The sequence below is a fragment of the Mastacembelus armatus genome, chromosome 4 (genome assembly GCF_900324485.2).
Source record: "Mastacembelus armatus chromosome 4, fMasArm1.2, whole genome shotgun sequence".
Taxonomy (NCBI): Eukaryota; Metazoa; Chordata; class Actinopteri; order Synbranchiformes; family Mastacembelidae; genus Mastacembelus; species Mastacembelus armatus.
Window position 1 is genome coordinate 22,903,951 of NC_046636.1, and position 121,896 is coordinate 23,025,846.

General features: G+C 41.6%; 3 protein-coding genes across 3 annotated transcripts; 1 reads left to right on the forward strand and 2 right to left on the reverse strand.

The window, feature by feature from the left end:
* Positions 1 to 48,735: 48,735 nt before the first annotated feature.
* On the reverse strand, positions 48,736 to 76,380 carry midn (midnolin). Its single transcript, XM_026304727.2, has 8 exons — positions 75,827 to 76,380; positions 73,291 to 73,519; positions 71,532 to 71,619; positions 71,304 to 71,366; positions 60,909 to 61,457; positions 59,611 to 59,734; positions 59,026 to 59,349; positions 48,736 to 52,415 (listed from the first exon to the last, which is right to left on the reverse strand). Exons 1-8 carry the CDS (start codon positions 75,900 to 75,902, stop codon positions 52,153 to 52,155), a joined length of 1,716 nt encoding a protein of 571 aa, XP_026160512.1. The 5' UTR covers positions 75,903 to 76,380; the 3' UTR covers positions 48,736 to 52,152.
* Positions 76,381 to 94,633: 18,253 nt separating this feature from the next.
* Positions 94,634 to 99,202, reverse strand: atp5f1d (ATP synthase F1 subunit delta). The gene is made up of 5 exons (XM_026305610.1): positions 98,975 to 99,202; positions 98,111 to 98,264; positions 97,787 to 97,875; positions 94,853 to 95,011; positions 94,634 to 94,758 (listed from the first exon to the last, which is right to left on the reverse strand). Exons 1-4 carry the CDS (start codon positions 99,089 to 99,091, stop codon positions 94,889 to 94,891), a joined length of 483 nt encoding a protein of 160 aa, XP_026161395.1. The 5' UTR covers positions 99,092 to 99,202; the 3' UTR covers positions 94,634 to 94,758; positions 94,853 to 94,888.
* A 719-nt stretch (positions 99,203 to 99,921) lies between these two features.
* On the forward strand, positions 99,922 to 113,325 carry cbarpb (CACN subunit beta associated regulatory protein b). The gene is made up of 11 exons (XM_026305130.1): positions 99,922 to 100,017; positions 101,001 to 101,183; positions 102,052 to 102,124; positions 103,386 to 103,534; positions 105,464 to 105,525; positions 106,451 to 106,613; positions 107,066 to 107,237; positions 107,957 to 108,109; positions 108,530 to 108,767; positions 109,347 to 109,536; positions 110,593 to 113,325. The coding sequence occupies exons 3-11, from the start codon at positions 102,077 to 102,079 to the stop codon at positions 112,124 to 112,126; spliced, it is 2,709 nt and encodes a 902-aa protein (XP_026160915.1). The 5' UTR covers positions 99,922 to 100,017; positions 101,001 to 101,183; positions 102,052 to 102,076; the 3' UTR covers positions 112,127 to 113,325.
* Positions 113,326 to 121,896: the final 8,571 nt, after the last annotated feature.

Consider the following 121,896-nt stretch of genomic DNA (forward strand, 5'->3'; position numbering starts at 1 on the left):
TTTCACCCCCGTCTTCAACTTCAGCTTTTCTTCCTCCACTCCAAATGTTTCTCTCTCAGGTAGCACATCTCCCCTCATCATCCCTCCACTTCTTCCTCACCTGCCACACTTTCCCTGCCTGCCCTCTCTCTGTCGATATCTGTGTCTATCTCTCGCACTCTCCACCCCCTCTCTATGCTCTGTTTTTCTTTCACTTTTCTTTCTTTTATCTGGGCGCACATTCCTCTCCTCCCACACTCAAAATTCTCACTAAATGATTCCAAGTGTCTGGGCCCTGTGCCTCCCCGAGCAGGCAGCACAACCACATATGCACAGTGCGCACACACACACATATACACATACACACACACGTATGCACAGTTGCATCTACAGAAAGATGTACACACATGTACAATTCTGGATGCTGCAAAAGGGGGATAACAAAGTAAACAAGAGACACAGAGAAATGGGAGGTCTCTTTGTTCCATTCTGTAATGTGAATTACTGCTTTCAGTGGAGCACTTTCATACTTTTAGCAACCACCAGTTAGCCATCCATCCATCCATCCACCCATCCATTCAGCTAGCAGAGATACTCTAGTATCTGGTATATTTTCAAATGTGGCATCCCAATTTCACAATAAGTACAAATTCTAAGCAGGTTTTTAATATGTAGCATGTTTATACACCTGAATGTATCAGATTAAGGCCCTATCAGATTGACTTTTGAGACTTTCATTGTACCACATTGCAATCCACAAAGGAAGAAACTTGAAAAAAACAAACATATACATGTTTATATAAAACATTGCCATTCAGAGAACAACAGAGTTATGAGGACAAAAACAGCATACTATTGCAATATGTCTATACTTTTTTTTTTCTTTCAGCTGCTCTGGTTTGAGGGTTGCCACAGCAGACCCATTGATCCCCAAGACTTATTTGGAACAAGTTTTACACCGGATGCCCTTTCTGATGCAACCCTCTCATTTTCTCAGGCTTGAGACCACAAGGCTCTACAACCTCAGCGGTGGAGTCTAACAGGCCCTTCTAAGCCAGTCTCCCAGCCAAGTACTAACCGGGCCTGGTCCTGCTTAGTTCCTGAGATCTGACGGGATCTGACTTTCGCAGGACGATATGGTTGCTATTGCAATATGTTGATACTTCATACTATTTGTATGTATCATGATACATGATACGATATGAGTGTATCATATCCTACAGAAGCATTTCATCCTGCAGACACACAAGCTTCTCCAGTGTGAGCCACATATTGCTGCGTTTTTAAGATTTGTTTTGCACAGTGATGTTGATTGAAGTGTTATTGTCTTGTAAGAGCCAGGTACTCACAAAATATATTACACCAAGTTTTATATTCATGCCAGTAATCATTTTATCTGATTAAACGTCACATTTTCATTTGGCAAATAACTAATTTAGGAATAAAACTGTAAATAATGATGAAATCATAATTCTTTTCTCCATCTTGCATCATGCTCCCTCCCTCTAGACTACTGTTTTCTGCTGCCTGTTTCTGAATTCTTTAAGACATCAATAATTCAGGCATGAAGTTGAGGATGAATTATTCACATGCTGGTGTCAGACACAAGCAGGACTGTTCCCCACTTTTAAATGACCATAGCAAGAGGGAACTACCTCAAACCTCCTGCACCACGAAGTCAGCTTGAATTAAAGCCACATTCCTATCCTCTTTTCCTCCTGACTTTACATCTCTCACCTCTCTGCATTCTTCTCCCTGTCAGCCGCCCCATTTTCACTCCCTTCATGCACACTCAATTCTCTTTTCATTCTTTCTTGTCACCTAGATTACATGCATGTAGAGCGAGGCGCTTCTGTTTGAAAGAGACAACACAGGGACAAGGATAAGTAGTGGTGGCTGAAAAAGGGATTTTACTGCCTATCCTCTCAGCACACAATGCAAGCCAACAATCCTACAAAGTAATCCCATCGCTGCTTAAAACACGAGGTGTAAAAACACTGGGGGAGCCAGGCAGAAAGGCAGGCAGACAGCAGTACAACAATACAAAACACTGTAATTTCACCCGCTTTCTGTCTTTTCCTCTTTCCTATATTTTTCTCTCATTCTCTCCTTTTTTCTCTCTCTGTCTTTTTCTGTCTATTTCTCATTAAAACAGTGTGAGTGTGAGTCATAGGCTATTACTGTATTTTCTAGCCCCTGGGTCTATTTAGACACACACTGCCTCCTTAACAACTGTTCACATTAATCATTTGATTCAGCATGACGCTAATTAGGATTTGTCAATACTATTAATCTGCTCATCCAGCCTTCATGTGGATCTGAATATCTCAGTGATTATGTAGACTAGCAGTTGATAAAGTATTACCTGTTTCCTGGCCAACACAAGCAAACGATGAGCAGTGAGGAAGGAAGCCACAATTCAGACAGAAAATCCTGTTCAGGTTCCCATGTTGGCAAGCTTTCACCACAAGGAATTGTTCCAGTACGAGACAATGAGTGTGTTTATATATAAGATAATAGCGATTGGGACCAGAGTAGGCTCATTTTTGGAAGTGCAATGCGAACACCTTAACCCACAGACATTGCTAGCAGCACTAGCATTACTGTAAAACTGAGGCGAAAAGGTCAAAGAGAAGATTAGAATAACAACTAATAATTCACTTTCATGTTTCAACTATAAAGAATGTACCATATAAAATCAACATTTTATTATTCAGGGAATTATTTCTTACACCAGAATTGTCACGGTTGCTAAAGAGCTTTGTCTGACAAATCCAATGACATATTATTTATTACAAGCTTTGTTCTAAGTTTCTCTGACTAAATTAAATAAGGAATTCCACAAAGTCAATCCCTAACAGCTCTGTAGCTGCACCTCCCGACTTGACCTCTGACATTCTTTAAAGGAAAAACCAAAGTACCAAAAATTTCTTCATTTAATTTATCAGTAAGTTTGAGAGCAAAAGATTAGTCTGCTTGGACTGCTTGTGTTATCTCCAACAAGGTTCTGATGCAGGTTTTTCAGAGTGAATATGGCAGGAAATAGTTCTTAAAAAAATCAACTTAGTGCAAACTTTCTGCTCATCACGATCACTGCTCTCTGTCAAATACTGTATTTGAAATCAGCATTGACACAGGGTAAACCTTTCCACCTTTGTAAATGTAGATTCACATACATTTCAATTGAAGTTAACTAGAGTCATGTCAACGATAATGTGAATATGCTAGAGGTAACTAGATGATTGTGTTGAGCCAAAAAGACATAATCATTTGATGTCCTAGAGGAGAACAGCCAAAACAGAACTTAGGCAACAGGAGAAATAGAATCTTGAGAGGCAGCCAGGCAGAAGCCGCTCAAGAGATGAAAGGCCCAAATAATCAACGCTGAATTATTCTCTAGTGTGTTTTTCTGCTTTGGAGAACTAGTTTTGCAATGTACTTTACTCCACAGACGTGCAGATCTCTAGGGAGTGGGCCGAGGTGTGACAGAGCCGGACATTAAACAGAAGCTAGGCCAGGTTAGAAGGGCCAGGCGTGGGAGACACGAGAGAGCCTGTGGGATAGAGCCCTGTGTGGGCACCAACTTAACCTGCCCCCCTCCCCCTCATCTCCAGTCCTATCTGTTCACCCACGCACTCTCCTCCATCCCCACTCCCCCTCTCTCCTCTCCTCTATTTTCTCTCCATTGTATTTATCACCCTCTGCCCACACTGCAAACTCGAAGCAGAGACAGCAAATAAGAGGTTGGCTTGTGTGTTTTGCTAAAAAGTGACACGTAAGACACACTTCCCCTGATTGTCAGTCCATGCTGAGGACAATTTGAAGTGGTCTGCTCTCCTCTAAACAACATCAGCAGACATATACAGAGACAGCCCCCCAGGTCCATGCACAGTCAGAGGTGAGAGGAGGCAGCCCAGTTAAAGTGGTATGTAAGACCTCAAAAGACAGACATGGTGCAGTGCGGCGAGAGAGCAGACTGACTTGAAATCTTCTAATGTGAGCTTGTTCCGACTAAGTGATGTTAGCCTGAAATGATTTTTGATTACACAGCCAGTTGTTTTTATGCTTTTACGTTTTTTATGCTTTTATTTATTACTGCCATTATGACCAATGTACTCCTTCACATGGGGATCATGAAAGATTTATTTTTATTGAACTCTACCCACCATATGTGTCACAGTTCTGAGGATAAAAAAAAAATCCTGTTGAGTGATGCTTTTAAGAAAATAAAATTTTAAACTATTAAATTTCAATGCATTAGTAAATTGACTTTTGATTTGATTTTGGTTGACTGTCCATTAGCTAGAATGAAAACAAATTTTCAATGTTGACTCACAATTTATCAGCCTTTGGAGTTGAATAGATGGCCTCTTTCTAAATCTTCAAAACTAAACAATCACAAAAGAGAGAAGAGTAGCAATGATTTATGGTGTACACTCAAAATAATATTGTCTAAGAGATACTTTTTAAAAACATCATTTGCAAATGTCAAGTTATTCCTTTAAGGTAGTGACTGCAGTACTGCTGGCTTTGGTGGTTCAGAGAAGCGGTTTGATGGGTGCAAAGCCAAGGCAGGATCAAGAAAAAAAAGAGATGTTCTTCAGATTTTTTGTACAATCACTAATGTTTTGTCTATAGAAACTTTTTGGTCTCTTCAGATACATTGTTGTGTTTGTGAAAGTACTGATGGAAGGTGTAGGAAAACAGCTCTGTAAGAAAGGCTAGTGAATTGTATTTTAATAGGGTACTGCCCTGGTGTCAAGCTTTGCATGACGCCCCCCCACCCCCCTAACCTGAACTCCAGACATCAGTTTAAAGCTGCTATAATTTAAAGGTCAAGCAGAAAGTGCTTGCACTGTGAGTTAAAGGCCTGTGGTTGATGTGGTCAGCAGTTACTTCTCCTCCTCTAAACCACACACTAAAGGGCAGTGAGCTGTCTGTGCAAACAGGGACGGTACCTCTCTTTTCTTTCTGCTCTGCTGCTTTAAAAAACCTCAAAAGAGCATTGTTCAGGTCTGGCCTCTTCTTTCTCTTTTGGTGTTTTCACTGTTTATCTTGTCTTCAGATTTTTTTTTATTCATGCATGTGCAAACACTGGTGACTAATCAAGTCTTGCTCTCTCTGTCTTTTGTCTTAATATGTACAGGGAGTATATATACATACATATACTGTTTATTATTGTATCTGAGAGAGAGAGGGCCGAAGGCATACTAGGAGAAAAGGTCAGAGCCAATAGTAAATGGCCCTGAGTCACAGGTTGGTCAAGAGACCATTTGACTGTCACCATTTCCAAATTTAGCACAAGGCTTAGGAGATAACCTGATGCGTAAATGTTTATCTTTATTATCCCTGCCCATCTCCTCTGTCATACGTGATTACATGCTGGGTTCTCAGGAGTACATCACATCTGCTCTCAGTGCCCTTTGCCTCGTCAGGCAGCCGCTCATGTGTGGCATAATCCCCAGTCTGCTGGCCTGAGGCTGTTCAGGTTGTCTGCAGGTTGTCTCTACTTTGTCTGAATGTGCTTATTTATGTGTGTGTATGTGTGTGTGTGTTTGTATGACCATTTGTTCGACATCCTCCTGTATAACCAATGTTGCTATACATCAACACCTCAAATGCTGAGAATTCCCAGTAAGAGGGAGAACATAAACACAGTTTGCATTTCTTACTAGGCACATTTACTTCACTGTATGTGTGTATGTCCACTAGTGTTTGTGCTTGTGTGCCCTTGTGTAAGTGCTGTTATACCATTCTGATCCCTGTCAGGGCCTTAAGCCAAGCCCGCGGCAGGTCCGGCAGCAAAACTCATAAAACTTTAGAAGTATTTCCCAGCAATCAGACATGGACTGACACAGAGCGAAAGAGAGTGCTGGCAGTGTTCCTGCTCACTGGTACATTAATATTTTTCTACAGTCAGGAGACAGCAGGCTGGCTGTCAGCACAGGACTCCCCCTCCCCCACAATCTGGGTCCATAAAGATGAAGGCAGATAAAATGCAGTATAATGCAGCTCATATAAGACGCAAATCTGTATGAACAGAAATATGTCACTGACGTCACAGCTAGCTCATATCTCTCCTGATATACTATCTAAAATATGCCGTGCCAAAATCATACCACACACACACACACACACACACACACACAAACCCACATAACACAGAGTAGAATAGCAGGTCTTGTCTCATGTCTGCTTCATCCGCAGGGAAAAGAATGATGGAGTGGAAACATAAACAGCAAAATCACCCATAAGGATAGAGGATGAGAAAAGTATTGGAGGAGGGAATATAATTCACTTTATTATGACAGAAAACAACAAGCTGGGTGAAGAAAAAACATACAAAACTTTGGAATGAGAGACAGGAAAATGTTCAAATGAAAGGTAAACAAGCCTGACAAATAAAATAACATCCACAGCAGTTTCTTGACCATGGTTCTCCAGCAAAAGCCTGCAATATCAATTTATGTTAGCAATCAAAAGCGCATAGCTTGGAAAAGGAAATGGTGTTTCCTGAAAATGAATGCTAACAATGATTAAAGGAACAGACTTATTTTGGAAGATATGTTTTTATTTTGGAAGATATGTTTATTAGCTATCTTCCTTCAAAGAAATTGAAAAGATTGATACTGCTCACTTATCTGACCATTAAAAATGAAGCTACACAGGAGATGATTATCTTAACATAGCACAAAAAATGAAAACAGGGGACATAACTGGTCTGCCAGCCTGATAGTGAAGTGATTTTGTTTTTTGCATTTTTTAATAACACCAGTCCCAGCTTATATTGCATGTGATGTGGGGTACAACCTAGGCAGATCACCAGTCACCAATTAACCTGCATGTCTTTTGACTGTGAGAGTGAGTTGCAGTACCTGCAGAAAACCTACACAGACATGGAGGGAACACATAAACCCCACACAGAAAGATCTAGGGTTAGAACCCAGAACCTTCTTGCTGCAAGGCAACACAGGGTTAACCACCACTCCACTGTGCGTATAAAGCATTAGGTTCAATTGTTTAATTTTTGTTGAATGGTGATCAAATTTGTCCAGTCACAGCTGATATGGGTGACAACTGGGTTTCTCACAGAGCAAACAGACAGCACACTGATGTTTCCCGCTGTCATAAGATCCACTGGACCAACCAGCCATTTGGTCAGTTGAGTCTGCCCAGCGACAATTAATTCAGAAATGTATGCTATGGCACACTGGCTATGTCATTTACAATGCATCACATTCTCTCTGGATTGATTGGAACAAAATCAATGTTGTTCAGGGAGTGACTGCATCTATAGAGCTGCCTTCCTGTAGTTGTGTGAAGGGAGTGGCCTGTTGTACAATGGCCGCATGGAAGGTTTGTTTAAGGTTTGAGGCCTGTGGGTGTTGACACAGCTGCCCAGGGAGCAGGAAAGAGAGACGAGGGAGAAATTTGGGCAAAATTACTTTGAGCAACGGGGTCAGGGGCAATGATGGTGATATGGAATGATGATGAGTGGTGAGAGGAGGTGGAAATTTTCAAACTGGGAAATACATTTGACTCTCGGAACATGATTTTGGTTCCTAAAAATACAATGACCCTAACCTGTGTGCAGTGCCGATGAGGACTGTTTTTATCATCAGCATTTATCCTTCAGGGTGACCCCTGGCTCTCTCATCAGCAAACTCTGAGTGCATGTGTGTGTCAGCAAGTTGTTTGTCCTCATCAGGATTAAAGGGCTTTTCGGTGAGCGAAAGCTTTAACGCTACTTAACCCATGTTGCCTTAACCCTGCAGCCATCGACCCTTGTGTGTTCGCCAATCCTCGTACTTCCTGCCTCAAACAACACAACTCTTCCCAGAAGATATGACAATAGACCAGAAAAACCTTAGGATGGATTTTAATTTATTCATGTGGCAATGACCTAGCAGTGAAAACACACTGCAGACACTCTTTTAATGGGAAACACATTGAGTCGCACATGAATGCTGAGACAAAGCAGTCCAACAGTGCCTTGTTTTGACTGAAAGGCTTTAGGCAAAGAGAAGATTCTGTTATTTTTTTCTTAGATGATGTAACTGCTCTTTATTATTCTGTTAGATCACCCCCGCCACACACACATACATGCACAGACACACACAATAAAGAGAATGTAGTCTTGTAGTCACAGGAGTTAGACAATCGCTGTTCCAAATACCAGGGGGCAGAAACGCCAGCAGTGGAAAGACCAGTCAGACCCAACACACTTACATAACTTCACTTGCAGATAGCAACATGTCTTCCACTGAAACACATAAACCAATCTCAGGAAACTGGAGCCAAACAACTTCATTGTACTGTAGCTTGCAAACATGTAAAGGTCAAAACATTCATCAGCAATATCCACACACTATTACACAGCATGTTGATACTTGCTTATTTCTACAACTGCTAAGTCATTAAACAGACATAAAATATCTGACAAAGTCATAAATTACAGTGTTATTATAGCTATGTTGGTAACAGGTCTTAAGGAGTAAACACTGACTATTAAAGGCTTGTCATTAAATAGTCATAAAAGCCTTATAAGCCTCATAAGTCAGACTGTTTGCAGAGAGATAATGATGAATGAATCTATTAGCTGTTTGCCTGACTCAGATCAGACATTATACATGAACAAAGCAGGAGCAAAAAGTATATTTAAGCAGCCAGGTATTACATAACACGTTGTACTGGCTTTGTGTAATATTTCCATTTCTTGTATTACTTCTGGTGTATAATTATGTTGTCATTTTGCTCTCTTAATTGCTTTATGTGTTGATTTGTTCTGAGTTTTGCTCGGGAACTGCATGAAGATATATTCATTGAACATTTGATTTTATTATCACAATTCTGCATTGGTACTGCAGAGCTGTTCTACATGGTTTATACAACACTGAGGTGTTTTTGAAGGTCTGCAAATTATTTATTAATATGGTCGCTGTGGCAATTCTAATTCTGAAATCACAAGGTACCTTGATAATGCCTATCTTAAAATCTGCAAGTGACCCATAGGGTCATTATCCCTGCAGCTACACCACAGGCCAAATTCTTATCAACTTACAACAAACACAATACCGGAATTAAAGCAATTCATGGTTCATTTTCATTTACCAATACTGATCTTAAATACATGGAATCAGCTATGATGGTATACGACCAGTCAAATTAGCCTCTAGGAAACTAATGTAATTACTCGGGACTTGAGTGGGTCATAGAGTTAGGGGTGGTGGATAGCATTCTCAAGCTGACATGATTCCATGCATAAAATTTATTTAACTGTCAATATCAATTCAATCCCTCTGGATGAGCACTGAAGGCTGCTAAGAGCAGGGTCACACAATGCAGCTCAATCATAATGACTTTGTCTTCCATCTTCACTTCTTTGATGCTGTGGCGATGTCATTATGCATTTATGGGTGCGTATGTACAGTATGTATTGTATGTGAGTGGGGTTGGGTTGTGAGAACAGAGGCAGCCTGGCAGATAGATGTCATTAGACAGAAAATTTGGATGTGAAATGAATTTGGATGTGAAATGTCTGTGAAATGTTTTGTTTAATTATGAAATACTATGTCAAGCCTAACTTCTTTTTCAGGTTTTCTAAAATCACTAAGGGATGGTCAATTAAGAGTCAGTGCCACTCCTATCATTCCACCTGCAGATCTTTTCCATTCCAATTATGAACTCTATTTGAACCCACGCAGAAATTAGAGAGAGAAAAAAAAAATCAGTCAGAGTGACCAGTGATCAGGACTACTGTTTATGCTTGTGGTCCGTAATTTTATCTCAAGGCAGAAATAAGAGTTAACAAGGATGGCGTGACCAGCATGCAATCCCAGACTCTTAGAAACACAGAAATTACAAGAGGTAGAAAGTGAGGAAAGGCACTGTACAGACATTAACTGGAGTAGTCAACAAAGCAACCCTCTGCAGGATTTGATCTATCATTTGCATGTTTAAGCTTTGAGCGTTAAAAACCACAAAGAGATATTTGCATTTACTTTACAGTCATTTGCAAAGGCAATTCAGGAATGACAAGAGTGTCTGCTGTGAATGAAAGATTCCTCTGAGTCACTGTCACACAAAAGGCTGTGTCATTATTAGACTGATGGAGTCACGTGTCTGGTGTCAGTTTGACCTTGATTGTGCATTCCACTTTGTCTAAGTTAAAGCACCTGTTGGATAGTTATGTAAGGTTTAAATTAATGCATCTTGGAGTATACGCATGTGTGTTTGTTCCCTTGAGCTCTGTGACTGTCCAGTCAGTTTTATTTGTCAATCGCAGAAAGGACAGGATAAAGAAGAAGAGACTCAGATATGAAGGGAGATATAAAAAAAGGAAGTGGAGGTAAAGATGAATTATATTTGAAAAAGTGAACAGTATGAGCCCCAAGGCTCTTCTAAACAAAGAGGTCACTACATGTTACGTGACTATGAGAGTGCAGCTCTCAGTGTTTTATTCAGTTAAAGCGCATACCTGACATTTACTTCTTCACACATTTGAGAGAAAGACAGATGAGAACATAATGTGTTGACACTTAAAAGCTACAGTTTCTACCCTGGAGTCTGGGTCTAAACACACTTATGTATGATGTAATAGTGTTAACACTAAAAGCAATAAAAAAACAATCTTCCTGAATGACTTGCATTAGACCTGTAAAGGTGAAGACATCTGAAATATGTTCAAACAATGGTCTTCGGATCAAAAATAGCACTGGTGTGTATTGTATTGTTTACATGGAAACTGTGTAGTGTAGTTAGTGAGGCAGCTAATGCTTTTGAATAATTAGGAAGATTAGAATAAAAAAAAAATAATAATAATAAAAATTTTATCTTTCCAAAAACCCAGGCAGCAGCAATCACCCACACTGTGTTCTGAACCACTTTTTCTCACTTTGAGAACTCACATGCCACAGGCTGGAGACCTAAAAGAAACTAACCACAATACAGAACAATCTATGTGTAGGTCTAGTCTGCAGATACTCCAAATACACATATACTGGAGGTAGGTTGAAGTAGATTAGCTTCTGTTACAGCAGTGACATCTTAACCCATGTAACGCTTTAAGCATTTCAGTCCACTAATATACATAAATTAAAGCTACAGAATGTAACTTTTTTCTGTTAAATTGCATCTTAATGTGGAGAGGCGCCGTCAAACGCTTCTGTGACCAATATTTATTGAACAGCCTGGCAGCAGCGCTGAGATATTCCCTTTTAAAGTTTCTGTGTGAGCTCTGCCCTTCTGACAAATCACAGAAGGCCAGATCAGGGGTGGGAGCTCATGACTGTCAATCAATACATAAACCTCTGATGTACTGTGACTTTCATCCAAGCACTAGACTTATTTCCAGAAACTGCATATTGTACCTTTAAGCTTTAGTTAAAAAAAGTTAGCTCTTAATAGATAAATATAAAATAGCAAAGCCACAAGGCTCCAGGCAACAGATTTAGATTTTCTAAATTTTGATCAAATACTCCTGTTTTGATTGCCGCCTGAGTTAGATGCCAACAAAGAACCGACCCACTAACACCAAGTGATAACCAACAGTACGTCTGGTACCAACTAGTTGGGTACTGACCACAATTCCATAGCATTATGTGTTTATATATTATTTTTAAAGTAATTTTCATGCATTCTTATAACTTGATGCATTTATTTATTATTATGATTTTTTTACAATGACAGAAATGATTAAAATCCTAAGCCTACAAGTCATTCCTTTAATTACCTACCTAACAGCCTTTTACCATACAGACTGTGGCAGTCAGACAGAAGTGGTACATTATAGTTATTTTTTCCCAAACTCTGAGTCATAAACTTTTTCAGACGAGTGTTGTGAATATGCATCACTTCCACATTCACACAGACTTCCTTCATTTGTCAAAAGGCTATGACTACTCACTGGCTGTGAACATCTCATCAAGCCAACATCTCCTATTTGAAATTTCCTGATTATTTATTTATTATCCCTTGTATTAGGCCACTATCCTGGTTTTTGTCAATATTATATTAGAGAAGCTGTCTTTACTGTAATACATTTTGTCTTTGCTGTAGCATCTTTGTTTTTTTTAAATTATTGTACTGAATGTGTCAAATGTTATTTTCCAAAAACCCTAACAATCCCAAAACAACTGTATTATTTGTTTTTCAGTATAACAAATCAATATTAAAGTTATGTGTCAAAGTGCTATATTTCTATGCACCTATATTCACATTCCTTCCCTGTCATTTATCATTTGTCAGGCTGTTCTCACAGCTCCTCCAGCACAAAGTGAAATCCACACATTGCCAGCTCTAGTTGATAGTTTGCATTGTCTTGGTGAGGCATGAATTTAAAGTCTAAAAAAATGTCTTTGCATCCTTGGCATCACCAGTGAGTGAGTGACAAAAGCAAGACATGTACTGTATAAATATGTACTGTAAAAGCAAGTGAATCGTTGGTAATTCACCAGAAGCAGGATACAGCATGTGATACATACTATTTACTGAATATTGCAATGTAGAGGGTTTGACAGTAGCAAAGGATTGTGGGATGTGTAGCAATGTCAGGTAAGGTGATAAAAAAGCAAAACTCCTAAAAAAATATTTGCTGTAGTATTTTCAAAAAATAATTTATGATGTTTTTAAGTGAATTCATAAAATCTGGACTTTAAAGCCCAAGTGAATACTTTGGCACTGAACAATGAAAAATTTGTAAATTCCTCGCACTATCAATTTCACTTTTCTTCCACCCCTCTCCTCTTCCTCTCCGTCGGTTTTTTCAGTTTTCCTCCACGCTGTTTTCTTGACTTATTCTTCCACCCACACTAATCCTGTTTTATTCAAGACATACTGTATAATAAAGTAACACAATACGCAGGACCTTGGCTCTAAGACATTTTCTAAGGGCATCCTTTTTGGCTAGGCCCTGGTTAAGGGTAAGCAGTCCATGTCTCTTTCACCTGAGGCCCCTGAAGGTGCTGACACTGCTTGAGAACATGTTTACGTCACCGTAGGGCTGAGAAAGCAGCATAAATGTCAGAGGAATTCACTGGCTTGCTGGCGCCCACGGAGCCCGGCATGACAATGGGTGGGAGAGAGAGGACAGTGGGTACAGTAGCTGTAGAGCATCCATACAACACACAAATCCACACTGCTCCCAGCTCACCTCTACATCTTCCTCCTTCTCTCCTTGTTTTTTTTTCTTTGTGTAAATCTTCTCTGTTGCCAACTCATTTCTCTCGTTTGTCCTCACCCCCTCCTCACTCTCTCCTTCCCTTGCTCTGTTTCTGTATCACTGTCTCGCCCACCTCGCCTCTGCCCGCAAGCAGTTTGGAGCAGATTATAGCCCTGCCACCCCCACTCGCCCATATACACAAACATTCACTCTGGCGCTGACACACACACACACACAAACACACATATAAACACACGCAAACACACATAGAGACATTGTGTATCTCCGCCACCTACAGTGCCACTACATCATCCTCTCCCAGCGGCGCTCAAGCATGAACTTGTTTAGAACATCCTGCACAGTCCAAATGTGGTCGGACATGTGACAGAATTCTCCTGCAAGCCAAATAACCAAACATACCCATTATCAAAGTCAACACACACCTCCTCTGACAGTTAAGGTTAAGGAAAGTGATATTTGGGTGAGCCACAGTGCAACCAGTGATTAGATGTCCAACAGAATCAAGCTGTTTTTATAATCATATGTTTACTGTGTGTACTGGTAGAGGAAACCGACAATTAAGACCCATGAAGTCTTATGTAATTGACGCTGGACATTCTGTTAAAGAAAAATGCAAAAACTTTTTGGGCAAAAAGAATAATGTGGTTAAACAGTAGCTATCATACAGTTGCATTCTTTCTTTTTTTGCTCCATGAACAAATCATACCTTTAGAAAAACTGTAAGAAGACATTGCAGTGCAAAATAAAACCATTGCTTAAGTATCATTCTGCTTTTTTCAGACTTTATCCAGACTCTCTTCTGTGTACTCTTCTAACCTTTAGAAAATGTCTTGATTAAGCTGTAATAATCATGTCTTTGGCTGAGAGGGGGCAGTAATGCAGAAGTGAAGCAGTCAGTGGCACCAAGGGGAGGAGCATTGTTGTCTGTGTGAGTGTGTGTGTGGCGTGTTTCTGTTCTCCATGCATGCATGCGCTCCTCTTTGTTCCGTCTGCCATTCTGGCCCCTGTATAGCCGGTGTGTGCTGTACAGCTGAATGGGGGACTGCGTGGGCCTGACCTGCAATCTCACCGCCCACCACTCGCATACATACACAGGACAGGCAACTGCCTGTGTTTTAGCCTGCAAGAATAAGTGTGCACTTGTGTATGTGTGTGTATGTGTGTGTGTGTGTGTGTGTGTGTGTATAGACTTTCAGGTAAATACAAAGCATCACTTCCTTTTTCCTCAAACTCTGTCTTTCACTCTCTGTGTGCATGTGTCTCTCCTTTAATACTGGTGTTTCTATATCCTCCTCAGGGGATAGTGAGGACTGTAAGTGTCCCTTAAACAACCTCAGTCCTACTGTCAATCATCAATGCTGTTATGGCTTGCACGTATGGCTTATATGCCATACATGCAGCTGTCTTTTGTTTCACAGGTGGGCAGATGGCACGTCACACAGCAGTATGGCTCACATTAACAAAGGCAAACCACATTACTGCTATAGTGATGCTAATACATTCCTGTTGTGCATGTGTAACCTTGCTCGTCATCTCTTTGTTACTTTTGATCTTATTTTTGTTATCATTAGTACATATTTTGTATGTCTGTATATGCAGCATCAAATTAATAAAGACAGATTCAATCCACTTAGACAAATAAACATATGAATATTTTCTTGGATGTAGCGCTGAGAGTAAGAGTTCTTGTTGATGCATCTAATTCGGTGAAGACGTACATGCGTGTGTGTGAGCATCCCAAACTCTACAGTCTGTTGGTAATGAGTGCCCTGAGCACTCCCTACTACACCTAACTGATCAGGTAATTGCTTTTCCTCCTCTGCATTTATCATCATCTGCCCAGCCTGTCATGTTAACTGCACTGATTTGAGCTGAGGTGTTGGACTATGAGTTGGAGGAGGAGGTGGTGCTGTGTCTGTCTGGATGTAGCAAAAGCATTGGTCCACTTCCTTGGGCAAAAAGATGAGGATGTGCAGGATGAAGGTAGACCGAGAGGTCAGTGTTCTAGCGGTCAATATAAACTGCGATCTCTAGCCAGTCATCAGCATAAGGCAAAACACCAGCAGTTACTTTTTGCATGTATGAGTTGCTGTAGGTTAGAGGTGGAAATAACAGTCGACATGCACACCCAGATGCGTAGACAGTGAACATACTCATGCAGGCTTCCCAGAAGATTTAAACAAATACCCTTATTTTTGCAAGACCTGCAAATGAGGGTTTGTGTGTTTGCATCAGTGAGAAAGTGGGTGCCTACTGTATATGTGGGGGAAGGTGTGCTGCTGCTGCTAGTGGGGATTTGATGCTGATGAGGTCTGTAATGGGAGTGAACAGGGAGCGTGAGGGGAATAGATTGGGACTTCATTGGCAGGCCCACACTCCCTATGCAGTGCAGTATGCTTGCCTATTTATTCCCCCATTTCAGTGCGCCTTTGCTTTGACCTTTCTCCAGCCAATGACAGTAAAATCACATTGCCACTAGAGAGCTACACATCAGCTACTGAGTACCCTCGTATGATTTCCTCATTTATTTTTTCCCCATCATTTCCCACAGAAACACAGAACAGAGCCGCAGTGCTTCATCGGAGGAGAGAGTGACTTCCGACTGAAAGGAGTCGTACCTGTACCACCATGGAAATGATCATGGCTTCGACTACTTTGGCTATGTAAATCAACAGGCAGAAAGAATTAGGTGCAGCTAGAAGAGGAGATTAACAGACATCAGTTCATATTGAGGCTCAAGAACCATCCATGTATGTGCTAATGTTGCATACACAACAGAGAGCCAGGAGCACATGCCAATTAATTATTCATAAGCAGATATTTCATTGGTTTCACACAAAAACCTTGCATGAAAACCTTGCATCTGCAATTTTGGTTGTAATTTCCTCAGATGTCAATTCTAATAAAAGCCACAATGTCACAAAGGTGACATGTTTACCAGGGAACACAGACACTGTTTCATTTTAAGTCCGTCCAACACACAATGTGCTGGTGTCATAAATAATTACTAGCACACTAAAACCACACAAATTTCTGACTTGGACTGTAGAACCACTAACAATCAAGTACTATTATGGGTAATGGAGGCTTACGGTTTTTGACATGGAAGAATGATCCTGCTAGTCTGATTCTGATGCCACAATTTTGATTTGACTTTTTAAATGTCAGTCTTTAGTTTGGTAAATTATAGGAAGGCAATGCTAAACTGATGGAGTATTTTTATTTATTTATTTATTTTTTTATGTCTTCGATATAAACAAATAGACCAGGATAAGATAATCTGGGAAAATTGGAAAGCACATAGAGATGGACTGATGCATTATTATTATTTATATCTGTCTATGCTTTTGCCCCACTGTCATGAATAACAGAGGACCAAACATGTTAAGTTGAACATTTAGAATATTCAATTCAGAATAAACAATGACAAAGACAATTTTCTGTAATGGGTAATAGTCCAGATGGTGAAACAACCATATTAAAAAACAAAACATGTTGCCCAGCATGATGGCCTCAAACAAAAAGAATACATTCAGCCAAAAAACAGATGGAAAACACTCCCTCTGTCCCTTCTCCTCCCTCATCCTCTTTCCTCCTGCCTCTCCTCCCCCCACCATCCTCCTTTTCCCCCTTTTCCCACAAATCCATCCTCCCATGTGGTTCTGTGCAGCAGATGCAGGCAGTACAGCAAAAATTGAGAAGGGTTAAGCAGTGTTCAACATGAAAAAGGAAGGCAGAAAAGACAGGAAGCGTGATATGAAGCTAAAAATAAATGAATCCTTGGGTGGGAGAGAAATGCTCAAAGGTCCTAAAATAGCTGGTCAAACAAAGGCATGAATAAACTACAATGAGTGTGAGGGGGATTTTATGGAGAGGAAGCCCCTCTCTCCTGCTCTCTCTCTCAGCTCTCTTGCACAGCGACTCCCTGGTTGCTAGGTTACGGACACTTGTGGCCGCCATCCACAGTCTGAAGGTGCTTTTTGTATCGGTAAAAGCCAGGCTTCTTTTTCACCCATTTGAATTTTAAAAGAGCAGAAATGGTAACATGAATTATCACTTAGGGGAACAGCAGGCACAGTATGAGGGATGTCCTACAGATCAGTTTATACAAAGACAGCTTCTCATTTCAGATGTACTTTGGAAACAGAGACAACTCTAAATTACCTCAACAGCCAAAATGGCAAATTTCAAAGTACCCCACCCCACCCCATAAATGTCACAGTTCAACTCCATACACAGCTGTTTTAGAGGTCAGAAATCCTTCTGATCTGAAACATGGATTGGAAAATTGCTCATCTGTATGGTAAAGGTCATTGTGCTTTGCTAATGGATCATGTGCCAAGTCTCATACTGAATATGAATGAACAGAGTAGCTGGTATTACACATAGGTCATTTCCTAGCACATTTCTGAAAGCATCACGGAGGTCTGTGTAAACACTTCTCGTAACTCCTCGCACCCTCTAGTCACTCACTTATTTTGCAAAAACACACAGATGGTAAGATTACAAATAAACTACAATTAACAAGAAAACTGTTTTTAGTATGCCCATAATTGCATGAATGTACAACAAACACAACAGAGAGTAACATGAGTTCTCTGAAATACAATTATGTTTTTTTGGTTTTTGGTTCAACAACCAATATAGCAGGAAGCTAACAATTTATTTTCATTCAAAGAATGAGTTAGTAACCTAAACCATGCTAAGGCCATTATTTCAAATGGTGCAGAAACACAATCAAAATATATTTTTTTCTTCTCCAAACATGTTATTCAGTAATCCGGTGAGTCATTATTTTTGAGTTATTTACAATCATATAACTGTATTCCATGACTCCCCACTGTTGAAAATGCATAAAAAAGCAAAGGCACAGTGAAAAACGCACACATGCTCTTGCCCATTAGGGACTTGAGTTCAAACAAGTCTGCACCACAGGGCTGAGCCCATATTTCATCAGGGAGGGGGGGGTCAAAGTTGAAGCCCCAGGACATGGTGTTTCCTCTCCCTCCCAGGGTTCCAGAGGGCGAGGTGGACATTGTTTACTGGACAACGAGTCTCCCTGGTCTCCCTCTGGACAGGAGGAAGCTGGCTCACATTTAGAGCTTGGCCAGTCAAGGTGATTTAAACCACCGAATGCCTCAGCATTATGGACCAGGCCTGGCTTTCTATTCCTCAAGTTCCTGTCTTTCGTCCCCCAGTAAAAAGATCACAGTCCTTGTGTTTCAGTGTTTTCAGGAGGTTGTTATTATGTCCTTGGGAGCTGATTTACAGGGTAACCTTGTGTGCTGGAAAGCACTTTCATTGGTTTTCTTCTTCTGTCTTTAATTGTGGGCTGTATGGTGACCCTGTGGTGCAAAACACAACATTTCAGTATGCATGTGAACAATTAAAACAAGTAAAACAGCATGTTGGAAAACATAAACACACAAAAAAGACATAACATCAAAAAATAGAAAAGGTACAGTAGATATGTGCCACCTTTCTAAATTCTGTTTGGAATGTAAGTGCACTGCCAAAATTCAATTTCTATGTAGGATGTAGCATGCAACACAAGTACTGGGTTAAAAAGGTAAAACTGTGAAATCTGAAGTGGTGGATGGGTGTAGAATATATGAGTTAATGTTCATTTTGAAAAGCTTTAACCCCAATTTCCCCCCTAGCTGCATAAATTTTGCACAAGATGAGGATTTTTACATTACAGACAAAAAAAAAAAAGAAAAAAGAAAAAAAATCCAGGGTTATAGAGATTCCTCAAGATGAACCTTCTTCTTGGGCAGTTGGGAATAAAGGATAAGGTACATCTGTTACTGTTTCTTCCCCTCATGATGCATTTATCGTACTTAACATGTTGCCATCCTTCTGCAGAATTATACCCTTCTTTATTAAAGTCTATCTATAATTATAGAATGTGACATATCCATTAAATTAGTTATGACATATTACATAGAGACATTGGACACACTGGGCTGCACCAGGCTATTAGTTCAATTGACATTGAATGTCAACAAACCTGCTGTATCTCTGTATCGGGGGGTCAGGGATGCACTGGGGAGGATTTGAGACCATGTATATCTACTAGTAGAAAATGACAATCTGCACCTTGTTTTACTGCATTTACTAATAGGTTATCATGAATTGCTGCAAAGACTTCAATATACAGTACTGCTTATTTGTGAGCCACATGGGAAAGCACTGTTTTAGTCCAATAGTCCACAACCAATATACAAAGCTGAACTTGAAATGCTGTGTGTCTGAATTGCTACAGTGTTTTCTGAAATGTATTTCTTTAGCTTTGTTTATCTGAATTGTGAAATTAGATTGTTTTTTGGACCTCAAAGCCACCATAGAACTGAGACCAGAGCACACACAGATGCATGAACCGGACACCGTGCTATTGGGCTGAGCTTTGCTGCTGGTGACCAGGCAGTAAGGTAAAAGATGAAATGTCTTATTAGGGAGCGAATGAGAACCAGGCGGGCCTGAGCTGAGCCAGGTCCTCTATTAACCTGTCCTTCAAGAGGATGCTCGTAAACAATGCCGTGTTGGCAGGAAAGGCTGGAGGAGCTGAGGGGGAGGTGGGGTGGTAAGCGGAAGGCTTTATGAGGGACGAAGAGGGTATGGTGGGAGGCCACCTCGGGAACAGCACTTGTCCCTTCAAAGGAAAGAAGGGGGAGCATTGATCTGTGTGATCCCTCTGATGTGGAGGGCGTGAACACAAAAAGGGCCTAACGCATAGAGACGCTCTGGATCACAAGCTGTCATAGTCTTTTAAGTCTCAACATTGGAACATGCATTGTTTGTGGGAGTGAGGATGGATCTTTCCCATTAGCCTGTGGCTAGGACTTTTTAGAGCCAATAAAAATCACTTGGACAAACCTGTGATTAATTTCAAGTGAGTGGAAATGGCAGCCTGAGAGACCTGCCCATCTATTGCACAATATAACGCTTCCAACTTTGATTTCTTCTATTTAATGTCCTAGAGTGTGCACACACATATGCACAGCCATTGCTTCAACATGCACTGTACCCTCACTGTACCCACAGTCAGAATGGAGGGTATTTTATTCTACATGGTTTAACTTGAGTGGAGATTCCCAGTCGTCCAGGTGAATTTATCTAGAGGTTGAGTCATGGCAAAAAAACAAACAAACTAGAAGTCCAGTTGCCAGAACTCAACCTCTATTTAATTTGAGTGACAATGGCAAAAACAAACACTAAACAGATATAAATATTGTTGAGGGTGTTGAATCCTAAGCAAGGCTTTTGTTTCTTTTGTGGGACTTTTTCATATAAACATGGCAGAGCACAGATTTGGGTGGAATGGATATGGAGTGAGCCTGGGGAAACATGAGGGCATTGATGGAGATGAGGAGCAAAACGGAAAACAAAGGTCCTCTCCTCTCTTCTCTCCTCTTTCCTCTCTCCTCTCTTCTCCTTTCGCCCCCGCAGCCTCCTGAGCACAGCTGTCTACATGGCTCGGCTGTTTTCACTGACAGGCTGTGAGAGCCATGAAACAGGAGGGCACCAGGGACCTGGGCCACCTCAGCAACATGCGCCCCCACAGTCTGCACTTCACGGCGTACCCCGACCCCCTCTCTCTCTCTTTCCACACTAACAATCTCACTTCACTATTTCAAATATTTCATCCCTCAGGCTCTTTCTCTCTCTTTCTATCATGCACAGTATTTTTGTGAAGTCTTGTCTCAGTTCTATCAGATTTTCTGTTTGTGCCTGTCATTTTCTCCCTCTAATACTCCCTCCTTCTTTCTGCCCTCCAGTGGCCCTCTCATACTGTCACATCTGCATGTTTTTCCTGCTTGGCTGTCATGTCCCATGTTTTTGCCCCAGCCACACATCATTTCTCACAAACAGAAAGATGAAAGGAAGGAGGGGGAGAATGAAACAGAGAAAACAGAAAGTCCAGGCTGATTCAGAGGAGGTTAAGAAAGCATGTGGAACAAGAGGGAGGCAGGGTGAATAAACCAACAACAAACAATTTCTTATTTTGACTGGCTGCACAGTGCAATTGCATGGATGCCTGGGATTTAATAAGCACTTCTTTGGCATTAGGAGTCTGCTTGTTTTCCTTAGTGCCGAGGCAGAAGCGCTGCGTGGTTTCCCCCATTTTCAGCTCCAGACGGGGGAAGAAGAGAACACAGCCAAGGGCTCTTTCTTTTTCACTTTCTCTTTCTCCTCTGTCTTTTCTGGCAGTGTGGAGCTTAACTGGGGCATTTAGCTGGAGGGTAGGTGCAGAAGCTGAGGTAGTGATGGGGGACAAGTTCCCCTGGAAAGCCCTTGAAGGAGACAGCTTCTTTGCAGTAAATAAACAGCCCACTCTCCCTGCATGGAGCAGCTCCTCCCTTTATGCATCTCAAACCCTCAAGGACAGCTCCACAGCACCAACCCCCTCCCCCCCAGTTCTCCTTTCCCTGTCCATTTTTCTCATATACATTGTTTTCTTCCTCCTACTTCCTGTCATGACACACTCATGCAAACACTGTCACCCCCTCTCCAACATCCACACACACCAAACTTACCAAAACCCTCTCTTAACACATCAGATCAAAGAGGATAAAAATGTGATCTTTGTAATTCCATTTTTCCCATCCCAGCCCACACCATTGTGAAGTTTTTTTTTCTGTCTTTCTTTTCAAAAAGAGACAAACAATGAACAATGTGGGATCTGTCGCATTCTTCCCATTGGAGAAGACTTCTAACGGCATCTTCTATTAGGGATGGAGAGGAAGAAGAGAAGAAAAGAGTAACACCCCCACTGTGCAAACAAAATCAACTCAGACCTTTGAGTTATACTATATGTGAAACTCCTTCTGAACCTTAAAAAAAAAAGAAAAAAAAATCACATACTTTGCTATAAAGTAAATCAGTGTAGACTGTAATATCTGTCTTAATTTCAGTGGGTGTCTATATAAAAATTAAATAGATTCAATATAAATTGGCGAAGCAGCCACCTAATCATCCGTTGTTGCTTCAAAAAAATAGTTCTGATCCATCATGTGTTGTTCTGAAGGGTTCGCTCTCCCATAGCCCCTTGGCTTGTCTTTCAAAAACATGTCTAAATAGGACCACATGTGACAAATTGTCAAGTGCAGCAGCATGAAAGTGAGATTCAAGGTCAAAGATGGATTTCTCACATATTCCGTGAGCTGCCTCGCTTACAAATAACACATCTGATTAGCTCTCTGCTCAGTCCACCCACATATGCAGCATGCAGCATATATGTCGTGTATGTAGTGGATGCCTTGACTTCTACATGAGATGCAGCCTTTGATTTACTGAGGCCCTGTGTGCCTCCTCCTATGGACCTGTCACTGCTTGTATCTCACCACTCGACAGTGGGACTGACCCACTTCTTACACTGGTGTGTCCATGTGAAAGGCCACAGGAGAGTTATAGCACACAAACTTGCGTAAACACATCACATTATACATGACTGCATACATGATCATGATGCTAATGAATAAAACATGTCATCATTGGTACCTAATCATTCCATCGACATCTGCAGCTCCTCTGGATCATCCAGATCACTGAAGGCAGCAGCCGAAAGGGTTTAAAATATATAAACACACATAAAAAGAAGTCCTCATCCTTTGTGTCAGCAGGTTATTACAACCAGCAGTAATGTGTTATAGTTGAAAGAAAGAAATGAATTTTATCCATGACCATTCACAACCTAAATTACGTTTATTATTGTAACCATGACAATGAATGTAATTTTAACCCAAACCATGATGTTTTACCAAGTTGTCATATATTTTTTGTATGCCAGACCTAATGAAACTGTGATGCTCTACAATCATAACCGTGTGTTTATTATTGTTTCTGTAACCATGAAGGTCTGGCAAGCTTGCTGATGGAACCTTCATATGGAGCATATGATTGTTACCATGACAACAAAGGTCTAATGGGCGTGCTACTGAAAGGATCCTATGGGTCACATTAAGGACAATTGACATATTGTTGTTTGGGTTGGAGGACTTATTAGTTCAAAGATCTCAACTATGAACTTGTTGAGTGGAGGGTTATTATAACTATTATAACAATGAAAGCCAAAATGGAAAAGAATTAGGCGTAATAAACTACAATAATACTTTAATTCCTCAGAAATGTTTTGCATGTGTTAGTGGGCATACTGTATATTTAAGCATAAAATGAATTCAAAACAAATTGCAGCATAAAGAGTTTTTTCACCTGTTGCAATTCTTGAGATGACATATGCATCTCATTAACCTGAGAGATTACCTACTGATATTTGAACTAGACAGTACATGACTGGACAACAAAGGACAGGACAGGACTAGATTTACAAAGCCAGGCTGCATTCCATCAAGCTTACGGAAAACAGGAGAAAATCTTGACCAAAAAAAAAAAAAATCTAAGTAATGAGATCTTCAAAAATCACAAACTAGGCACTGATTTACAGTCCACTGATATCTAAAAATAACACCTACAATATAATCAAATTCCCCATTAAGGAGTTGTATTTGTTTGAATTATAATGACAGCCCATTATGTCTCCACCTTTCCTAACTAACTTCTGTGCTCCTCACATCCATTAGCTTAATGAGACAGTGGACTGGCTGTGTGAGATTAGGACACAGCAGGAGAAAGTGATTTCTGTCCAACGCCAGCCTGCAGTGTTCATCTCCTTGTTCTATGCAGGGACCAAAGTCGTGTAGGCACTATACAAATGCATGCATAAGTGTACCCTGACCTACAGGTACATATACGACCCTCCAAGAGGCACCCTCTGAAGTGACTGATATCTGTGCAGTATTTTTAATTTCACAATGATGAGAATAATACTGAGAGCATAGAATAACACAAAGACAGCAGTTCAGGGTCAGATCTACACATTTTTTTCATCTGCAATGAGAATTAATCCTTCAGTCACCAGTTACTAGAACTTTGGATTTTATGCACCAACTAATCCTGATTGAATTTTGTTAACTCAAACCTCCACGTCTCCTTGATCACAGCATGTAAGAGCTTGTCTGTAATGGATGGAACGGTTAAAGACCACTACAAAACACTGCTAGTTAATTTAATTAAATGCTGCTGTGCATTTATGACAGATAAAGCGTGTTTTTCTGAGTGCAGCTTTCTTTTTTTAGTTTCAGGGTCACAAATTGCCATGGCTGAAAACTGACTGCTCGAAAACAGTATGAACAACTTGCTGTCTTGGAAACTATACAATTGCAGTGACAACAGCAAAGTGTAATTAGGCCTTTGGAAGGAAGCGTGAGATGCTATATGTATGTAGCAGTAGCAGACCAATGCAGGGAGAAATAGTGATGTTTGGGAAGAGGTCATAATAAAAAAAAACACACTGCCCTGTTCACCGGCAGCACACCATGCCTGTCAACTAGAAATCCCTGAAGATTTTCTCAGCTTGACATCATTAGTATATGGAAGTGAAACCTTACTGATGAGTCTTGTCAGTGAAGGCACAGGCAGCGGATTCACAGCAGACATGAACACTTGCAGTATGTGACAAACTCCATCCTACATGCTTCCTATAAGAGCGCTGCAATGCAAACAAGCAGGAAGGCTTGTTCAGGTCAAACAACAAAGACAGGCATGAGGGAGTAGGAGAAAGAGCTGAGGAGTGGGAGGAATGGAGGAAATGGAGTGAGAAACACAGGGCACTGCTAAAACAATAATGACTTCCACTAATTGTGTTTCCTATGGCCAGTGTGACTGCGGTGACATTTCAGTTCTGTGTTTTTCGGTCAGAGAATGAGCTAATTAATATGGTAATTTAGCCTCAACGCCTCCAGTGACAACCACACCCCCTCGTTAGCAGCCACAAGGATGAGGCTCTGATGGACCAGGAGTGAGAGAGGAGGGAGAGAGGGAGAGAGAGAGAGAGAGAGAGAGGGAGAGAGAGAGAGAGAGAGAGAGAGAGATTTTTCTGGCTTTGCCTTCTCAGCAGCCCTGGAGTCACACGACTCTGTCTCTGTAACGGGAACAAGTGATTATTTCTGAAAAATGGGGAACTTTGTCAAAACGTATCCCACCCACACACTATCTCTCTCTCTCGCTCTCATTCCATGGCTCTCTCACACGCTTGCACACACAAGCGCACACACACACACACACACACACACACTTACTTACATGTTCAGCATGTGTAGGCACACACATACATCAGTGGGTATAAACATACACAGCTGTGCAAATATGCAAACACACACTGAGAGAAACACACGCATCCTCTTGCAAACACACATAGACACACAGGACCTAAACTCTGAGGCAACTCAACCCAAGGGCATCTCTGCCTGTGAAGACTCATGTGGCATTGAGCATCATTCTGCCTGCAAATCATACATCAGTGATGAAGTTAAAGAGGAAACAAAGCTAAAAGGAAAAAAGGCCTGTTTACATCTAAAGAACATTATGGAAACTTTACAAATACGTGGCATAGCGGCAGCTGCTACACAAAATTCATGGTCCTAGACGTCCTCAGATATGGTACTTAAGCGGACAGTACTGATACTAAAATGTAAAAAAACGCCACATATAAGTGGCAGCCTAATAATTCAGAATTTTCCAAATGTAAATTACATAACTATTATCAACATGTATTTAAGGAGAAACAGGGCTATTGGTTAACACTGGTAGATCGTCATTACTAATGCATTCATGTGTCATTTTACTGCTGTAGCTGGTGAGGCAGGGACTAATTTTAACTACTTTCTGTACAAAACAGTATTAATCAAATCTAGAGAATGAGCCCCATCCAAAGTTTCACAAAATATACTGTATGCTACATGAGGAAAGATGATTTGAAGTGTAAGGATGAATAAAAAAAAAAGTTGTGCTGCACACACTTTTCTCTAATCTTATATAATATTGCATAAATTTTCCTCTGTGAACCTCATGCTGACATTTAAAGAACTAAGAAGTTGAGAGCGGAACTCTCCCTGGTGAAACTGATAACAACTCATAAACATCTGAAAGTTGTGACCTGGGATCCCAAATAATTAGAGTTTTAATGAGGATTACTGTTTGGAAGCAACTGCTTGAGTATATATTAGGGATAGCCATTATACTTACTTTTGAAATGTTATAAATGCTGCAAGAACCAAAGAACGATAGCTCTGTCGGCATAATGAGCCCTCAGCCTCAGGCTCCAGTTGAGTAAGATAACAGCACTCCTCAGTTTGTTTCGTTGCTGCAGTGTTCTACCTGCTCTCCACAGAAACAAAAGCAAAACATTGATGACGTTGACCATTTTAAATAACCAAATTATCAATTACTTAGCACATCCCAAGTATATATGTTCATGAAAAGTATAGTAAGTAGTTGTTGAGCTAAAAAGTATATTTTCTTGTGAAATTCAAGGGAGTAGAAGAACAAAGCAGTCAAATACTTAAGTAAAGAACAAGTACTGTAAATAATTCCCAAGTTAGTACTTGAGTAAATATGAACCATTAAGACATTGCAGTAGATTGGAAAAACATTTAATTTACTTTGTTCCACAACATTAAGCAAACAACTGTCAGAGGAAGAGTGACTGGACATATTTTCTAAGATGCTTGAGTGGTCACATGCTATCAATGTCCCTTGTATGATTTCTGCTTTCTAAGCTTTGAAAAAGAGGAGCTGGAGGCTGTGTGCTGCCAAAAAACTCAAGCATTTACTAATGCACACAAAAAAAAGAAGACACAGCACTAGAATCTTCAGGAAGTATGTAAATATTTGCATGTATATGTTCCAAACAAACCTAATCGTAACACAGGTTGTCAGTTTAGAAATGTTATCCAAATGTCACGAGAGAAAGGTTTGTTTTGGAAAGTGGTGAAAGAAAAACAGTCCAAAGTTTTCAAGTCAAGAAAGTTTTCCACTGTGACTTCTTTAACACACATCTGTTTATGTTTCTGATTCCTTCCATATTAGTTTCACTCTTGTGTCCCTATCTCTGTGTGGAGACTTTTATTGTATCTGTGGCTGCATAAGTTGGAAAGCTAACAATAACATTTTGCATACACACATACACAATGATTTTCCTTTAAGGGTTAGTAGCAACTGTTTACTAGCAAGTTATGTCATCTTTGTATATTTGCAGGAGTCTACATAGTACCACTAAAGAGCTGAAATCCTGCAAACAGCATTCATTTTAAATAACCTTGAAAAATTAGTTATACAATTCTAAATCATCTTTTCCTTCATTCTGCATTGAAAGGGGAAACAGTGTAAAGTGGGAGAGCTCCAACACAAGTTGACAAAGTCAAACAGTGTCTGTACCTGACAGGCTATTTTAATGAGCAAAACTCTTCATCCACCACCCACTACATCATTCCTCTTTGTCCCCCACCCTCACCCCCGACCGTACTCTAGCTCCACCTTAACACACCCAACATATAAACACACACACAGATAGTACATACACAAACATTTGCTTGGCTCATTAATTAGAAGCACAAACAATTTACGGAAGCCGGCTCCTCCAGCTTCCAGAACGAGGGGCATTTTTTTTCTTCTCCATTTGTGGAGGAATGTTTGGGTGAGCTGAGGCTTCTTGTTAACGTAAATAATTTACCTTTACCTTTATCCTGATGGAATCTTAATTGTGCCTCTCCAGCTCGCCTCACAGCAATTCATCAATGTCCTCCTTGAGCAGAAAAAGACCGTCGGTGGGAGAGGAAGAAAAAAAATTAGCACTTTGAAACAAAGTAAGAGGCAGCACACACAATGAGAACTTCACACGCCTGCAAAAGAAACACACATGCTGATATAATGACAACTCTCCACCAATTAAATGCATGTTTACTTTTCATCTGATGCTGCTGGTCATCCATTGTCTCTGGATATTGATCCATATTTCCATGTGCAGATACAGCGGAGAACAATAAGAGCATGGTGTGTTGAGGCCATTTTAGCTCAAGAAAATTTGGAGCATTATTGGTGATTCCATTCATTTCACTACTGTGAGACTGTTAAATACAAAGATAAGCTGCATGCACATAGTGGGCTGAAAGCTGCTCTGTGTGAATGTGTGTCTGAGTTTGTGCAAGGGGTGAAGGGGACCTCTCTTTATTTTTCATTCTTGGCGTAACAGCCTCTGAGGGCCTCAGTGGTGCAGTAAAAAGCCATGCATTTCAGTCACATGACCCGCACAGTAATTGCTAGCCTCTCAGTGCGAAATGAAAGCAGCACTCGGCCATTTCTCAACACATAGGGCTAAAACGAGACCACAAAAACCCACCACTTCCCTTCGCAAGAAATGTCCCTGCACTCCCACAGCCTGCACTCTTTACCAGAAGCAGCAGCAGCTGACAAGGTAACAGTGGCTGTGTGTGTGTACCAGACTGGGCCTTTGCTGATCTCTGTTGATTTATCAGTGCTTAATTATGTTGCAGCGCAGAGTCACATGCCCAAATAGCCCTTTCAAAGCTTTAGACCAAGTACAAGAAGGATATTTTTAGCTCAACACACAGATGTGGCACCACAGGTACATTTTTGGCCTTCCTGAGAACAGTTTTTCTTTTAAATTCCATTTATAATCATGATATTAGAAGTATAACTCATTGGCTCCAAAAAAGAGAAATATCCTAGAATAAATTACTAGTACTGTGAAATGTACATTTGTGCCCATGAGTGGATCAAAAATATCAACTTCCAGTAACTGCTCTTAAAGTTTTGAACTCACAAAAAAGTGTAACAGCGTACACTTGTCTTACTCAGTGCAGTAAGGAAGGAAATAAAGATGAAAATAAGTAAGAAAGAAATGGGGAAAAAGCATGTCACAAAAAATGTAGGAGGCTAATTGTGTATGTGCATGTGTTTTAAGGAGGGAAACAGACAGTGTGCGTCCATGGGACAGGTGACATAATGTGTATAGGTTCTGGTGATGAAGGGTCACCTGCAGGTCACAGTGATCCAGTTACGCTTACCTCTCTTCTCCATTGATCCTTCTGATTCCTTGGATACTCTGCTGCTTCTATATTGACATATAACCATACAAACGTATGCTGCGAGGCATACAGTCTTCCAGTGTCTGAGCTCCTTATTGAGCCATGCGATATACGTTAATGTCTGGGATGGCTTCCAGCAGGCCTGTGTGCCTTTCTCCTCCACCTCTTTTTAACCTCTATTCTCATTTCAGCTGCATACGATCGCTCGCAGCCATGATGTCATCAAGACCCTATGTCCTTTTGTCAATACTCACCTCAGTCTGTCTCTAATTTGTCTTTTCTTTTCCTCTTCATTCCTCCTTTAGTTTGTTCGCCACCCACCCCCACCCCACAGCCACCCACTCTTTCGTGTGTTTCACCTCCCTGCACACCTGCTCAGGGAGCCAGCCCTGCGTCTCCCTGCCCGGGCAGGGTGGAGAACAGACGGCCCCTGTGTATTCTGATAATGATCACATAGCTCGCATGCCTGCTCCTCTCCTCTCTCCAGTGCCCCACCAGCCAGCTTACCTTGGCCACGCCTGTAAGAGCCCCCACATCTGTGCTACCCCACGCTCCCTCTCGCTGCATCTGCCCTGCCATACATCTGCTTTCTGACAGGCTCACTCAGCACCCGCAGTGCCTTGGTCTCATTGTTTTCACCTTATTTCATCAATTGCACAATACACATCCAGGATATGAGTTTTCTGGTAGGACATAAGAACAAGCACATCTAAAGGAATAGGTCTATATTTTGGCGAATGTGATTTTTTCAAAGATATAGACAAAAGATTGTTACCACTCTTCAATTGTCTTTTAAAAATAAAGCTAATGCCAGCAGCCGGTTAGCAGCTTAGCTTAGCATAAAGATCATGGGAAAAAGCTAGTCTGGTTCTCTCCAAAGGGAAAAAAAGCTTACTGATTAACATGGTCTGTTTAGATGAGGTATGAGATGACAGTGACTTAGTGTGTAGAGAGTCAGGATGGCTGTTCCCCCTGCTTCCATTCTTTATGATAAGCAAAGTAAAGCAGCTACTTACCTTGGCGGTACAGGACACAAGGTAAATTTTCAAGGAGATATGATTGCATACATTGTCAATGAAAAGAGCCAATCAGATATCATGAATTTATGGAAAGATGCACCAGTTGATGACCAGTTTCTCTTTCCATCTTCCTTTCTTTACCGTAGCCCACCCGTCTCCTCACCTAAGCCTTTCTGCCTTTAACCCCAACGCTCTTCTTTCTCTGCCCCTCCCACCCTGCCTGTCTCTCAGTGCAGGTGTCCCCATTGCCAAAGAAGCAAGAGGCGGCTGCTTCATTCAGCTATTGAGCTAATGGTTCCTCATTCACCACCCACACTGCTTATTAGGCCTGCACTAAATAACCGAAAAAAGAAACACAGAAGTGGCGGCCAGTTCTCTCCAAAATGCTATTTACAGATTCTACACTGTGTATCACTCAAACGGCTACATGGGCAAGGATATCTACTCTTGGTGTCATTATTTGATCAAGTGGTTCTCAGTCATCCAGTGGCCTGTGTAGTTAGTACTTCAGGGAATGAACACCCATGTGGGCCCCACTAAGCATCTATTGTGTCTGTGTAAAGAAACCCTGATGGAACAGGGGGCCCCATTGTAGAAGAAATTGTTCATTTATTAATTCATGCTATCAGGTTGCTGGGTTTCATGTTTTACAAAAAGCACCAGGAATGGGCAGATTAGTTATCAGCACCAGCTGTCCAGACTAAAGTGGCTAGACTATCTCTCCCCTCCCACTCTACCTCCAGTTCCTCATGTACCATCCTATCTGTGCTCTTATCTGTTTCATCTTTGCTTTGCTATTCTTTCCCACCCTCCCCATCTCTTCCTCCTGTGTACTCAGTGGCATTAAGGTCTGGCTCAAGCAGATGGACAGACCCTTGGATCAATCAGAGATCAATATTTTCCAGACTGTCTGAGGCAATCTGTGTAGACTGATGAACATCTGACAGCTGATCTGATCCAGTTCAGTCTGTGCTGGTTTGCTCATGACATGGTCTGGCTTCGTTAAGCTTGGTTTGGATTAAATGTTGTCCATACTTGTTCAGATTTGACATGTTTGGATTTGGATGCGGAAATGTTAGACAGTTGGTGAGCAAATGCAGTTTCCAATTCATCAGTCAATAACATTAAATGACTGTCCTTCAAATACCTGCTTTGTAAACACAAGATTTCTTGGTGGTGAGATTTTTCCTTTAAATACATGACAAACCACATTCTTTCTAAATACAGAAATCAGTAATAAGATAATAGAAAGCTCAGTGATCACGTGAATGCAACAAGAATCACAAATGTTTCCTCTCCTCCCTCTCCATTCACAGGTCATTAAGTCAAAAGAGAGCTCTGCTAAATGTCAAAAAGCTGCAGGGGGGAAACCAGAGAGAAAACCTGGTTTCATAGTTATGCTCTTTGATTATAACCAGGAAAGTGGAAAATCTATCTTCATCATCTGAAAAATAACCTTTTCCCTCTTAAAATTGACATGTACCATATTTTGTAGTTGCTCTGCACTAAGAAATCGGTGATTGCTAGTAAATGAAAAAAAAAATGTCGTTACTTGACTTTGACTCTGTTCAGCATTGTACTAACATTATGTTCAGACACGCTGACAGAAAGCAGATTGAATGTTGCCTTAACATGCCTCCCCACCTGCCTGACATGACAACCCTCCCTCCCGCCCAGACTACAGAGCAGTGCTCATTCTAGGTCAGTGTTTTGATGGTAGACAGTGACAGAGCCAAACAGAGCTTCACGGTTCCTGCCTGTCTTCCGGCTGCTGCAGCGTCTGGTGTGTGTTTGATGCAGTCCAGGCTCACCACCATCCGCAATTTCTGACTGCTGGCCCTTGACAACAAACTCAGCTAAAATCTGAAGAGGAGGAAGGAAGGAAGTACACTTCCAAGACAGTCAAGAACAGCCAGTCATCACTCAGTCAGTGCTTATACATTGTGACACAGCTTGAGGGTTTGAGAGTTGTCTGTGATGGGTTCTAAAAAAGAGAAGCAGAATGAAGATAAAATGGCAGTGACTTAGTGTGTCAGTTATTAGAGGCAAGAGAAATTTACTTTTCCTACTGAAAAAACACATATTTTTCTAAACTTTTAGTCATTATAGCCTGCTAGTTAGGTTAGTGCTTTGATCCCGACTAAAATATCTAAATAACTCTGCCACAGCATTTTGTACAAATATTTGTGGTGACCAGACCATTTATCCTATCTCCACATCCACTACATAGACTGTTTCAAGATCTGGTATACACATTCCAGATCAGCAGAGGATAAACCCTAAAAACAACTGACTGACATGGATTTTTTTTGCAAAGATGGATGCTTCCCTATGCATAAAATGCCATAACTTTTGTGATTTATGTGTGACTTCATGTATGATTTAATCTAACTTAATGAAGATCATTGCTCTCACTTCTATTAAACTGGTCAGACAGAAGAAACTACTCAACTATCCCAGTTTTAAGAACAAGTGAGCATTAAATTGCTGTGGGTAGCAACATTATACAAAAGTATTATTACAAGAAGATTAACAATAATTTTCTAGGACTAATAATATAGTTTTAAGTAAATAAGAAACTGCTTTATTGCTTGCCAGAAACTTATGAATCTCTAAATGCTAATATTGGACAGATAGTCCTTGTAGCATCAACCTTTATAAGTCATTGTGGTTTTAGTGAACTTTCAACCCAATTCAGTGAAATACAAATGCTTGTGAAAATGTTTTGGTAGCTAAGAGAAGAGTAATTTCAGGTTCCTGTGCTCACTGATGAAGCCACATTTATTCATTTATGTCCAGATGTTCAGTCTGTGGTTGAAACATGGACCTACTGGAAGATGTTTAGAGTGAATCCAAATATGGCTTTTGATTCCAACTTCTAACTTTAGTCCTTCTTCCAAACTTTTATATCAAAGGAATTTTTTCCTGCTGTGTTTCAGACTTCCAACTGAATGCTCCATCTGCCTTTACTCAGCTAACTCAAAATAGGGGAGCTGGCTGAGTTTAGACAGTAAAAGACCCCTGGCTGAATATTAGAAATGAATACAGGAGTGCTGCTCTTTCAAAGCCATCAACAGTAGCTAGGAAGCGTAGAAGGGTCAATAATAAACTCAGTATGGACCTGAGACAGAGTGAGAAGTTTGTAAGCAAAATTACAGTGAAATCACACCTTTTACATTTACAGTTGTAGTTATTGCTGCATATTATCTGTGCACTGGAGAACAGAAAACAAATTTGAGACCCAAAAAAAATTGCCACATCAGTTACGTCACATCACTGACGTTTTATAAGTTGCTACTTGGCTTTGTGTGAATGTAGCAACAGTAAGTGTTTCATCCTAAATGTCTCCTTTCAACATAATGAAAATACCATTAGAGTCACAGGAAGATGGGGGGAAAACATACTGTGGTGGAGATTTTTTCAAATTTCAGCCACTACTACCTTTAGTCCCTGCAAACATGTTTTTCCACATTTCTTAGCTGTAATTTTTGTAGACCTCTACCAATTGGTAAAACACATACTGTACACTGAAAAGAGCCATGAATACACTGTCAGCATCCATTTCCATTTGTATTCTTAAAGCATTAAAATTTTCCCCTGGGCACTTCTTAAGCTGACATGTGATGAGGGTTTGGCCGAAGGTCATGATGTGAGTCATAAAGCAGAGCGGGCTCATGTTTCCTGCCAGGGGAGACAGAGAGTGTTTCATGCTTCCATGCTGGGGCAGGAAGTGGAGGAGTAAACAGAGGGAATCCCACATGCTGGCGAGGAAACTCCACAGTACCGTCCTACACTCGCCCTGCAGGGACTCATGTGACTGCCTCATCTCTCTCCCTCATATATACACACTTCCATACCCGCATGAATGCATTGCTATCCACTCAAGTACACATGTGCATGCACGGCGTCTCTCATGTCCTCTGTTTGAGACAAAGGATATTTGTGCAGCATCTGGCAGAGATAAGAATTGAAATCACAATTGCTCTTTAAAGATTTTTGCTTTGTTCCATTCAGTAACTTCAGCGGATAACCATTTTTCAAGCTTTGTTTTAGAATGCACAGCATGAAGTGTGGTAATTTAGGCATTGCTTGTTTTTATGGCTTATGTTTCTTTACCAAAGAACATTTCTGGACATAGAAAAAAAAAGGTGCTGCAAAGAGAAAAAGAGTGACTCTGATACGCTTTGAACATGATCATCGTGATGCAATAATGTGCAATGTGCCCTTTCTAAATTTTCAGGGGAATTAGCCTAGTTTGTGAAATGTCATAGCCATTGCTCACCTTGGCATAGCGCTTTCTCCCCTGTTAGTATATGACCTTATTTCTCTTATCTGTGGCAACCATGCAGGACCTCAGCTCATCTGTTTATATGTCAGTCATTTGCAGTGCACCATATTTGGTACAATCTGGGTCTGAGCTTTTTTTTTTTTTACATTGTTGACATGTGGATATTTAGGCAATGAGTTGAACGTGTGGTTGCCATTTTGTTTTGACAACACTAATACCACAATCTGCCTAATGGGAAAGTGATCTGGAGCCTCCTGAATATTTGATGTTAATGTAACAGGAAAATCATAAAAGCTTTTCTGATCTCAATTTATCCAGTCAAAGCGTTTATTGATTTAACCTGCAAATTTATAGAGGGTAGCTTCCTGTTTCCCCTGGTTCACTGCAGTAAATGGTATGCCCGTAAATCGCACATTCAACTCACAATAAGGATTTTTTTTTTTCACATACTTTATATTCCGATGGACTTAACTATCTCATTTAAATTATTTACTTGTGGGTTTGATGACGAGACTGGGGAACAACTATTGATCTCAAAGATTTAGAGCCTGTTGGCCAAGCTAAATGGCAGCATGTGATGGTTAGTGGAAACACTGGGGGGGTCTGGTTATCTCTTCTCCATAAAACATATGATAAATAAAGCGACAGGAAAAAGGAAAAATGCCTCTATTTGGCATTTGTTTCTCATATCTATATTTTACCTTCATCAATAACAGATTTTGGTTTGTATTTTTTCCATCATCTAAAGCTGATTTCTAATTTCCAGTATTAGATGTTTTGTAAAGGATCTTGCGCAGCAGATTTAATAGAGGGTCACCAGCAAAGGCCTGAGGCCACAAAGCCTAATACTGGCTCAGACTGCCACACTTCTGTGATGATGATGATGATCCAAGCAATCATACATGTGGGTCAATGAGCAGCTACCACAGATTCACAGAGGGTGGGCAAGGGGCTAGGACAGAGCACAGGGATCAATACATAATATCTTACAAATTGAATTCGACCTGGATCGACCCAGAGGGTGTGTGCGACCAACTGAGAACTGTGGACGACTGCACAGTAAATCCTACTGATCACTACAGAGGGATAGGCAGGAGGGGGCGGATGGAGGATAAGGCGTGCTCTCAGAGGGATGTCTCTTCAGGGGGAGGGAGGCGTGAAGAGTTGAGTTTAGGAGTGAATATGAGGCAGGATTGGTGATGGAGTCAGGGATGGAGGTAGTGTTTATCACCTCCAGTCAGAGGGTTACTGCTGTCATTACCTTCAAGAGGCTTCACCCCCAATCTATCTTTGTAATGGTGGTCTTGTTTGGACATAGTCAATTTTATGGCCTCACATGGACAAACATCTGCCTATGACACAGTGTCTATATGGGGTCATGCATTTGTGGTCAGACCAGTAAGTGCAACAATCTTGAATTACAAACTATTTTTAAAGACACCATTCTGGACTATACCTGATACTTATTCACATTCTGGAGGAGCATTAGATGAGATGATTGATAGTGTTGTAATGTCGCTTTGTCAAATACATATCTACAGACAGCAGCTAGCTAGCTTAGCTTAGCTCAAAGAAAGACTGGATTGTTCTCTGAACTATTCCCTGGCTGCTGGTTTTCTGGAAACTGCTCCCAGCCGGTCCCAAGTCCGAGTAAATGCAGAGGGTTGTGTCGGGGAGGGCATCCAACGTTAAATTTAAGCCAACTCTAACATGCAAATCACAAATATGACTTCCGTACGGGATCACCACTGGATCGCCACTAGTGCTGTTGACTTACAGGGTACCAGTGGAAATTGGACTACTGTTGGTCGAAGAAGGAGAGGAGGAAGGCGTGTTCGTGGGCAAAGAAAGAAGAGGCAGGACAGGAGATAGGTCTTAGAGTAAGGACTTTGAATGAAGGGACTTGGTCAGGGAAAACTAGAGATGATGGAGGAAAATGATTCGCTGTTGCGACCCCTGAAGGGAGCAGCCGAAAGGAAAAGAAGAAGAAGCTCCCAGCTGAAAAAAAAAAAAAAAAAACTAATGCAAATATAATAGAAAGCTGACTGAACACTTTGATTCTTCTATTGATTGTCAAATAAGATATAATGTTTTTTTCATACAAAGTCAGGCTAGTTGTTTCCCCATGTCCAGTCTTTGTGATAAGCTAAGGTAACAACTGAGACCAGCTACATATTGACTATTTAAAAAGGCACAGGACATGTCCTGTCAGGCTGCTGCTGAAAATATGTGCACATGCGCCAGAGCAAGGAATTAATAAGCTGGCTTCATCATTGACCAGATTTTGTTTCGTAGCAGCAAACATCCAGAAATAATTCCAGTCAAATAACACTGGCATTAAACTCAAAATGCAGCACTTAGTTGCAATCTCAGCCAAAATGTGGTGCTGAGGATGATGCATCTTGGCACCTACAGTATGATTATATGGACATGACTAGAGATCGACCGATATGGGTTTTCTCTGGCCGATGCCAATATTGGCTGATATATGATGCCGATTCTTTTGGCCGATTTTCATTTTCCCCCCTTAATCTCACAACGAATGAAAAGTGCCCAGGAATAAAAAGTGATTTAATTGCTTAAATTAAACATTTATTGAGGATTGATTTATTGTAGAACCTGTCACGCTCCTTATGTTTGTTGACAGACACTGCTATAATTCGAAGGTCCATAGTCTAAGATTATGCGCAAACAAATCATATGTGCAACAAGACATTTGCATGTGAAAGTAGAAACGTGCACAATTCAGACAAAACCTTAGCTGGTCGCAGATGTGCCTGCCTATAAATCGGCCTAATGTGCAGTGAAATGGGCCGATGCCGATTAATTAAAATGTGCAAAAAAACGGCCGATTAATTGGCTCGGCCGATATATCGGTCGACCTCTACACACAGTGGTTTTAATATTCTCATCTAAACATATTTCCAAAAATGTCACAATCCCTTTGCTTTTAATATAAAAGAGTTTGTTATGATGGTGTTGCCAGTATCATATGAATCAGTTTGGCTCTACATGTGTGTTTCATGAACATCAAGTAATCAAGCATGAAAAACTGAAAAAAGAAAAAGTGTTTTTCTTTTTCTGCAATGTGTAATTTGCACTTGCAGTGGTTGAAATAATCCTAAAGATTTTGCAGCAAAACATCTCTGTGCATTTTTTTTTCTTTCTGAAACAACATCAAATGTCTTTTTCACAGGAGCAAACAACCTGGGCTTTATGGTATTATTCAGCAAATCACCATTTTTCTCTCAAAACAAAAAACAAGCTTGGGGCACACTGGTCCCCTGCTTTCATTTTTGTAAACAGCAGTTGGTTTTCAGAGAAACCGAAGGGAAAGTTAGAGCCATAAAAGGTAATTCACCTACATGTCTGCAGTGTCACACACATTGTCTGACTGCTCACAAGCAAAGGCTGGGGTCAAAGTGAAAAACAATATGTGCAGCGGAAAAGCTCTCTGTAAATTCTAACCCAGAAGGCCCTTTGGTATCACCCTGGCTCAGGTGACACGGGGGCTGATGTGTAGGTGTCGTTTACACGGGAGGCTCTCCGTACAACCAGCCTGCAGAGGTTAAGGGCACATTTATATGAGTCTGTCTAATTGACATGTTGGGATCGATGGAGGAACAGAAAGCCTCTCTACAGAGTACGCCAATACAGATCCGGTCTCCTGGGCCCCCACATGCTGTGGTCCACCACCCTATCAGTCACAAGCATAGCATTAAACTAAAACACATCTCTCTTCCCCACCAACCCGCCCCCAGCAGATGGAAATCCACACACAGCCTGGGAAACAGACACCAAATAACCACCACAGACACACATATGTACACACACAGACAATCAAACACACAAAATCCCTATTGATCATCGCCCCCCCTGTTGTACCAGAGGTCCCACACTGTTTTGTGAGAGGTGGGAGGGAGAGCAACATGGCAGGAGGGTCCCAGATGATCCACTGATCCCACCATGGACAATTGGATCACACCCAGTGGTATCTACCAGAGGGCTGGTGATGTGTCACTCTCAGCATAAATTACATTACGTATGTAAACATGATAGTGTCAAGATTTGGCAATAATTCTGCCTACATTTAGTTTTTTATTAGTATAACAAGACATTTGTATTAAACAAATCTGCAAACTCTTTACTGGCAACACACACACACACACACACACACACACACAAAAAAAACAACCAAGCATATTTCATGTGCTCCTACAAAATCTGTTCAACATACGTGGCCTCAAGCAAGAAATTATTGTGAACTTTGTTAAAAGAGTAATTGTTTTCATTCCTTCTTTATAAACAATTAAGTCACTCAAAAAGGACTTATAAAGGAAATAACTTCTTCTTAAAGACTGACATGATGTTCCGTAATGTGAAACATAACTTCATGGATGGAGAAATGGCCATTGCATATAGTAATTACATTTCGTTTCAAATATCCATGGTTAAGCCTCACAGCAAGAAGGTTGTGGGTTCGCAACCCGGCCTTTCTGTGTGGAGTTTGCATGTTCTCCCTGTGCTTGTGTGGGTTTACTCCGGGTACTCCGGTTTCCTCCCACAGTCCAAAAACATGCATGTCAGGTTGATTGGTGAATCTAAATTGCCCGTAGGAGTGAGTGTGAGTGTGTGAGGTTGTCTGTCTTTGTGTGTCTCTATGTGGCCCTGTGATGGACTGGTGACCTGTCCAGGGTGTACCCCTGCCTTGCACCCGAGAGAGAGCTGGGATAGGCTCCAGCAGATCCCTGTGACCCTGGCTTTCATGAAACAGCGGGTATAGAAGATGGATGGATGGATATCCATGGTTAAAGGAAATGAACAGTGCATAATCATATTTTGATTTATGGCTACTGATACACTGAATGACACCTCCCTGTCCTTGAATTTGTTGCTGAATTTAGTTGTTCAGTACAGTTCCAAATGCATCTTTTCTTACTAATGTTTGGCTCGACACAAATACATTTAAATTTTTTTCTTGTTATATTTATTCATTGACCGATAAATCGGCCGAAATCTTCATTTAAAGATTCTCTCTCTCTTTTTAGTGGTCTTAATCACATTTCCAAGAATTAGCCTGGAACTGCCAGTCGTTATTTTGCGTTACTTTTATTATTATGCAAAAAAAAGCACATTTAACGGTACACGATACACATTATCACAATCAGACTTAAAATAAAACCATCTTAAGTTATTAAAACACCCCAAATTATTGTTCTTAATGAACTCTGAACCTCTAGAATTTGGTTCACTGATCTAAAATTTGAACATCTATCTTCCAAAGTCCTTACATAGTATTGTCTATAAACTACCAGTGATCTAACAGATTCCAACAAAAGCACGATTTGGCCTCACAAATGCTGACACCAAAGATTCCTACAAACTGCCACAGACACAGATGTCTCAACGTATGGCTCTTCTGAGAGCTTTATGATCATAAATCATAACCACTGACAGACACGGAATACCAATCCTGAGTTTCCATCAAGGGGCTAATGAGTGGAAGACAGTTTCTGAGGAGCCTAAAACCCACGAGGCACCAGCACCTGTCCCTTGTCTTTCAGACTGCTGCAGGAAAAAAGAAGGAAGATGGGGAGGGATGGTGGGGGACAAGTCTATCTGGATGATTGCAGGGCCAAAAAAGCAGATGTTTGTCCATAGGTGTCTGTGTGTGTGTGTGTGTGTGTGTGTGTGTGTGAAACTGAAGCCAAGCCTTCCATTATACAAACCACACAGGGTCAGTGTGGGTGGTGGTGGACTCAGAGCTTACCCCAACCCTCCCCTATCTGCATGCACACACACCTCCACTAAAGTCCCCCTATCCTCTTGCATGTGCCCTATTATCTATAAGCTCCTGCCCACCAACACACACTGACACACTCTTGTATCCCCTCCAATAACCCTATTTAAAAGAGATTGGTTGTCTATGGATTTAGCCTTTAGGGCCAAAACAAAATCTGAGCCCCACCTTTCCTCAAACCTCAATTCTAATATACTGCAGTGGCATTAAGATGTAACAGCTAATTACAATTCTAATATACAGCAGTAGCATTAAGATGCAACAGCTAATTACAAAGGATGAGGCTGTGGCTGGATAAATCTTTATAGATGCATATTTTTTTAATTTGGCAGCAAGGGGGAGAAGGGGGGTGAAGGGAAAGCTGAGCCAGGACAGCAGGGACTGGATTCACACGTGTTATACTCTTTGAGTGGCAACAAATCAGCCATGTAGTGGGAGGCCATTTGTGTTACCTCAAGATTTCTCTCTTCAGAGACTCAGAGACTTGCTTTATTTATTATTTATAAACTGATATTAGTTGCAACAATGGCTGCTTATCCTAAATGGGTCAGAAGAGTGAGTAATAGAACCAAAACATACTCGGTTCCACTGGCTATGACATGCTATATATGAGCCATGACCTAAAAATGTGACAGCATGACATGTGTGCTTCTGGCATTTTTTTTTTTTTTTTGCATCCCTAATGCATGCATGCAGCCCCACAGTCCCCCTCCATTTCCCAGTTTTTGTACCATCGTCAACTCGTCCAGCTGGCAGTGATAATTGCTTTGTTCTGTTTTCTCAGAAGCCACAAAGCATAATTTTACTAAATTTTCTGATTGCTCCCTTTTGGTTAAGTCCTGCTAGCATGCATCTTTAGCCAGAATTACCGATTTATAAACCACTGGTGTAAAACAATAAAACTGTACTCGTTTCACACACCATTAAGCTGTCAAAACAATGGTGCTACAACCACATTTGGTCTTTTCCATTAACGCAGAGGACATTTACATATTCATAATATACCGTTATTACTGTTAATTCTGGCAGTGCTGCTTTTAAGTCATTGGCTTTGATAGTGGTGAACATATGGGGATTTTACAGCATAATTTTCATGAAAAAACAAAGGTGGCAAAATATTTGTCTTGTCATTTTTCTCAAAGCATTTGAAAGTTCCCTGTATCTTTGTTTTTACTGTGTGCCGTGCAGCTGCTGGCTTTTTAGTAGCCTACTAGAAATGACGTAAAGACAGTGAAAAAGGCGAGTCTCCCTCCCTTGCTGCTTCAGGTTTCAGTTTGTTACCATGGCAGCAGCTGCCACTTCCTGCCAGAGTGGGTCTTCCTGTGTTCATTCATTTTTGTGTGTACGCTCCTGGGGGGTTACGAAGTGCTGTGTTTACATTACCATATATGGGGATTTATGAACGATGGGTACAGGGCTTCCCCCAAAGTCAAATAAACACTATTAACAACATCCATACACATGCAGTTGGTATACACACACGCAGCCCTATGCTCCCTATCAGCCATTCACAGCGGCACCCATTTGCACACAATTATCTCCACTTACAGTTAAATGGAATGTAAATGTGTATGCTACTTGACATGGGAATTCAAGGGGCCGTGGAATAAACGGTAAAGCACAAAGCTTTAGGTTAGATTAGAGTTTGTTGTTTGATCCTAATATTAATTATGTTGGGGCTTTTATTCATCACAGTACATTGCACAAGAGCCCAACAAACAAGCATTTTTAAAGCTTTTCTCCTTCTTTGAACATTTTTTTTCTTTCAGCCGACTCTGTCTTTTTTTGGAGGTTTGAAATTCACCTTCTGTCAGTGGAAACTATGTTAAACCCACACACACAACCGGTGTTTCCTCACTACATGCTCTGCAAGGCAGCAGTAAAGGGAAGGGGGGTTGACTGACTCAGAGGTAGCTGTCAAAAAGTATCCCTATTTTGTATTTAAAAGGAGCTGGGACCTTGGCTCTCTCAGAAGAATCTCTGTCCCAAACACTGACTACTGTCCCACATACTTTGGTCTGATTAGTATGATTTCTGCCCCACTTCTCAGAGGGAGGGGCAGACACGCTCATGCACAGATCAACTCGTCTCATGGCTAGGGAAAGGCCAACTCATTTACATTCAGCACTGAAGGCTGCGTACACTCTGTCCACATCTATGACCTCAGCTGTTTCAGCACACTGTAAAGCCATGCCATAATTCATAGCGCCACATCCGCTAATGAGGGCCAAGGGTGGATGAATGTAAGGGTGGCTGAATAAGTGGGGCAAGAGGGATCGAGGAGGTGAACTAAGATGGCAGGGAAGAATATGTAAAAACATACATTTACATGCCTATCTCAGCCACTCTTTCTATCTCTTCCTCCCTCCTGTCCCCTTGCCCTGCCTGCTCTGGATGCTGTGAATACCTGTAAGAAGGCATTCAAACTGCTGGCCTGCCCTTTTGATTGAGTGCTTAGCATGAAAAATCACATTGTTTGTACATGAAGCATGGTCAGCAGCAGCAGAACACCTCAAACAATTCACCAAGACACAGGCCTGATTGGGTAACAAGTTGGAGTATCTACTGTAGGTGAGGCTCTTGAGACTCCAAACTGTGAGATCTTATAGATGATGTTTTGTACCAGGTTTATACTTTGTTAGTGCTGCACTGTATAGCCCCAGGTGGCTGTTTTTTGCCATACCAGGCTGCAGTGTATAATTATATATTAGACAGGGTTGAAGTTTGTGTTGACAGGGTTCCTTTGTGCTGAGACATGCTGGTCATATGCTGAACATAGTTTGTGAAGGGAAGACCTGTGCTATTCTTACTGTATTGCTTCCATGTCATTCAATCTATAACCACTTTATGCAAAAATAAGATTATTAACCTCTTATATGGCAAGTCTGTTATAAGGTCTGCTGTATTCATGCATAAAAGAGGGAAAGAGGGTGGGAGATAGAAAGAGTGAGAGAACTAGGATGAGGTGAAGAAAGCTCAGTCAATTTCACCCCCACAGCTGCTAAAGGTCACTGGAGCAACTGCAGAAAGCTACCTGATCTTCTCCTCCCAAGAAAAAAAGAGAGCGGTGGAGGACACCAACAAAAAGAGCATTTGACATATGACTATTGCCAGAAACGTCTGAAGTGCTAAATTTGTAAGCAGCGGTGACACTCACACACACTATGGGTAATGTCAACACACAGAGGCAGCCACAACAAGAAATTATAAAGTAATATTTTCCAAAATTACAATTATTATGAAAAAATACATATACCGATTATTATCTTCCTAGTAAGACTTGTAAACAGGCTGTCTTTTTCACATTCACTATTATGAATATCATACCTACTAGTAATTTGAATTTTTCGTGATATAAATAATTAAAACAAAAAGGGAGATTTGCTTAAGCAAGTAGTAAATTTTACTGAAGAAATCAATAAAATTCAATAGGGCCTAATATGAAATTAAAAACCATCGGGACTACATGTGCAATTGTAGTCCTGATGTATTACTGTTGCTGGTAGTACTATTAGTAGTAGTAGAAGGTTTTACAGGTTTTACAAGGCTACAGGACTATCCTATCATATTAGCTAATTATCAAGTGGAATATTTTACACATTTCCCTTATAAATAACTAAAGCAAAATCAAAACCAGGACGTCCAAAGTCAATGAATGCATCTTTGTAGCTTTAAATTAGCTCACTATTTTACATTCAAGTTGACAGAAACTTTCCTTATTGCTGTTTCCTTCATCAATTTCTACTTTGTCTCTCTTTGTTTGTCTATATATGCATTTATATATATAGTTTTGTTTTGGCCAACTCACATCACTGCAATCATTACAAATACTAATCACAATTAAAACCCTTTCAGCCAGAAAATCCCCAAATTTGGGGACTTAGAGGAGCGGTTAGTGGACACAGCCTGAAACAATACACTAATACCCAAAGAATACAGCAATGTTCCAGATCAAATTAATGCGCTACAAGACTATATAAACCCTCTTTCATGCTTTTCATGCTCACAACAACACAACAAAAATGACAATAAATGAATTACTAAATATCAAACTCCACACACCACTGCTTTGTCAGAGACTCCACAGATTCTGGAAATGTGCGTAAAAACACGGTACGACAAAGCATCCGAGAGATAGAAGCCAAAACACAACAACAACATAAATCGCTTCGCCAAATGATAACTGTAAAGTTTACCTTACCTTTGCTATTTTGCGGTGAAACGTGTATATTTTACCAGTAAATCCACACTACATCCTGTTTAGGCTGATGTCCTGTGTTACAGTCAAATCATTCTGGGTGTCTCTGTGGGCTCTAGGACCCTGGCGAAAAGGTCAACACTTCAGCAGCCTGGTGTTCCGACAGGGCCTTTGACGGATTCTGGTTGGCTGACCGTGCTGTCAATCTGATTATGGCGAGTGGTAGCGTCATTCTATTGGCTCTAACGATTCAAACGAGGTGCCGATCACTCAACTCGACCAATCAGTTGTGGAGATAAAACCCTGCGTTTTTACATTTAAGATAGGAGCAAGAAACCTAGAATTACGCCAACGACGCCCAAGAGAGAATAGGTGACAGTTTGGAGACGCAGATTCAGTGCTTTTCACTTAATTATTAGTTTCAAAAGTATTGAATACCATTAGTTATATACAAATTGGTACAGTTTGGCACAAAACTGTGCCAAAATGGCCATATTGGAAAGCTCGTCTAAACTGCCTGTACTAAAACCTCTCTGATTTTGTTCTACCTCACTTTATCAGAATAAACTATTGCAGAGATGTTAACATTTACGTTACATGTATTATGATCTCATAGAGGTTTTGAGCTGCTGCTTCTCAAAGTATACTCATCCTTAAAGTGCTTTGCTGTGTGCCATCTTCATTTACTCCTCACCAGTAACACATATACTGACTATTTACACATCTGAACAAATCTCATAATTTTGATTAACTTGGCCAAAGGGCAGAGGCTAGTTGTATCCAAATGTATATATATAATTACTTACAATAAATTTCAATAAATTAGGCTGCTTGATTCTGTCACATGAATATTGAGAAAGGTCTGTAATTCTGTGAAAACAGGACACTCTCTATCTGCTGATGAATGTGACATGATATTTGAAACCACGCACCAGTAATTGTATACTATAGGTTGTTTGAATCACTTGTAACTCACATCAATGGCATTTATTGCATTGAGTAATGATAATACTAAAAACCAAAAATGCAAATATTGCTACATTTGACTTTAAGACCTCCAAGCTGTGTGAAAAATTTCTCATAAAGGCTTGACAGGAATGAAAGCATAAGTGACCGATAGCTCATCAATCATCTGTCAGTGGGGCTCTCAAACTCTATTTGCCGTATGTAATACCTTGACATGTATTATTCGCTCTCACAAGTATTTGTCTTAATCTTAAAGTAAAACACAGAGAACATCCTCTCGAAGCTTTTATTGCTATACAGCTTGATCCATTTATATTACAGTACAATACATTTGTACTAATACTGTTTCCACATACTTTTCTTCCCTCTTCGTGGTGCTTGATGAGTGTGTGCCATATGTCTAGGTGGGTGTACACATCCTGTTTATCCAGTCTTCATGGTTTATTTTAACCATGACCTCTGTGCCATTTCCCCCCAGGTCATGAGGTCAAGCTCCGAAGTCGGCTCCACACTGATGGGGATAGACAGCTGAACACCTCGGAGTGTACTGTGTGCATGTGTGCGTTCACTCGTCCTGCAATGGCCCAGTGATGGCTTGTTTGGAGTTTCACAGAGCATCTGTCTGTATGTGTGTGTGTGTGTGTGTGTGTGTGTGTGTGTGTGTGTGTGTGTGGAGCCTGAAAAAGATATCAAAGGTTTTCTTCACAGCCTCACAGCTGCATAAATATCCATCAGGTAATGTTCCAAACAGAAAGCCATTCTTCTCTTTCAACTGTGCAGGGAACAAACAAAAATAGACAAAAGACAACAAGGTCCCTGCTGACCATGAGAACAGCCCTGGGTCTTACAGAGGAGGAGGAGTCTGTAAGACAGAGCTCTGATGTTTATGTCCTGATCTGAAGAAAATGCATCTTTGCTGTGTTCGCTTCATTACTCTCTGTGCAGATGGGGCTTTCATCAGAGAAAAGAGGTTGTTTGTTGTCCTTATGTAAAATGATAAAAGCATCTACTTAAATGAGAGTAAAATGCATGAAAACAATAAAGTAGAACGAGTGGAAAATGGAGCATTTTGGGGTAACAGTCATGCTTTCACGTGCAATGGATTTGAAAATTAAAAGCAGTTTTTACTGTTGAAATGCACATAATGATGTTATGCCGTGTGCAGTACTTAATGTTTTGCTTAACTCTGATTTCCACACAGAGAGCCACATTGCAAAGGCAAAGAATCTTTAATGTAAAGAGGCTAAAGCACCAAACAATTTGCCTTCATAGATAATGGTGATGTAATACAGGCAAGTTAAAAGGATGACAGTGATTTTATAAAATACAGGAAAAACACCATTTTTTACATTACAGTAAAGAACATCCACTATTTTGCACTTCTTTGAAATATGCTGGTTCAAAAACCAGTGTATGCACATGCATGTACTCGGCACATGCTTATATATGTGGACACTCAAACACCAGCAAGTACACATTAACAGTATGCTATGAACTTTCATTATGAGAGGAGGTTATATGATACTCGCTTTCTTGCAACGTGACATCCTGGAATATTTTCCGTTATACTTGTGTGGGCGTGGTGTGTATGCGCGGCTGTGTTTTTAAGTGAGGGGAGGATACAGCTGAGTTTGCCTTATCTTAAATCACACAACAACATGTGAAACCCCAGATCTGTGGAACTCCTCTCGATCCCAGAGCCACAGGGTTTCAGTTTGTGGTGGCAGCTGAGCCCCTCTCTCTCATCTGTGTCTGTCTGCCTGCCTCTCTCACTCTCTCTGTTCTTTTCTGCCTCTAAAGACAGTTACATCCACAGACAGAAAGCTTGCAGAAAACAGCAGATAAGTGTGGAGGCTGAGACTGACAGTCAGATGCAGTCAGAAATAGGCAGTGACTTCTCAGAAGAGGCTCTTGATAGTTGCAGTATGACTGGAAACCATGAGAATTTATCTGTGTGCCGCTGTACTTCTTGTTATATCCACCAAAATGCTGATAACAGTAAACAGCCAAAAAGAGCAGAATCACAATCAGTGTAAGTACTAGGTATTAACATAGACAGAATCTGCTGCCCAGTATCAAAGTAGGTTGTACAACAGAGTGAAGCATATTAAATAAACCTTACTGTTTCAGTCACTGCATGGTAATTGAAAACATAGCATGGTTTGTTCCCATTTTAACATTTTCCTATATCTGTCTATGGTTTCTGTGAAATGTATGACCATCTGCTATTGATGCGCTCAATGAATGAGCTGTCATTGATATTTTATATCGAGCTTCCCTAATCAAGATTTGCTGGCCCTATGATTGTCACAGGCCACAGACAGAGAAGAAGGGTGCCTGCTTATCTTCACAGGCCATTGTTTAGGAGGCTGTCATTACCAGAATCAGCTCTGCAGAAAGAGGAAGAGAGCCCAGGCATCAGAAAAGGACAAGGAACACATTTCAAGGCCATTATCAGAATGAAGGCGTACACAGCACAAGGCACCTGGCCTCTTGAGCTCTAATGCATGGCTTTAATATGCTACTACTGATGGTGTTTGTTCTAAATAGCAGAGATACAAGTAACCCAAGGCTATTAGCTAGGCTTGGATAATTCTTGCTTCATTAAAAGAAGTGTAATACATCAGTCTTTGTCTAAATAAGAGTTAGTGCAATTTCGTTTCAAAGCAAGAATTATTATCACATATAAAATCTCTATAGCAATTCAAAATGAAGTACTGTCTGTCATCATGCTATGTCTGCAGCTTCTCTCAGTGTGTATGCTCCGTTATTGGTGCCTTTTCTGAGCAAAGCTTTGACTTACAGCTGGCCTTTCATGTTCAGTCCTTTTTTTAGCAATTTCTTGATGCTGCAAGTCAAGCTCTGTTCTCAGCCTCACTAGTTACAAAAGTGAGGGAGCTACAAGTGCTGCTTCAAAACACCTTTTGCTGTAAGTACATGTGTCAGGAAGCAGGTTTCACACAAGGCACAGCTCTTTCTCCCTCTCCAATCTGTCACTCCACTTTCATATTCCATCTCATCCTGAGTCGGTCTGCACTCACAGATGTGGAGAACATTTTGGTTTAGTCTGTGCCTGAGATGCCACCCTCCTTTCACCCCCAGTACAAAAACATGTTAACAGGACTTTGCAGTGAAAAAGTCCCTAGACAGGATGTGTTTTGTCCAGAAAATTCAGCCAGTTGTTCACTCCAATCATCAATTATATTGGCGTTTGATATAGTGGAAGGTGATATTTTACCAGTGCAAAGCAAAGCCTCTTTATTCTTTCATATGCTTCTCGTATCATGTTACCCTGTAAAATAGATTCTCATAGTATTACACTGAATAGCAGTGAAAGCAATGAATGCTCACAGAGACAACCTGAAGTACTCATTTTGTTTTTTTATTTATTACCTAAAAAAAGAAAAATGTTCTATCACAAGTCACACTGAAATGTATTGCTTAAGAAAAAAATATATTCATATATTTTTTGTTTTTTTCTTTTTTTTCATTTTTTCCATTTTTTCTTTTTCAGAAACATCTGTTGTTTCCATTATATTCCACCAAAAACAATTTTTTTTTTGTTTTGTTTCATTTCTTTTTTTTTTTTTGGACACAAGCATCAGCTGCTGCCATGTCCCAACAACCTTCTCCCCCGCTTTAAAAAAATGCACAAAGAAATACATAATTCACAGTTACCATTTTGGTTTCATAAATTATTACAGTCACACATGTGCTACACCGGTCTAGAGCTAGAACATTGTAAATTGTATTTTTGAATCCTGTTATTTTCAATAGTTGGCTACAAGAAAGAACAGGCAACTTAAATGACATGATCAGAATTCTACCAACATACTGTTTTTTTATCCTCTCTGTAATGCTTTTGTCATCTTTTTTGTTTTGTTTCATATTTTTTAGTTTCACGCAGAAGTGAGGCACACACAGAGTATAGTTCATACATATACAAAAGAAAAAAATTAAATAAAATTTGGGAGGGGCAGGGGATTAATTGTCTTTTAATAATGTTGTGTCCAAGGAAACAGGAAGTGCATGTAGTCTGGAGTCCTCAGAGGACATTTCTTATTCTGAATCAGGGCTGTTTCTTGTTAACTAAGTACTGTGCTGTGAACTTCCTCAGTTAACACAAGTTCCACAGATTTTTAGCTTATGCAGCTTGTTGGTGGGATGGCTGAATTAAGGGGTGTGAAGTTTGGACAACGGAGACCAACAAACATGGCGACACAATGAAGAAATGGGACAAAGACAATATTTGAGGAACAACACCAACCTCTGAATAGTATTCGCTCAAACAAGCTTTACCCCTAAAATCTATGACTCTCATGGCTGCAGATACTACAGTCGTGCACATCAACCAATGAAAATAAGCCTGAATCTGACACTGACACTGCAAGGGCAACATTTTAAGGCACAGAAGCCTTGACATAATAGAGACTCCACCAGCTAAAAGCACTAAACAACAGATGCCCAGTGTCCTCAGTGACACAAATTTCACCTTGATGACAACAAGTCAGACAATGATACACAGAAAGTAAAAAAAAAAAAAAAAAAAAAAAAAACATTCCCGCCCCCAATGTCCCAAGTGTCTCATTTTTTTTAGTGAAAGGTAAGGCCACTTAAAAAAAAGATGAGGTTCACCAAAAAGGTAATCTCTCACTGCAATCTCTGGGAGTGCAATTGTGGTGGGGTGGTCAATCAATCAGCCAGACAAAGATACAGACCAAGATGCCTGTCTTCTGTAGGTTTGATGGACAGTACTGTAAATCCACTGGTCTGTTGGTTCCCTGCGAATATGTCCAAATGAGCCTCAGTTGGCGGTTCAGGCTAGGAGGAAGGGAGGTGGTGAAACAGTTCATAGGCTGTCGAGGTCCTTGAGAGAGTCACGGGGGTAAAACCAGCGCTTGGGGAGTAGAGAGAGTCAGTTGCTCTTTGCTCGTCATGATCATCTTCATTGTCACACAACAGGAATGTTCAGTGCTGAGAAAGATGTGAGTCCACACTTCATGTCTTTTGGTTTTGCGTCATAATACTTTAGCAGGACACTGTTGTTCTAACATTGAAAAATAAAAGTTACAAAAACCTAACCAACAAAAGCAGCATTGTTTATTTTCTTCACAAATTCATGCATGTTGTTAACCTTCATTCCTACAGCACCAGTTTACTTTTTTCTTCCATTGATAGAAAAAAGATCAGTGTAATTTCACACTTCTGCATGCAAAGAAAAGTCACTTTTTTCCTCCCACTTTTTTTTCTTTTTGATTTAAAGTCCCCATGTGTAGCAGCAAAACTGTGAAAGGCCTAACCTGATATGTCAATGGATGTACTGGTGGAGGCACTAGATAATGATGCTGGATACTGATCCCACTTCTTCTCCCTCTTTGCCAATAAAAAAATAGAGTCGTTATTATGATGACTTAGGGCAGAGACCTGGGAATCAATCCTGTTATGCGATCCTGTTTATGCTATAAAGCAGCGACCCATGCATTCACTGCAGCTGATTTTCATGATATGGGAAACTATAGGGTTATCTGGGAGAAAACAACTCAAAATAAAACAAGGGATAGTCTAAATCAATTTATACTAAAGTCAAACATACACACACCCTCATAAACCTTTGCCAATTGTCACATTTATGTACACAAACTAATAAAACCCTCAACAAGTCCATTCAGGTCTGTGCGACATGAGGCGGGCTAGATGAACATTATTTTTCTGTATCATTTGCTGTGGCTAGGTGACCATAATTCATAAAGGAGCTAATGAATGGCTGAATGGACGTATTTGGTGGTAGTCAACGACTTGACAAAAGCCACAGAGGGCTGCTGTTTTTTGAAAACAGCAGATAGGAAAAGAAATAGATTAAAAATAGATTTTTTTCCATATACATTTTAAAGATTTTAAAATCCTCTAAAGCACTTTCTGTTAATATTAATTCTGTTTATTCATTAATCATTCCTATCAATACCCTATGTCACTGAGGTTGACTTCCATATTCTTTTTTACTTTTATTTTCAGGCCCCACGTCCACCTTCTTGCACACTTTGACCAGCTGTTATAAATCAAGAAAATGTGCAAATCAACAACTACTTTGAACTGTTATGTGAAAACCTGAATGCTTTGTGAACAATGCTACATATTTTTGTTTATAAAATATAATAATATGTTTCAAAATGGAAAAAAGAAAACCTTTAACCACCACATAACAGGTAAAAACTGGACTCTGGTTGAGATCAATAAGAATGCCCATTGTAATAATAATCCATAGTTCGGCTGTTCTGCCTCTGTTGTGGTTAGGAAACACTGAGGCATCTGGTGCTCCTGTCCTGTTAATAAGTCCAGTGTGGATCTCTTCATTCTGTCCAGAGTGTGCTTAAAAAAAAACAAATCTTAGAAAACAAAATCTGAAAATACCACCACCACTACCCACCCACTGAATTCTGCTATGCTCAAGTTCAGGTATGGTCTATGTGATCATACCCTAAACGTCTTGTACACTATTAAGTCCAGATGATGCTCGCCCAAATCCAAGCACCACAGGAAAGTTCTCTTGCTATTGTTGCTGTTCACAAGATCAACTGTGAAAGACAATGGGATTAAAGTCTGCAGGGAGCCTTTTTTTGTGTGACAGATGCCTATCACAAGGACAACTTTGATTTCCTTTTTGCACAGTTTTGTGTCAACTCCTGCCAATCCACTCCATCAAATGTATCTCTAAGTAAATCCCAAGCAATGCTTTGCACATCTTTAAATCTAACTCCCACAGCAAATGGGATCAGATGGCTCAGGCCATGACAAACTCAGATTTCAAGTCAGCCTTGACATCGGGCTTCCACACTGAATCATCAAAGTCCAGGTCCAGGGAGCCCTCGCTGGACATGCTGCTGTTGCTGTTGCTGCGACCAGCCTTGCGGTTGGGCAGCCACTGATAAGGAGCACGCTGGTCCCTCCTGGCCTTCCTGCGCAGGCGTTTCTGCTGCATCAACAGTTGCAGGCGTTCCACCTTACAGCGCGTTGCACGGTTCTCAGTCTGACGCAGACGGTCACCTGGACAGAAGAGAGGGGAGACAGGGTCAGACATTTGGCATGAGGGCTAGTCTATTTACAGCTAACAGAATTTACACTAACAAGTTAGAGGTGGATGTTGGTGTGGGTATAGCAGGCAGGACATAAAGATCCACAGCCTTGATGATAATACTAACACATGCTAAGATCATTCCCCTGGCTCTGACATATACACGACATGCACACTATGTAACACTGGAATCCAGTGCTTAACCTCCCCCACTGCATCATGAGCCCCCTCAGCACTATTTCATGCCCTTATCACCGAGCGGGAAGACCTTCTTAGACATGCATCTCCTTGAGAACCAATTGCAAGGCCAAAAACACACAAACACAAGCCAAAGATGACACATTCTGATAATGGCCTGAGGTATGTGCACACGTAATTGCAGATGACATCCATCTGTGACTGGATGTGCTACTAAGTGCATTTCTAGTTGTTGATGTGCCTATAGTAGATTCCAGTCTCGAGGGAGAGGCCTTGCATAGCACTGCGAATGCTTTTCTACAGTGGTCGAGTCGAGCCTAATTCCATTTATGCGTATATTCAGGAGCATGGAAGGAAGGGAAAGCAACCGCAATCTATTAGCTAGCTCCATTAGTATCTGTCTGGAAATTAAATAATTAAATAATGGGCTAGAATGTCAATAAACCGAAGCACAGCGGCCATCTCAGCCTCTGCTGCACGCCAAAACACACACAGAGACACTCAAATCCACATTTGAGTACATCATGTATTCACACAAACGATGTATACACTGATACACATATACACGCACTCAAACGTGCACACACACACACACACACACACAGCAGCCATAGCCGCAGTAGCTTTTAACGTGGATCGATGGCAAATTAAAAAGACCTATTGATTAAACCTTAGCTCTAGTGCAGCCATCCATCTCAGGCTCAGGACAACGCTATCGGCTTTCAATAGAAAATGCAAGCGAATGGAAATTGTAAGCAGACAGAGAGGCAGGGAGAGATGGGAGAGAGAGAGGGTTTTTTCTTCTATTTTTTTCTTTATTAGCCCCGTTTTTTTCTTTTTTCCCCAACCTCTTCCACCCTTTTCACCTCTCACACACACTGAGAGGCCTCCCTTCCCCTCCTCCTTCCTCTAGCTCCATGTCTCCCCAGAGACAGATAGGTGGGGCAGTGTGAAGAAGGGCAAGCAGAAGGGGGTTGGCGTTATGGGCTAAGGAATTCCTCCCCCCAGGGGCAAGGAGGGATACAGAAAAGGACAGAGGAAGAGGGTGAAGAGAGTGGAGGGTAAAAGATCAGCCGTAGGTGGCAGTTTTTCTGAATCGATCAGGGCCTCCTCTGCTCTTCCTCCGGAATGAATTCCGGACTCTGTGTGGGCTTAATTTACCTTTTTCCCTCATTTGCTTATCGGATCGAGCAGCGCAGAGCCTTTTCTCCAGCTATAAATATTCACCACTATCTGGCAGCGCATACTAAAGAACTAAACTGCCATCAAGCAACCTTAATGCTGCTTTTTGAGAGCAGAAAGGATGTGAGTAGAGGCACCAAGTTAACAGATAAGAATACTTCTTGACATTACAGCCACACAGACAGACTGTGGTTTTTCCACTTCCTGGCAATATGCTTTATCCTAATACAAATGCATGAGCATGCATCCAGATGCAGTGTGTGCTGTGTTTGAGGGCAGCATGTCATCTCTAGAGAAGAGGGGGCACATGGGGATGGGGAGTGGTTGTTCTCCTATATTAGAGCCATTGTTCCATTGCCTCAGCTCCATGTGACATCCATATATGCTGCTGCAAGGCTTTGTTCCCCCTCCGGTCCTCCCTCTTTGCCTTATTCCTCTCCTCTCACTAGCCAGAAGTGAAACCACCCCTTGCCGTGTTGAAACATGGCTGTACACAATGAGAGAGCACAGAGCCAATACATGCCTACATACAAAATATGTTTGTCTGAGACAATTTGCCTTTGGAGTTTAAATTCTTCATTGCATCGTGGTAGCCTCTGAAACATGTTACTGTTTTCCTTAGAGGCACATTAACTGAAATAACTTAATATATAAGAACACACACACACACACGCACACACAGCTCAAAGGGCAGTTTGGTGGTGCTGTAGGAGGTCTTGGCCTTTGGCTTGGCAAGAGCTCTGGGAATGTGCTTGGAGCTACACCAAAGTTGGTGTGCGTGTGTGTGTGTGTGTGTGTGTGTGTGTGGCCATTCATCAGCGTCACTACCGGAGCCCTGGGCGGCTGGGCCGGACACAGCTGGCCACAGGGATCTCCAGACTATGTTTATGACAGAAGGGCTATTATTAGGGCTGCCTAAGAAGGACAGACTACACACGCACACACACACACACACGCACACACACACACACACAGATACACACATTCTGGCCCATAGCCTGGCTGCAGAGACTAAGATTTGACGTGAGCACAATAACCTTAGAGGACCCACAGTGGATAAGAGATGTAAAGAATGAATGAGAAAGCAAGAGAACCCATGCTCATATAAGACCCTATGTGAAACAAAAAAGACGGATTAGGAAGCAACACTGGATATTTTCTTAGGAATGGAAGATATCTGAAGTAGACAGGTCAAGGGCACAGAGAAGAAGGAAACGGCAGTCTCTTCTTTCACTCTTTTTAACACTTCCCTGCCTGCCAATCACACCAGGACTCAGTCCTGAGCAGCACATTTTGCTATCCCCAAACTCTCCTCTCCGAAGGCTTTGACTCAAACCCCATAAACACACAGAGCACTGCAGAGAAAGACAGACACAGACGAGAGAGAGAAACACAGGGTGATCTATGAATAATCGATGCGTCAGTCAGTTTTCCTTGCCTTTGAGCCCAGCCCAGCAACACGGCGAGGACTGAGATAGGGAGCACGCGGGAGGGAGGGTGGGTAGAGTGGGTGTGTGGAGGAGGAGAGGCAGAGGATGGAGGTAGAGAAAAAAGGAGGAGGGCTGCAGTGTGCAGGACGCAGGGGGAGATTAAAGGAGCTTCTCCTTTTATTGATTGTATAAAGATTGGACTTCATTTGCAGCTGTCTTAGTGCTGTTGTTTGTTTGTTTGCCTTGATAAGCCTTGTGATCTTACAGAGAAACACTGTGTTTGCTCAGCATCCAGGGAACCAAGGGAAAGAGGGAGGGGTGGACAGAAAGAAAGAAAAAGAGAGGAGTGAGAAAGGAAGAAAAGAAAAGAAAAGAAAAGAAAATCACATTGCAGCAAAGTCAGCCTTGGTTTCCCAGAATACTGTCTGCTGTTTTTGAAGCCTTTGCCTCTATTATAGGTCAATATAATATGGGCAAAGTGAACATGTGGCAATAGTAGTATTCAACGTCATGATAAAATTTGAATTTATGGTCATACCAATGAGCCATGAGAGTTTTTTGTAAACACACTGTCTCAGTATAGCTCTCACAATATTACGATAATAGTGAAATACTGCCCAGCACCACTTTATTCTACTCCAAATTTCACTAATCCAACTTTTCTCCATTAAATCAGATTAAACGCTAAATGCTTCTGTGACCCATCAAAGTCAAGGATTTCAGCAACACCAGCTCAATGTCTAGAGGCAAACAGCTCTATAAAGAAGCAGCCTGGGGAAAAGTTCTGCTAAAGAACTGGGCAATTTGACCTATCTGCAACCAATAGTGATAATCATTATCAAGTTCAACCCTTACAAAATTAAACTGAATAATTAGACACAAGTAACCAATCAAACTGAAGGTAATATGAACAATTTGACAGCCAGTGAAAGGGCAGTGACAGCCCTGCAGGGACACAAGCTCTTCAGTGACTTTTAGACTTCATTTGCATTGTCTCTTTCCCTCTTGCTCGCCTTGTTGACAATGAAAGGGCACCTGATGTGCTTGGCTGTCTGTGCTGTGCTGCCTCGCTGGGGCATTTGTTGAGTTACCAGCACACGTGTGTCAGGCGAAAGCTCCATGTGTGACCAAAGGGAATAATGTGCCTAAGCCAAGCAGGTCAGGGCTTAAATACAGGACTCGGTGAGGTTTAGAGCACAGGCTCTTTCTTTGCGTCTCTTTCTGTCTCCCTCGCCCTTGGCCTGTCAAGTCCCAGCCAGCACAAAACTAACATGACCTGACAAATCAAAAGGGGGCAGAAGGGGCTGATGGGATGTGGAAGATTGGAAGGGGGTTTTGGAGTAGCTTTCAGAGCTAACTGTGCTAACACTGTCCCTGCACATCTATAGAGGGAGTGGGACTAAAAGGCAGCTTTATAATCCTACAGCCCTCCCCTCATCATCCGCAAAATGGCTCAGCCTGGTGTCCCTGTATGCAGCCCCTGTCCCTGGCCCCTGAACAATAGGTTTGGTGGGCAGGGGGCTAGAGGATTTTAGTAAGAGTGGGGGTGGTGGGGGGCTGGAGAGGTCCACCCTACCCTGTAAAGGAATTTAGCTAACAATCAGTCAGTCCTGGGCTGACGCACTCAGCAATACCATAAAGAAAAGCCATGAAACGGAGTTAGTCTCCCAAGCCTTTAACCAGGCACTTGTGGCCAAGTGCATGTGTGTATATTCAAGCTTTTTATTTACGCTTGTCTTCTCCCCCTCGCACATGAACTTGCAGTGGAAAGGGTAAAGACTCTCAGGAGACAGCCAAGCTATGTGACATTTTCAAGAGGCTGTCTCAACCTGAGTTTGACTACACACACACATTCACGCAAATGGGAAGTGCAGGTTATTCTTGTGGCTGAATGAAGGCAGGTTTCTGTGAACCAGAGTTAAGCAGCAGTGTTGAGTCCAGTAAGACTTCCATAAGGTGTCGGCTGATAAGACTGCCTGTGAGAGCTTAGTCATTGGCTTCCTTAGGACACCATCTGGAACAGGATACAAACAGGCTCGCAGCCTCTGTCCACACACACACCAGCACATTCATTGTCTTAGCAGGCTAAACTGTGCATGGGTGGTGATGGCTGCCCATCACTTTTTAGAAGGGTACACTCTGAGCAGGAAGTTGGACGTGGGCAGTAAAAGGGCGTACGACAGACTATTCTTTCGCCTATTCTTCTTTTTTTCCCTCTGCCCTTGGTCAATCAGTGGACACTTAGTAGACTGATGGACATGATATAAACACCCAGATGATGAATAGAGGCTTAGTGTTGTGGTTTTAACAACCCCCCTCTTCCGTGTCCTCCTCCTCCTCTTACTGCCCTCTACTTCACAAAAGCAAATTCTTTTCAGAGCTACATTTCGGAATAAATCTATCTATTTAAAGGCCGAATGAACACAGACAATGTATTGATGCACAACACAGACATGGAAACAGAGGGAGGGTGATTAGACGGAAGACAGAGAAATGGGTTTTACAGACTAGGCTGTTTTTGGACAGCAAATGGGGGAAACTGTAGAATGGACTGTTGAGTGCAGATGAAGTGAGATGACAAGAGGGTTATGTGGGGGAGGCGATTGGGGGGGGGGGGGGTCTTCCCTGAGTTAGGAAAATAAGTCTGTGTTACTCCAACTGTTCACTGAACTTGTAAGGGCGGCCAAGGTGACACTGGACATTCTCTGTCAATCTGTTTTCAGTTGCTACAAATAAAACGTCCCTATGCTTGCAACAGAAGGTCATAAGGCAGTTGACAAGTATGACAATAGAAGTGTATGCTGTTGCTTTTTTAAACATTAAACAATGAACTCCAGAATCCTGCAGACTGTTCAACAAAATCCACCAAAGACTCGCTTCATTTCCTCAACAGGAGATAAGAGGGCAGCACAGGACAATGTTGTTTCTCTCAAAACAGCCAGTATAACCTTACAACATTGACTGAATCTTATCAGCTGTGGACATCTGTCTGATACTCAACATCCTGTGTCTCTGCAAGGGAAGAAAAAAAACACCCAAGCCCTGTCCCTAAACATTATCATCTGAACTACAGCACCTGCCCCAGCCCAGCCCTTGGGCATGGGTATGTCGACGTTTGTCCAGCCCTGAGGAGCCCCAGCCCTTACATGCCACAGCTGCAGCCCTTCTTTAAGAGGTAGGTTAAGCCACTCCAAGCCTAATCTAATCTAAACATAGCCCAGCCCAGGCTTGGAGGGGTAAACCTATCTCCTTGGCGCACAAAAACAAAGCCAACTCTGCTGCCTTACAAGTGAAGCCTGACTGAACAGGTCTGGAGAAGCCTGAATTGCAGACCTCCCTCCTCCTGTATCTTCCCCTTCTCCTTTACCTCAAACCATACATGACTGCTTTTCTTCTTTAGTCTGACTTTTCTGTACTTGCTTTGCGGGTATTTCAAAGATGAAAATAAGTGTTTCAACGATATCATGACGCAAAATCATCCCAACACTGCTAATATGTCCCATAAAAACAGAAACAGAAAGACAAAGATGGCAGTGAATCATTTAGTAGGTTGCAATGTAAGAGCAGAACTCAGTAAAATGACAAGCTCTGTGCTGCAGTCATCTCATAAACACACATTCACCCCTCCAAAGCTGTGGCAACTGCAGGCACATCTGCTTCACAAGAGCTTCAAGGGAACCACAGTGACTTAATGCGTGTGTGTGTGTGTGTGTGTGTGTGTGTTCATGATATGCTTGCATGAGCAGAGGGAGTGTGAAGTAGAGTTGCTCACCAGGGGGTTTGCACATGCGGATCTGGCTCTGGCACTGCACCAGCGGATGAAGAGTCGGTGGAGGGCTGCTAGGGCTGCCAGCAGGCACAGAGGTAGCTTTGGCAGAGAGGCCCGTCATGCCAACAACCGGAGGTGAAGGAGGTGGTGAGGGGGAGGGGGAGGTGGGAGAACTACATTGGGTCTGGTAGCGGAGTTGGGTAAGGGATGGGGGCATGCCCTGGTAGTGGCGTGTTGCACTCAGGAGGTCGTTGAGAATCTGAAGGATAGTACCAATATCTCGTCTGGGACGCCCATTGCTGTCCTGGCAGTTAGGGTGCAAAGTGCCTGAGAGAGAGCAAGAAAGAGGGAGTCGAGTAGGGTTAGCTTTGAATAAAAGCAGAAAAAGTAAAAAAAACATGGAAAATAGCTGGTCATGGGCCCACATGTCCAAACCAGACCTTGAGACAAGTTTGTGTTGAATTTTCTCAGTATGTCTCATGAAGCATGCAAGTTCTCATTGTAGAGGCCTTTAGGTGGAGCTCACTGTGCACATGGTTATTACTATTAGCAGCAGTAAAAATTAACAGCAGTTCAACATCTCCTCACCTGAAAATGTCCCTGAGAAGACTCCCGGAGCGTGGTTAACAAAGCTCTCAATGATGGCGCCAGGTTTACGGGAGCGTGGCAAGGGACTGGTGCCACTGTTTTGGCTGTTGGTACTGCAGTTTGCCTGGAGGGAAAAAGAAATTGGGCACACTATAAGGAGGCTTCTAGACAAAAGCTAGAGAGTTAGGAGAACACGACTGTACACAACCTGGATTAGGGAAAATGTTCACACCCCATCCTGTGTAAACATACTGTATACATCATATGACATTCATGGACAGTATGAGGACACCTTAATGAATTGTATAAATGACTTTTATTTGGTGGTTGTAAGGAACCTCAAGACACAGAAAACCTTAGATCCTGCCAAACAAAAACACAAAGTGTATCTCAAACGTAAGATCAGACCAAACTTGGCCCTGCTACTTCACCTGGACTTAACTTGGATCCCTCAATTGACATCTGAAAGTGAAACTGATATCCAGGCAAAGGTCTCTGTCTCTGTGATGGTGTGTATATCTTTCTGTGTGTGTCACACATGCAAAACCCTGATGAGGAATTGCCATTTCCAATTTTTTTTTCACTACTACACTGGCCTGTCTTTTCTGTTTTTCTTACTGTGAACCATTTCTCCCACACAGTCCACTGACATCTGGTTCTTATTCGCTTTCCATAGTGGTGGAGCTTGGAGAGGTAGAGAAAGTATAAACAGCAAATAAATTCAGTCGGTGGAGACAAGCATGTCTTAGGGTTTTTGGAGTCATCCAGTGTTAAATAAATGATTGTAAAAGTCAATGATAAATAACTCACAACAGTGAAATTAATGATCAGTCTCCATGTGCCTCTGATTCATTAAATTCATGTGCTCTTTTTTTTCTCAAGCTCTCTATTTTCCAGTCTGTCCTATAATGGGCTTGATGAGGTCATATAGATGTCATGCCCTCCTGGTTTACGTGTGCGTGTTTGTATGCATTTGGAAAGCAGACTGGACTCCAGTGATGACTAACTGCACTGTGGTTTGGATGCACAAACACACACATCTTGGTCAAACCTTATCTAGAGAGTAAACCACAGGATCACTGTCATACTGGGAAATCCCTTTAATCGGTTTAATAGATGATGATTATGATTTTAGTTTTGCGCATGGCACTAGGGTCATAACCCATCCCCTCTATTGTTCATTCATGAGAGGCCAAGCTAGTGACATCAGTTATTTATGTAAGGTCAGCTAAGACTGACATAGGTGTAAAAATAAAACATAAACAATATGTTTTACCACCAGTATTCTTCAGGCTTACCTCAGGGCAGAGGACCGGAGCTACAGGGCTGGCCTGGCCTATGTCATGGCTTGGTTGGCCTGAGGAAGGCTGGTGATAGTGGTGATGGTGATGATGGTGATGAGCTGGAGAGCGGAAAACACCTACAGGGATGTGGGATGGGCGAAGGGAATGGGGTGGAGGGGTAGGGGGGCTACAGTGAGCAGAGGGTGACTGGTGGTACATGGGAGGTAGTGGCTGGTGGTGCGTGGAAGGTAAGGGGAAGGAAGGGGAGCTCGGGGAAGAGGGGGTGGGAGAGGTTGGGTGAGGCTGGGACAAGTGGGGACTGGGGTGACTGTGTGGATGATGGGGGTGGTGGTGGGAGTGTGGGTGAGGGTGGGGGACACGGGGCTGCCCCGTGGGCTGTTGTCCTGTTGCGGTCTCCGCACTGCCCCGAGTGATGAGGTGTCTGTGCTGGAGCTGGGGACCACCCGACTGTTGTGCCGCCAATTGGAGCTGAACGAACATCATGTGATCACCGACACGCAGTGCCAGGGTGAGGGGGGAGCGGCCAGAAAGGAAGTCACTGACCTGCGGGCAGAGAAAAGGTTGAGTTATTCAAGTCATACCTACAGTCTACAGAAAAATCATTAACACAGTTTTGCCTAAAATCAAAATTGAACAACATAACTATTATGAAAGCCAAAGCATTTCAAAAACAGAAAGACTCTCACATGCATATTGACTTCCTGCTTTGTAAATCAACAGCCTGCAACATGGATTGTAGTTAAAATACACACAAGAGCCCTTTGAGCCCCCCCTCTCGAAGAGACAGACACACCACATTAGCCCATCATGCAATCAATCACTATTCTGTAACACTGGCCTATTTACAGCTGCTGGGGAGCAGTGGATGAGGAGGCCTATTGGAAAACACACACAAATACAGCCCACTCTTGCTTGCTTCCCACTGCCCCTTAGTCCCTTCTTAGTCAGCAGTGTCATTGAGCTCAGAGACAAAGGACACCCTTCTGTCTGGCCTAGAGCCTGAAAAATCAGTCCCACGTCCAGGAAACACACCCCGCCTGCCTCTCAAGCACAGAATGGCTGATTGTCCATGGGTCTGTGGCGGATCTGGAAGGGTTGCCCATTTTTGGCGCTCTGGCAATGGCTGACAGGAGCCAAGTGTAAAGGCCTCCATTGACCCACTCATGGCCCGAATACACACAAATACACACACAGGATAGCAAAGTTGTCATGACTTGGCTCGAGGATTCACATTAAACAACAAAAGTCTTCTTGTCTCCCTTCTGCATGCTTGTGGCTCCATTGCTGTGTATTGCCACTTAGTGCTGAAGCCCATATATGTAAGTTTGTGTGTTCATTTTCTAGGGGTCACATAGATTCTTGGGTCTCAGCACTAATTATGTCTCAGGTTCTCCCCAAATAGAAGCAAACAGAAACAACCAACACTGGCAAATACAAAGTGATGCCGATGTCCAAAAAGGTTTCAACAGCCTCTACTGCCCTTGTGCTTCCAGTCCCCAGAGAGGGAGGGAGGGGGAAACCGGAAGACAGAAGCTGTACAGAGACATTATACAAGGGGAGGAGAGAGCACAAAGAGGATGGGAGTTGGAGAGAAAGAATAATGACAAGGAAGAGAAAACAAGTAATAAAGACATACATACAAAGGCAGCAAAAGAGAGCAGAGACCTCACTCCCTGTAGCTCCTGCAGCATTTGGAGTGTGCTTCTGAGATGTTGGCCTGTTGTTAACCCTGTGAATCACCAGACTTTGCCCTCTATCACTTCTCTCCCTTTTCTTCAGCTTATTTATTTCTCTATCGACCGCTGCCTCTCTGTTGCCAGGGTGACCTTTGCACATTGGTATTGACATGGTGTGGAAAATAGGATGGGGAGAGAGGAGAGGCAGGTGAAAGGATGAGGGGGCTGGGAAGATCTGATGGCTGCATTTCAACATGTAAATAATCAACAGCCAAGGCATACAGGCGGCTGCAGGATAAACAGAAATGCAGCCTTTTCAGAGTGTGAACTCAGCCACTAATGGTTTGTTGATACAGTCCACACCCACCATGATTACCCTGAGGTGGTAAGACAATAAAGTCAGCAGCCCCACGGCAGGATGTGAAGTGAGGAGGAGAACAGGACAGGGTGTTGAGTGAGATGGCTCTAGGAAACTTCATGTACAAAAGGTCACCTGATTGACAAGATGTGTGTGTGTGTGTGTGTTTGAGACTCAGGGGTACAAAGAGTAGGGGTACAGAATCCCAAAGTGGGTGGGGGGAGACAGAGAGAAGAACAGAGGAGGAGGGGGAGGAGACACTGACCGTGTCTGTGACTGACAGCTGTCAAGAGCCAACGGTTCACCAACCAATAACATGCACACATACACACTAACAGACACACAAAGTTAGCGGAACAGAGGGAGACCATCAACCCAGTTTAGCTAGAGGGAGAGGAGGACGATGGGGGAAAACACAGCTGAGAAGTGATTATCTGTTTGTCCGTGGTACATTCAGACCTCCTGTCCTGTCTCAGTGTTCAGCTCACATGGGTTAGTTCACACCTGGCATCAGAATCAGTGACCATTTGTGATCGGCCTTTGCTTCCCTGCTGACTGATCTGTGGAGAACCTGCAGCTACCACTAAACAGAAAACTGTACATTTGTGCTCAGCCACAGACCTGCTGGAGAAGACTGAAGATTACACCTCGTCAGAGGGACACATTTGCATTCACAATGTTGTACATATTTAAGTGCATTTTGAGAGCAGTCATAGCCATATACATATCTCTTTCCTGGAAAGAGATCATCCAACATGTGATCTAACATCAAGTCTGAACAAGGCCATTGCATTATCATTCAGTTTTTCTCTGTATATGTGTGTGCAAAAGAAAGTGAGAAAAAAAGGCAGAGAGTGAGTGACAGCAGGAGAAACAGAGAGGAGGCTTGATTACCCTTATAATGACTGGTGTGGATTATTCAAAACCACCAAGATGAAATTCATGTACTCCTACTGAGCACCCAACACCACATGGCAGGCTTCAAATTAGCCTGTGAGACAGGCAAGCTTTCTCCCTCACACTTAGTTTTTTTTTTCTTCTTTTCCTTCTTCCAGTCAATTTTTGTCACTCCTGGTCTCTGAGTCTCAGGCGTTGACTCATAAAGTCAATTTATAAGTTGTTCACATGAGCCACACTTAGTCTCACATACTTCAGTGCTAAAAATGCTTACAGAAATCTCCTCCTCTGTAACCAGGCTTGTGACTCATATGGGGTCTCTACACATATATACACCACCCACCACAACGTCTTCTTTAAGCAAGAAATTAAAAGGCCACAAACCCACATAAACATAGACATCTCATTTTGCAGTATAAAATGACAGGGGACATCTAAACTGAACTCGTATCCTTGCGGTCAACTTTCTTTTGCCTCAAAAGATAAATAAATGGAGCCAAAGTAAACGTTCAGGTGTGGAATTCTTCTCCAAATGAAGAGCCGCATTACTTTCAACTGACAAGCTGTTTCACAGACACTCCCAAACATCCAAAAAAAGAGGGCAAGGAGCTTGTGTAGCTGGGAGCTGGGAGCTGTGGAGTGGAACACCTGAAATAGGGCCCATTTCCTGAGGGAAGGGAGGAGGCGGAGGATGATACAGTGAGGCCCGCCTGCCTGCCAGAGGGTAGATTGGCAAGAGTGATCGTGTAACAACAAGCCTCTTCCAGACGGACAGAGACTTGAGAGAAACAAGGGGAGGGAGTGAGTTAGAGAGTGGTTGTGTGTATGTGCATATAGGGGGGAAGGAGTTCTCTAGTAGTGGAGAGCTGGCTAGCGAACGACTCCCAGAGGTCTCGGCTAGCAGCTCAGCTCCAGTCCAAACATGCCTGTCTGCTCTCAGGAGCACAGCCAAGACAGCCTATGTGGTTGGCTACCATTGACGTCAGGACAAACACCAGATAGAGCTTTCTGGAACATCGCAGGCAAACAAAAGAGAGCTTCTAGGCTTGTCTTTAAGTCTGCAACCCTCCTCCTCTTCCTCGGTTTCATTTTCCACCTTTCTCCACAGAGTGCACTCGACAAATTCCAAGCCTTTACAAGAGCAGCTTACGGCTGTCTATGGCGGTTTGTTATGAGACACAGAAGACAAGGAGAGTGGAGGGCCCCACGTTTGTTGTGTTAAGGCAGACGGAGAGAAGCCTGCCCTTCATTGTTCACTTTCTCATGCAGCAGTAGTGGAATGCAAAGACCAGAGAAGCTCATGCTTGACAAACAAGGTGTGTGTTTGCCGAAAACAGCATACAAAGGTGATTATGCTGCATTGGCAATGTCATGACAGAGTTTATTCAGGGTACAGGTGTTAATAAAGAGCTGTTCCATGTAACTGTCAGTGCCACTCCTCTTTACCAACTGATCTCAAAAGCAGTGCTATTAACCATTTTGTTTTGGCTGTTGGTATTGTTTTAGCAGGAGGCTTTGCATGTTATGCAGTGGTAGGAGAGAATATGACAAGGGGCAGGCAGTGAAGGAGAGGTGGAGAAAAGATGGAGAAAAGTGGGGGAAGATGGCATGAGAGTGGGAGGGAGTAAGGATGTGAGGGGGGATGGGGGATGCGGGTGATGGGGGTAGGGTGTCAGAGTGGTGGTGCTGGGTGATGAAATATTCAGTGAGAGTATGCCTCTGGCTCCTTCCCTCTTTTTTTTCGACATCTCTGGCTGACAGTTTTATTTATTGGGGTCCCTGTGGTTCAAGGAACTCATTTGCAGTCGTTCTTCCTTTGCACACTAAGCAAACTAAGGGAGGGTGATAAGGAGTGAGGGAGGAAAAGAGAGGCTGAGGGAGAGGGAGGGTAAGATAGAGCATGCTGGCAGCACTGAGCTGACATTCATGAACAACTGAGCAGCTTTGTACTGGAGAAAAGAGGATAGAGGAGGGGGTGGAGAGAGGGAAGGCCGTGTCCTCCAGCCATATTCTGGTTCCAGTGCAGCTGCTACCTGTCGAACCGCCAGGTGAATGGTATGGTTAAAAAAAGCTGCTTATTAACCTGTCTATCGACATAGGTGTTTTGATCACACCAGGACAGTATTGATAGTCTCTGTGCAGGCATACACTGACTAAAGATGCAATAACAGGTTTTCAAAAGAGAGAAGGGGAAAAAAAATCAATGACTTGCACCATGCCCCAAATTCTAAAAGCAGCCAGGAGCTTTTCAAAGGCTCCATTAGAAAGATAGATGTCTGTAATACTGCCTGATAAGAAAGAGGGCTGAAAAGAGCAAGAGAAGACCAGCTAGCCATCACTGAATTTGATCACCCGAGTGAAAAGAGAGATCAGAACTGCAAAGTTCAGGTTCCTGCTGAAACCACTCATCACACTCTAGCTGTGCCAACAACTTGTCAGCTACGCTGAGCAGATTCACATGCACATACAAGCCTCTCAACCCCCAGCCCTCATGCATTAGAGCCAAGTCAACAGTAAAAGAAATCGCTTTAGCCTGCTGCTCACACTTCTCTTATTTAACTTGATGCAGTTTATACCTGCTGATTAATTTAATTTTTTGACCTGCATCTTTTCGTTGCAGAGGAAATAACATCTCTTTGAGCTATATAAGTGGGAGCAGTTAAAAGGAAGCAAGGCTGGAGAGGAGTGTGAGTGATGTGGTAATAAGAAGTGGCTACTGTGAAAGTGCAAAGAATGCTGTATTTTCATGTTTTTTTATGTCACTTAGTGGAATGACCTGGGTCTTTTGACCCCACCTCTCTGCTTCTGCAGTAGGATATACCTAATGGACATGATGCCTGATTAGATTTGCTGGTGGCTATCAGACATGATATTCCTGGCCTCCATCCTCCCACACAGTAGCCCCACTAGTCACGATGTCTGCTACTTGAATCACAAAAGCTCAGTGTCGCCAGGGAATGGAAAACAATGATGGTCACGACTCAAATATGGAGAAATAAGACTCCTATTGCCGCTGAACAAGGGAACACACAAAGATACAGACATTAAAAATGAATGTTGGCACATGCACACACACATGTGAGCAGATGCATATACACAATAGGACAATGAAATTCTTTGCAAAATCCGTCTCTCCCTTGATTGCCCTGCAACACACCTTGAGTCCCTCCACCCTCACACCCTCACCCTCCACAGCTTCCCCCTCCCACTGTGTGCTTTAAGCGTCACAAAGGAGATTACACAGGTGCAAAAATACTGCATGATCAGCTTATTAATGCAATTTTCAAGGCCAGGATTTACATGAGCAGGGACTGAATAGGCCTTCAGATCAGCATTGTCTTTTATTCCATACACAATTTGATTTACACATTCAGCAACAAATTAATTTCTGTAGCTTTTATTTAGGTAACAAAAAGCAAATTACCATTCTAAAGAGCAGAGACTCCCTCTCTTAAGCTGCATGCATATAAAAAGCCTTCATTTCAATGGCAGGGGAAAGGACAGAGGGAGCTGCATGATATAAAAAGGGGAGGATCCTCACATATTGACCAATAAACAGTCATTTTTCAATTCCTTGCACTCCCAAATCCTCAATACAATTACACTCCAATGATTTCCAGTAGTGTCAACCCTGCTGATTAACTACAGTTTAGATAAGGCAGTGTACAGAGTGCAGGACTGGAAAAAGAAACATATTGACCATCTGCATTGAGCTGTTTTACACATGGTCATGTATGGGTATACATACATGCACAGGTACATAGTTTATTGTCCCTTTAATACACACCGTTCTCCCAGTATTAAGCTAAAGCCTGTTGTTGTCGTTTGTCTTAATTTCCATCCTTTCATTACGCCCCCACCCCCAGCAAATTTCTTCATCTGTGAGTTAGCCAAGCATGTGTATTCATCCTTCCCATTACCTCCAACCCACAGAAATTGCACACACACATCAACATGTTACAGAATGACTTATGCAAAGTGCTCCCTTTCAAAGCTCTCCACCTGTCTGGCCTGCCGTGGCACCCCCCTGAGGGAGGCAAAGCCGAGGAAATGAATTTAGGGTGACCCAGAGGTGACTCGCTGCAGATTGTCAGAAGCCACTGGTTTGCATCTGTCCACTTCTAGACACAATGACAAAACTGTGCCATATCTGGGTCTGTCTTTTCTAAAGAAGGAAAAAGGGAGTGGATGAGGACAGGAGGTGGCTGATGGCAGGGAGCATGAAAAGTAGAGCAGATATGTAACGGCATATTCCATGGGGACATATGGAATGGCAACACATAGCCTCCTCCCAAAGCAGTCTGTGCTTAGTGTTCAAGGCAAAATTTGTCAATCTGTAGCTTGCTGAGCCCCACTCCAGCTGGGCCGTGCATTGATTTTGGAACCAGTCTGAGCTGCACACAAATGGGTATAGTTGACACCTATGGATGTATGGAGGATAAAAATGAATCGGGGGATGGGGTAAACTTAAAGAGTGACCCTCACTTATTGTTGTGTGGTCTGAGGGTTTGTCAGTAGGGCAGGTTTGGCGCTCAAGCTTTAAGACAGGAACAAAGAGGTGGCTGCATGGGGGAAGGGTAATGGGGGGATGGTAAGGGTGATGCCTGCCTGGCTGGTTGGTTTTTATTCTAACATCAATGTGCATCAATGAGCAAACAGTCCCTGTGTGCTGACAGGGACATACAGTCCTTCTCTTTCTGTCAAAATACTGAGATCAATAGATTGAGGGCTAATGTCACTACCTAATATGCCCAAAAAGTGCATATTGCTTTCATTTCCCTTTCATTTGTAAGTATACATTCATTTTATTACTCAGATCAGACATTTTCTCATTCTCTGTGGAGGATCAAAAATCCTCTTAAATATATCCTTTCAATTCTAGAGTGTGTGTGTGTGTGTGTGTGTGTGTGTGTGCCCGCGCTTGACTGCATATGTAAGCTGTATACACAGCCTCTATTTAGACGGCAGAATGAGAAGAGCATAGCGCAGGCAACTGTATTTTGATGGGCTGTCAGGAGGCAGTGGCTTAATACAGCTTAGATGTCATGCAAAAAGTCTAGTGAGATGCCAGAGGAGGTATTAAGGCAGCCAGGATTGTCCTCACTAAAGAAGCCAGTCATCACAGTCAATGTGAGGCAGCTAGCTAGACTTGCAGACCACAGCACATTTAAATTATAGGGCCCTGGTAGAGCTGTTAAGCAAAAACAAGAGCAGGAGAAGGAGAAAAATGGGGAGATGGAGCAAAAAAAAAATCTCCTTCGATAATTACTGGGGCTGAATTTCCTTGAAACAATTTCTAACATTATCTAACTTGCACCACATAAGACTGAAACAGTCCTGGAAGCTGTCATTTTTTCTGTGCTTTGTTGGTTCCGATAGTTTTCGACACCTGTGCTTATCTTGATTAGGAGAAGAAGGCATAAGGTGGTTCGCTCAGCCCAGCCTTCCATAGATAAATACAATTCCTAGGAAAACACTTGATCTGGAAATGAGATCTCACATGACCAAAATATATGGAGGGGTGAAAGGTTATAAAAAGTCCAGGTGTTCATACCCACGTCTCCTAGCACTACCACAGCTAACAACTACCTCACTTCTCCCCAGGGCTATTTTGGGTATATGACCATATCAGTTATCGTGTCAGACACTTCTAAGAGCTAAGTGCATTGATTGATTTTTGATAGCACCAGAGTTGGGGTGGAGAAGGAAATGAGGGAAAGCTTTTGTGTTCCTATTTTCTAATCTTACTCAGATCTGTAATCTCACCACAATCTATATCATTCCATTCTGATTCATGAATTATAAAGAGGAATCAATTTTTGTGGACAAAAACACACTAAAGCAGCTTTATGCCTTTATTTTATCCTTTTACAGTGGTATCATTTTAGCTGTGCCCATTCTATCCCTGCTGCAGGATCATGATTTACATCTCAATAAATATGAATGTAACACTAAGGTGTGGTAAGCAGTTCTAGCAAAAAACGCTCACATGTGACTCATACTGAACCTAACAGTAATAGAGTTATATAGCCAGAGTAATCCTCTCTTCTGGGTCGGCAGTTGAATTGTCATGTGTTTCTGGTGAAAACGACAGTCACTCATGACTGCCCAGCAAAGGCGTACCACATGATGGGCAAGACTCGTTTCCATCCCACTACCACCCTGACATACACACAGACATCCAGTAACAGACACGCACGCATCCACTTGCACACACCTACGCACATGCAGCGATCTGCTGTCAGTGCTACGAGATGCATGCTGAGTTCACACACACAACAACGCCAGGATTTCCACCATAAAATTATCAGCAGGGAATGACGCCATATCAAACAACACGCTATATCTGAAGTTCCCACATCCTCTGATAGAATGAGGTGTACAGTGTTGTTCATCTGGATGTAACCGCTGCATTGCTAATACACTTAAATCCTTATATCAGCATCCTCTTTCACCATCATGTACTGTTTTGACATCAGTTAGCAGTGCACTGATGCCATGTTATGTACTTCTCAGTGTTACCAAACGCTACGAAAGGAAGTTGATATGAGTCAGTCAGTCAGCTGCAGAGTATTTCATACGTCACAGTGTGTGCATTCAGCCTTATCGCCTCTTTTCTCGCCTGTGCTCTTTCTGTGGCCAGCAGGCAGAACCCTCCTTATTCACTTTACTGTCACTATTGATCATTTTGGTGAGTCATGCAACGCTGAGTCAAACTTGTACTGTATTACAGCAGGCCTGCAGAGCTCTTTCACTGTAAGCATGGGTTGTTGGCCCCACTCAGGCTATGTATGTTAGGCTTCCAGGAACCCTATGCTAATAATGAGTGAGAAGGCTGTCATTTGATGATCCAGCACTCTGTTTATGAGTGAGTGAGACTAGACTCAATCTCCATGCAGCCACAGCTCACTTCCTGGAAACTTGCTTGTGCGTGTGCGTGTGCATGTGTGTGAGTGCATGTGTGTTAGAGCATGATGCAGAAGGGCTGAAGCGAGAGTGAAGATGAAGGTATCAACAGAAAGGTGGAAGTGAGTTTTATGTGCTTGTCCTCACAGCTGCTCACAAACAAGCCTTTCCTCTGTGGCATTCACCCTGGATTCCTGCAGTGGCGTGCACATGCACACATACACACTATCACATATGTTACTAGGATACAGGAAGGTGTTGCTGCTTATTATATCCTAAAAGCTCACACTGGATGTCTAGCTAAGCTTGGCTTTTTCAAGAGGCAGAGATTAGAAAAGTAAATAGGCTTGTGCTGGTACAGCCTGCTCATCTCATCTCATCTCATTTCATCTCTGTCTGTCTCTGTCATATCTGGGTGTTGCTCTGTGCTTAACCAAAGCTTCAATCTCCCATACCCCCCATGCAAGCACACACACAAAAAGGGTCAAAGCTCAGTTTAGACTGCAGACCCACATCCACAATATTTCAAGCGCAACACAGACAGTCTCTTACCTGAGTTTCTGTTAGGCTCTCCAAGGCTTGCATTACTGACTGTTCAGGTCTTGATGCTTGAGACTGTACAGATAGGAAAAGAATATGCTTACAAATAAGTTTTACTGCACTGAAAATAAACAGTTTCCATTGTAAAATAATATATATGCAGGGTGTGCTTATGTACTGCACTTGTTATAAATATCTGTACACCAAACTAAAATAAAATCCCAGTCAGGTAAGTCTTACCATTAATCCTGCTTCAACTGTTGGTACAAGTGTTAACTTGCTCCCATCAGAGATGCCAAGATCCTGGAGTTTGCCTGAACTTAGTCGCCTGCAGGGTTAGAGAGAACAAGATAATTAGACTGTGCTGACAATATCTTCTCTCTTCAGACACACAAACACCCTTCAGCCAGGGGGGGCAGACAGACTTCAAAACTAGTTTGGAAAAGAGCCGTGGGTGAAAAGCTCCATGAAAGAGAAATATTGATTGGGCTGTCATATTTCAATTTCAAGTATAGTCGAGCTTGACAACTGCTCACAGTGCATATTTGGCACTACTGCCACTTGCCTAAGTGGAGGTAAGTATTTTCTTCTGGCATTTTGAATTTTGAAAAGCATAAACTCCAAGCTGAAACAAAAGCCACAGTCCTCTTTAATAATATAAAGTAATAGAAATAAAAATATAAGCAGTAGGAAAAAAAATGCTGTTATTGACATTGCAAACTATTGTTCTTAGTGAAACTGTAAAGATTCATTTTACAGAAGGTTTTGATAAATACTACATTTCTAAGACTTTACAATTTAATGTTTGATACAGAGCAGAAGCATCTCTCCTACAGGATAAAGCTTTTCTCTTGCAGGTCACAATGTACTAAAGCCACACACACCCAAGTGTAGTGACTCTTTACCTCCTGTAGTCTCGGGGAGGATGTTTAGGGTAGTCTGCTGTGCAGGCATGACCCAAATCTCACCCCATTCAGCTGAACAAAGGTCTAAGCACAGACTTGGTCTACAGTTTGAGGTGCAAAAGGGGATTAAAAAGGGGGTTTCGGGTTTTAAAGAATGATTTGATTTATTGAGTGATTACAATAAATGAGAGGGGATGGAGGTTGGAAAAACAATTCTGCATAACACAGCCTGTGCTATTGTTAGCCCAATTTATCTGGGAACTGCCTAATACTGTAGGTTTCAGTTAGTTTTAAATAATAATGGTTTCAATTATTCCCTCACCCATGCAGCTCTGCCCTAGTGTGCTATTACAGGACGATTTCCTGAGTACTCAGGAAACTGGCCAGTCGCTACCTCACACCAAGAAATCCACTGAAACCATTAGTATGCTTACAAAGAGACTGGCTATTGAAATACAACTAGACTCACCTCACAGTCCAATCAGAAGATAGATCCACCTTCCATCATACAGCAATACGTCAACAGACAAACTATAGGTATGCCTACAGCAGCAGTGTAAATAAATTACGGTCTACGAGGTCTGTGCGACTTTACTCATAAATGTTTAACGTGTTTAATTCTAACAGCATTAGCAATTCAGTCAGGCTTCGGTATTTACAATGAAGGGTGGATGAATCAATGCAAGTCTGCAGAGCGCCATGTCAATACTGTTCCAGTGACCGGTGCGTCCCCCGTGCGTAATTCCAATACTGAGCGTCTTGATGGCCAGTAGCTTCCTTGAATGTATTGATGACCAAAGCAACCAAGACTGTGCCTGATGCTCTCGAGTGCAACATAGATTAAAATATATCACTGCAGGCCTGGAGCATCAACGCACCCAAATTCAGTTTATTCACATTTTAAACCGCGGAATAGTCTGTAGATTACGGTTTATGATGTCAGCGTATAAGTACAGTCTCACGCACCGGTTGGCCCTTTAAAACAAAAAACGCAAAATACTTTTTTTTCTTTTTCACTCTACAATTATTCTCCTTACATAGAAAAATACTTAGAGTAAAACCGTGTGGATAATGGTTCTATCGGGTTTACTCACGTTTCTTTGTGTAGAAGAGCGAGTCTCTCTTTTGGTACTTTGAGTCTTTGCGAAAGCCTCCTCTTCAGTCCCTCCACGGTCTCCTCCAGGGGCAAGGAGAGCTCGAAGCGTGTGCCGGTGGTGGAGTGAATGTACAGGTTCATGGAGGGCTCAGTCGGGACAGCTTCGCAGGACGAAGCCCCGCGACTGGTGCAGCTCCGGGCGCTGGGATGCTGGTCCATCCGATAACCTGTGGTCAGAGAAGGGGGAGACAAGACGAGCAGAGCCGGGGATGAACGAGGTGAGGAGAATGGTGGAGCAGACCCGCTTCAGCTACCGTCCCTTGCTCTGTTTGCAAATGAAAGGCAGCATTCAGGCAGCTTTCTCTCTAGCTCTTCGTGCCTCCTTTCTCTCGCTCTCCGAGAGTCAGAATAAAACCCAGTCCGTCTTCTCTCCGGTCGATATCATGAAAATATTCCCCCGGGCAAGTCAACTACATAAGGCTTGGTTTCTCTTTGTCTGATCTTTTTTTCTTTGTTTCTTTCCAACGTGCAATCAAATGTCGTCTTAAATGCTACATGTATGTGCAAATGCCAGGCAGAAACGCAACTATGTTGTCAGCATAAAATGCCGTGGACGCTCATTTACGCAGGCGGCTACCTTTAAAACAAAAAACTGCCAAGTCTAATAAAAAACAATACAAATTCCTCTTGGGGTTTGGAAAGCGTTTAGAGGATTAGATACAGAGTCCGTGAGCTGCAAAGCCTCATGCGGCTAATAGCGAAGGGCTCTCCGCCGCGCACTCATACCCACGGCAGCTCTACTGAAATATCGACAATGAACATAGTCACAAAGTATCCCACTTCCACCATCGATAAAATACGCCCACAGCCCCGACACAACCCGACCAATCACAGGACGGCTCCTTCAGGACGCTGCAGATCTCAGCCAATAGAAAGATGAGATCCACCCCCACGTGGAGGGCAGGCGACTTTAAGCCATTCATAATAAATTACAGCAAAGAACAAAATATGTGCCCATACCTCAGGAGCCCACAGCAGCTGTTCTTAAACTGAGGAGCGCGGTCCTTTACAGCCCACTGGAGGGTTTGAGGAGGCCCCAATTAAAATGACAAATTCTTTATTTTCTGCTATAACTAACTTACTTACACGCTATTAATTAGCCCTTTTCGAGAAGTAGATATATCAGCAAACGATGCTGCCAAGTAGCCAACTTCCTTCGTTATAGCCAGGACTGCTTCTGCTCACGCTTTTGATCTGTGCAATCTCCAAAAATGTTGCGTGTGTGAGGGTCCTCGGGCTCAAAATAGCAATCCTTAAAACAACAGCTGCCAGTCTCTTTTCAGGAACATTACAGTCAACATAGTTTAGATTTGACTGACTCGACTGACTCGAATTAACTGATTTTTGCTGTCACATCGGGCTTGGAATCGGTAGCTCTAGCGTGGATATAGGTGCTGTAGAGATCTGCTATGAAGCACAGTGGTTACACTCTTCGTTGGTAAATCTAAGTTATCAGATGCAGTGTAATTGCATTAATAGTGCTGACGCCATCCTCTTTCCTCTGGTCTCAGCAACATGCAGAAACCATTAAAGTGATCGGCGGATAGTAGGCTGCGCAATTAACACACTGGAGGGAAGGGGAGGGGTTCTCCACAACAGGGAGAAACCTGACTGTGTAAACGGGGTATATAGGCCACTACATGTGCCAAAGCCAGAGAGAACGTACCGCACAAAGGTCAATGATGCACATGATATATAATATGACTGGATAGTTTCCTACATGCAAGGAGTTGGGACAGTTCCCGGTGCTGCGCAAGTTCATGTTTTCCAGTTTGAGGTGACTGAAAATGTTCCAAATAAATCCCCAACATGACTAAACGGGGCAGTTATCACAGGTGAGACAACGAGCCCATCTATAATAAACACAGAGCTGAGTTCACCTCTTCCAAATCAACTCAAGCTTAGAATGAACAAAGATGCTCGACCGCCACCCAGTGGCCAAGGGGGGAAGTTTCACTATCAAAACTTACAAGTAATTGAAAGTTTACTTGTTCGACACAAAGACAGATCATTTAGTGAGTGCATCATAGAGAACTGTCAACAATACAGATTCACTGCTTTTTGCTTTAGGTTCAATCATAGAATGAGCTCATGTCCTCAGCTTGACTGTCACTACAACAGTGTCATTTAATAAAGTCCTTATTGTAAATCAAAACAAAAAGGATCAGCAACGACTTACTGTCAACTACTAATTATAATTTAAAGTAACACTGACATTCCACTGTCCTCGATACCGGCGCCAGCCTTATTAGGTTAATCGTGTCCACAGAATTTACATAATTGGCTGCTCGTCCATTCACTTCAACGCATGAGTTTATCGATCTGTGATCGACTGCTTGTGCCATCGCTTTCTTGCCCACCAGCGCAATGTAGCCTGTGCCAAACTTTTGTCAGGGACTTAGCAGCCCGGTGAGGATGCTGAAATGTTCAAATAATACACTTACAAATTGGTCGTAACATGAAAGCGCACTCACCAATTATTGTGGCGAAAACTGTGACGTTTCGCGCAGAAGTCTGTGGTGTTCCAGTCTGTTCCCCCAGCTTTGGCATGTAAAGTGAACCCAAGCAGTGACAAAACTCGCAGAAATCCAAACACTTGCAACATCCACAAAATGTTTTTTTTTTTTTCAGTAACTTCTCTGGCAGGCTTGTCCGTGTCCAGCGCTCGTCGTTACGCACCAGGAATCTGGACTCCCGGCCAGTAAGGAGCTGCAGCTATGTCCAATGCCTGGTGCGTCTTGTTGGTATACCGGCGTCTTTCTTGGTAATAAAAGTGTACCGGGAAGGTGAGACACCCCTTACCAGGCTCTTCTCGGATATGGGTGGAGAGTAGTGTTCTTGTTATGTCAGCGTGTGATTTAAGGTGGCCTTCCTTCGCGGTAACCGCCTCTGTCCAACATGTCCCCGTCGGTGGGAAGGAATGTGCCTACGCAAAGCGGCTACAGATAAAGATATCCAGTTGTGTAAAAGCCTCGGCTCTCTGAACAGCAGAAAGGCCTTTTCATGGTAGTAGATACCTAAATAGAAACAAAACCCCATCAGCCTCTGGTCCGCCACCTTAACAAAATGTCAATGAAACGAGTGCTATGGTGATATCAGGGGTGTTGACACTCTGACGACATAGAGAAAAATGTCGCCGGGCAACAGAGCAGGTAAACAGGCTCCCTGGATACGAGGCCACGTACGTCGATAAACAAAAACTTTGCTGGCAGGATCCACTTAACCTATGTGTTTGAGGAATGCACAGCCGATACCAGCATGTACCAGAATTTCTGCTGTGTATCTGTCAAGTGACCAGTAAAATCAATGCTATTTTGTTACTAATTCCACTTTTCCACTTTAAATACCAACATGTCCTACTGTTCCTCTTTGTAGATTCTTAAAGTAAAGCACAACACAACAAAAGATAAACGTATTGTAAAACAAACTCTTAAGCATTAAATGTTATACAGATCTACACCTTTCATAATACGACATTAAATGTTGTTGTGGTAGTACTATTTTTAACACTGATGCATGAATGGTTAGGAAGCAATTAAATCTTGCAGCAGGTCCAGGTGGAGCTATGTTTGACCTCATTACACACTGTCCCATTATTTAATATATGAAAATTCATTGTCAAGATAAATTGATCCTCATGCAAAGTCTATGAAATAATTTCAACTGTCAAATAAATGCAGTTATTAACTATAATACTTGAGTAAATGTACTTTCTACTACTGGATTGTAGACATTACTCTAGTATTGAGCAGGCTATTTGAATATGTCTCCATGTGACTGTTCAGTTAATATGTGCATGTAGCTCAGATATGTGATATCATCACAATAAGGTTCACCTCAAGGACAAAAGACATGTTGTGCAAGGTGTCAAAAAAAGACCTGAGTGTGAGTCAGAAAATGCTAACATGCACCAGCCAAGAACTGTCCTCTTTCCAGCTACAGGACCAGCACAGACTGTTTGTCTGATTATAGAGACACACTCCTCCCTGCTGTGCAGGGGACGCTATGCCCCACCAACATATTATCACACTGTCTGAGAACTGAATCATCCTTGCATGTGTGTGTGTGTCTGTTGGAGAGACAGAGAAAGCAGTGTGTGTTCAGATGAAACACTGGCATTATCTCCCAGAGACTCCAGCAGACAAAGGTGCCTGTCTTTGCTTAGCCCCAACTGCTCCCACTCTTTCTCTTTATCTGTCTCCATCTCTTTATTTCTGTCGGGGAGATGCTGACTCAGTGGAACAAAGTAAAAGGAGTTGGTTAAACTCCGTCCTTTTCTTGAAACACAACCCTTTGTTTGAGTCAAACATTTGTGAATTAGCACACTCCGTAGCTTGTTTTGATGCTTGTCATGTTGGCAAGAGTACATTATGAGATCTGTGTGTGCAAGACTCTAGTGCAGAGAGGCAGCTAATGTGCACTAAAGTTTGTCACTCTGGCTGCTTGAGAGTCAAGTTCTCCTTTCAGCCATGAAATGCTTGTCCTCATCAGCACGTCTGGTTGTCAACATAGCTCAGATCATGCAGAACATTTTGACCTTCTTTGCCTGAATTAGACCTTGTAGTTCAGCTGAACATTTTATTGTTTTGTGACAAATATATGACTCTCTCTCTACATGTAATCTTGATCTTGTCATTGCCCTGTAATTGGCAGCTTCTTGAAGTGAGGGATGTGTTTTTTTTTTAGTACTTTGGGAAGAGACCTTCTTTCAGTATGTCATTTATTTTAATCCCCAGTAGCTGCTACAGTGCGTCCCCTCATTCTGTCTGTGCTAATGTGACAAATTAAGTAAAGGAATTCTGTTAATGCACAAATTTATCATCACAGCCTAAACGCCAAATGTTGTTCCTTATGTGCTGCAGGATGCAGTAGGATGCACATGGATACGTCTGTGATGGAGAATGCAAGAGCAACCCCTGCATGCAGCCGTCTATATGATAATGCATCACGCATACTTCTGGGAAGAGTTTATTGACAAGGGTGCAAGGCCGTGTGGGTGGGTCATAAACATTTGACATTGGTTATCAGATCTGGTGGGACAGAACAGCTTGTGTGTGATTGTGTTTGGACCCGTGTACGAGTGTGTGTATGTGCCTATCCATTTGTGAGCAGCAACGTGTGAGTTTTTGTGTGAGAGCCTGAGTGCGTGGAACATGTGTGGGCGTGTGTGTGTGTGTGGGTGAGCAACATTCCTATCCATCAAAGTCACCAGTGGGACGCCCTCTGCCTCAGGAGAAAAATGAACCATGCCCGGTGCACTCAGCCTGCTAGTGCTGTACTCCTGCCACCATTTCCTCCTGATTCACCCTGAATGGCTGTGAGTGGGAAAGACACACCTTGCCAGGGCGTCTCCAAACTGCACTCACAACTTTAGCACCGGAAACTGACACATAAAGATGCCTGCATACCTTGCATGCTGATACAAATGACATGAACTAATATGTGTAATACTGATCATGTTAGGAGTGTCTCTCTCTCTTTGACAGATGTGATTGTGACTCTAAAATAATGAACTCATTAACACGTTCATACACACAAAACCAGCAGACAGTAAAAGTGTGTGCGGTGCCAGTTCAGGCAACATCCCACTTCTTTGACATAAAGTACAGCAGCCATTTCAAGCCTTAAATCCTAAGTTCAACTAAGAGAACTGTTATTATTTGATCATTAATCCGACATATTTAATGTATGGTGATGTTGAAAAAGTACAGTAATTTCTTAAAATATGTTGATTGCTTAATGTTTAAATAATGTGTGCTAAATCTTGGACATGAAACAGGTTTATGGCTCACCTCCTGTAACTCTACCCAGTTCTCGGTTTTGATTAAATAAAGACCAGAGATATTGATTTACATGTTAACTTTGAGCTGGTTTTGACTACAGCCTGTTTCTGTGAGTAAAGTTTTTTATTCAGCCATTTGAATGGTGCAAATTGGTGGGTGATACTGATTTGTGATTGTAGATGCATATTCAAACTAGGGACTAAAAATAGATTAGAAGAGAAAAGGAACACATTATTGGTAAGAGGTTACTAGATAAGGGGACACTGGGTTAAAAAGAGAGGATGTGGGAGTTAATACACAGCAAAATACACTGAGTTAGAAGAATGTTTTCCAAACTGACTTTTTTTAAGACAGGAAGGTCTTTATGTTATTTTTGTAGCAAAACTGTGTAGCACTAGCTTCTGCTAAAAAATATTTAGTGTGCAGAGACCCTAAATGTTCTGTAGAATGCAGAATGAATACAAATATAAAACAAACTTAACAAATACATAGCCCACGCCTAACTGAAACTGTGATTCAATTGTGATTTATAATCCAATAAATTTCCAAGACTTCTTTTTTCACTATATCAAAGTTTATTGCTGATCATTTTTTTAACCCACTCATTGCTATTTCAAAATGTTCTTTTCTAAAGCCTATGTGTATTTCACAATGTCGTTCTGTCGAAATGACATGTTTCACTTCATTATGTCACTTCTCCTCACAAAGCGTCAGTTATTGGTTGTTGTTTCAGCCTGAGCAATGAAGAAGCTCTCATATGACACATCCCATATACTGTATATGACCATACATATTGACACTTGATGACACATCGTGTGTGTGAAATTCACATAGATGGCTTTGTAGCTACTGTAGTAAATGTAATGTATTCACACAAATGTGTAAAGACCTGATATTGCACGTGACTGGCCAACACTGGTATGTGAATGTATGCAAAGTGATAGATGTAGAAAACATTATCACAAAATAAATCTATCAAAAATCAGAAATTACATAACCCTGAATCTTGTGTTACCTATAAAAGGTGTGATTTTTTTGCGCTGACTATGAAGCTCATTTGTTGCAGCAAATAAAATAAAGCCTGTGCTCTCTATTATAAGATTTGTCATTATTTTGGGGAAAATACACTTTTTTTGTAAGGTTTGCTCCAGCTATGAATTGAGGAATAAGAATCACACTACTAAAATACCTAAAGAAACCTGGTCATAATAGTGACAAAGATGAAGTGCAGTTCAATAGGTCTCAAAATACAGTATAGGGTAAAAAAAAAAAAAGATTGAAGACCACATGAGTGAGAAGTTGTGTGGGAGTGGGAAGGATATCATTGTGAACAGGGTATCTGATCCCACACCTGCAAAAGTAGCCCTCTTTGAAGTGCACGCACGCTCACCCTCCCAGCTCACAGCACAGATGATTGATGACACATTTTGAGTTCTACAGCTTTACACACACAACTTGCCAGAGAGAGTGTCTGAGCCCAAGCCTGAGAAAGAAAGAGGGAGAAAATGTGCAAAACGTGCAATGACAGGGGACAAGAAAAGAAAGTGTCACACCAGACTATGATTTAGTCACAGTCACAGCTTACAGTAACTCCTAAGCATCCAAGCCAGGGACATTTCAACCAGACCCCTAATTCCAATAATGTGAGTCACGACAGTCCCCTGACTTATGTCCTGAAAACTTTTTTATTGAAACAGATATTCTATCTATTCCACATGTAGATTTAATGATTAATGAATATGAATGAATCATTATCTACTTAGGTACGTGGTATAAATTTTACTCAATTCATTTGCGTCTGAGTGAATGTGAGTGAGTGATGACTAAACACAGGAACCTCTGTAGATTGAACAACGCCTCGAGGCACACTGGATACAGTGCATTTCACAATCAAGCTCTCTGTATTCATCCTCCATATACAACACATTCATCATGGCTGAGAGTACAGTACGTATGTGCATGTGCATATGTGGGCACAGTGTTGAGTAATGTTGTGAACCGCTTGTGTTTTGTTTCTACATCACATTTTGAACATATCATTCCATCCTTACTCGACACATTCCCAACTGGCAGCTACAGGTAATGAAGTGGAAACCTATGTGCCAGCATGTCTGCCATTCCTGATATACTGGCATGTGGATGTTTTGATACTAACGTGTGTTTATCAGTGTGATTATACCGGTTTCAACTGTTACAGACTGTGACCACATTATATAATTGTTGTCTTTTTTTTTTACATTAACATAGTTGCATTCTGGGGTGAGGCATGAGGTTAATCCCCTGACTTGTTTCTTTGGTTACAGGACTACTTTGAGAAATAGGCTTATTTGCTTTCTTGCCCAGAATTAGATGAAAAAGTGAATGACGTTCCAATACCTGTATGCTAAATCTGCAGCTACTGACACCAGGTTGTTTGAATCCATGTACATCCAAAACTGTTTTTAAATGGGAACTTGAATAATGAAATGACAAGTTCATTTTCTAATTTTCACTTCCTTTTGGGAAGAGCCAGGTTAGCTGTATCCTTTTGTTTTTCACTGCTAAGCTGATGATCTCCTGGCTGTAGCTTCATATTTAGTGTGCAGACTTGACAACATTTTCTATCTTCTCATCTAACTCTTGGTATAAAAGGAGTAAGCATATTCCTATAAATGTGACATTATTCCTTAATTCAAAATATTTGTCATTTATAACTAAAACCATTGGACTGCAGTAGCATAGTAATGTGAATCAGCACACTGCTGTGATTTGAGTAGCCACAAGAATCCTGTGAGAATATGATGTACTGTTGTGGCTTAGCCTATCACGTTTGTAACAGGACAGTTCACACTATGTTCTATATTCTGTCCATGTGAGGAAAATCATTTGTCTTGTTCACAGTGTTGCTTGTGTGGTGATACAGCACGACTCACACAGTACTACTGGTGCTGTACTGTACTCCCAAACCCCAGACCCAGGCCTGTCAACCACTTACTGCACAGCCTAATTCAAATGGTGTAAATCCGACACCCCCACAAAGTGGACCTGATAATTGCTGTCTTTTACAGAGCCGGTCTGCTCACACTAAAAGGCCCACAATAGGACTCAGCCTGGAACTGGGCTGAATGTGCGAAATAAGCTAATGAAATCCACCCACAGGACACAAGCCGGGCACGATAAGAACCTTTATAGCTGTGAAACTCAGCCAAGCTGGGAGGGTGTTAGCTCTATCAGTTTGTTTATTTGTCTGTTTGACAGCCCACGGCGTAGTGCCAGGAGGACTGGTGGTCCGACAAAGGTTAGGTGTCAGCGTGGAGTGTATAAAATAGAACAGAGCAAGCAAGAGGGAGAGCGAGCGAGAGAGACAGGAGAAACAAGAGTAAGAGAGAGTGGAGGAGAGAGAGACACAGGGCAGGAAGTGTGGGTGGCTGGGTAGGTGGTGTTGGCAATGCAGAATGGACTTCTTGCGTATTACTTCTGGTAAAACAAAGATAGGACTTTTGCAACGGCTCTACCCATTCACTGAGTAGTATCAGTTGTAAACATTTTGCTCTTTGAGGTCAGTGTGTGGAAAGGATACACCAAATCACTTTAAGGGCTACATGATAGGATGTGCAGCAGTACTCCCAGCACTTTTGCAGTGAAAGAAAACAGATAGGAGATAATAGCAGTGAATGTGTGTGCGTATGTGTACAGTACACAGTGATGAATACCAGATGCAAGCATTTCCTTTGTTGGTGCAAGCAAGTTCAAAACTTGCCAAATCACCCTGCTCTCCTCCCACACGGTTGAATACTTCCACACACACCCACACACACTCCAGACTCCCTGCCTACTAATCCGCCTCCATCCTAGGCTTTAGGGGTAGCCTTAGCTGCAGGCTAATTCAATCTTGGCTGGTGCTTTTTTGTTTTAGAGCTCTCCTGTTGTCTTTCAGTTCTCCACCCTTGGTCCTTGCGCTCACACTCTTTCTTAATTAGTTTTTTTATCTCTCCTGCTTTTACCCCCACTTCTTTTATCAAGAGAAGGAGTCTTGAGTCTTGATTCTTCTTTTTTTTCACTTTCTTTTACTTTCTCATCTTGTTTTCTTTGCACCCTACAGCAAGTCTTTGCAGTTGACATGAAGTAATCTAATTACTGATAGCAAAGATCATTAAGGGTCACATGATCAGCCTGGCAGGTCGTGCAGAGGGTTGATCTCATCTGTGACGTCAGCCCAGAGGAGTGCGCAGTGGCCTTCTCCCTGTCATATTCTCAAAATAGCCCTCCATCCCCACTGAGGACGTCATCCATACCCGTCTCCCTCTGGCACTGCTGCCCCCCTTCCCCCTCTTCTCTGCTCTTGCAATCTCCCTCCCTCTCTTCCCCACTATCCCCCTTTGCCCTCTTATCTTCCACCCCCGTCTCCTCTAATTTTGCCAGCTAGCCCCTCTGTCCCTCTTTTTTTTCTCTTTTTGCCATCTCTCTGTTTGTATTACGTGATAACAGCAGTAATTCCAAATAAAAGACTTCACTGTTCTCTGTAACGATTCCTCTCTAACAGATGGCTATTTTTACCTAGAGGTCTGAAATGTGAAACATGTTCCCTAATAGTTTCAGAGAAGGAAATATTCATACAGGGTTTCTTGTGAAGAATGGTAACAATAGCATGCAAATGAGTCTGGCCTTCCCCTGCATGCCACTTTCCCAGTGCTTGAAAAAATTCAAGCTTAATTGCTGAAATCGATGAAATACCACTGTCCTTTCTGAGAAGAGGCACATTTGGATAGTGAAAACAGAATGCCACCAGTGACGTGTAGTTAAATATTTACTGTGTATGGGCGGAATACCATGAAGGAAAAGTGAGTCACACCGGGAATGTTGCACTGACCCTCTGTATCTATATAACTAGCGATCAAAGGCAAGGCTTCAATTTAACCCTGTCCACAAGCAAGGCAGTGTTTGTTCTGTTGTGACAGCTCCCCCACCCACACAGCAGGCAGGCTATCCTTCATGCCCTTCAGTATGAACCATGTATTGTAAGCATATAAAACAAGGAAGTGATCCCAAAATCTCGGCCAACACATAGTGTTTGGGAACTTCATTCAGACATAAAAATTCATGCTTCAGCAATTATAAAAAGATGACTTTAACCCCATGACACTTACGATTGCTATACTAATGTCTTCACATTTCCTGCTTCCTTTTGAAGCATCAGCAGTTCAACACAACAAAGACATTCACAATCATTCAATCCAGCAGCTAATAGTATGAAAACAAACAATAAAACAGTAACAAATTCCTAATACACATATAACTTGGCAACAAATGTGCTGTTCTTAAATTTGTGTGCATTTATTTTTTGTTTTTAGTCATGCTAGCAGGATATTGGGCTGTCTGGCATTACTATATTATAGTATAAGAATTAGATTCTTATATAAGAAATTGTGTGTAGATTTTCATAGTCAGTAGAGATCTAATAACTTTTGTGATTCCTCTAGCACCACCATGACTTTGATAGTTTTAATGAATTCAGCTGCCATTGAATGGATAGAAATTTGGTAAAAACATTCATCTTCATTCATCAAAATTTTATTTGTCTAATACCTATTTATATTATTTAATATTTGCAAAACTGGCTTTACCATCAGCTTATAATTTTGAATTACATTGTTTTAGTGTGATGTACCAAATGTTAGCATGTTATCATACTATGCCAGAATAATAAACATGTTAGTCATTGTATCATTGTCACTGTGAGCATTGTATACATTCTGATGTTAGCTTTTAGCTTAAAGCAATTCTGTGGTAAAGTACAGCCCCAGGGAGCCCTTAGCACATCTGTAAACCCTTAAATCTTGTTGAAACATGCCACTGTAGGTGTTTAATTACCAATATTGAAAAACTCTATAATAGAGTAATAGAATCGGTATCCAAATATCAGGCTTATTAAAACAATCATATTAATAACTCACATGTTAGTACTGTGTCAAAACAGGATCACCTAAACCCTGAGGCATTATCACTCCTTATCCTTATTCTTTTCTTTATTCACGCCTCCTGCTCTATTGGTTGTCTGACATTATGGAACGAGAAGTATTTAAAAATAGCCATTCATTACCAGAATAGTCACAACCACAGACAGCTTCCATCAGCTCATGTTCAGTTGACTGCAGTTGCTGTCATTCCAGTCCTGTCTCTCACCATCATGCTGCTCTTAACCTTCATCAACATGCTTGAAGCACTGAAGCATAAACCAGATGCTAACTAGCTTCACCTGACTTGCTCCATCAGGATCTGGCCTTGTCTATGTTTAGTCATATCTAATCTTTCTGTCTGATGTTACTCGATACAGCCAGCCATCCATCTATGAGTTCACAGTTAATTAGTCAGTTGTATCTATTTATATCAGCTGACGTGTCTGGTGTTTATCAAGAATTCACCAGTGATTGTTGCACAAAATCAAGCCCATGGATGAAAACATTTATATAATCAGACACAGCACTTGGTGGGCTGGCTGTGATGTACCAAGTTCAGAGGCAGTTTTAAAGGGTACTTTGACACTACAAATGGGGTGGAGGCAGTAATTCTCTGGTACATACAGTACCAGTGTGTCATCATAAAGTTCAGTGTTGTCAGGCAATATCATCAGTAGATCAGGTTCATTTTTGTGACTGTGAAATGTCTGTCTGTGTTATACTTTGCATACAGGTTTGTACGAAGCTGATTTGAGTGCTGCTCAAATGTGGAAATAATTCAAGTCTCTGAATCCAGATATGATCAAACTTTTGTTTGTGAAAATGACCTTTACGTTCTTTGGTTTGTTGAGATCATTTACAGTTCCCTAGAGTTTGACTGAGAGTGTAAACACACTAAGTGTCTCACTTCCCTCCAACTTCCTGACACTTTCATTGTTAATGTTCAGCATGCTGTCATTAATAATCAATATGATTCTTGGCCACTGAATTGTTGACAGGCATTGACTGAGTAATTAACAAGATGGTTAGGCACTTCATTGTTGACAACTCTGCACACTTTCCTTAATTAGTAATTTAAGTAATGTCTTGAATTGAAATAACAAACATCTAACTGAGGCAGCAGGATATGGATATGGTCAGACTATGGTAGGATGAGTTTGTTAAATTAGAAATGACTATTTAAAGGTCCAATGTGTAATATTTACATTAATAATACAGATACATAATGATCTACTAGCAGAAATGTAATATAATATTCATAAATATGTTGTCATAAGTGTGTAATCACTGGAAAATACCAACCATTACATTTTCTTAATCTTGGAATGAACCTTTTATATCTACACAGGAAGCAGGTCTTCTTTCATGGACGCAGCCATGGTTGTGCCATTATGTTTCTACAGTAGCCCAGAATGGACAAACCAAACACTGGCTCTAGATAAGGAATCATGTTTTGATCTAAATGTGCTCAGATGGTTGCATTCTCCAATGTCACCACTAGATGCCGCTAAATCTTTCACATTTTCACCTATAAATATGGATGCTTTTTCGCCCAGAGTTAGGTGAAAAGATTGTTGTATGTCCAGCAAATATGAAGCTACCACCAGCAGTTAGCTAGCTTACCTTAGCACAAAGACTACAGATGGGAAAGAACCAGTACTAATTAGGTGAAGCTCACTAGATTAAACAAATGAGACACAGTGTTTATATTACTGAGCCTTAGAGATGCTGATGGGTGAATTTTATTATCTTTAATTTAAGCCATTCTACCTATCTTCATGCTAAGTCAAGCTATAGCCTTATGTTTTATATGATACGAAGTATCCTTCTTCACATTTAACTCTCAGCAAGAAAGAAAATGTGTGTGTTTGCCAAGATATCAAACTATTCCTTTAACATACTGACAAATTCCTAAATTCCATCTAATTGCCCTTTTCTTCCAGCATATATTTATATTTTGAATAATTGCTCAATCTTTGCTTATTAGATATAATGCTGATTACCGTATGTCCAGTACAAGTACAAGTGCTTCTTCGCTGGAGTACATCTATCTGACCTTTTCAGAGCTGTTAAAAAAGTACTTTGGATTTCTATTTGGAGCCATGGAACAAGCCCCCACGTGTGGTATCAGCCTGTAGCTGCATTCAGAGGATGTCTGACCTGGGCTTAACACATGCTCATGCAACAAGAGATATTTACTACATGGACCAAATGTTACAACACAGCAATCAGAAGCAGGGTTAGAAGGGTTGCTGGTGAAATGGAGCAAAGTTGAGTATTTGGTCCTCTGCAGTGTATATATGTGTGTGTGTGCGTACGTGCGTGTGTAATGCTATACTGAAAATATTTGTTTTGCAGTTAATGCCATCAGTGTTTTTCCCCAGATGCTTAGAGACTGGAAAACCCAAGATGGAAGAAATGAAGATATCAAAGTAGTAACACAATACAGCCAAATGAGGAATTCAGCCGGGTGGGGTGTGTGTGAGTGTGTGTGTGTGGGGGGGGGGGGGGGGGGGGGGCAACAGAAATCTACACAGACATTTTAGTATCATTTGTCAAGAGATAAGATTATTAATCCTCATGGGAAATTTAAAAAAATGCATATATGCCTTTGAAAAATATGTCACCTCTGAAAAGAAAATTATAATGCTCTTAAAAGATAAAATAATCCTTTGATTGACAAATTAGACTATTAGTTGAATATTAATACATTTTCTCTTATATATTATATACTATGTTGTTTACACTCCATCATGTTAAGATTTTTTATTGGACCCTGCCTCACCTACAGGTGCTGTTGAGGATTGCCAGCACCCTGGAATCCAGGCCTGTGGGTATTAAGGGATTTATTTGTGCCTGCTTTGAGTGTCCTAGGTGGAAACTAGCTTGTTGTCATATTTTCCTACAGTGCTTGAGGGGAGAGACTCGTGACTATGAGGCCACAATGAGCTGTCAGTCACTCTGGGGACAGAAGCGAGCGTCACCCAGCACAGAAGGATTAGCTGGACTGGTGAAGGTGAAAAGGGAACACATTTATATCAGTGATCTTGCACATGTAATTTAATTAACTTTGATTTCCTCTCGTCGTTTATCTAATTCCGAGTTTATCATGAATGGGGAAATTGTTTAAACATGCTCCCCAAATTCCTTATTGTTGTAACAGTAAATAGTCTTTAATGCAATAGTGAGAAAGAACTGCATTTGGACACCATCCATCCATCCCTTATCTATACCCGATTATTCCTAACCAGGGTTACAAGTCCACCCTGGACAGGTCACCAGTCCATCACAGGGCCACATAGAAACAAACAACCTCACACACTCACACTCACTCCTATGGGCAATTTAGAGTCACCAATCAACCTGACATACATGTTTTAGGACTGTGGGAGGAAACCAGAGTACCTGGAGAAAACCCACACAAGCACAGGGAGAACATGCAAACTGCACACAGAAAGGTCCCTGCCGGGTTGCGAATCCAGGCTCTTCTTGCTGTGAGGCAACAGTGCTAACCACTAAGTCACTGTGCTTGGTGAGAGAAGACCTGGAATGGACATTGCTGAGGAAGTTGTTTTTCATCCATGCAGTATTTAAAATGAATGATGGTGACACATGTAGATGCACAAGTAGCAGAAAGTTAAACAAAAAAAAAAGTGTTTACCCATTCCTTGTGTTTTTGTTTGTTTGCTTGCTTACCTAATTTGTGGTCGACTCAACAGAGCATCCATCTTACATACAATGCTGGTTATCAGTGGACAGTGTCACCAGTGTCCCGATGAAAATTATGATTTTTTCACAAATTCACATCATAACAGAGAGAATTATTCTCTCATTTCATTGTTTTTCAGGAAATATGATATCATCACTGAGATTTCAAGAAATCCTGGTGTCAGTTGGAAAGTTTCAAAACACCACAGGTGGCAGAACAGATACAATGACACGAAGGTTTCGACACAGCTAAAGAGGAAGGAAAGGCAGCCCAGAGGTGCTCCTATGCTGCTATTTACACACGGCCTCAATTCCTCTTTTGGCATGTAGTAATTAAGTGCATACATGTCTGTTTCCATTCCTCATAGGGACTTTACTACATTGACTTAAAATTTATTTCCTGAAGACTTACCCTAACCATGACCATAGACACTTGCCTTGACCTTAATGTAAATCTATACCTAACCTTATAATCAGTTATAAACCTAAAATTCAGTGATTTATACAGTGCAATTATGAAAAAGGCCAAGCCCTCACAGTGTGAATGTAAACAGGCTCACTGTGATAAACACAATGTGAGGCATGTACACACACACATGCACACACACACACACACACACACAAGGGTATAACAAGTCCTTCACCTGTGGCAACCATACAATTAAAAGGGTTACTAATAAGGGACCGCACACGTGATGAGTGTATACGTGTTTATGTGCTCTCAAGTGTGAACGCGTCCTCTCGTGCCCAGGCAAATCAAGCTGATATTTTGGAAACTGAGGGCAGAGTAGCTTCACCCAGCTAAAGACACAGTTCAGGAAATGTGTGTCAAAGAGTCCCAGGAGGCAGAAAAACACACCCTGGGCCTGATGAACACATCACATGGGGCTGACTGATCTGAACAGAAGAAAGCGGAAAGAGTGTGCGATCTTTAAAACAGGAAAATTGCAATCATCCAAGAGATGACTAACCCTGCAAAACAACAGTGAAGCAGTCAGATGTCATCTGCAGCAAGGGCCCAGCATTTGGTCCCTTGTTTGGGAAGATTAAGTGTCTGCACCAGGATTAGTGGTGTTCAATTGGTACAAAGGGTAGTTATGATTCACAGCTGGCAGCTCAGGTGCCCCTCCTCAACCCCACAGGTGCATTGGGGTGTATCATGGCTCTAACATGAGCTGATAAATACTTTGTATTGTGTGCTATTAACCATTTATATATTACTTTAATCAAATTATTTTTATTGTATATCCATTGCTGTAAGCTAACAACATAGGATCTACTCCATTGTTCAGGTATTATAGCTGACTCAATATGGGCAATTCTATTTTTTATTCAAAGTGACATTTTTGATTTTTAAACTTCATTTATTCACAATCTTTCCATTTACTTACTCCAAACTTTACTCCCTGGGGTATAAGTAACCCCAGTTAGGTATCATATACACACCATCTTTATCACATTGCTTGCACAGTCACACAGACACACATGCCCACTCATGTTGTGTTGTGCATACATGTTGGGTCACACCCTGCTGATACACTCAGCTGAACCTGCAACATGTGACACCTCTAGTTGACAGATCAAAAATTCAGTTTTTATCACCATAAGCTGACAACTGTTGCCTCCTTTAGTTTTCATGTGCATGTTGCTTTGAAACTGCATGAAACCACCCAAATCTCACAGGCAGAAATGTGAAACAGGGTTGTTGAATAGCACTAAGCATGTTTTAAGCAAATCTACAGCATGCTTTTTGCTGCTTATGTAAATGTGCCCCACCTGGGCTGCTTCTGTGAAGTGAAAGAGCAACAGTGAACACAACACAGACCTTTCTGTGTTTCTTTAGCGTTGTTTCCCTAGGTTTATAAGACAGTATATCACAAGCAAGACTAGTTTTGGCTTCCATAGCTACATGAATGCATTTATTTGAAGGTGTTTTTTTTCGGTATTCTTATTTTGGTGTACACAGTGTAGGTGGCAGATGCAATTATCGATGACTATAGTACTTTTTATACCTGGATGTCTTTGAATCTCCTGCTTTTTTCAGTGGGAAAATGCAGACACATATAAGGACAGAGAAGCACTCTTCCCGTCTCCCACAAAACCACTCAGTGCAATGATTACCTGCCTTGCCACTCAGGGGCCATTTGCTGTTACCACAAAGCTGATTATCTCACCCCTACAGCAGGCTGTGTTTGCGGCTTTGCGATTTTCTCCCAAATGCCCACACTGCTATTTGTAGAAATAGTACCTAGCTGGCACAGGCTGAGATGTGTTTGTATTTGTGTGGATGTTTGCGTCTGGATGAGTGTGTTGCTGCCTGGCAATGTGTGTGTGTGTGTGTGTATGTGGTGTTTTTGGCGGTTGGGTGGGTGTTTGTGTGGAATGGGAGGGTATTAAAATGGACGGATAGATGACACAAACAGGGCACAGTGGTGGGAGGCTGGTGTCAGGGCCCTACTCCCACTACCAGGCTCAATGCAGTATCTGACAGCTGACTGAGAGTCTGCAGGGCCCCTCTTTACACAGCCCCACCAAAAGGTCAGCACTTTAATCAGCTCTGCTCTCTGGATGGCTCTCTTACTGCTGCAGAGTCTCCATTCCCCTTCTTGATGCACACTTAGCCATGCTTGACCATATCTCACAGGTGGAAATGTAGATTTCACACAAAGAAACTGTGTATCCCTACCACGTGACATCCACAGAATATTAAAGTTCAAAGGCAGATGATTATGCATGCTGGATGATGTGTGTAATTTTGGTGTGTGGAAAATTACCATCCCCAAAGTCATAGCTGGCACATCACTCGAAGCATTTAAAATTTCCAGACCTTTAATTTCCTCTCAGTTCCCTCTCAGGTCTCTAATTTGCCTTCACACATCAGACATTCTCAGTATCCTGTGAAAAATTTTCTCTGCACATGATCAATAAATGGCAATTCAAACATTTCTTAACATAGCAAGATTGGACGTGTCTAAACAGCACAGACAGGAGGAAACAAAAAAAAGGAAAAACAGTCCATTACAGGAACTGTTTTTCCTGTTGACTTATCAAATCAAAACATTATGTTTCCAGTAAATGAGCAAACCAGTATGGGACCTTGTGGCTTTTGTGTCAGTCGAAGGTCTGGTATGTGCATCTTGATCTTTTCATGCCAAGTCACAGAACCTGCTTAAAAATCTGATTTCTTATAATGCGTCATCTGTCACCTTGCTGTTTAATTTTTTTCCATCATCGTGCCTGATAAATTAACAGGTCTCCCAGAGCTGTCAGCTGCATGAATTATCATTAACATGAGGAGTGAAATGTCAATGGGGGGTACATGTGAAGTGAGTCCCATGATTTCACGAGGCTAATAAGAGCACTGATATAAAAGTGATGAAGAGGGTTTCGTTTTGAGTATTCACTGAGAGACTCTTATCTGATGAGGTTACGGTCACTCCATATGCAGATATATACAGCTGGTGATTAAGCCTGTACCAAGTCACTTTGAAGGCATTCAGGAAAAACATGCACTCTTGTCTTAGCTAGTATGTGTCATGTCAGAGCCTCTGCAATTAGATCCTGTTCTTCACGAACAAACAAATCTATTATCCTAACTATTTATTATCCCATATACAGATGGGTGACAAATTAAAGGAAAAACCTATATACTCTAACCATATAGTGAGGGGGATAAAGTAGCTCTGTTATGCTGTGGGGGCTTTTGAAGAGGCACCTGTAATTTTAGTATTGCAATGGTGAATTGGGCATCACTGCAATAATTAAAGGTAGCCTTAGCTTTGTTTGGCAAACAATCTTAAAAAACAAAAATGATTTGTACAGTCACAAAACAAGGAAAACATACAAATTCTTATAATTTTTGCTTGATAAAAGGCTCAGACATCAACTAGGACATCACGATTGTTGGTGAATCGATGGTTATCACTTCACACTAGCCCACTACAAGCGTTTAAAGCTTAATGTTGTTTAGCTGTTGGTGACACCAGACACATTCATGATTGTGAGCTCTTTTGAGGCTCAAATCACACAGAAGAATACCCTGCCCTACTATCATTTTAAAACTGACATCATCCAGAATGTGATGATTCACATGGGCTGGTCTTTATTCCTGCCTTAGCTGACTCAGTAAATATAGCCCATTGAGACCTGACAAAGCTGGGAGCTGGTTCATGTTAGAGTACTACTCAAAGATGACACCATGGATTGTCACAGCACATATCATGTTATTCTCTTCCGGTGTAGACGGTGCAATATTCTAATTACAGTACATGGACAACCATGGGAGATAGACAGGGACTTATTATCACAGGCCTCATCAGCCCAAGTGGTTCTTGAGTAAAGATTGTATACTTATCACTGTTCATCAATGTACAGCACCTCACTGCTTCTATATGAATGTAGAGCATTTCAGTGCTCAGGTCAGACAGTTCATTTATGAGACATTTATTTCACATCTGTGGAAGAGGCAACTGGAATAACTTTGAAATGCTATAGAGCCAAAAGACTGCTCCCTCAATTACAGTATCTTCTTTTCCAGAATGGGTGGAATGTGCTGCACTTTGTTTCAGCTACATGACTGCATACAAACTCAGGGAACAGAGCATGCACATTAAAAGCACATGGTCATTTCTGCTTTGCCTTTTGACTGAAAGTGGTTTTATAATCACGCAGCAGAAACGAAAATGGCACAAAGCTCAGTTTCAACCTCCTACATCATAAATCTGGATTAAAGATGTGGCGGTTTTGACATGACCGTTTTATCGCGTCTGTCTGAAGTGTTACTCACTCACACATCTCCAGACCCCGAGGCTGACTGATGAGTGAGAATGAATGTGTACGGTCTGTGTGCGTGCAACTAGAATGAGAAAGTTTTGATGAGAGACAGATCGGAAAAAAAGAACACAAAGGATGTGTGAGAGGTGCTGACAACTAGTTTTTTCATTAACGGATAGTAATGTAAGTCACACTGGAGGTCAGCAGAGCACATTAGTGAAAAATATTTCAACAAATCTGATTTCTTTTAGAAACACTGGTATTGATTGTGTTCTCTGATTATAGACCAATTATCTATTAATAATTAATTAATAAAATATACAAGGTATTAAGATTCCTGGTTTGAAGTCAGAGCACGATAACGCTCTGAAAATAAAAGTAGCAACTTCACCATGCACATCAGCAAAGTCATGAGAGCATTTCTGTGTAAACACTGGTACTTCCACTTGTGAAAGGCCCTTGAGTGTGCTGACATTCAAAATAAACTGGTTGTGGTTTCTGCTCTTAAAGCCTCAAGTCAGCATGTGAATGAGGTCAGCGCATCCTGGAGCAAGTCCGAGCTGAAACCTGTGGTTATGAAACAAAAGAAAGGCCCAGTTTTCCACAGGATGGGCAGCAAAGGACTTTTCCTGGATTTGCCACAAAAGCCCGTGACTTCCAAAGAACTCTAACCCAAATTGACTAAGCCTTCCCTGGACACAGTTGATATACAACTATAATTCAAAAGAGAGCCCCCTCTGAGGAGTTATCTTAAATCAAATCATAGACGGCAGCAGAGGGTATGACAAGTTACTTCCCTGATATGGTTTACCTTAAACACTGGAGAACAAAACACAGCTATTTGCTGCCCCCAAGTGGCAGAAACACTCAATACATAAAATACTCAAAATCTGGCAACTCTGCTTAGTGACAACAGTGTTTTGTAAAGGCACTTGACTACTATAAGATGTGAAGCTAATTCCTTTTACCGTTGATGGTATACATAATTTAAAATCTATGGGAGTTATTTGGACTACACTGACTTTGTGAATGCCATCAGCGGTAGAAGGCTTGGATTTAAAGAAACACCATCACCAAGTAATTCCAAATAAATTCATTTTTAATTTCATTCACTGTACAATGCAAAGAATCTTCTGGACACGGAAGATGACTGAGCTGGAAACAGAGATGGACCATTGATTTCCATCAAAGAAAACAAAACATTACCTAGAGGAGGAGACAGTGATTCAGTTAGAGAACACTGTATGTTAAATGACCACTGACTATTGTGAGTTGACAAATAAACAGGACTGATAATTACATCATGGTGCTGAAGCCGACATGTCACAGCACAGGTCTACTCCAGAGCTTTGACAAGTGCCTCGTTGGCCTCTATGTTGATCTGAACTTCTGCCCTTGCTGCTTCGTCAGTTGTGCTGGCCAGTTCAGACTGGGCCTTCTCCAGGTTGGCCCTGGCAGCCTGAAAACAGATAGTAGAACGTACCATGAAAAACAGGCCAAGGAAGCAAATAATGAACCCTGCAGTCCAGATTTTATGTTACTGGAAGGAAAATATTTTTAAAGATCTCAATTTTGGGTCACATTTTTTATAGCCTTGGCTGTCCCCTCCTGAATACAAGCCATCTAAGTCTAATCATCTTAAAAACCTACTGAGGCTAAATGGGATGTCCAGCATTAACAAGACCGAGCAAGAGCAAGTCAAAAACAGGGAGAAAGACAAGCAGAGGAAATTCTCAGTGCCTCTTTGCCCTGAAAGCTCCATTTGTCACAGTAGTGATTAGAAATGAGAAATGCCAAACATAGCTGGAAGTTAAAGGTCTCCCAGTAGGGATTTGACACATCTGCTATAACTCAACAGTGACTGACCTTTCCCTCCTTATTAACAGCATGGACCCATGTGCATTGTTACCGCACAGTGGAAGATGACAAGGAAAATAAAATAATAATTTAAAAAAAAAAAAACAAAAAACAATGCTACGAAGTGAACTTGACAGTGACACAGACACTGCCCAAGTTCAAAAGAAAGACACCTCAATGACAAACAGATAAAATGAAGCCCAGCATTAACAAGACTGACATTTAAGTAAAGACTCAACTTTGAAGTCTAACTGCAACAATGATCAGATTGATAATAATGGGCTGCTCATCACCACCATGGATCAAAATGAGGAGCTATATTGTGTCTCTGCTGTGCCCCTACTGGAAGCCAAGCCAGGGTGAACAATCAGTTATTATGCAGAACTCAACAAACTGGATATGGACACACAAATCTCATTATACATAAATCCATGAAGAATTGACTAGCTCAGTCTAGACTGGCTTTTTGAAGAAATAATTAGTCAACACTGGGTTGACGCTGCTGAAAACTAAAAAAGCAGCAGCAGCTTTTAACATTTTAACATTCCCAAAGTTAAAAATAAGAAGCTCTACTTAGAAACTTTCTGTAAGTGACATTCTTTGACCACTTCAGGTCTTTGGTCTGGTATAATTTCCCTCTGGTCCCAAGTCTCAATGAACTGTATTAAAAATGGTACATAAAGTTGAGTCCTGTCAAAGAGACTAGTGTAAACTTTCTGAAAACCAAAGCATCTTGCTAACCATCTGTTTGGTTGTTTCTTAGGCACATTAACATCCCAGCGGTGCGCCTCTCTCCCCTCTCTCTTTTCATTCAGGCATTCTGCGCTGGACCATCGGCCATATTAGGACATCTCTCTCTCTCCCATGACAGCGCATCAATATAGGTGTTCTGGGTCTGGATTTTTTCCCTCCAGGAATCCCAGTAAATTCCTTGTCTCTCTCCTTCTGTGTGTTTTAATTCATCCTTTATTTGTTTGAATGTTGTGCTTGAGTTTTGCTTCCTGTGTCCGTGTCCTCTTTCCAGGGCTTCAAGGTGGAGATGAGGCTGGGTGGGTCAGGTCTGTTTGTTTTGGGGGGGGGGTGATCTTTTCCAATTTCAGGTTGTAAGAACAGAGGGTGTCACATGCCGTACAGTACAGATAGTAAAGTTCCATAATTTATGATTTTTGATACTGGAGCATATAAATATATTTGGCATCAACAATTTCACATGTTCCAAATACAAAAACAAGAAGACTCAGAAGAAACTAAGAAGTTTGTGATAAAACTTTCCTCACAGACATTTTGGAGGGAAGATACTGGTTCTGACATTTAAAAGTCAAAGAAAGATGTCAACCTTGCAGCTGTAAACTTTATACAGACACCATCATAATAACACTGAAGAAAGTCATCTTTTGTTTCTCACCTCTCTGTAACCAAAGAACAATACACGGTACAATAATTGCTGCATGATCCTCGGAAGTAAGATTTGAATTTGCAAAAGCAATTTTGTATCTATTTTAAAATACAGGACAAAACTGTCAAAACAACCAGCTTCTGATTGAACATAATTTACTAAAAGTACCATAATTTAAATGCAAAGCACCAAAGGAAATCAACTGCAACAGACAGTCAAATCCAACTGTGTTTAGTGAAACAAATTATAAACATAGAAAATGTCATTAAAGTTAAAACCAGGACAACAGAGTTAACATACAGTGCAGGGTTTCCCCTATATGCTTTCTGTAGAGGCACACTGCAGCAGCAGAAATCCTCATTTAATGTCTGTCCTTATGTCCTAAGATCTCTTCATGCAAGGTCATCAAATATCACAAGTATTAGCCTCATTAAAAATATATAGAATAAGATCATTAAAAACTATTAAACACTTTTTAGGGAAAGGTTCAATGCCACCATTAGCTGCTATACCATTAAAGGAAATGCAATAACTGGGTCACCTGTAGGATATAACTTTCATACATTTATTAAAACTGTCAGTTTTATATCAACCCTTCTATACATGCCAATTCTTTTATGGAAATATATTGCTTCGGCTTCCATCAAAAGCAGCTATTCAGCCAATACAAAATGTATTCAGAACTGTAGACCAGGAACACCTGGAATTTTATATTTGTGTCTCCACAGGATAAAACCATCATAGATTTTATTACACTGGTGCAACAATCTTGTGCAATGCAATGTCACCAAGTTCTGTTCACTGATTTGCAAATTTGCAAGTGCGGTATGAAATTGTTAACACATTAGTATAGTCTAAAAACTAGAAACTCTTTGTTGGGTGTCAAATTGTTATTATATCATGTTATATATGGTAGTACTAGCCAACATTAGAAAATATGCAGTTCTATTTGGTGTGACATGAGGTACATCTTATACTCACCGCGACATCCAGCTGGTCCAAGGGAACAGCCTCCTCGGCTAGCAGCTGCACTGAGGAATCAGCGTTGACTGTTACTGACCCACTGCTCACTGCAAAACACACACACACACACACACACACACACACACACACACACACACACACAGTGTAACTAAACAAGCTGCTATACAGTTATCTTCAGTCAACGCAACATGCTACAAAAACACCAAATATAAGCAATGATGTATTTACACCATGCATTTGACAGAGAAAATTAAGTCACGACCCGTGGCAGCAGGCCTATCCATGGTTTTTCATGTTACCCTTTTTAAAGCACATTCTTACCAAAGTATTTAACAGAGGAGCCATCCTCACTGAAGACTGTGACTACACCAGGCCTGAGCACCTGCAGGGTGGGTACATGAGCAGGAAGGATACCAAATGCACCTGTGAGCGTTGGCACATCAACCTGTTTCACACTGGCCTCTTTAAAAAACACCTGGAGACAGGAGGCAGAGTGTGGAGAAACAGGCATGACATATAAACACCTGAAAATGGTTAAACATCCACAAGTGACTTATCAAAGACACACCTGTCAAACTAGAAATTGCAAAATTTGGAACAGATGGCCAGTACATTGTTGTTCAATTTTCTCTTATAATGATTAATATATATCAGTTTTGATCTTTTGGCTGGAGCAGAATGTGCTGTATTGTCTGACACTAGACGTTTAGCTAAATGTGGAGGGCAGACACAATCGCTTACACGAGCTTCAAGGTTAGACAGCATTAACGTTATTTTTAACGCCATCTAGTTGCTGGTTTCATAATGGATGGAAACTTCAGTGATTAACTGTAAGTTACTGCAGTAGCATAGGGCTTCAGTAATACCGTGTCAGAGCATACACACCGCCACACTGCTCGTCAAAGACAGTGAATGACAGTAGGCAGGCTAACGTTAGCCAGCTAAGCTAACCCCTTTGCTAACAGTGCAAGCTTTACCGCTGTATCTGAACTGTGTGCGCGTATTAACTGCAACGCTACGTGCCCCGATATTACTAAACCAGGCAATTGTATGACGATGCTAAAAGACCCCGGAGACAAACTTTTCTGTAAACTGTGACGCTACATTTCAATGAGTAGCTAAGTTAGCCGCACAGCTAGCCCGGGCCCAAAAGCCTCGCCGATACCGTTCACATTAAGCAGCTACCTGAGTCGGGGAGGCAAAAGTGAAGGACATCTGCGGGACCCCGGCGACTGCTTCGGCGTAGGAGCGAGTTTGCCTCAGCACAGGAAGAGCACGACGAAGAAATCTGGCTGCCATCATGTCTAAAAATCAAATTTTATTCAAGTACAAGTGAATGACAGAGCTCCCCAAGCCTTTGCGCGAAGGCAATAGTTATGCGCTTGGTCGGACAAGGACGTTGGTACCCTACCCATAAGGCTTTTCGGTGGCGCAAAGGATACAGGGTACTGTAGTGTTAAAGAAAACAGGCGTTTAGGAGACATTATTTTGGGGTTATTGTGGATTAGATTTATTAAGAGGTCATTTATTATCGTGTCAGTAAAATATTAAACCTAAGGAAATATTATAAATTAGCAATAGCTGTAACCGTGTCTGTTTCAGACAGTTATCTTTCCATTTTTATTTTGGACCGCTTTAGGCTACATGAGATGTTCAGGTAACATTTAAAAAAGAACGTCTCATTTAGCAAGATATTCTCATATGTGCTGGGTTTATTGTAGGAAGCTATTGAGTCTGCACCACCGGTAGATGGGGCCAAAATCATTTTTCTCATGCTTCACAGGCTACTAACCCTACAACCACGGGTCTGGTCTGGGACTAGGTTTTTATTTTAATGTTGTATGCCTCTTGTATAGCGGAAGACAGACTCTTTTCCACACCTGTGAGAAAGTGGCTTTATACACCCAATGTAAAACAAATTATTTGCAGAGGTAAACCGCACAGGAGAGCCGTAATAAGTGTGTTTGACATAAGGTAAATATTATAGTGTATAGTATTATAGTATATTTATTGAGTGTCGTTTTTGAGAAACCCTTTTGTCACTCAGCTTTACCTCACTCCCTACGTCACGTGGTGTGCCTCTGACTGGGTGGTAGGCGTGTCTTCAACAGTGGGGTTTCATTCATAAATACTTTTAGCTTTAAAATCCACATTGAAGTGTTCACGGAAGACTTTCGTGCTAGTGGTTTTGCCCCTCCACCCCTGCAGGGACCAGGCTATTTGAGTAGGTGAGTGCTTCCCCGCTTCATGCCTCCTTGGCTGTATGTGCAGCCAGTTGAAGTCGTGAGCTGCCTTCTCTGTCGGAGTCACCGCACTGATGAAAATCAAAAGCGCATGTGATATAGCTGGACGGTACATTTATTAACCCCGCTGAGCTGGTCCGACAATAGCTGGCTTACGTGATTTTTTTTTTAAAGTTTACTATCGGCTTCATTTCAGTGTGACGTGATTTTACCAGCTGAACCTCCACAAGGAAACAGCTGCCAGTGCCAGAGTCGATGCTCATTATTTTGTCCCGGAAAAAAAATATTGCAGTGCCAAGCAATAAGAAACGAAATGTTTTCTTTTATGCAACTGTTTGTCGATATAAACAAGATCCCAAATGAGCCATGACACGTTTGTGATGGTCTGCGGAGATTTTGTGGTCTTCTTTTTATTGGGACGAAATGAAAGGTTAGTTGAGGCTACACTGAATTAGCAGTAATGCAGCTGGTAGAGACTGAAATTTTTGTTAAGCCTGACAGGACATGGCATTGCTGGGACCTCTATGTCTTGCCGTCTGCTCAGTCCGCTAATCAATAGAGTAATCTTCGGGATTTGCAACGGCACAGAAGTAAGCGTTGTGCTAAATTTGGTTATACAGCTTAGATATATATTATATTTCACTCACATTTATGGACCTTTAACACATCAAGTGTTGTATTCTGCCTATCATTTCTACCTAAGTCTATCATTTCATTTAGTAACAACAGGGTGGCAGTGTCCTAATATTATAAGATTCCTACCTGGGTATGTTATGAAGTTTGTTGTGTCTCATATTTTATGAAACAGTGTTAAGAACAGTGTTTTCTTATTAGCATCACTACAGTATGGGGGAGCCTGTGTCTGATGTGCATTTGTTGAATGCAGGCATTTATGTAATGTAAAACTTATCCACAAAAACAACTGAATAATTAACCAGTCATTCTGCTGTATGTATGTTTGTTATCAGCCATGCAGCACTGCCGTCCTGTTGCTCCGAGGCCATTGGGCGAGCCCTGAGAGGGAACACTGCTGCTCAGGCTCAGTCAGCTAGGTGGGCTGAGGATGCAGCAAGGGAGCTAAGGAGGAGAGTCTTGAGCCACAGCCTGACACACACATCCAGAGCTGCTGCTGCACACTGCCCTCCATCAGGGTAAGACTACTGGACTGGTAGAAAGCAGGATGTGGGTACAGTGCTGCAAAGGAAAGCATTTGGTCACAGCCTGATGTGTTTCCCGTAACAGTTTTCTAGATTGGACAACAAATCCAAGGAAACCAGGGAATTAGGTGGTAGGAAAGAACTTTGCAGTAGCTTACAGGTTGTGGTGCTGAAGTTAAGTGTTGCAGTGACTGGCAGGCAAGCAAGGAGTGCTGAGTGTTGCTGGCATGTTGCTTCTTCCCTGCTGGGTGAGTAGATCTATCCAGGGCGTGTGTATGTGAGTGTGTGGGTGTTTGGTGCAGCAGCAGCAGTATTAATGGCTATGATCTGTAAAAGCAAACGCATAGCAGCAGCGATAGTGGAACTCAGCTGCTGGAGCCAGGGTTTAGTGAGAGCTGGTGTTTCTCTGTGTTCTGTGTCTGTGCGTGTGTATGTGTGTGTGTGTACCTGTGTGTGGGAGGTAGACAGGGCGTCTTGGGGCTGATAAGGACATATATGATGATTTACAGCCAAGATGTTGCATCTTCTGGGGAATTCAACTCATGTGTACAACCAGACATTATACATACACAAACATTAGGTTTCTGCTTCTTCTTGCAGTTTTTCATGGCTGTTTTAGAGAAAAGATGTTTCTGTTGCATCACATCACCCAGTGTGACATAAATGTTCTTTTGTTATGTTAGTGGGCATTGGTGTGCATTAACAGACCACATTATTATCTGCGTATTGAGAGATGTTTTGTTTATCTGGATTTGTCAACAAGATAAAATGTAGTATCTTTGGAGCTGACTTTGTGATTTTATGAACAGCTCCACTAACAGTCATTTCCTTTGTGTGTTTGTGTGCATGTGTTATCTCTCAGGGGGACTCTCTATTTGGCCTGGACCATGAGCAATGAGTCTGCCGTCTGGAACATCCTACCAGAAAACTCCACAGTAAGTCTGCCTTTCACCACTGGCCTATTCTCAAACTTCCTGTGTGTGTGTGTGTGTGCGTGTGTGTGTGTTGTATCCAGCTCATCTCCAGAACCATACTTTCCCTCATCTTCTCTTCTGGCCGATTGACTGGCTAATAGAGAACATCCTGACCTGGACCTGAAAAAATTAAATCTCTGATCTAATCTCAGCTTTAATTTCCCCTTGCAGTGAAATTACAGTGTGACATCAGAGTCTAGCCCTCATTAACACTTACTCTGCACTCTCCCTCACAGAGTTTACCAATCAACATGTGAGAGGCTTCATTTTGATAGTGAAGGAGGGGCAGTCCGTTATCTTTACATACCCTCTATTCTCCTAACTCATGCTGCCATCATCCCAGTTCTGTAGCTAATATGCCAGTAAATCAATAAATCATCAATGGTCTATATTTTTGGTTTTTGACATTAAAATGTGATAGCTGTGTGTTCAATTGGTGAACAGGGAGAGATTTCAAGATGTCTCTTCAAAAAAAAAAAAAGATAAAACTAGTGGAATATTATTAGGTAAAACAGTGGAACCAAGGTACTATGGGGTGTTTACCTGTGCTTCTTGTGTGCTTAATTCAGGTTAATAGATCTGGCATTTATTGATTAATTGCCCTGTTGCATTTATGACTCTTCTTTATGCAGGCCAACCAACCAGTTGAACTAAATCAATCTTCAATCAGCTGTAGTTACTGAGAAGGCAAAACAGCTGCAAATCTAGTCAGCTGTAGATGCATGTCATCGTACAAACCAAAGTGTACACTTTTCTGCAATATTGCATTTTTGATGCAGTTGCGACCACTGTGATTACATTAATATTATACTGTATATAAAGCTTTAAACTGAAAATAAACTTTACATATTTAATTTCTGAAATAGTTATTGAGAATAGGAGCAACATGTGAAACATTGAAATGTGTAGATAGTGCATACTAATTTTTCATCTCTATTCATCAGCTCAGTGAGGTGTAGCATTAACTATACATGAGTGGTTTTGGTGCTTTGATATTCATGTGGGAAGCTTTTACTTGTGCTCTTTCTCACTGTTAAACCATCCTTCTTATCTACTTCACTTCCTGTCTGTCTGTCTGTCTGTCTGTCTGTCTGTCTGTCTGTCTGTCTGTCTATCTGTCTGTCTGTCTGTCTGTCTGTCTGTCTGTCTGTCTGTCTGTCTGTCTGTCTGTCTGTCTGTCTGTCTGTCTAAATGTATCTTTGCCCTCTTCTTTGTACCTCAGGATATCCCATTTGAGGCAGAGGAGCAGCAAGATGGCTACGTGTTCCTCTTGGTTATCCTCTCCATCTTCCTAGTAGGATCACTTATCTTAATCTCTGTTCTACTCATTGCCGGCCGTCGGTGCGGTCGAGGAGGGGAATGCTGTCCCAGGTGAGAAGCAAAAATTGAGCATTAGCATTTTATATGAAACAAAAGTGATATTAAAGATGGATCTAATATTAGCAGGCTTGATAGTAAAAGTAGTCTAATAAATGATAACTTGCTGTTTCAACAGACACTGAAGATGTTTTTCTTCGTAAAGGTTGTTTAGTCTGAAGATCCAGGTGCACAGGTGCTGCATGATGGCACTGCTTGTTGACAGGCAGAAGTCATTCTTCCTGAGCTCACACACTGGAAACCAGCTAATTAGAGACAGAGCGGAACTTACTTTTCCCTGTGTATACTTAAGAGATAAGGTTTATTGAGATTGCATATTAAGCTAACTACTTCCTCTGTAATCATCCAGTTTGTTCCACCCAGTAAATCCTAAACCCATCTTCAATATGATTCCAGTAACAAAGTCATTTCTCCTTTCTTTACAAATAAAGATAGAAAGTTTTGTCATTGTAGGTGCCAGAAAGAAATTGTGTAACCCTATGCAGATGCATGCAACCATATTAAAGCAGCAGTCAACACAGTGTATTTAGTCATTAAACATGTCTGCTGTTTGTGTGTCAGGACCCCCTGTGGGTCTGTTAAGAAAACACCTTGGTGCAAACACATTCAATATTAATGTTCATTTATTTGTGATTCATATGTGTTCATTCAGCAGCAATATAGCTTCCCTTGATATGCTTTGTCCCTCCCCACAGCAGCACGCATCATCACACACATTTGAGTATATGAGGCTAGATGCAGATAAACAGAGAGCACAGAGGTTGAAGCGTGAAAAGGCGAGGCTTGCCAGAGGAGAGGAAGAGGGGGATCAGGCAGACTGGTACAAATGATGAGTGTAATGAGATTTCATAGCAGCCATCGGCAGTGAGTAATCTCACGTCTCAGCCCAGTCCCATGTGCACCCGGCAAGTACACGCGCACACTCAGCCCCAAATATACAGCACAGGAAAGCGAACAGCCAGAGATGAAATGAAAGACAAGACAGAGCACGGATTTGGATTCATGGAGAAATCTTTAAAGTCTCTTCACACCCACACGCAAATACATAAGTACATGCATAAAATTCATAGGTCTACACAAAGAAGTCTGAAGGAGAGAAAGCTTTCAGTATCATGTTTCTGCCTTATTAAGTGGATCCTGGTTGATGGATTTAAGAAACACTATCGATGATGTTAAATCAGGAACGCTTTCAGAAAAAAAACCAGAAACAGAAATAAAGCGTGACATGTGCTCCACAACAATTAGATATTATATAATATTCTGCCTCTTATATTCCTCTGCAAAGTGTTAGATGTAATTTTTTTTCTGGTTCAGTCCCCAATTTTCTGAAAACTACTTACAACCTTGCTTTAAAAAGTCTGGTCTGGAGCCATCAGACTTTCAACAGCTACAGACAGAACAATTCTCTCCTTTGTTGTTAAGATCCTTGGAAAAAAATGTGGCTCTACAGCTCAAACATGTTTTGAGCAAAGAACAAATTTCTGAAAATCTTCACTCAACATCATAACATTGAGACTGAAACAATGTTTTGATATTGTTTGACCTGACCACAGTTTTTGATAATGTTGATAGACTCAAGAATTGGGTTTGTCTGGAATGGTCTTTATTTTCTTTTATACTTGCCAGACTGGTTCATTTCTATTGGTGAACATATTTCACCTTCCTGAATACTCAAAGTTTTTATTCTGCCAATTTTATTCTCAATTTATGTGTTCCCCTTTGGCCACACTTTGAGACATGGCATGCTTTACCATCTTTTGTAGATGATACTGTGCAATATGTACCAGTTAAACCTGAACCCTGTTAGCTCGGCACTGTGGTCACTTGAGTGGCTGTGCACATCAGCGGGGGCTTACCGATTAAAGCAAGACTTCAGGGATGATCATGTCACTGCATTGATCTGCATGTTTCTGTGTGCCCCAGGGTCAGCGATGACCCAGAGAAAACCAACACCACCTACATGGAGGAGTCTCAGCCCACCCATGGTAAGAGAAAAATGAACAAAGGAAAGGGGAGGGAGGGAAGAATAGCAAATCAAGAGAGAGGTGTAATGGAGACAGAGAGGCTGAGAGATGGAGGGATAGGATATGATGAAAGCAAAGATATTTTTATTCTGTCAGCACAAATATGTGATGTCTCCTCCATTAAAATATTGTGATATAGACCCAATTAATTTAAGTAGCCATGCCATTCCTGGAACACATTTTGATATTTTGGGACCAGTGGATGCACTCTGTCTCTAATGAAAGACATTTATTAAAATGCAGCATCAGCACCAAACTACTTTTATAAGGCTTTTTGTTTTGCCATATTACCATATTATTGTAGATGTCTGAGTATGAGATGCTTCACTTCATTCATACAGTCAGGTTAAATATACAGCATAGCAGGTAGCATTATATACTTTAATTACACAGATGAAATATGTCAGGACGTGAGTGGGAAGAGACATGAAATGACATGCACCGAATGTCCCCACCTGACTTGAACTTGGAACATTGTGCCCTGAACCCATATCTTGGAACAACCCTTTACTCAAGCTATTGTAATTGTATAATGTATTGTATTGTTAGATTATATTAGACATATTACATACTAATGGATGTAGAAACTGTGAGAAAACACTGACCTACTAGTGAAAGATCAGGAGTAAACAAAGCATGATTCATTATACTGTTAATGAGACATTTCAGTCCAGACCAAAGTGCACAGTTGAATCAACAGACCAAAGCTGCCATCCTTAGAGCCACTATTGGATAAAAATGTGGAACACGCTGACTTATTTTATATATACTACTATCACACACAGCAAATTAACTCTGAGAGCAATTTTATCTTTCTTTGCCATCACCTCTCATTCTTACTTCATTGTCTTTGACTTCCATATCTTGCTCCTTGTATCTCTGGTAGAAATCACCATCAGGGTGGATGAGTCGGACTGTCTGTCAATGGCCAGCTCTCACGACCAAGAGACAGAGCGATTCCTCTCCACAGGCACCACAGGCCGCCGTGTCTCCTTCAATGAGGCTGCACTCTTCGATCATGGCAAGAAAGCCCAGGAGAAGGGACGCAGGTCAGAACGCCTACACAGAAGCCTACATTTGCAAATATCTCTTTTATTTAGTTTTCAGTTCTCATTAATGTCCATAGACTCCAGCTTTACTGCTTTCTGAGATCAAAGGCTGTACATATTTGACTGTGTCCATCTGACTTGTGTGTTAGTTGTGAATTAATTTAGAATACATAATGTATGCTTTGGATTGAGAAAGCTTTCAACCTTCCTTATTATTTCAGTGCCCTACTTTTCGCTTAAAGCCTTGAGCCTGATATGCAAATTCTTTCAAAGGAATTATTCTGTGGTGCAAAATGCAGATCCCTGAGAAGCTGTGAGGGGTGTGAAGTCAGATTTTTACTCTTTGGCTCTTGTGCAAAGACAAGATTCAGGATTTACTTTGTAAGAGTGTATGTGACTTTTTGTCTCATCTTGTGGTAGTTTTTTATTTAGCTCCATGTTGTCATTTTTAGGTACACTCTGACTGAGGGCGACTTTCACCACCTAAAGAACGCACGCCTCACACACCTCCACATCCCTCCCACGGCCCTCAAGATAGTCACCATCCATGAGTGTGACTCAGCCGAGAACACCATCACCATGACAACACATCCGGTTGCTAAGTCAGCACTTTCCATCTTTCAGGTGACAGCCTTGGCCTGCTATTAATCCTGATGCATCATTAGGGGGCCAATTATAACATCATTCAGTGGGGCCAAGGCAAAAAGATCTATCAGTCTAATGTACCTAAACACAGGGATCAGACAACTCTCTGTCTGTTATTTCAACAGGCCCTGCACTTTGATTTAGACAAGGCTGTTCAGTCACTGATGCAGGCCTGACATCTGGGGAGGAAATCTGGATGTGACGTTGCAGTACAGGAGACCGTAGTTACATGATTATGCTTAACCCTTTCTGTCTTCATGTTCCAAGTACTGAAACCAGAGTGTATCTGTTATATACAGTGAAATATGACTTGATCCCAATATCATTTACTAAATGATACATTGAATAATTTATGGTATTGCATTTTGTACCTCTTCTATACTGTATCAAATACTGCAGTTTAAAACATCTGTGGATCAGTGTCAACTGACGAGGGAGTATTTTTTTTTCTAAATTTAAAATGTTGATTAGGTGGATGTAGAATTTTAAATTAACTTGCTCTGCACTGGGGAATTTCATGCATTTCAGAATTGTTCCAAATGTCACTTATCCATAAAGCCAATGGTTGTTACTGATTGAATTAGATTTCTGTTTTTTCAAGTGCAAATTCCACAAAAATGCCTAAGGTGTTAACTTGATCAGGGAAAACCTAAATTAGAAATGAATAAAAGTCTAATGTTAAGTTTACTTCATTTCAGCCAATGTTGTGCCCCCTGCCACAAACACCCCTGACCAGTCTGAGTGTCAATCCCAGCTGTGCCCTCCCTGGACATGCCCTTAACTCTGTGGTGGACACCAGCTTCAATGAGAACACTGCGACTCTCAGCACTAAGGAGCAAAGTTTCAGCTCCGTAAGTTACCTTGAACTACTGCAGAGGTACTTCACATCAGATCAACCTTCAGAGAAATTCTTACTTTTGGCACTTGTATTATGCCATGCAATGATTGAATTATAGAAAAAACACACATTATAAATTAGTGCAAATATTAAACAATTCTTATGTGTGCACAAATGTAAGAGGCGGATCCATAGGAGGAAATCCATCCATCCATTATCTACCTGCTTATTCCTAACCAGGCTCACAGGGATCTGCTGGAGCCTATTCCAGCTTTCTTTGGGTGAAATGCAGGGGTACACCCTGGACAGGTCACCAGTCCATAGGAGGAAAAAGGCTAAGAAAACAAATATGTGGAACATTACTGTTAAATGTCCACAGAGACTACCAGTTTTGGCAGGGTTTCCTTCTGACCACGTTTCTGTCTCTCTTCAGATTGAGATGATGGGAGTGGGGGCCCGGGGCAGAGGCAGCAGTGTTAGTGTTAGAGAAGGGATTGTGGTAAGAAGTGGCACCCCTCCCACTGTCAGCAGTGCAGGAAGCCAGGGACCAGTGCTGCAGTTCTTCACTAAACTGCGGCGCCATGCTAGTCTGGAGGGGGCCAGCCCCTACTTCAAGATCAAGAAATGGAAGCTGGACAGCAGCCAGAGAGCCTCGAGCTTGGACACCAGAGGTAATGGATCCTTGATGGTGTAAAGTGTATTTTTGTTATATTATTTTTAGAAACAATTTGTACAAGCGCAGCAAGGAAGGGAAATAATTCCTCCTGGTTCTCTCTCATAATCAGAACTGAGAAAATAATACTGCTGACAATTTCTTTCTTAGGTGGATTATTTCTGTTTATTTGTGTGCTTAGTACTTTTGGCAATATTCTTCCATGGTAAACAGACAGTGGTTAAGCAGGGGGCTCCACCAACCAACTGCGAGATGCCTCTTGGCTGCTATGATATACACATATACACGTACAAGACAGATGGCTCAGTGACGCAAAGTTTACTCTTTCCAAGCCAAATTGATCCCCTGAGTGTATCCCCCATGCTGATCATCTTCATCCTACATACATGCTCTTTCCCCTCCTCTTCCCCATAGTCACTTGTTCTATCGTACGAAGAGACCAAACAAAGATCACAAAATCCACCCCAGAAAATTCAACAGCTGATGGAAGCTTTCTCTTGAATTAAGTGTCACTCCTGTCTCCTGTTACACAGCTTCTTTAACTGACTGCCCTTTCTTGGTGTTTGGTGTGAGCCAGGCTCTCCAAAGAGGAGACAGTTTCAGCGCCAGCGGGCTGCCAGTGAGAGCATGGACCAGGATGACAACGATGCACACCACATAGACCTTATTCAGTACATCGCCCGCACCCAGGACATCCCCTACTGTCCCAGCCAGCCCACTACACGCCTCCTGTCTCCTCCTTCCACACCACCCCCCTCCCTTGGCAGGTATCTTTAATTCCCTTGCCATTCATCCTGTCCACTGCTTTGCTGCCTTGCCCTCATTTCTTTATATAAAACCTATGGTAGTGATTTACACTAGACTTCAACTCCAGGTCTCTGTTCTCCACTATTTTACCTTAACAAAACTTTTATAATTTGGACAAAACACCACTGCATATAAACTCATAGTTGTTTGGTCATGCAAAATGAACAGGGTCACAGGTGAACCAAATGGGAAATGTCAAATGTCAAGTAAACTGAACTAAGTAACTGAAAAATAAAGAAAATTGTGTCTTCTATCTCACTGCATTTAAATCTGTCTCAACTGAGGTCCCTGTAAACAAGAAGTCTTTAAAAAAACAATGTCATGATTTGAAGCCAGATGCAGGTGATTCCAAGAGTTCACATTTTTTGGAGAGTGGAGTGAAGAACTGGGACATGGGGTTTATATCTGGCATAGGAAACCATTCCATTGCTGACATGGTCTGATCATGTCATGATGTGTGCAAAAGTGCAAGAGTCACTGATTTTATTTTGTTAGCAATTGTAGTAATGCAGATTTTGCAGAATATTAGGATGTGCAACAAAAAGAACCAGTCTTCTTTCTTCTTTCCTTCTTTTAATATTAGATTAAACAAAATATGTTTCCTGTGAATATTTGCAGTTTTTTGTTGTTGAAAATACAAGCAATTTCCCAGAAGCTGCCACAAGCTAAGGAATTTGATGATCCCCACATTCGCTCAGAGTTTAAACTATTTCTCAAGTTAGCGTGCATGCAGTATGGGTTTCAAAAACATTTCCCAATTTAAAGCAGGTCATTATTTCAGGGAATTTTTTGAGCTCACACAGCTTCATTATTCAGCTGAGTTAAGGACATGCAACAGCAGCCATTTCCAGTCATGAAAACCATTGTGTGCAGTGTCAACACAGCCATGTCTCAGGTAAATGTGTTATGTAAAGAAATGCTCTGACAGTTTTGTTTGTGTGTCCATTTGTTTCTCCCCTTCCCTTCTTTTTTCTTTCATTTTATCTCATTTCTGTGTCCCTGCTTGCACACTACAGGGTAGAGGTAGAGGTGATGGTGGAGCCCAGCTGCAGCCACAGAGGACCAGGGGTGATTGGTCTATCCCCTGATCCCCAAGATGAAGCACTATCCCTTACAAGAAGGGAAGGTGCTGACCCTTTGGACCCCATAGATCCTACTCAGGATCCTCAGTCACTTTACAGAGACATCTGGAGCCTTCGTGCAACACTGGAACAATATGCTGCCTCTGACCAGAGCAGCAACAATGACAGAAACTCCGTCTGCAGTGATGCCGACAGTGTGTGTTCGCAGGGCGGACGCACAGACACAGAAAGAGGGTTCCCAAGCTACCCATCCCAAGATTTAGGGGATGACGCAGAGGGTGGAGAGGATGATAAGGAATTTTTGATGTATGTAGATGAGAGGGTGGGGATAAATGAGCGAAGAAAGAGGAAACAGGATAGCACAGATTCAGAGCGAGGGGGCAGTGATGGAGAAACAGGGACTCGGAAACTGCTGCAGATGGACAGTGGCTATGCGTCAATAGAGGCTCCATCACGAGGACCAGATGACCTAAGACTATTTGGGTCTAGCAGCATCAGTGGCAGCCCTAAGGACAGAACAGCCCATGAGAAAAGGCACCATTTTACCAGTGCAGGGAGAACGGGCACTATTGGTGAGAGTTTTGAGTCTCATCTCTTCGAGGAGGACCCAGAAGATGAGTTGTTGTTGGGTGCCATTGGAGGAGTTTCCGTAGAAGTAGGTGCTGGTTCACTGAGTTGGTTCCCATATGGTCAGATGCTCAAACCTCGAGAGGCTGCACAGCCTTCACCTCAACCACCAATCCTGCACAGACGGGACTACAGCATAGATGAGAAGACAGATGCTCTCTTTCATGAGTTTCTCCGTCATGACCCCCAGTTTGACCAACAGGAGTCACCATTAAAGAAGCACAGGTCCCGAATCCATCTCCGCAAGCAGTGGCAGCGCCACAAGCAGTGGAGTGACCCCGGTGTCAGACACTTCCAGTCCTCTTTTGAAAGACAGCGGACCCCACTGCGAAGGGGTGACAGCGTAAACTACCCACTGGACACAAGCTACCACAGCACGCTGCCCCGCATCGTCAGTGCTCCAGATGAGGAGACCAGCGATGGGACTGGCAGCACTCCTGACATTCCAAAGGTAGAACCTACAGTAACTGAGGATGGTGGCAAAGACAAGGAGCAGGAGGCTACTGTCAGAGAACTGGCAGAGGACCACACTTCCTCTTCTCCACCACCTCTTCATCCCACTGTCTCAGAGAAAGATGGAGGGGTGGTGGAGCACCATGACACTCAGGAGGACAGCAAACAGCATGGACTTCCATCTGAGCCACCGGACGAACGCTCGCCCCCTCAACTGTCCGACTCCTCAGGCTACGGCCCACAAACCATTACAGCAGAGCTTACAGACAAACTGACTGCTAACCTTGATGAAAGGCTGTACATGGGCCTTCGTAGGACCAAGGACACAGCCACTGACTGTGTGGCGGTGACAGCCACACACGCTTCTCCAGACCACAGTCCAGTGTAGCAGGGCTCCACTTGTCCCCCCTTACCAAGCTGACTCCTGCTGATACACACTTTTCTTTGTTTGATTTGTCTTGCCTCAGTTTAAATGTGTCTTACTACAGCTTGAATGATGTGATCCAGAGCCATGAAGAAACAATGGAAAGTATACTTTAAATTAGTCCATAAGTAAGCACCGAATCCCAGATACATGTAATTGTATATACAGTTGACCTGCTAAAATTGCATCCTGTCTGTCTTTATGCCTGTTAATCATGGTTGAACAGAGCTAACATGTCAAAAATAATGGTTTTGGTAATAATTGTCTATTGATTTTCCTCTGTGTCTGTAACCTGTTTAGTCTTTATTTTCATGTCTCTACTGCTGTTCTGATCTTTGCTTTCTGGTAAGAATAGGTGAAGCTAAGTGCAGGTATGTCCTCTATACCTGCTGAACCACTGTGAAACCAGGTGCTATTAGACAAGCAGAAGGCTACAGAGGTGTTACCTGCTATTAGTAGATCATAAGCAGCTTTACCAGTATCACTGACATAAAATATTAGTTATAAGATTGTCAATCTATCAAAGATCTATGAGGCATCCTTTATCTTTGTCTAGGCCTCTTCTGGGATAATGTAGACCCAAAATGTGTGGGTAAGGCTACATTTCCAAATAGAGAAATAGGTAATCACATAGCATCGTTCAGATGAGTTACTTAAATCAGATGGGTTACTCAAATCCATGTTTCGGGATCCCCAAAAGGTCACAAGAAAGACTGTAGAAGTCACCAAGGAATTAACGTAATCTGAAAAAAATAACTGAATAATGTTATAATGTTGTATATTGCTTCAACACAAAATTATGTTTATTTTTATTTTGTTTGACAGTTACAGTAGCCACAAGTGCAGATGTCCCACCACTCTTTAATTAAATGAAAGCTGTAACAATGATTGTTTAGAGAATATATCAACAAACAGGGCAAGAAATGAAAATGACAACAAATGATATATATGTTTTGAACAAATGCAAATAATTTCTCAGTTTAAATGTGAAGCACTACAGCTTGAATGATGTGATCCAGAGCCATGAAGAAACAATGGAAAGTATACTTTAAATTAGTCCATAAGTAAGCACTGAATCCCAGATACATGTAATTGTATATACAGTTGACCTGCTAAAATTGCATCCAGTCCGTCTTCACCTACTCTTCCAGCCTTTTTGTATTGGGGCCCCTTAAAAAATAAATAAATAAAAAATACATATATATATATATTTATATTTATATATGTTTTATATATGCTTATATATGATATATATTATATCAAATTTCTATATCATATATAATCATATAATATATATATATATATATATATATATATTTTTTTTTTTTTTTTTTTTTAAAGGGGCCACAACACAAAAAGGCTGGGAATCAGTGGTGTAGATACATGTACAAGAATAATAATGGACAGAAATACTTTTTTTTAAATGGAAGATGTGTTTTGGTTCTGTTCACTGAATGCCTGACTAGTCATGATGTTTCTTTGTCTAACCAGTAATGCTTCTCATGTCCTGTTTCTTAGTTTATTTAATAAGTATTGATATATTTTTGTGAGTGGCAGATTTGAAGATGACAGATTCTGCAACAACAGACAAAACTAGTACACCAGACAGCCAGTAGCATAATGACTCGTTATCAGTCATTATGACATTAACAGATTCTTTAAGCTGTGACTCTGGCCATGAATGAAATGGGGTCTGTCCTAACAGAGAGAACAAACTCAGCCTATTGCAGCTATTACAGCCAGGGCAGTTGCATTAGAGCTAAAACACAGTTTCTGCCCTCACAGTCACTGAATTTATATAAAAAAGTCATGCTTTCTCTTGCATGAGGCTCACAGGACAGGCTTTATTTGTCTGCATCTGACATTTTTGTTTTTCACTCCTCTTTCCCTATATCTCCTGACAAAGTTGACAGTGCAGTATATGCCTCCCTTGGGGGCCCAAGAACTTCACTTCCTGCCAGCTTATAGAACCAGACCGAACAAAAACAATTATTTGTATATAAGTTATCTTATTTGCTTTCCTCTGTGCAATTAAAACAAACCGCTACTGCCATTCAAATGAAACCACATCAGCAGACTGTGCTATGTGGGCAAAGAATGCAAGTACCGTACTAGTCAGAATTAAATTGCAAGTTTTTGTTCTTGGATCTCTGCTTTTCCATCCTCTGCGTGGTAACAGCAGCAGCAAGTTCATTGTAACCCAGTTTCACTTATGAAATCTTATGCTTAGAGAAACTATCAGCCTTTCCATCTCTCCCACATGCACTGAGGGGAGTCACTGCAGAAGATGGTGTTGAATAGCAATCATTTCAAGAGAAGGGAAGTCTTCTTTTCATCCCATCTCACTTTCTGTTACAATGCAGTAAAGTGAAAAGAGCAAAAGGAAAATGAGGGGGAAAACACATTATCCTCCTCTTAGTTTGGGAGCGATGATGAGGCTCCTTTCCAGCCTGCCCAGATTAGATCTGTCTGTGCGGCGTGACATGAGTCTCCTCTTGTGGCTAAATGGACTCTGAAGCAGAAGCTGCATTCCTCATTAGGAGAAGAATGACAGAGATGAAAGGAAATGAACTCAAATGACAAGTAGAGGGGCCAGTATTCTGTGCTTTTTTTCCACATAGCTCCCTCACACACATATTGAACCATTATGCCACCAAGAAACACACTGTGCTTTTGCAGAATTTTATGCAATCATGTTCGCTAATCAAAAGAAAGGAAATGAAATATCAGTAATCCCCCTCTCAGTTATGCTGGAAGTGATGCTTCCTTGATGACAATAATTACTCTGCAAATTCTGACAGTTGCGGGGGAAGAGAATCTGCATTTTCCTCAGAACCCAATGGTTCTCTGAGCTCTGTTAGTACAAGATGATAACAATACAGCAACTACAATAATTCAGTGAAAACGGCCATAAATGCTGATTATCAATTAGTACATTTGTACAAAGGTTAAACTCTGCTGTGTATACAGGAACAATGTCACAGAAGCTAGACTTAATCAACATCTTTTATTAGGTTTGGACAGATACTGTGTAACTGGGGTGTTTGTATACTAGCCTGTCCAATGCATTGATGCATAGCCGTGTGTAGGTCTGCATGAGTTAACATTTTAGTACAAATCATCATGTTTTCTCAGACTTACAGTGCTAAATCAAGTCCATAGTTATGCTCATTTGTTTGAAGTAAAAGTTGAAACATTGGGATGGATATATTTATTTTAGGGATTCTACTTTTAAGAGTTATGCTAGGATGCTGTAAATGATGAGATTTTGTGAGATTTATCTCTTTGAAAGTAGAAGTATTTCTGAAGTATTTCTGTATTTCTTGCTTGGTAGTAAACCGCTTAATTTCTCAAAGAAATATATCTGCTTTCTTAACTACTTTGCTTTTGTTGATCAAAATCTATAGAGCCTTAAGGGACCAAATCAATAAAAAAGTGTTGTTTTAGGGTTGTTTTTCCAATCTGTGAATAAATGAATGAAGCAAAAAAGTTCAAACTTGCCTTATTTCAAGTGAACAGTTGTTAATCAAGGCATGGGAATCCCAGACAAGGTACCTATCATGAATCTCATTTCTTTTTTCTCTGTTACACACCTCTTATTGATTTCCTTCCTCTCCTTATCACCTCCTCCTAATTACTTGGAGAGAAAAAACAAATCCAGACGGTAATATACAAAGGGAACACATAAAATGTCCACGTTCCTCTTCACGCCTTATTATCTATCTGACTGGTCTAGGTCTTAAACTGGAGGACAAAAGTTTAGCAAAGAGGCAATAGTGAAACACAATCACAACATGCTTTATCCTTGATGTGGAAAACAAAACTATAGGAACTATACATTTAAACACAGTGATAATTATGTGGGCTAATCTGTGACTCTAAGGATCAGCCTGTACACATTTGACATAAGTGAAAATCGGTCAGGACCATTGTTGTCCCCCCACACTGGACTGAAAACCTGTCTGTCCTAGAAAAGGAAGAGGCTTGATATCCTTCCACTATGGAGCTAATGCCATGCATTTACAGAAAGGCACAGGTCGGATCCAGACACCCTCTCAATTCAACATCAAGAGTGTGTGGGCTCCTACTAGTGCTGAGGTGTACTAAACTGTGCAGTTGCTTAACAGGAAGACAGAAAAAAATAATTAAACTGAATTTTAATTAGCTAGCTCTAACACCTAACGAAATGTGCAATGACTAACAGGAGAACTACTGGAGGCACAGCTCTGCGTGAATGTGTGGGTTTGAGCACTACACTACGTACACTAACAGAAGACTCCTCCACATCAGTCAAAGTCACACTCTCCAATGAGCTGAGCTGTATGCAATGTAACAGACATGGATTGATCCACATCAATGCAAAGCTTGATTCTTCCTGTAGAGGAACAGGCTTTTCACAGCAGAAGCTGCAGAGCACCTTATCCAAGTCTGGTATACTGCCAACCCACCAATCACAACTATATATCACAGTCAAGGTGAAGCAAGCTGAGGCGAGTTGGTAGATGAGATGGAAGAGAGCAGGGATTGTGCTCCTGATGCAGAAAAGAAAGTCACAAACACACAGTAGATGTGCATGTTTGACATTCAGTTTAGCACATTACATTGAACAAGGACTGGATTTAAAATGTAGAGCTACAATACATGTTAGTGCACTAGTTATATTTTTGTGACAAACATGTTGCAGTTAGTTTAAACTATTAACAACAATAGTCAATTAATAAAATATCTATTAAACTTCACTATAGAAGAAAATGGCCAAAATGTTAAAACTAAGGCACTAAGACTTATGTCAACTCAAACTGAGTAATTCAGCATAGCTGTAGCCTGTATTTCCTCAGGCTATATCATTTCATATAATTTATTCACTTGGAAAAATAAATTTCAGCAGATGTATTGTCCTCTATGAAATCACAGTCAGTCTACTGATTTAATACACATCACTTTGCATTTTGACAAACTGCTTTTGTGCAGCGCAGTCTAAAACAACCTACTTTCATTACGGTTAGGGATGTGAGGCTTTTGGGGGATCTGAAAAAGGGGGACAGAGATGGATTCAGACTCTCTCCACTGTGTTTCACTCTTGCATCACTCTTTGCTGTCTGTCAGCCAATCACTGAGCTAGACATCTCAGCACTCAGCCAGTTGGGAGATTGTTGAGGGGGTTTCCTTCAGTATGTGAAGCTACGTCATCATCTGTGCAGTGTGGCAAATCCAGCAAAACAGCCTTTGAGGCGCTTCACATATCCACTTCCAACTCTCTGACAAAACATCAGTTTCAAGGTGACATAAAACCTCCATGCATCCTTTCAGTTGGTGCATTAAAATAAGGGCTGCATTTAAATCTTGCATATGTTAGATCTTGTGGAGGGTCTCTGAAAAAAAATATCTAGGACATATTCTATTTTCCTATTTTTTCTAAATATAGTTATGTACCACAAAAACCTTGCATCATGTAGTATTCTAGCATAATAGTAACGTTTTGTTTCTGGGTCCCTGCACAAAATATAATGAAGCTGCAGCCTACATAGTGTGCTAAAGACATGAAATGCTTCAGCTGTCACATTTCATTACTGTTGGATGCAGTTACTTAACGCTGTAACTTAAGCTACTCCATTCACAACTAAATATTCAATTCAAAAATTCATACAGTATGGAACCACAAATAGTGATGGCGATGGTGTTCCCTGTTGTGTGCCCTTGCTTCACACACCCACCCACACATTGAACATTTAAGGTCTACCTTACACACATGAATAAACACATATTTGCCTCTGCAATCCCCGCCACCTCCCCTCCCGCTCTGCCTCCAATGTAAGACGACTCTTAAGGAGATGCTTAATATTCAGGGATGTTTCTGAAAGGAAACCCCCATCCTTCCTCCCTCCTTGTCACTCCCCTTCGCCACCACCTGTTTCTTCTGTTCCCCTTCCACCCACACATTCCCCTCCTTCCTCACCTCCCTTTCTGTGTCTCTGTCTCTCTCTCTCACCAGATTGCTTTTTAACGGAGTAGCTCTAGAATGTGCAAAAAATGCCGATGACTCACTGGGTTCCACTTTGCTCACGATTTGACGACTATTCTGTTTCTCACTTATTATATGTGGCTAAATAAATGTGATGCCAAAAGCTGATAAGTGTGAAATAATGTTGACTGGGCAGACCTTAGCTGTGTGCAAAGCTAAAAAGGGCTTTACTACTACAGTGTTGTTTTGTGAATCACATAAGGAAATAATAGCCAAATTATTGTAGATTTTTTGTATTTGTCTACTTGTGACGCACAAAATATGAACAAAAGGCAGTTCCATTAATAGAAAAATCTCAATAACAGCAGTCTCTTCCATTAGACGTATAGCAAATGCAAATATTCTTTATTCCTTTACCAAACACATCAAGTGCCTTACGATGTGCTGCTAAATATACCAGGGAGAGAAGGAGGGAAAGAAAGAAAAGGGGAAATTAAAGAGGAATACAAGCAGACTGCAGACTGTGTGAGATGAATGGGCTGGTATACATCAAAACAAAATATACTAAAGAAAGTACAGAGAGTAAGAGCAGGAGAACACCCTAGAAATCTGATTATGCAGCATGTCCTTCCCACGCAGTCCACCTACGCTCTCTCTCTCTGCACCTCCTCCTCATCCTTCTCTTCCTCCTCGCTCAGGATCCTGCTCTCTGCAACACCCCCCCCCCCCCTCTCTTTTCCATTCTCAGCTGCGTCATCCAGCTCTTCATTGTGTGTGCACCCCCACCCTCCTCCCACCTCTCTTGGGATGGAGGAAAACTCGCCACTGCTTAGCTTTGTTATTACATGCAGACTGAAGCTTTTGGGCTATTTGTTACAGCCGCTACACTTCATGATGGCTTTAAGAAAACAAAAACACCCACACACATGCAGGCATCATTCCTCACACCAGGTATCATTTATTTATCAGCCTGTAAAACCTTTTTTACCTGCAGTCATGTGTTTCATTAAAGCTTGGTGAAATCACCCAGCCTTTTAGATATTCAAGGATTACATCTTCATTTGTGTGTTAAATGCATTTTACTGCCCGACGATGACAGAGACAATAGTTAGGAGGTAATATACTCTATTTGGCCATATTGTATTTGTATATACCAACACCAATGTGTTGTTGGGGGTTTCCTTGCCTGTCCTGTGTGTAGTCACTGCACTTTGAGTCAAAACAACCTATTGTTCAGACCTTTCACTGGTCCTGTGGAGTGATTCTCCATTGGCCAGTTGTTGACCTGTCTCACAGTCTGTGGCCTGAGTTTAGCCGAACGTAGTGACCACACTGATCTCACCAGTCCTCCTTAAGACAACCTGGGTAGAGACACAGGGTCAGCAATGAGGCAAATTAAAGAGTGACTCACCACAAACATGCAATCCAAAGCATCAACACTGATGTCAACACTAGCCCAAGGATGTGACTGAAGCGCTATGACTCAAATTATCCTCCTCTTTAAAACATCAATACTTGTCCAGGTCACGTAGCGCTTTAGGAACTGAAGGAAAAGCGTAAGGTTGCTGAAGCAACTAGGTGAATAGAAACAGTTTTTTCTATTCCGATTATATTTTTTATTATATATCACCAGTCATCACAGGCCTGATAAAAGCAAAACAAGATGGATTGCTATGAGATTTGGTACACATAGTCATGACCCACCACAGGATGAATTTCAGTAACCGAAGTTTTTAATTTTCAACATCTAATCTTTTATCTTACACGATTGTCAGTTTGCACAATACTTTATTTTATGGCCAAATACCTGCAAAACTAATAGTATTCCCACACTGAAATGGTGAACATCATAACCATGTTAGCACTGTCACCGATGGACACGCGTTACCATAGCTCAGTCTTGTGGATAGGATTACTCCAATGTGAAAGAAGGTTAAAAATAAGCCAATCTTTATTAGTGTTAAGGTGTCTGTTAAGGTGTGTTAAACTTGTCTAAGTTGTCATACAAAGGTTTTGATGTAATTACATTCCTGACAACAGGACAGCAGGAAGCAGCTGTGGACCACCTCAACTTCAAGTAGCCTCTAAAAGCTCTTTTTCACTTTTCCAACATAACATGTCTTCATCTGAGCTGTGTGTCAATGAAGTGACAATGAGGCATTCATGATTCATTTCTAAAGCCAGTGGCTAATGTAGGGAAATGCAGCTGTAAATGTTCTGAGCTTTAATAAAGGGAAAACAGGAATAGTAGGCTAATCAAATGGGAAAAAAAGCAAAAACGCCTATTTTTGCAATTTCTGCTCTTTTAATCTGAGCTAACGAGTTTTTGGAAGAAAATGAGTGTTGATGCTCCTTCATCTCTTCTCACACCACCCGCCTCCCTCACAGTGTGCTTCTCAGCTGTGCGTTTACTGATTAGCCTGATCCATAAATAAGTAATCAAAGCCAGAGCAGCGACATGCCGCTCGACCTTATTATCAGCCTGCTCGATCGGTCACACACACATCACAAATGCACACGTGGTGTCACACACTGACACACACTCTGCGCCTTTCTAAATGAACTATATTAGAGAACACCTGTGAAAAACAGAGAGACACAATTTCAGTTTCTCTCCTTTTCTGACAGGAACAGTCAGAATAACAAAGAAAGGGGTGGAAAGTGTGTGTGTGTGTGTGTGTGTGTGTGTGTGTGTGTGTGTGTGTGTGTGTGTGGGTGTGTGTGTGCGCGTGTGAAGAGGGGGAAACGTACAGTCAGTGCGGGTGTGACTAAACTGACTGCAGCAGAATGACTCACCCTGTTGCCATGGAAACCTAGGTACACGCTCGGTGGCTGGCGCGTGAGAATGTAACCAGGCTTTTCTCCAAATGACTGAGGGGAAAACAGCAGTTTATGGGCACACGCAGCGAAAATTAAAGCCTCTCTATCAAAAAAAGCGAGACATATCAACAGAAACTAAGACAAACTGTTCGGCTACAACCACACCTCTCTGCCTCACTCTCTGTGTGTTTGTGTGTCTCAGCATTGCAGTATGAAACCCGGCAGCTCCTTCTCCACCGTAGTGGACTGATGTGTGTGGGTGTTGAGCTTTAAAAGCCCTTGGTAAGTAAAAAACCATGTAGGATAAAGTCTGACCTCCTTTCACAAGATTTACATTTTATTACAAGCTGATGTTTTGCTTGGTCTGATTATTCATATGGTCTTCCTGTAAAAGCTTCCTATGAAACACATTTTCACTCATGTACATGTAGTACAATCTTTGATTTGTCACTTGACTGTCAGCTAATTTATTTTAAGGATGTCCTGTTCGCATTCAAATGTCAGTCCCTCTGAAAAAAATCCGAAATACATAACCCTGACACTTTTGCCCTAATAATTTGTGTACAGTTATGTTAAAATAATATGGGTTTATGTGTCCTCAATTTGAATTAGAAGAAGAAACAATCTAATTTCACACCACACACAAAAGACTCCGGTCTGACATGCTTAACCTACAACAAATCAGCTAAAGAAAGCGAATCAGACCATCCCGCACTTCGTGTCCTGCTGTGCTGAGGTACAGAAACAAAGAGAAGAGTGGTGGTCCTCATGCTTAATTAAATTGGGTCCTGTGTGGACACAGTTTCGGCTCCACTATGGAAAAATAAATGATCCAATTCAAAGGCTAACACAATAAAAACACAGAGACTAATAAATAATCAGAAATAATTTCCCCTGTGACCCCATAGACAGGTCTGACTTCAAGCAAAGGAAATTGTATACTGAAGTGCAG

Excerpts from the sequence above, each read along its gene's own strand:
- midn (XM_026304727.2), bottom strand. The coding sequence starts at position 75,902 with ATGCCAAAGCTGGGGGAACAGACTGGAACACCACAGACTTCTGCGCGA. Across the intron at positions 71,367-71,531 it reads CAGTTGAAGCAGGATTAATG|TCTCAAGCATCAAGACCTGA; the intron begins GTAAGACTTACC and ends CTATCTGTACAG. Across the intron at positions 59,735-60,908 it reads CTCCGGTCCTCTGCCCTGAG|GCAAACTGCAGTACCAACAG; the intron begins GTAAGCCTGAAG and ends TTTTCCCTCCAG.
- cbarpb (XM_026305130.1), top strand. The coding sequence starts at position 102,077 with ATGAGCAATGAGTCTGCCGTCTGGAACATCCTACCAGAAAACTCCACA. Across the intron at positions 102,125-103,385 it reads TCCTACCAGAAAACTCCACA|GATATCCCATTTGAGGCAGA; the intron begins GTAAGTCTGCCT and ends TTTGTACCTCAG. Across the intron at positions 109,537-110,592 it reads CCACCCCCCTCCCTTGGCAG|GGTAGAGGTAGAGGTGATGG; the intron begins GTATCTTTAATT and ends TGCACACTACAG.
- atp5f1d (XM_026305610.1), bottom strand. The coding sequence starts at position 99,091 with ATGATGGCAGCCAGATTTCTTCGTCGTGCTCTTCCTGTGCTGAGGCAA. Across the intron at positions 97,876-98,110 it reads CTCCTCTGTTAAATACTTTG|TGAGCAGTGGGTCAGTAACA; the intron begins GTAAGAATGTGC and ends TGTGTTTTGCAG. Across the intron at positions 95,012-97,786 it reads TGGACCAGCTGGATGTCGCG|GCTGCCAGGGCCAACCTGGA; the intron begins GTGAGTATAAGA and ends ATCTGTTTTCAG.